At 39.5% G+C, this 104,803-nt stretch overlaps 7 protein-coding genes and 1 long non-coding RNA gene across 19 annotated transcripts; 4 read left to right on the top strand and 4 right to left on the bottom strand.

Moving 5' to 3' along the window:
• The first annotated feature begins 34,062 nt into the window (after positions 1-34,062).
• Positions 34,063-45,632, top strand: smpd4 (sphingomyelin phosphodiesterase 4). 4 transcript variants are annotated; one of them, XM_082141926.1, is made up of 20 exons: positions 34,063-34,187; positions 34,555-34,623; positions 34,733-34,819; positions 35,340-35,476; positions 36,295-36,370; positions 36,559-36,655; positions 36,789-36,841; positions 36,947-37,098; positions 37,181-37,313; positions 37,394-37,465; positions 40,236-40,325; positions 41,537-41,685; positions 41,877-41,967; positions 42,110-42,210; positions 42,585-42,748; positions 42,882-43,087; positions 44,061-44,291; positions 44,564-44,695; positions 44,782-44,910; positions 45,019-45,632. In XM_082141926.1, the coding sequence occupies exons 2-20, from the start codon at positions 34,585-34,587 to the stop codon at positions 45,337-45,339; spliced, it is 2,460 nt and encodes an 819-aa protein (XP_081998052.1). In that variant the 5' UTR covers positions 34,063-34,187; positions 34,555-34,584; the 3' UTR covers positions 45,340-45,632. The 4 variants fall into 4 exon arrangements, with proteins under 4 accessions (XP_081998052.1, XP_081998051.1, XP_081998054.1 ...); XM_082141925.1 differs by having other exon boundaries at positions 36,292-36,370; XM_082141928.1 differs by lacking the exon at positions 40,236-40,325.
• A 303-nt stretch (positions 45,633-45,935) lies between these two features.
• On the top strand, positions 45,936-49,121 carry ccdc74b (coiled-coil domain containing 74B). 3 transcript variants are annotated; one of them, XM_082141983.1, is made up of 7 exons: positions 45,936-46,067; positions 47,324-47,371; positions 47,485-47,599; positions 47,699-47,915; positions 47,993-48,093; positions 48,837-48,893; positions 48,978-49,121. In XM_082141983.1, the coding sequence occupies exons 1-7, from the start codon at positions 45,953-45,955 to the stop codon at positions 49,111-49,113; spliced, it is 789 nt and encodes a 262-aa protein (XP_081998109.1). In that variant the 5' UTR covers positions 45,936-45,952; the 3' UTR covers positions 49,114-49,121. The 3 variants fall into 3 exon arrangements, with proteins under 3 accessions (XP_081998109.1, XP_081998108.1, XP_081998110.1); XM_082141982.1 differs by having other exon boundaries at positions 47,696-47,915; XM_082141984.1 differs by lacking the exon at positions 45,936-46,067 and adding an exon at positions 46,152-46,661 and having other exon boundaries at positions 47,696-47,915.
• Positions 49,122-49,181: 60 nt separating this feature from the next.
• Positions 49,182-65,259, bottom strand: med15 (mediator complex subunit 15). Of its 7 annotated transcripts, none has more exons than XM_082141918.1 (18): positions 65,106-65,259; positions 64,119-64,206; positions 63,957-64,008; positions 63,835-63,858; positions 63,560-63,718; positions 63,194-63,450; positions 61,042-61,545; positions 60,686-60,841; positions 53,590-53,697; positions 53,012-53,130; positions 52,792-52,925; positions 51,416-51,550; positions 51,269-51,332; positions 51,119-51,185; positions 50,858-51,018; positions 49,829-49,995; positions 49,646-49,744; positions 49,182-49,502 (listed from the first exon to the last, which is right to left on the bottom strand). In XM_082141918.1, exons 1-18 carry the CDS (start codon positions 65,171-65,173, stop codon positions 49,366-49,368), a joined length of 2,499 nt encoding a protein of 832 aa, XP_081998044.1. In that variant the 5' UTR covers positions 65,174-65,259; the 3' UTR covers positions 49,182-49,365. The 7 variants fall into 7 exon arrangements, with proteins under 7 accessions (XP_081998044.1, XP_081998045.1, XP_081998048.1 ...); XM_082141919.1 differs by having other exon boundaries at positions 60,686-60,838; XM_082141922.1 differs by having other exon boundaries at positions 61,051-61,545.
• Positions 65,260-68,107: 2,848 nt separating this feature from the next.
• crkl (v-crk avian sarcoma virus CT10 oncogene homolog-like) lies at positions 68,108-73,623 on the top strand. Its single transcript, XM_082141976.1, has 3 exons — positions 68,108-69,204; positions 70,123-70,594; positions 71,963-73,623. Exons 1-3 carry the CDS (start codon positions 68,894-68,896, stop codon positions 72,095-72,097), a joined length of 918 nt encoding a protein of 305 aa, XP_081998102.1. The 5' UTR covers positions 68,108-68,893; the 3' UTR covers positions 72,098-73,623.
• On the bottom strand, positions 73,517-76,295 carry LOC309478371. The gene is made up of 2 exons (XR_014198951.1): positions 74,886-76,295; positions 73,517-74,753 (listed from the first exon to the last, which is right to left on the bottom strand). It is a non-coding gene; the product is annotated as an uncharacterized lncRNA (long non-coding RNA).
• A 4,075-nt stretch (positions 76,296-80,370) lies between these two features.
• pgam2 (phosphoglycerate mutase 2 (muscle)) lies at positions 80,371-82,012 on the bottom strand. The gene is made up of 3 exons (XM_082141887.1): positions 81,480-82,012; positions 81,180-81,360; positions 80,371-80,775 (listed from the first exon to the last, which is right to left on the bottom strand). Exons 1-3 carry the CDS (start codon positions 81,894-81,896, stop codon positions 80,606-80,608), a joined length of 768 nt encoding a protein of 255 aa, XP_081998013.1. The 5' UTR covers positions 81,897-82,012; the 3' UTR covers positions 80,371-80,605.
• A 1,239-nt stretch (positions 82,013-83,251) lies between these two features.
• On the top strand, positions 83,252-86,481 carry nefla (neurofilament light chain a). The gene is made up of 4 exons (XM_082141943.1): positions 83,252-84,400; positions 84,476-84,600; positions 85,197-85,525; positions 85,616-86,481. The coding sequence occupies exons 1-4, from the start codon at positions 83,360-83,362 to the stop codon at positions 86,206-86,208; spliced, it is 2,088 nt and encodes a 695-aa protein (XP_081998069.1). The 5' UTR covers positions 83,252-83,359; the 3' UTR covers positions 86,209-86,481.
• A 4,769-nt stretch (positions 86,482-91,250) lies between these two features.
• On the bottom strand, positions 91,251-95,923 carry nefma (neurofilament medium chain a). Its single transcript, XM_082140718.1, has 3 exons — positions 94,791-95,923; positions 93,851-93,975; positions 91,251-93,408 (listed from the first exon to the last, which is right to left on the bottom strand). The coding sequence occupies exons 1-3, from the start codon at positions 95,817-95,819 to the stop codon at positions 92,067-92,069; spliced, it is 2,496 nt and encodes an 831-aa protein (XP_081996844.1). The 5' UTR covers positions 95,820-95,923; the 3' UTR covers positions 91,251-92,066.
• Positions 95,924-104,803: the final 8,880 nt, after the last annotated feature.

Below are 104,803 nucleotides of genomic sequence, written 5' to 3'. Positions count from 1 at the left end.
TCCAGAGGAGACGTTTCAACTGGCCTGCTCTTTTAGCATCTCTTTGCTCTTTGACAACGTTTTTCTCATTACTGGTTTCAACGCATTCACATGTCAGTACATGTCATGATGGTTTAGCCTGTGATGCCTGCTGTAATTTATTATTCATATAGCCAGCTGCATGTTTCTTTTATGCTCTATTAGGAGCTTCACACAACTTCATGCAGTGATAGTGCTGGAGTGTTATGGGAACAACTGCTGTAATGCTAAAGGCAACATGAAAACATATTTGGCACTGTTTACTTTCTTAACACATGTTCCTGGTCTTGAAAACAGAAAGTCTTGAAAGCCGTTCAAATGTTTGGGGCCTTTTTGAAAGATTTTTTTATGTATTTGAAAGTCACTTATGCTCAGCAAGGCTGAATATATTTGATGATAAATACTGTAAAAACAGCATTATGAAACAATATTACAGTTTAAGATAACTAATTCTTATTATGATCATGTAATCACATGATCCTTTAGAATCATATATGCTGATTTGGTGCTCAGGTACATTTTTTATTATTATCAATGTTGAATAGAATTGTACTGCTGAATATTTTTGTTGAAACCGTGATACAGGATTCAGGATTCTTTAATGGATAGAAACTTCACAGCATTTATTTGAAATATATTTCTTTTTCACTGTTGATTAAAGCTACAATATGTAATTTTTTTCAAAGGCGTAGGTTGATGACGCAGTGATAAGTGGAATCATGGAACTTGCCATCATGCTGATGGATCTAATAATGTTTATGAATGAGTGAATACATTCATGTTTTTTAACATGACTGTGGTATGAAGCAGGGCATGATTGCTTATGAGAGACAGATATCAGTGCCACAGGCTATAGTCCTGCGGATATAAAGGAATGAGGACATTTAATTCTACAGAACTACCCGCAAGTGCTGAATTACTCACACAGGTCAGTTTATTTGACGAATTAAACTTGTGAAGTAACGCAGCGCTGTTTCACTTGGTCTACACTATCATACTAAACTGCATTTGAGTGTGTTGAAAGTTATAATGGTATTCTATGTGTTAGTTTGTTGGCTGTATGAGACTAGCAGTAAGCTAGATCAACATTAGAATAACATACTGATCATATTTTAACATTTCATCACGTTGAGCTATATAACATTGATTTGTTTTATCTACATTTGCTCACCTGTCTAATAAACAGTGGCGGCTGGTGAATTATATTTTAGGGGGGGCTAAACCAAACCCCTGTAGGGGCGTCTGGGGGCATCCTTCCCCAGAAGATTTTTTTTTTGATTTTCACATACAAACGAAGCATTCTGGTGCATTCTGACAAAATATAAAATAATAAAGACAAAATAGAACATTTTCCTACAAAGACGAATGGGGCCGGGGAACTAAGTTTTAACTTAATTTATTTGCCTTGTAGAATTCAGCAAGATTAAAAGTGCAAATACATCAATAGAAATTGGGAATTTATACACAAGTTAACATTCTCTCTCTGTGTCTGTATGCGTGTTTGTGAGAGAGAGAGAGAGAGAGAGAGACAGAGAGAGAGACAGAGACAATCTATTGTGTTGGTAACTTCACTCATAAAGCTATCTACAGTCAAGTATGCAAATACAGTCAAATACAATAAAATACCAATATAATATGGGCAACCTTTTATGTGTGGTTGTTCAAGACACACTGAAGGCATGATGCCACCATAGGTTTGCAGAGAACTACATACAATATGCACACTGAAGGCATGATGCCACCATAGGTAGCAAGTGACTCACTTGATCGAAGATATCTACGTTTGCTGTGATAGAATTTGTAAAAAAAAAAATCCTCTTTCTCCCAGTTGGTAGTGCGTCGCCCAAATCGCCCCTATACACCATCCGCCCCTGCTAATAAAGCACATGCAAGAGTGACGTCTCTGTCAAGTCGAGAAGCTCTGTCAAGTCGAAGTTTGCCGCGAAGCTCTCGGCATCTCGAAAACGCCACGCCGATATTGATCCTCGTTTTAGTTCTCCTTTTGTCCCAAAGTCTGCTTGCCATGATCCATAATGTTTGAACGAAACAACAACAGCGTGCCGCTAGACGTTACGCAGTTGTCCACATCTGTCGCCACAGTTACTATGGCAGTACAAGCGGAAACCAGGGATAACGCGGATATTACGTCATTGACAGGCGACAAGGGAAGGGCACTTTTAAAATTGTGAATTTCTCTGAATTGACAAATTCTTGGAAACATTTAGGACGCATGACGTAAGTACATAATTGAAAGAAATATATAACACTGTGCAACTGGTTTTGGGATATTTTGATACACAATTCTTACATATTGTACCTTTAATTCTTGCTGAATAAATGTATTGATTTCTATTTCTTTTTAAAAAACTTGCTGACCCAAACCTTTGAATGCTATCACATTACAGATGTAAAATGTAATTTCACATTGACTTTAAAGTGGTGAACATGTTTTAAACATACAACAATAATGTAATATTTTTATTTGTAATTTTGGGTTTTTCTAAAAATGTAAAAGTGTCATATTCACTTTGTTAATACATGTGAGGACAAAGAATAAGACTTTAAAAAAAATAAAGGTTCAAAAAAGGGTTTTCACAGGGTTTGCCAATGAAGAACTATTCAGTTCTTAAAATATATTTTTCTTATAGTGAGAAGAACATTTTAATAATCCAAAGAACCTTTTCCCACTATAAAGAACCTTTCGCAATGTAAAGGTTTCATTGGTGTTAAAGGTTCTTTATGGATCATCAATGCAATAAAGAACCTTTATTTTCAAGAGTGTAATGAATTAATTTATAACAGAACTGCATTCTTTACGGAAGAAAAAAAAGAATTTTGAGAAGGAAGTTTCACTTGCAGTTTAAGTGTATTGTGTATGATAATACTGCTTGTCTTTTGTATTTTATCTTTTAATAATTTTATAAATTTGTATATCTGTTTGCATAGCATGCCATACAATGTTTAAGAATGTTTTCTGTGACTCAGACAAGCTTTTATTCTTGAATGCATGGCCATTAATCCTGCAATGATTGAAATAACCATGTAATATAATTAATTATAACAGTTGTTTTTGTCATCAGTTTTTAATGGCTACAGTCATCGGTCAAATTTCCCTTGGGTGTCTGTTAATTTTGATGGAACGAAGCTCGAAGACTTAATTGAGATTTCTGTGTTGGCTAGGATTTAAATCTGTTTATTTTATTAGTGTCATGTAAAAATAGATAACCTTAATGACAGAAGCTAATTGGTGTGGTCATTTATTCTAGGTTTACACGCTCGCCTAAAGTCCCGTTTTTGTCCCAGAAGTTGTACAAGCCAATTAATGTGATGCCTCTGGGAACAGTTTATGACTCGAATTATAAGGCACGTACCATAATAATGAATAGTTCAGGGGAGTTTATGTTCTCTGTTTATTACGCTGTATGTCAACAACGCAGACATCCAATGTGGGTAAAACATGCACATATTACTTGAGGATCATAAATATGAAAACATGTTATAAAATAAATATGTTTGGGTGCAGACAAGCTTCTCAGGTGCAGTGATTTTCACATATGTGAGTTCTGTCACTGAACCTTTTAGACCCTGGATGTGAAGTTAGTGATTAAATCACATTTTAATTGACCCATTTGACAAACGGGTCACTCGAAAGGGAAATATGTATTGCTTTTGACAGAATGAATATGGTCTCCCTTTCTCTTCAACTGCAGCGTTAGCACCAGTGCTTACTTTTTTACTGCAGTGTTAAAAGGTACGGGAGTGGATTACGGCTCTCCTATCTGAACTACTGGCACTGTGAGCCACAAAAGCTTTTCACCCGTGAAGTATACAGTCCTTCTCAAAAGTAACCAAGATGGACACAAATAGATTGTATTGTGCCCTGTGTAGCCCTGGCCCACATTTGAAATCTCTCCTCTCTAACCTAATCAGTGACACTTAGGGTGGACAGCCAACATCTGCGAAACCATATCAGTTCATGTCAGTCAGGTGCTTAAAAGGGTGGAATTGGAAAACCAAATGGAAGAAAAGAAGACTGTGTACATTTTTGTGTAATTTTACCAAGAGGAAGCTTTAAATGGGTATTACCCAAAATAAATATTTTTGTCATAATTTCCTTACCTTCATGTCATTCTGAACCTATTTGACTTTTTTGCTTCTGTGAATAGAAGATATTTAGTTAGAATAATTTTTTTATATATATTAATATTTTTTAATATATAGAGTTGTAATCAAAATTATTCAACCCCCATTGCAAATCAGGTTTATTGGCAAAATGTACATACTTTCAGCTGTTTGCAAAGAAGAAATCAAACAAAAGTAATTGAAATAGCTCAACACAACAAATGTTTCAAGTGGTTTCCCCAAATTCAACTGAAAATGCAACTTTTAATGACTTCTGCATTCTCATAACCCCTTCAAGCATCTTTAGTACTGTTTGACCTATACTGCAAACGAGATGTATAACCAGACACACGCGTTTCTGAGGAATCATTCAACCCCCTGAATAGAATCCCTCACAACAGCACAAATCTGTAAAAACAAGTGTTGTCTCAAGCATACTGATGCGTCTGGTGCAACTAATCAAGGGCTTCATTAGTTAGAGCTTAGTTTGATCTAGAACACATGAAATATCTGAACTGGCGAGGGGTTTGTTGAGTTTCACGTTTAACTGCATGTGAGAAATATGGATCAAGTCAAAAGAATGTTTCAAAAAGTTAAGACAAGATATCATCGCCCTTCACAAACAAGGAACAGGATACAAAAAGATAGCGAAGGCACTAAATGTTCCTAGAGACACTGTTGGAAGCATAGTTTGCAAGTTCAAAGTTAAAGGAACAGTGTTTACACTACCTGGAGGGGGCAGAAAAAAGGAAGCTATCAATGGCTGCAACCAGATTTCTGAGAAGGCAGTTTCAGAAAATACCTTGAGTGACTGCAAAAGACCTGAAGCAAGACTTGGTGGAAACAGGCACTGAGGTGCTTACTAAATACATGCGGTTTCCATGCCAGAACTCCAAGACGTACACCACTAATGACCGAAAAGTGCTGAAAATCATATAAGTAAGCCACAGAAGTTTTGGGATTCTTTTTGTCCCTATCAGCGGTATGTCTGGAGGAAGAAGAATGAAGCATATGCTGAAATGAGCACTCTGTCTGCAGTTAGTGGCTCGGTGATGCTCTGTGGCTGCTTTGCATCCTCTGGCACTGGAAACCTGCAGCGTGTGGAAAGCAAGATGGATTAATTTTTGTATATCAGGAAATGTTAGGAGAAAATGTTTTGCTGTCAATGAGGAAGCTGAAGCTTGGGGTGTCATTGGACCTTCCAACTGGACAATGATCCCAAGCATCAAATTCCACCAAGGCTTGGTTGCAGAAGAAGTCGTGGAAGATCCTTCAGTGGTCTGCACAGTCACTTGAACCCCATAGAAAATCTCTGGTGGGATTTGAAGAAGGGGGTTGCAGCACGCAAACCAAAGAATATTAATGAACTGGAGGCCTTTGCACATCAGGAATGGGATAAGATTCCTCAGAAACGCGTCTGTGTCTGGTTATACATCTAGTTTTCAGCAAGTCATAACAGCAAAATGGTGTTCTACTAAGTATTAAAGATGCTTGCCATGAAGGGGTTGAATAATTTTGAGACTGCAGAAGTCATTAAAAGTTGCATTTTCAGTTGAATTTGGGGAAACCACTTGAAACATTTGTTATGTTGAGCTATTTCAATTACTTTTGTTTGATTTGTTTTGATTGCCCTGGTCTTCATAGCAAACAGCCAAAAGTCTGTAAATTTTGCCAAGAAATATACACACACATATATATAGAAAAAAATATTTTCATACAAAGAAAGTCAGTGATGTTCAGTTTTTTTTTTTTTTTTTGGGGGACTCCATTGACTTTCATTGTATAGACAAAAACAGACTTTTTTTCTAAATATATTCTTTTGTGGTCTGCAGAAAAGAAATTAGGACATTTTTGGGGGTAGGGGTGTGTTTAACTATCCTTAGATACGCTAAAACTAGTTCGATTCTGAATAAAAAAGATATGCAGCAGCCTTTTCATTCTTAATTCACTCACATTGTTTCAGCATATTAGAATGTTTTTCATTGGGATTTTTTTTTTTATTCAAAGCGTGATGTACTAATTTCTTCGCCCAGGGATGGCATGCTCTTCTGTTATTTTCTCTCTAAATATTAATTCATCCTTGACAACCACAACAACAACAAAAAAGCACAATAAACTTCATTAGAACTATGTATCCTAATAGGAAGCTTAGTGTGGAGGAAAGTTTACTCATAAGAGTTTGCCCATTGGTCCTGGCCACTGTCAGTGTGAAATATGAAAGTGCTTAACCCCTGTGAGCTGAGGGAATGGCAGGGAAGCCAACGGGTGTTGAATTGCAGGGTTTGCATGTTTATAATGAGCAGAGAAAACTGCTGCAGAGCATAAAGAAGGAAGTCTATTGCACATTAAGCGGCTGAATGTTTTACAGAGGGTAATAAACTCCTGCCTGGCTAATCAAATTTGCCAAGAAAATACCATCCTTCAAGTGTTCAAGAGACCAAGTTTTTAATCCTTTTCTTCAACAGTGTTTATTGAGAGTCATTGCAGCATCACAATTTACCTGATTACAGAATGCATCTTCTTGCTCATTTTCAAAAACAATTTAGCAAAGTTTAATAGATTACTCAAATTGCCCTGGTGTGCCATTCTGGTGATTTAGTTGATTTGGGGATCCAGCTTCATGCCCACATGCCCCATTAGATTAGTAACTTTCAAAATTAATCAATCAATCAATAAAGAAATATCTAATTTGAAAATTAAAGATATAATTTAAAAATTAACTTGTATAGACCTTATGCACCAGAGAAACAAGTGCAGGGCTACATAAGGTCTAGAAGCTAACTCATCTCTGGGGCTTTTAAGAATTCTGCCTGCTTTTTTATATAATAAAAGTGGCTGAGGCTCCAAAATCAGTATAAAGCCACAAAGGTATTGTAAAAGTGGACCATACGACTTGTGCAGTATAAATATAGGTCTTCTGAAGCTCTACAATAGCTTTTTATGAGAAACAGACGCATTAGAGTCTAGCATAAGTGTGTTTATTACAGAGGTGGGGGTGTGTGTTTTCTAGACGTTTTCCTATTTAGGTAAACTTCATAGAAGTGGCTGTTTATAATGAACCCACATTAGCGAGCAGAGACATCTAGACAAGTAGCCATCTTACCTGACACTGACATTAAAATGGGTAGTCAAAAAACAATCACAAACATTCGATCTGCATTCAGACGGGATTAGATTTCCCAGAGGATCGTTGAGTTTGCAGAAGAGTGGGTAACTGTAGGTAATTTGCCCTGGAATTTTTACTGAGGTTGTCTGAGAAAAACACAGACATGGCCAATTTGGACGAGATTGAAATCACAAAGTAGCTATGTCTGTGAAACACAAATTTCATAATGTCCCCCTGAGAACTAGTCCCGTCCGAATAGGGCTTAACCCACCATGTTTGATTTAAGAGCTCCAGCATGGAGCTGCATGATTGGTTCATTAATTTTTTATTTTTTGACATAAAAACATCATATGGCTTCTGAAAACTTGGAAGATGAGTCATTTGGTCACTTTTATAATACTTTTAGGGTGCTTTTTTGTCCCTGTCCCCATTCACAATAATTATTTAATTTATAGTTTAAAAAATCTTCTTTATTTTATTATTTTTTATTGCTTTCAGCTTTTTAATTCCTCATGTCCCAGAGAGATGTGTGTACAAGCGATCATATCTGGCACCATGTTTACAGTAATGGCCTTATAGCTATTAGAATGCTGAGGTAATCACTCCTATTGTTCAAATGTCTGCAGATATCCATTCAATGCATGATTTATTGTATCTTATGATTTATTTGCTTCATAATGCATGTAATTAGGGTTCTAATTCCCTTCCCCTGAAAGACACGAGGAAGCCTTAGAGAAAATGGTAATGCACGCTTCAGAATGGAAATTGCATGCAAATAAAATCTGTTTCAATAACAGTTCCTTTTTACATCAGCCTGCACTTTTAAGCATTTTTATTTTACTCTGAAGTCTCAGTCCGTGTCAGACCGAATTCTTTTCGGAACTACACTTCCCATTGAAGTATGCATTAAGTATGAAGTATGCAGTTCATATAAAAGGCATTTTTGCATTTCAGTTGTTTTTCTATAAAGATGCGCTAGACAGACCATTTGACCATTGCTCTTGTGTCTTGCACATTTTCAGTAGCACCTCAATGCAGAACACGAGATCCGGGGGGCGGAGTTGGATCCAGATAAAGGGGTGGAGATTGGTAGGTTTAGGGATTAAGGGGTGGAGATGGGTAGGTTTAGGGGTAGGTTTAGGGATCAGGGGGTGGAGATGGGTAGGTTTAGGTATATGTAAGGTGGGAGGAGTTGGATCTAGATCCGACTCCTCCCCGTGGATTTCATGTTCTGCAGTGAGGACCATCTCCACATTTTGCAGCATGACAGTGTTCTAAAACTGATTTTGAAAATTTTCAAAAACTCTAGATGTTTTTTTATTTTTTATTCCACTGCCCTGCATCTTGTGTTTTTAAACACAAAAATGCATTCTGTCCATTCCACTGCTCTGCTTTTCCACAGTTTTTATTTAATTTAAACAAGTGCTAGTAGACAGATGTGTTTGTGGGCCATTCATACAGAACATAAGATGTGAATGTGTGGAATGGATAACGTGTTTTTTAAAAATTGAACTTATTTTAACTTGAGCGCTGCACCGAAAACGCAAAGGTCAAAGACATCCGTCTGGAAAAACAATGGAGAAGTAGTGCAGTAGGGGCCTTTCACACAGAAAGTGTTTTTTGCATTCCGCTGCTTTTCCATTGTTTTTAAACATGCACTAGATGGACATCTTTTGTCTTTGCGCTCACATCTTTTGCAGCATCTCTCACATTACATGCTATTCGAGCATGGAACTCAAGTTAAAACTAGTTCTGTCATGACAACTCTCTGAGTGTTTGTCATGGTAATGGATATGACAATGTTAATACGCTTGGTTTTGGAGGAATAGATCTGTGACGCTGCTGTACAATATACATGAATTACCTGTAGCAGATCTATATAGATGGAGCTGGGGGTGGTGGAGAGGTTCTAAAAGCATGCTGCAACTGCTATAGCAAATTCTGACCAAGTATTTGAAAGTTGAGCAACAAGCTCATTGGCTGCTGATACAGCAGGAGCCAATCAGCTGTGCCCTTCAAAGAAAGATATGAATGCAAGCAGATTGAGTTAAGGATATCAGTCTTCGCTGACAGAGGTTTGTATTAGAACTTTTTTTAAATAGTGTCTCTATTCATTCCACTCCCCTGCGTCTCACTTTTTTAAATGAAAAATGATTAATAGTGTGAATCAACCCTATAAGAAAGTGTTTAAATCTCCAAGAAATATTGCTAGAAACGAGGACAATTTGTAGAATCTGGCCAGTTCTAACAAAGATGCAAAGTAAAGGTTGACCTCAGACTGAATCACAAGGCCTGATCAATCTTGTTTTTAATGAATTTGTGGAATGTACAATTAATGAAAACAATCAAAGCATACATATGGAATTGAAACTCGCCTGTTCTCTAACCGTACCCTCATGAAATCCTCTCTTGCAAAATCCTGTTAGGTTTATATCAGACCTTATCAAACTGAGTTAATGTGAATTAATCCATGCCTGTGGCTCTTGCTGGTAGTTTCAGCTCATAAATGTTAAACAGACAGAAGCCGTCTTTGTATATCTTCTTCATCTCACAACAAACAAGTTAAGAAGTCAGTTACAGAACCTATGGCCAGCTTCAGCTCCATATACTGGCGTGATTTATCCGATCTTCAGTCAAAAGAACTAGATGAATCTATGAATGCTATAGATCCTAATCTGAATTCTGACTTGTGATGCAGCCTGAATCATAATCACACCGTATTCGTTCGTTGGCCAGAGGAGGACTGTTACCCCGACTAAGCCTGGTTTCTCCCAAGGTTTTTTTTCTCCATTCTTTCACCTGATGGAGTTTCGATTCCTTCCCACTGTCGCCTCTGTTTGGAAATATATATTCAACAATATTATTGACTGTACTTACGCTGTTGAATGATAACTGAAGCTGGATGATGACATATTTTATTGCAGAACTGTTTCAAGGATGAAATTAACTAATTCAATAATTGATTATCTTTACAACGGAACTGAATCAACACTGAACTGACGTCAGCTGAACAACTGCCGAAATGCATCATTTTCATGTTATCACTGTAAAGCTGTATTGTATAAAGCACTATATAAATAAAGGTGACTTGACTTGACTAAAAGATGTTATCAGGATAAAAGAAATGCTTTGATTGCAGAAATATGTATAACTGAAGTAAAACCTTTTTCCTCTGAAAATAAATTTGCTCAATATTCCACTATAGGACTGAGCCGACATGATCTGAAAACTTATTTTTTTCTTATTTATAATTCGAACTACAATGCAAAAATTCATAGGATCTGTTTTACTTCTGCATTAAATGTCGATATCTTTTGTTTACTGTTCTCAGTGATGTTCGTGGACTTTAACTTCAAAATTCTTACAACCCCATTTCCAGAAAAGTTGGGACAATTTGTTAAAATGCAATAAGATCAAGAATCTGTGATTTGTTCATTCTCTCTAACCTTTATTTAACTGAAAAAAGTAAAAAGAAAAGATTTCCAATGTTTTGGCTGACCAACAAAATTGTATTTTGTAAATATAAAACAAATTTTGATTTTGAAGGCTGCAACGCACTCCAGAAAAGTTGGGACAGAGGCATGTTCACCACTGTGTCACGTCCTTTTAATTACATTTTTTACTCAGTTGGGAATTGAGGATACTAACTTGCAGTATTGCAAGTGGAATTTTTGCTCAATCTCGCCTGATAAAGTACAGCTACTCAACAGTCCTTATTCGTCATTGTCTGAGTCTCCTTTTCAATTGGCCAGACATTTTCAATAAGAGACAGATCTGGACTGCAGGCAGGCAGTCAAGCACATCCACTCCACGGTGTAGAATGGCTATGAAACCACTCTCTTGTACCACATTCAGAATGAGCATTGGCATTGTCTTGCTTCCCAGGAAAGATGTCATCTTATTGGCAGTTTATGTCTCTGTACAATCCCAATACAATCCCAAATCTCAGCAACAGGTTGCTTTTGCACCTGTTGCTGATGAAAGTCTGGATGGTCCCTTTTGTCTTCGGGACTGAGAACTTAATGTCCGTTTTCCCCAAAAACAAGCTTAACGTGGACTCCTCTGACCTAAGCACACATTTCCACTGTCTTTTAGAACATCTGATGATCTAGGCCCCAGAGAACTTGGCAGCATATCTGCATATAATTGAGCTTTCCCTTTCGTGGTCACTCCGAGTTACGTCGGATGACGACGATTGGGGTTTCGCTTAGAAGCCTATCACCTTCGAGTATATAAAACGAGCCAATGGCAATGAAATGCCATGGGTCTGCGGAATTTGCATAGCGTAACTCCGCCCGCCGCAGGGGGTATATAAGGAAGTACGCTGGCACAATGCAGATATGTTTTCGCTTCGGAGCCGAGAACTTCTCCACTCCTGCAAGCCAAATATTCTGAGTTAGTCTTCTCTTACCTTCGAGACGAGCGAACTCTCCGGTGTTGGTGTGACGGCGTTTTCAGCGAGTGCTCACTACCCTGCTGATCTTGTCAGTGATCTGACAGATAGTGTGTTTCTCCCTGTTCGCTTCAGCATCCGCGGAGTTTTTCCTCTCACAAAAAGAGCATTGCACGTGGCACGTCTTTTTAAAGATGCCTCGCCCGTGCACTTCTGGTTGCGGTGGCGAGATATTTTTCTCTGATGGGCACGATCGCTGCTTAACGTGTTTGGGCGTTGATCACGCTAAAGCAGCGTTCGTGGATGACTCATGTTCTCACTGCGGGAACATGACCATCTCTATGCTGCGGTCGAGACTCAATGAGCTCACTAGAGCGAGAGTCCCCCTACCCACACCCCGATCTACTGGTCCCGAGAGGGCTAGTACTTCGGCTGGTGGCCGGGGTGACCTGAGGGTGACTGTGTGGGACATACCGCCGACACGTCCACGGTCCATACACCCCTCTCCAGCATCAGCACCCGCGAGTGTTCAAACTGAGACCGCTGGTCCCTCTTCGGAGCCCCAGCGCGTCTCGTTTGGAGCTCCAGAGGAAGATACTATGTCCATCGCTGCATCACAAGGTGGGCGCGAGTCCTCGGGAAGTGAGGATTCGGCTGTGTTGCCGCCCTCGGGCGTGCCAGCATTGCCCGAGTCTGATCCCGAGCTGACCGCCATGCTTTCCCGGGCAGCCGCGGCCATTGGTATTGAGTGGTCCCCGCCACCTGATCCAGTGCGCTCGCGGCTGGATGATTGGTTTTTGGGAGCGGCCGCTGACACCCGTCGCCGCCCAACCCCAATACCATTCTTCCCGGAAGTGCATGAGGAAGTCACGCGGTCCTGGAAGGCTCCCATGTCTTCCCGTGATCGTTCGACGGCTTTCTCCGCCTTTCCTCCCCTCGATAGAGCTGATGCTTGTGGGTACACTGGGATTCCCACGGTTGAACGTTCTGTCGCGATGCAGCTGTGTCCGACAAGCGCTTCATCACGTGGTGATCCTAAGCACCCGTCCAAAGCCTGTAGATTCTCGTCTACCATGGTGGCGAAATCTTACAGAGCGGCGGGACAGGCAGCTGCCTCTTTGCATGCCATGGCCATCTTACAGGTCTACCAGGCCAAGATGCTTCGTGACATGCACGAGGGTAGGACAGACCCAGGGCTCTTCGATGAGCTGCGCGCCGCCACCGACCTCGCTCTCCGGGCGACGAAGGTGACCGCGCGCTCCCTGGGTTTGGTGATGTCCACAGCTGTGGTCCAGGAGAGACATCTCTGGCTGAACCTGGCTGATATGCGTGAGCCCGAGCGGACTCGTCTGCTTGACGCTCCCATATCCCAGGCCGGCCTTTTCGGCGGTGCAGTCGAGGACTTTGCCCAACAGTTCTCGACTGCTCAGAAGCAGACTGAGGCGATTAAGCACATTCTGCCCCGACGCTCTGCTGCTCAGCCGTCGGTGCAGAATCCTCAGCCTGCTCGCCGCCGAGGGCGCCCTCCCGCGGCTCCCGCCCCTCCCGCACGGCCCCAGCAGCAGCCTTCATCTGGGCCGCGTCGTGGAGGAAGCCGTAGGAAGGCGCCACAGCCCTCTCCAGCCCCGCAGCCCGCTAAACGCCAGGCTAAGCGGCGCTCCTGAGACGGGCAGCTCAGGATTGGCTTTCTTTTCGCTACAGGAGGTGGTAGCAGGGCCACTCCTTCCCCCGGTGGAGGGCCGGGGGAGAATCTTTTGTTCTCCACTCCCCGCTGCTCGTCCCACGACGGGCAGCACCCTAATGTGGTTAAAGAAAGAATCGAAATCCCCAATCCTGAGCCTACAGACCCAGAGGGCCGCAGTGCGCGCCACCCTCGGGTCCCGCCACTGCCGCCCTCCTCTGTCCCAGAGGTCTGGGATGACAGCACGCGCCGCCCACGGGCCACGCTCCTCTCATCCCCCTCTGTCGCCAGACCCCTGCCAGAGCACGCCCCCGTGGGACGCGCGCCCTCCCCTGGCCTCCTCTGGCAGGACGCGGTTAATGACCGTGCCCCCGCACAGGGCCGCGATGCCACCCTCGCCGGTGCCGGTCATTCCGCCTCGCTGCCCCACCGACGGTACGTCTGTGGTTCGTATGACCCCGCTGGTGCACTTTCTGGAGGCCTGGCTAGAGCTTCCCAGACTGTCCCGCTGGGTCGCGAGAACCATCAGGCTCGGCTACGCGATTCAGTTCGCGCGATCTCCTCCCCGCTTCAGCGGAGTCCGCTTCACTATGGTCGGTGGCAATGCCCCTGTCATGAGAGCGGAGGTCGTCACCCTGCTGGCGAAGGGTGCGATCGAGATTGTCCCTCCAGCCGAAATGAGGTCCGGCTTCTACAGCCCTTACTTCATTGTACCCAAGAAGTCCGGTGGGTTACGGCCAATCCTCGACCTGCGCGTCTTGAACCGCTCCCTTCACAGGCTGCCGTTCAAGATGCTAACGGCCAAACACATCCTCCAGTGTGTGCGGCCGCAGGATTGGTTTGCAGCGATCGACCTGAAGGACGCCTACTTCCATGTCTCCATTTTACCTCGACACAGACCGTTTCTACGGTTTGCTTTCGAGGGGCAGGCATACCAGTACGCGGTTCTCCCTTTCGGGCTAGCCCTGTCTCCTCGCGTCTTTACGAAGGTCGTCGAGGCAGCCCTTGTTCCCCTTCGGGAACACGGGGTTCGCATCCTGAACTATCTCGACGACTGGCTTATCCTAGCTCACTCTCGAGACCAGGTTTGCGAACACAGGGACCTAGTGCTCCGGCACCTAGTCCGTCTGGGCCTTCGGGTCAACTGGGAGAAGAGCAAACTCTGCCCCGTGCAGAGGATCTCTTTTCTCGGTATGGAGATCGACTCGGTCGCCATGTGCGCGCAGCTTACGAGCGAGCGCGCGCAGTCACTGCTGACTTGTCTTCGTCAGTTCGAGGACAAGGGTGCGGTTCCACTGAAACTTTTTCAGAGGCTCCTGGGGCATATGGCATCCGCAGCCGCAGTAACGCCGCTGGGATTGCTTCATATGAGACCGCTTCAGCTTTGGCTTCGCGATCGAGTCCCGAGGTGGGCATGGCAACACGGCACGCTCCGAGTCCCAGTGACTCCAGCCTGCCGTCAGACCTTCACCCCGTGGGCGAACCTCAATTTTCTACGGGCCGGAGTGCCCTTAGAACGAGTTTCCCGGCATGTTGTTGTGTCAACAGATGCCTCCAACACGGGCTGGGGCGCCATGTGCAATGGTCATGCTGCCGCGGGCTCCTGGACAGGACCCCAGCGCCTTTGGCATGTCAATTGCCTCGAGTTGCTGGCTGTACGTCTCGCCCTGCACCGCTTCCATGCGCTGCTCAGGGGCCAGCACGTACTAGTCCGATCAGACAATACCGCAACAGTAGCGTACATCAACCACCAGGGTGGTCTACGCTCCCGCCGTATGTCGCAACTCGCTCGCCACCTCCTCATATGGAGTCAGAAGCATCTGAGGTCGCTTCGAGCCATTTATATCCCGGGACACCTGAACCAGGCGGCCGACGAGCTGTCTCGAGTTCGGCCTCTCGCTGGAGAATGGCGACTCCATCCCCAGACGGCCCAGCTGATTTGGGATCAGTTCGGCGACGCACAGGTAGACCTGTTTGCCTCCCACGACTCGTCCCATTGCGACCTGTTTTACTCCCTGACCGAGGGCACGCTCGGCACGGATGCACTGGCGCACAGCTGGCCGCGGGGCCTACGCAAGTATGCGTTTCCCCCAGTGAGCCTTCTTGCGCAGACCTTGCGCAAGATCAGGGAGGACGAGGAGCAGGTCATTTTGGTTGCCCCGTATTGGCCCAACCGGACCTGGTTCTCCGAACTAGTACTCCTCGCGACAGCACCTCCCTGGCCAAAGGAACGACTGATTTTGAAAATGTAGTAGAGTAAAAAGTAAGATATTTGACTTTGAAATGTAGTGGAGTTAAAGTAAAAGTCTTCCCAAATTTAAATACTTCAGTAAAGTACAGATACGCAAAAAAGCTACTTAAGTACAGTAACGAATTACATTTACTTCGTTACTGTCCACCACTGCCAGCAGCAAGGTCGTCCGTGCCCCCTTGGTGTGAAAGCCCACTCCACACGTAGTGTGGCTTCCTCTTGGGCTCTAGCGCATGGCGCCTCGCTAACAGACATTTGTAGAGCTGCAGGCTGGGCGACACCCAACACATTCGCGAGATTCTATAATCTCCGAGTAGAGCCAGTTTCTTCTCATGTACTCGCTTCAACCAGCCGGTGCTAGATTCTGCTCAGGTGTCTTCGCTTGCTCGCCATTCCTCTCCACGGACGGGATACGTGCGATATTTCTCTCAGGTGAGTCTGATAAGCTCTGAGTTTCCTCCAGCACTGGTTACGTCAACGCCTGAGTTATGCCAATCTGCCATAACGCAGCTTTTGCGCTTGACTAGGTGCCTCCATGTGCGTGGTTCCCCTCTGGGCGACCCCCACATGTGTATTCCACTGTAAGTCTCCTTGTGAGCGTGTGTCTTTCCCTTGGCAAGCCACCTTGCCACCCCTGGGGTTTAAAATTCCACCTGCGGCTGGACACCCCAGTGATTTTCCATATGCAGCCCTCTGGGTCATATGTGTATTCTAAGTCCCCCCCATCAATGGCTGGGCATAATTGCATATTTCTCTCTGGAGATATGCTTCCCAGTGTACCTTGGTATCCCTGTGTTAAGTAGGACTCCTTCGTTCGTGCTAGTCTCACAACAGGGAGCTCAGACTTACGCAGGGCACTGGAAGACAGCCGAGGTGGCGTGATTAGACTGGAACCCCAATCGTCGTCATCCGACGTAACTCGGAGTGACCACGAAAGGGAACGTCTCGGTTACGGATGTAACCCTCGTTCCCTGAGTGGGAACGGAGACGTTACGTCTTCCTGCCACTTCCGCTGTACCGCTGAAAAACGCCTGGGGCTAGTCTCGGCTCCTCAGCGAAGACATATCTGCATTGTGCCAGCGTACTTCCTTATATACCCCCTGCGGCGGGCGGAGTTACGCTATGCAAATTCCGCAGACCCATGGCATTTCATTGCCATTGGCTCGTTTTATATACTCGAAGGTGATAGGCTTCTAAGCGAAACCCCAATCGTCGTCATCCGACGTAACGTCTCCGTTCCCACTCAGGGAACGAGGGTTACATCCGTAACCGAGACGTTCTCCTTGCATAACAGAGATTCAAGTTGCATTTCTTGATGCACCAGCAGACTGTGTTAAGTGACAATGGTTTTACAAAGTACTACTTGAGCCCATGTGGCTATATTTAACATAGCATTGATGGTTTCTGATGCAATGCCATCTGAGGGCTCGAAGGTCACACATATTCAACAGAGGTTTCCTGCCTTGGACACAGACTGAGATTTCTCTGGATTCCCAGAATCTTTTCACAATGGTAGGTGGTGAAAGGATTAAATCCTTTGCACTCTTGCATTTAGAAATGTGATTTTTTTAGTTGTTTGCCAATTCTCTCATGAAATTTGGCACAATGTGGTGAACCATGACCCATATTTGCTTGAAAAAACCAAGCCTTTGGTGGATCTTCTGTTTATACCCAAACACGATACCCTCACCTACACTGATAAAAATGATTTTGTGGTAAAGTAAATACTACAGAAAAAAACAATGTAATTTACATGAAAAAGTTAGTTCAGGCAAGAGTTAAAAAAAATTAAGTAAATTCTATATTAGTACTCAATTCAAGCGTGTAGAAATGAAAGTGTAAATATCAACGTTATAAAATTAAGTACAATTACTCAACTTTTCTGATACTGGTGTTCCCATCATGCACTGGGTCTTGAATAATTAATGAGGTTGATTTTTCACTGTTTTCAAACTGTATTTACACTGTTTCATCATCGCTTTTGTTGTTAGGATTAGTAAAGTGCCATTTTGTGCCATTTGGAGTTCATTTTCTACTCAAAATGACACATTCAAACACAAAAACAATCCATCAAATGTTACCGTCATTGTGTATTGTCTACCAAGTATTGAGTTCTCTGCGTTCACATGACACTTAACATCTGATATGTAGATATGCTGTCTTACACAATAGCAATTGATTTATTACTTAGGTATTTTTAAGTAAAGCATATACTTAAGTCAATATTATATTGTTTGAGTGAAATGTATTGCAAAGGAAACTTCAACTAAATAAATATTACTCAACCTTTTACTAGCAAAGTTAAAATTACTTATTTTCTTTGTTACTTTCACTTAACTTAGTTAAGTAGAGTTTACTTAATTCCATATGTGAAATTTACTTTAAAAATATTTGTGCAAAAATATGCCAAAGAAAAATTGAGTAAATTTTACTTATTGTTTTTTTTTCAGTGTATTACCAATTCACCTGCTAATTGTGGACTGTTTTGCCTCTGTCCCAGCTTTTTTGGAGTGTGTTGCAGCCATTATAATCAAATTTGTTTATATTTGCAAAATACAATTATGTTGGTCAGTGAAAACATTCAAAATCTTTTATTTCTATTTTTGACAGTTAAATAAAGGTTCAAGAGAACGAACAAATCACAGATTCTTGATTTTATTGCATTGTACAAAATGTCCCAACATTTATGTAAATGGGGTTGCATTTTTCATGTTTTCATGATCCTGAGGAATTGCAGACATGGAAAATGATGAAATATTAAAAGGAAGTTGGTAATTGTGATTTCTATCATTTTTATGCAAGCTTATGCCCACAGTTATTTTAGGTATGATGTATTATAAAAAATACAAAATAAAAAACTGCCATCAGATTTACTGGTGTTTTCATTAAGATGTACATTTGTCTTCAGCTGTCTCATAAATCATGTCAGTATGCGTTCCTCAGTCTGATCATCTGGCAGGAATTTAAGCTGACATTCAGAGACAGAGTGAGCAAGGCGGTTATTTTAGAGGCAGCTCTGCACAATGAATTGCTGACATGATATAAGATAATTTAGCCGTATCCCATCATGCCATAATTCTGTCTGTGCCTTTTATAATTGCAGAGCCTTCTCTTAAAGACACAGTGAGCAGAAATTGGACTCATTTAAGGTTAAAGAAAAATATCATGGCGTTTCAAACCATTTTTTAGCATGATAGACTCAAATTATCTCTTCTATTGTTTTTGTTTTTTTGTGTGTGGAAAAAGGTACCCTGGGTGTCTGGGTGTTTAGCTTCTTTTGTGTTCCATAGAAGATAGAAAGTCATATGGGTTTGAAACAACAAGATTGTAAGTGTTTTTGGGTGAACTATCCCTTTAAGGAATATCTCATAAGGAGGGGTAGAAGATAAAGAGTGAAAAAGATGAATATACTATATTATTTATAGTATAATATGGTTAGTTTGTGTGTGTGTTAGTTTGTGTGTGTGTGTGTGTGTGTGTGTGTGTGTGTGTGTGTGTGTGTGTGTGTGTGTGTGTGTGTGTGTGTGTGTGTGTGTGTGTGTGTGTGTGTGTGTGTGTGTGTGTGTGTGTGTGTGTGTGTGTGTGTGTGTGTGTGTGTGTGTGTGTGTGTGTGTTCGTGTGTGCTATATAAAACAGAAAATGAACGAGTGAACATTCAAATGAGTTTAGAGCTGCTGCAGATTCATTTTGCAGCAGTTTTTGCAACAGTCCATCTTCTCTGTGGTCTCTATTGCCTGCTCTTTCCCTCTTTCATTGCTCGGCACAGGCAGCAAGAGTGGGCTTGAGCCGTGAAATCCATCATTCCACTTCATCTGCGGCACTCTCCCTTTCTGATCAATGATAGTGCTAATAATAACTGCCACATAGTTACCTCCAGCTCTCTGTCGGTCCAGCACAGCTCCGGGCCCCCCTCTCCAGATTGCCCAGTCCGATTAAGAGCCCATTACAGGGGCTGTTTACTCATAATGTCCCTCAGGCCTGGCCCTGCTTTGTTTGCCTGTCTAGAGATCCAAAGGTGATGAGATGACCTTCTGTAACTGCAAAAGTTCATTCTCTCTCAGTCATTTTCAGTGGTTTTGTTAGTGTTTATTATTGACAAGAGACTTATGGGGGATTATTTTGTGAACCTCCCCCAAATATATGCTTGAATGCCTTTAAAAATCTCAAAAAAATACTGAAAATTGTTATCAAAAAGTCTACTCTAGTTATAATTAGTGTTTGTAAACCGGTTTGTTCTGATGTCAAAGTAATCACAGACTTAGTGTCCCTATTATGCTATTTCAGATATTACCTTTCATGCAGTGTGTAATATAGCTGTTTGTGAATGTAAAAGGTCTGCAAAATTTCAAATATCAAAGTGCACGATAAATGGAGTTATTGTCTACCAAAAAAAGGATCTGATTCTGAACTGCCTGAGACGAGCCGTCAGTAATTGCAGTCTTTTTCCAAATGCATATGGTCTTAATTGGCCGCAGTGAACAGCGTCTACTTTGACCCGCCCTCAAATACTGTAGTTGTAGCTGAGGCCTGGAAGAGTTTGGTTCGTGTTGTCGACATGTTGAGAAGGTGTTGTTATCTGCGCTGCGTAAGCAAATCCACTTTGCATCGATTTCTAAAGGATGAGGACTCAAATTGATATGGTAAAACCGATGCCATTGTTACTGTTTCATTTCCGACACGCATTGTAAGCGGCAGACCAATCACAACAGACTGGGCCATTTGAACAATCAGAGCAGAGTAGACTTTCAGTATGGAGGGGTTTAGAGCAGTGGTTCTCAATTCCAGTCCTCGTGACCCACTGCTCTGCACATTTTGTATGTCTCCCTTATTTAACACACCTGAACCAGATCATCAGCTCATTAGGAGAGACTCCATGAACTGAACTGAGTGTGTCAGATAAGAGAGACATACAAAATGTGCAGAGCAGTGGGTCACGAGGACTGGAATTGAGAACCACTGGTTTAGAGACTGTATCATTTATCAAACTGTTTCAGACACTGTGACAAGAGAGGTGATGCTGCAATGTATATTATGAGATTTTTTACATTAAATGCATGCAAACCTACTGTGGGAGACCTTCAAAACAAAAGGAACCTTTAAAGGAACCATATGTAAGATTGTGGTCAAAACTGACTCTAGGTTGCCAGTTAGGCTGCAGGATCAAATTCTTCTCCGTTTTCAGCCGTCTCCATCTTTCAAAGGCATCTCCTATACAAATCCTTGTTTTATTTTCGGACTTTGTCACGACGTATTTCGGATTCATAACGAGGTCTTTTAGGTTTCGTAACGTTAGACATTTTTTATCTGACACGTTTGTAGCTGCAGCTGCAACTAGAGCAGAGCTGGCAACTCGGATGCCGAAACACTACTGACTTTGTGATTGGTAGATAGCCGGAGGGTGGAGCTTCAGGCCAAAACACAACATGACAACATCAACATCAGTTGAGGGCTGCAACTTCAAATGACAATATCCTGGCCAGACTACTGTTGTCAGTGATATAAGTATTTGAAATGAACATGATTTCTTAATGTCTAGTGACATATCAGGGCCATTTTATGATTAATTGAAATACATTTCTTACATACGGTTCCTTTAAAATATGGACACTTTAAACAAGTAAGTTGTCCCAAACCTGTAGGTTCCAAATTTACATTTTATTCTGTAGAACAAAATACATATTCAATTCCTTTAAGTCCTTTTATTTGCATAATAAGACGTAAAACATCATCTAACCCTAATCTAATCTGTACATTTTCTCCATTACAAAAATAAATAAATAATAATAGTTCATTTGACCTGAGGTGATAATGTCCACTGGTCATCAGTCTTGATTTTACCATCATAGACATGCGGCTAAAGTTTGTTTTCATTAAAAGTACAGTCCTGCCATCACACAGCCAAGGGCCAGTGACTCTAAAACTCACCAGACTCAAAACTCACTGTGACATCCAGCCCCATCACAGCCTTCAGCTAAAGTAATCATTATAAAGAGAAGATGGACTGCCTGCTCTGTCCCAGACCTCTTCTGTCCCAATAGATCCACATTACCAGTCCCCCACCCCTACAAATGAGGAACAAAGACCTAATTTCTCTCTTAATGTTAAATAATCTTTTAATTTAGCTGTGGATCGATGCATTTATTTTCCTTGGGAAGTGAAATATTTGTTATGCTTTCAATTTGATTTGATTTGTTTGTTGGATGGTGTAAAAGCCTTCTCATAATTATTTGAATATTGTGCACAGACAGTTATCTCAGCTAGACGTTGTAAAACATGCATTTCATTGACTCGCTGTCATGGCTGTTGAGAACAGATTGTTGTGTCATCACATTTTGATGCGATAATTGCAGTGAACCGTGATTGGGTAGATAAATACGGCTGACTGCTCTTTCATCAAATTAAGCATCTCATGCATTATTGACATATTTCAGATGTGCAAGAGAATTCAAGGGACTAAGCAAGATTCATTTTAAAGTTTAAAGGTACCAGTACAATGAACAGATCAAAATACACTGTAAGAAAAAAGAATCTGTGCAAAAACAGAAAAGGTACTACTTGTAATTTTCTTCCAGGACATTTTCCATTAAGTTTACTGACATTTCCTTTAACCCTAAAACACAACACAATGCAATGCGTAATTAAAGAAACACCTCTGAAAAATTCATATGGATTCATATTCTTATACTAACACAGTACACAGGCCTATTTTTTAGTGTACCCATAGGCCTATATTACGCTAAACTACAGTATACTATGTGTTTAAATTCAGTACATAACCCATAATGTACATTTGGTTTATTTTGCGATATACTCACCCACCAAAAACATTTAAAAAAACAGACATGAAATATTGATTTGGCATGAATTATAGGCTATTATACTACAGGGCCGTTGAATGCTTGAATCTGATTGGTTGACGAACGTTCTAAGGTGTGCATTATTTTCAGGGAAACGCACGGCTAAAGTAGTTCCAGGCAGGTCTTGACCGCATTACAGTTCCATATCACTTCGCGTAGTCAACTGTAATAACGGAAAATAGGATACAATTCATAACAAGAAAAAGCATTTCGCCCCATGCGCTTGATTTGCAATTTTCAATGTCTAGCTTCACAATCAATAGAAACATGCAGTTTAATTTGAATAAATAAACTATAAAGTCCTATCTAATCAATAGAAAATTAAACTGAATAGGCCTATAGGCTAAATAAATGGATAGTCCTGCAGCACGGATTTTTATTGCAGATAATTTAACAAATAAATAATTATTGATAGGCCTACTTGTTAAAAGGGCTTTGGGTTTCATTTATTTGGCTAGTCTATTGTCATCTGTCAATAATAGAAAGAAAAAAAAGAATTAACGAATTAATTAAAACGAATTGAATTAATTAATAAATAATAATATTGACGCACATGCTTTTCTGTCTCATTATTGCAACATCTCTCTCTAATAACTGCATTAATAACTGCATAAAGCCGGAAACACACTTTAAGGACGGTTATGAATGTAATTTGATACTTATGACTGATCATGACCAAACGCGTGTTCAGCGCGTTCAGTCTGTGTTCAAAGTCGGTGTTTAAAATCTGCTGCAGTCGATGAAACCAGTCAGAGAATGTGTCAGCTAGTCGTGTGTCCCCAGCATTAGTCTGCTATCAGCGGCTCAAACCTCCGTTACTAACTCTGAAATTACGTTTTGGAATTAGCAACGGAGGCATGGGATTAGATGCGTAAGAAATTAGTCCTATATACAAGAGCGTTTTAATGACAAAAACTTTACAAACGTCTTGAAATACATAATCTGAACAATGTTTCGAGGTGTGGTAACTGTAGTATAAGCGCAATAATTGACTTCAGGCCGTTGAATTATTAGAAAAATAATGCACACCCGAGGTGGTAATGCGGTCACGACGCGAAGCGGAGTGGCCGTTACACCTCGGGTGTGCATTATTTTTCTAATAATTCAACGGCCTGAAGTCAATTATTCCTTACTTAAAATCTTAGTATATCAACTCAAAGCTTTCACTAAGAAAACATTATAATGCGTAAAAAAAAATTGGTCTAGCAACAATACAAACACTGAAACAATAACCATAACCATAACATTATTACAGTAATATGAGATCTGAAGTCATCTACGGTTATTTTCACTACAAACAATAATAAAGACGTTTGTACGAGAGTGCTACGAGAGACATTAAAATAGTGAATAGTTTCAGGGCGACGATCTGAACGAACGCTGAATTCTCTGATTGACCAATCAAAAGAGCCATACAATAAAAAAAGCCTTTTTATTTCCATACAAGATTAAAACTTTTTCTAGGTGTTGATGGGAATCTAAAATTATTGTTTCACTTTTTGCACTTTTTTCAATTCAATGGGAGAACCCAGGGCCATTTTTCAAGCTCTCTCCAGAATATTTTAACAGCACCACACTAGCTGATAAGAGAATGAAAAAATAGATATATTTTTGTCTATGCTCTCATTTAAGAGCCCTCTTTCTGAGTCACCTCACTGTTAACTCTCTGGGGGCATTCACTGCCACTCAAAATCTGGCTCATACATTTTATTTAGACTGAACAGGGGAAAGGTCCTCTTCCTGTCCTGAGGGACTGATAACGCCACACACTGAGGAAATAGCAACAGCTTCACACAAATGCCCTTTTGTATTTATTTGGTAATTTTTAAGCCCTCTTTCCTCCATGATCAACCACTTCATTTGCAAATAATTTACAATAAAGATGTGTGCTGCAGAGAAGTCCTGTTGGCTTGATTTTGTATCATAAAACCATTCATTTTCATGAATCAGAGAATACTACATAAGCTAAAGTGGACTGCTTTTTCAAGCCACCTGCTTTTTGTTTTGTTTTAGGGGTTTTTCTGATAATTTTTACTTGCTAAGTTCAATTATTTATTGAGCTCTTGTAAAATTAATATGAGAAGGAATTCAAACATAAATGGTTATTTTCTCTCTGCAAAAATTGACCTTGGGTGTTCATTTTGATGAATGAGTTTTCAACACCATGATTTCAGGGTGTTCTCTTACGAGAGGTCTCTCGTACTTGCGTAAGATATCTTACGCTAGGGGGAAACCTCTTTTCCTCGAGATATTGAAGCCAAAAATTATCCTTAATTTTGCAATAATGTAAAACGCATTGCAGCAGCATGCAGACATGGGCGAGACAGCTCGCGCGCCCATTGGCTGCTCTGCGGCAACTGCACCAGCCTATCGATAGAGGCTCCTCATGACGTCAGAACCAATGAGGGCGCTTCGCGCCCATTACGTCATGTCCCGCCGAAATCGGGTGGGGCCAGGGCTATAAATACGGCCCAGAGAGGCTGGTTTGGTCAGTTTTTCATCTCTTCAGCGGGCTCACGCATCGCTGGATCCTGAGAGGAAGCCGCGCCGTCTGATTGCAAGCACCCAGCGGGATTAGTGCATCTGAAGCTGCTGGTCGACATCTCGCCGCCTTCAGTCGCCGTTTCTGCTGACGCTTTCCGGCGTACATATCCTTTTCTCTGTTACTGTGTTTTGTGTATGTGTGTGTGTTCGCCGCCGCGACACACACTCTCATTGCACTAAAAGAGCCGGGCGTCTTTTTCAAGACGCCCCTTTCCCCCCCCAACCCGCAAAGCTCGCCGGTGCGCCCGCTTGCCTTGCCTGCTTGGAGGATGATACCTGCTCTCCCTCTGTTCGAGCCGCGCAAAAGGCGCCGTTCACAGGGGAGGCTGGAAGCGGACGGTCGGGGTTAGTTTTCTTTACGTACAAGAAAGCTACTTCTGTGCCCCATTCACGCGGCAAACGCCGAAGAAAACATGTTGACGCTCTTATATGCTCGTGCATCTGAAAGCCTTTGTGTTCTCCCCTGTGGCTCAGTGGCGGAATCTTTGGTTTTTCACACGAGAGACCGGAGTTCGAATCTCGGTCTAACGGCAGATTAATTATACCTCCAATGCTTCGCTCTGTCAGTTCCCTGAAAGGCGACTGCAGATGTGCATTTTGCAGCCAACGAGCGCGTTGTACAACCCGCTCGCCTGCACCCAAACACCGTTTCTATGGTTCCCGTGCGTCACTGGCGAAAGGAGAAAAGAGTGATAATGTCCCGCTGCGGCCGGGCCGAATTCTATTTCTTACACATTTCTCATTCCCCTCTGAAGTTCAGGCGACTGGAAATGTCATACTGCAGTGAGCGAGCCTGTTGTAATGCACGCGCGCCTGCAAACAAACGCCAGCATGTTGACGCTCTCTGTTTCTATGGCAACTTCTCGCTCGTTCAGTTCCAGTAAATGCGACTGTTCCAGTGTATTCTGCAGTAAATAAGTCGGCGACACAGCCCGCTTGCCTGCACACAAACGCCGCTTTACGGCTACCCAGATAAATCCCATAGAGTGTATTTTCTGGTGTTCCGGCCACGGCCGATGGTGTTATGAGTGTAAACAAAATGCCCAGTGCGCATTCCTACACAGAAACACAGGTTTCTCTGATAATACTCGCGCTATATAAATTCCTTTGAGTCTTCCCCTGTGGCCCAGTGGCAGATTCTCAGGTTTTCACGCGAGAGACCCGCGTTCGATCCCAGGTCTACCGGCAAAAAAAAAAAAAAAAAAAATTTTTGCCGTCAATGCTCGCTCTGTCAGTTCCCTGAAAAGGCGACTGCAGATGTGTATTTTTGCAGCCAACGAGCGCGTTGTACAACCCGCTCGCCTGCACCCAAGCACCGTTTCTATGGTTTCCGTGTGTCACTACCTCCATTCTCACACATTTCTCTGGAAAATGTCAATATTGCAGTGGACGAGTCTATTGTAATACACGCACACCTGCAAACAAACGCCAGCGTGTTGACGCTCTCTGTTACTATGGCAACTTCTCGCTCGTTCAGTTCCAGTAAATGCGACTGTTCCAGTGTATTCTGCAGTAAATAAGTCGGCGACACAGCCCGCTTGCCTGCACACAAACGCCGCTTTTACGGCTACCCAGATAAATCCCATAGAGTGTATTTTCTGGTGTTCCGGCCACGGCCGATGGTGTTATGAGTGTAGACAAAATGCCCAGTGCTCATTCCTACACAGAAACACAGCCCGTCACACAGGGCTCGCGCACATGAAATCGACCCAGATCGATTGCGCATTAAATGTGGTAAATGTGCCCACTGCCCAGTGCCCACAAACACTACGTTCTGCATGTCTCAAGGTTTCTGTAAAACGAAACCAACATGCATTCGCTCTGCTCAGGCAGACAATGCTCTCAGTGTTGTAAATGTGCCCGCTATCCCACGCCCACATTCAAACATGGACATGACAGGTCTTACGGGACTCGCCCAGCCCTCCCCCTCTCGATTGACCACCGCAGAGGAGTCGAGCGCGGGCAATCTGCCCGCTGTTATCAGCGCGCCCCCTGCCTCAAATGTCATAAGCGCGACGCTTATGTTGCAGCACACTGAAGCCCCTCTGTCGCTGAGCGACCAGAGCGCGCTTCGCATTCAACCCCTAGCCATTCGTGCAAACGCATGGGCAAGGCTACCCGGGGTTTCGAAGTGGGTGCTAGACATTATAGAAAGAGGCTATTCGCTACATTTCGGTCGACGCCCGCAACGCAAAGCGGCGCGAATCGATACTACGGTGAAAAAGGAAGTAGCACACCTACTTCGGGCCGAAATAGCGAAGTTACTGAGCAAAGGGGCTATAGAACCCCTATCACAAGCTCAGAGCGAAGGGGGCATGTACAGCAGATATTTTCTGGTACCAAAAAAAAAAAAAAAAAAAGACGGGGGTCTCAGACCCATTTTAGATCTAAGACGACTAAACAAAGTACTTCTGAAACGACGGTTCAGAATGCTCTCGACCAAGAAAATCCTCTCGCAAATTTGCCAAGGGGACTGGTTCGTGTCGATAGATCTGAAAGACGCTTATTTTCAAATACAAATAGCGTCACGTCACAGGCGATTTTTGAGATTCGCCTTCGAGGGCCAGGCATATCAGTTCACAGTCCTGCCATTCGGCCTATCCCTGGCACCTCGCGTATTCACGATGTGCATGGATGCAGCGCTCGCACCCCTCAGGCTCCGAGGCATACGAGTGCTGAATTATTTGGACGATTGGCTGGTTCTAGCTCGATCACAGTCGGAGCTCATAGAACACAGGACCATATTACTCGATCACCTCGAGAATTTAGGTCTCACAGTCAATTGGGCAAAGAGTTCACTGTCTCCCAGTCAGAAAATATCTTTTCTGGGCACAGATCTGGACTCGCTGTCTATGACAGCACAGCTGTCGCCGCAGCGCAGACTAAGTATTCAGCGCATGACAGAGATTTTTTCGCCACGGCACTTTAGTCCCGCTCAAAAAGTTTCAAAGGATGCTGGGTCTCATGGCTTCAGCATCCTCAGTGCTTCAGCTGGGTCTGCTTCGCATGCGCCCGCTGCAGTATTGGTTGAAAGCGCGCGCCGCGCAGAGCTTGGACCTCGCGCGCCTCAAGGTCGATCAGAAATGCGTCGCAGCTCTGAAACCTTGGACAGTGACCGACTGGTACCGGTCAGGTGTAAGCCTGGGGACTTCCTTGAGTGTGAAGGTGGTGTCTACGGACGCCTCAACCTCGGGATGGGGAGCGCTGCTCGAGGGCAGACCGTTATTCGGCCAGTGGTCGGAACGGGAAAAGCTTCTGCATATAAACTGCCTGGAAATGATGGCAGTCGACAACGCGCTGAGGCGTTTTTTGTCCCCAGATAAAAAGACACCACGTCTTGGTCCGTTCGGACAACATGTCAGTGGTGGCTTATATAAATCACCAAGGAGGTATCAGATCCAGAATCCTTCACAGGCTGACGGAACGCCTCCTGGTCTGGGCTCAGCACAACCTGCGCTCGCTCAGGGCAGCGTATGTGCCCGGCCATCTGTATGTGGGACCAGACAGACTGTCCAGAAACAATCTGCCGACAGGAGAATGGTCTTTACATCCACAGACAGTCAAAATGCTATGGAGGACATTTGGCAGAGCGGAAATAGACCTATTTGCGTCTCAAGAGAACGCTCATTGTCAGGAATTCTTCTCCAAGAGCAGGGATGCGCTGGCTCATGCTGGCCCCGCTGCCCGCTCTATGCGTTTCCCCCTGTCACGCTCCTACCCCAGGTGTTAGAGCGAATCAGGGAGAGTGGATGCCCAGTGCTACTCGTCGCCCCATTTTGGACAAACCAAGTCTGGTTTCCAGTCCTGAGGCAGCTGACGAGTACCGCCCCGTGGCCGATACCGGTGAGGAGGGATCTCCTCTCGCAGGCGAACGGCTCGATCTGGCATCCTCGCCCGGAGCTTTGGTCCCTACATGTGTGGGCCATCAACGGGTACCCATTAACCTCCCAGCGGGAGTGTTAAACACGATCACGCAGGCTAGAGCTCCATCTACGAGGCGGCTCTATTCCTCAAAATGGTCTGTGTTCACTAGCTGGTGTACAGCGAGTGGCACTTCACCCTCACGCTGTGGGGTGCCGGAGGTTCTCTCCTTTTTACAAGAGCTTCTGGATAAGGGCAGAACCCCATCCACGCTCAAAGTTTATGTGGCGGCCATAGCAGCGTTCGCTGAACCACCGCTTGGCCAGTCATTAGGAAGGAACGATCTGGTAATTCGCTTCCTTAGAGGAGCTAAGAGGCTGAACCCTCCCAGACCACCCTCAGTTCCCGTTTGGGACCTTTCCACGGTTCTGGAAGCCATGAAAGGTGCCCCATTCGAGCCAATACAGTCAATAGACCTGAAACCCTTGTCTTTCAAAACAGTGTTTCTTCTGGCTCTCGCTTCAGTGAAGCGCATAGGGGATTTGCAAGCGCTCTCAGCGAGCACGACGTGTATGGAGTTTGGGCCGAATGACTCGAGAGTCATACTCAAACCAAAGCACGGATATGTTCCTAAATCCCTCAACACACCGTTTAGGGCACAGGTTATCTCCCTGTCGGCCCTGCCGGTATCTGAGGAGGAAGGGGACGCAGGCTTCCTTTGCCCGGTCAGGGCGTTAAGAGCCTTTGTGTCTCGCTCATCTGTTTTCAGACAGACGGAGCAGCTCTCTGTTTTGTTCAGCTGACGTTCTAAGGGACTAGCTGCGTCAAAACAGAGTCTATCCAGGTGGATAGTTGATGCTATAGCGCTAGCTTACACATCCAAGGGCCTGCAATGCCCGATAGGTTTCAAAGCGCACTCCACAAGAGGTATGGCCTCGTCGCGGGCTTGGTCCAGTGGGATTGCCTTGCAAGATATCTGTAGGGCGGCAGGCTGGGCCTCCCCGTCTACATTTATAAGGTTTTATAACCTCGAGGTTCCCGCTTTGCAAGCTAGGTTGCTCTCGGTTTAATTTTTCAGTATTGCCCGCCCGATGCTGTCGGCTCGGGATGCTGAAACTGCTAGAGCGTCGATCACTGATCGCCTATATACTTCTGTGGGCAGTACGTAAGTCCCCCATATTTACCAGTCCAGGCTGAGTTCGCCCTGGCTGTGTGGAACACTTGATATAACATGCTCTTATCAGAGCTCAATATTACAGGAATGATGCTATTCTAGCCCCTCTTCCCGGATTCTCTGTGAGTCCCTTGTGATTAGGCACTGTATGAGCCCCGGGCACCTGCCCTTGGGACTTTAGTGTTATGTCTCAAGCACGCACGGCGTTTTACATTGTGTTCCCCTAGCGTAAGATATCTTACGCAAGTACGAGAGACCTCTCGTAAGAGAACGTACTCGGTTACTAACGTAACCTCGGTTCTCTCTAGAAGAGGGAACGAGTACTTGCGTATCTTGCCGTGCATGCGTCATGTTCTGATTCGCTTCAGCGATGAAAAACTGACCAAACCAGCCTCTCTGGGCCGTATTTATAGCCCTGGCCCCACCCGATTTCGGCGGGACATGACGTAATGGGCGCGAAGCGCCCTCATTGGTTCTGACGTCATGAGGAGCCTCTATCGATAGGCTGGTGCAGTTGCCGCAGAGCAGCCAATGGGCGCGCGAGCTGTCTCGCCCATGTCTGCATGCTGCTGCAATGCGTTTTACATTATTGCAAAATTAAGGATAATTTTTGGCTTCAATATCTCGAGGAAAAGAGGTTTCCCCCTAGCGTAAGATATCTTACGCAAGTACTCGTTCCCTCTTCTAGAGAGAACCGAGGTTACGTTAGTAACCGAGTACGTTATTTATCATGACATGATCGATGGCATTTCATCAATCCTGATCAATTTTTATGGTGAAAATTATTTTTCCAGTTGCTTTATTTGTATACTTTTATATATGATGGTGTCAAATGTCCATCAGAAGAGAAAATCAAGCGTATAAATCAAAACTCAACGATGAAACTATAGGAACCAGTTTGATTAAAACAGTGGCCTTCATTTTTCCAGTCGGATTTGAACAGGCTTTTTCCTGCTCTTCGTCCTGAATGACTTTTCTTTTATCTATTTGCATTGACCCGCTGAAGAGGAAGTTAAAAGAGATAGAGAATGGCCCTGATTACCAGCCCCTGATGTGACTTCACACCAGGTGATCATGGTCATCCAAGGGTCAAGGGGGGGTCACATCCATCAGTCCAGCGATGAAAAAGGTCCTCGTTCCAGGGTTCTTCCTCTTTTTCCCACTGGAGAGTGATGACGGCCTTGTTCCAGATAAGGGACTGATCCATTGGCCTGATTTGTGGCCAGCAGAGCAATTTCAATACCCGTCTTTGCACTGATAGATGAGGCCTGCTGTTGATAAAGGGCCAATTTACTTTAGGGGCAATGGGGATGAAACTGCAGCAGTTGCCTTTATTTATCTAGACCACAATTCAAAGTGAAGAAAAAAAGTGGCAAAAGAGAGTAAAAATAATGTAAAGAGTCAGAATGAAAGAAAAGTCACAGTGTTTTGATTGGTATCTATGACAAAGCTTTCAACTGACTGAGAATATTTCACACACAATGCTTTTGTTTGAAGGAGTGTAACAGTGTAAGGTATCATTTACATGGTGACACGTTGTTACGTTCAAAAACAGGTATTTTGAAAATGAATGTGCTTTTTATTCAAATTTAATTTGTCATAGGTCGACAAAAGACCTCCTCTGCAAGAGAAGATCAGCGCCTTCTTCTACATCACCGCCCACCAATTCACACGTCACGTAGTAAGAAATACAAGACAGACGCAAACAGGATTACCCAAGCAACAAAACAACAGCCTACAAGACGTTTTGCAGTGTCAAATTGTGGAAAAACAGTCTTTGCATCGCCTTCCTTGTGATCCTAACATTAAAAAAGCATGGATAAACTTTATCTTTAAGAATATAAGACCGACAGTGCAATAAACTACATTCATTCATAATTAATTTACACAAAACACCCTATATATCTTTTGTCAACTATAGGCTATAACTGTGGTAACTCAGTACTTAAACTTTATTTTTAAACAACCAAGACTTATAAAGCTTATGTAATATGCATAAATGCTTCACATTTGGCAAATGTTTCAAATATATAATGAGAGAAACACCTTTCTACTGTCTTTGTTTTAAAAAGAAAGTATAATGCAATAACTATACCTCACAAATAGGCTACATATGGGATAAATGACTGCTCTGTCGCATGGAGTATAAGGTTTGTCTTTTGATTCAGGATCAGACTCTGGCTCAAACATGTATGGCTGTATTTCACCTATTGCCATTTTCAACATCGGAAGTTTTCAAAACAATTCCACAAGTGTAATGTTGGGGATGTTGAAAATATGTTAATATGCAAAATGGTTACCCAATCATATACTCTAAAAAAAGATGGTTCTTTAAAGGTTCTTTACAAGTAGTAACGGTTCTATTTAGAACTGTAGTGTCCTGAAGAACCAATTATATGCTGAAATGGTTCTTTGTGTTGGAGTTTAGGGTTCTCTGCTCCTGCCTTTTTGTTTTTCAAATCTGTAACTGTCAAAAAAAATTACAAAAAATGCAGTAGGCTACATGACCACTTTAAGGGAAATAAATGCCATCTCTATATCTATTCATCATTACATTCAGAGTTTGCAGATTTCTCAGATGGAGATGGAAATGACAATTGAGACTTTTGCACTTGATATTTTCTCTGTAATGTTAAATGTGTTGACTGAGCATGATGAGGATAGACTAAGACATACTTCTTATAAGAATGGTGTAAGAAAGAAGAAAGATCAGTAACTGCTTCTGAATTATGTGGCTCTCATTTTTAATACACATTTTGAATACTTTTGCAACTCAAAAAGCAATCTCCTTTAAATGCAAGTTCCCTTGGAATGATTAACAAATTTATCTCAAGACTCAAACAATAATGAATGAAAACCGAGTCACTTTTTCTCCACATTAGTGACATTGTTTCAATACAGACCTCATTATTTTGTTGTATTTCAAATACAAGATGAGCCTTATATAAAAGTAATTATTAACCACATTCACTTGGTACAGACATGGCTGCTTTTTGAATTAGAGATGAGCTCTTTGTTATTTCTGAGTTTTGCTGGGGTGAGATTAACATTTATTTCAAACACTGAGCAAATTTGAGAGCTCATATAATACAATTTTAACAGATACAAAAAAAAGACTGATTATTGTTTTTTGTAATATTGCGGTTACATATCCAGATTGCCACTATGTCTCCTAAGTAGCAAAATACTCAAACTGAATATATGCAAATGTTTGACTGTGCAGATGTACAGAAATATCTACACAACCCTTACGGCTGTTGGACGTGACACACTTTTATTGCATTAGGCTGCTGTTTTGTTTGCGCTATCGGTGCTACTCTGCCTCAGGTTCTTTTTGAAGTCTATCTACTTTGACAAATGTTTTCCATAGTCTTGCCTTTATTACTCTGAATTTCATACAATCACAAATATTATATATTAATTTGCATACAAATTTGGGGGGTTATGACTGATATAGTCTGATGTTCCTTTGAATCCTCCCTCATGGGCCTGTGGTTCATCCAGCACATTTTCTCTGATAAACCTAATAAAAGATGTAAGGTTTTACAAATTCATAGTTTATGCGAGATGCATAATTCGCATGTAAATATTTGGGAATACAATAACAGTATATTCAAGAGGTATCTGTTCATATTCGTTTCAAAAATAATAATAATAATATAAAAAAACTTCCTAACTATTTCGAAAAAAGTTACTAGAAAATACATATACACAAGGAAAGAACCTTATTACTGGGATTTGTTTTAAATAGGTATTTTTCCTCACAATATTTAAGAAATATTAGGGTTTTGTTGTTGTTGTTCTAACTACATTTTTAGAAGGTAGAAAAGATGGGATACTAATTTATTTTCATTTTTAATATCATTAGCTATAGCCTATAAAAAATGATGTAGGCTATTTTAAGCTAAAAGAGTGTGTAGCATTTGCGGAATCTTTGAGAGCCATGGTCAGACCAAAACTGTTTGAATAGGGCATCTATTTATATTTTCATCAGGAAGATCATTTCTATTCATTTCTATTTGTGACGTCATTCTCTGCTCTCAGCCTATAGATGGCGCTGTTACAGTGCTATTCGGCGGACATGACATCATAACAAGCGTTTTTGACTCTTCTTGGGTCTAAGCGCGGTCTATTGGAATTTACTAGAAATATATATTTTTCTCTCTCTCTTGCGTGTGAGGTAATGTACTCAAAAACTTATTTGACACGTTTAGTATCTGTTTTAAGTGAACATGAACTCGATGGAGCGTTTAGTTCTTTTACAGGGTAAACTCAGTAATGTGCAGGCTAACGTTACACAGTTAGCTGATAGTGGAGCTAGCTGGCTAACTTCTAAACGGTAATATTAGAGAAAAATATATTTAGACAAATTAAAATGTTGTGTTTAAGGATAGTCTGACCGTGGTTATTTAAGCAGCATGTAATATGCAGGTTTTCATTGATAACGTTCACTGGAACTTTAGGGAGTGCTAGAAGTAACATTACCTCACTAGTTATGCTGAATTTTTTTGATTGTCATTGTATTATATTACTGCCATTCATTTCAGGTTTGGTGTTGACCTGTGGTCTGAGTTTCCATGGCTGTACCTGCCCTGCAACAGCCCAGTTATCTTCTGGTTAGTACTAGATGTGTGTGTGTGTGTGTGTGTGTGTGTGTGTGTGTGTGTGTGTGTGTGTGTGTGTGTGTGTTCATTCTTTCTAACCTTTGTGTCTTGATGTCTTCAGGCCAATTTAAAGGCAGACTGGACTAATAAACCTCTTCATCAAAGATGTCATGAGCTGTGCAAAATTATAGACGATTACCCTGCAAAGGTACAGTTTTCTGATTTATTGCATATGACAATGTTGAAATACCCCTTTTTATTTGTACACTTATTATTAATGTTATCATTTACAGTGTTGTGATACACTTTTATAGTTTAACATGGAGGATCTGTTGCAGGCTTTTTAAACCCAAAAAGCCTGTTTATTTTTTATTTTTTTTTTATCAGAGAAATCCATTAAGGCAGCTGCGCCGTTGCCCATGTATTAGAGATTAAATGCAGTGTCATCTGCTTGGCACATGGCACTGGACCAGCTGCTGTCCTGCTGCCGCCACTTTACCCTCACCCTGACTCAACTCTGTGCTGTCGGAATGAATGAAGTGTGTTTAGTATTGAACTCTGTGACCGCGTTTCTCAGATTCATTTGAGCGTTGGTTGGCCGCACTTGCCTGTACTCTCGCTTCATTTGTCGGCTCTTCTGTTTATTTGGATTATTTAAAGGGTGGCATGCTCTTTCAAGAAAGTCACGAAAAGTCTTGTTTGTGTTTATGACATACATGTTTGATTAGGATCTGCATGCGATCTTTCCCTGGTTGGTGGAGAGCGTGTTCGGTAGCCTGGATGGAATCCTTACTGGCTTGAATCTTCGGTTTCTGCAGGCTCGAGCAGCAGAGTACAACATCGCCATGGACTTCCTGGACCCTAGGTTCTTCTTATTAATTTTTTTTTTGTTATGGTATTCTGTGTGTTTTTGAATGTATGACTGATATTACCACAGAGTACAAATATGATATACTACTGTTTAAAAGTTTTTGTCTGGTTTTTTGGAAAGAAATGAAATGAATTATTCAGCAAGGATGCATTAAATTGAATTAAATCGATCAAAAGTGACAGTAAAGACATTTATAATGTTACCAAATATTTCTACTTCAAATAAATATTGTTCTTTGAATCTTTCTGTTTATTAAAAAATCCTGAAAAAAGGGGTTTGACTGTTTCCAAAAAAAAATTAAACAGCTCAACAATAACAAGAAATGTTACTTGAGCCCCCCCCAAAAAAAGCAGATTATAATGATTTCTGAAGGATCATGGGACACTGAAGACTGGAGTAATGATGCAGAAAATTCAGCTTTGCCACCACAGGAATAAAATGTGTTTTAATATATTTATAAAAAAGTTGTTTATGTGAATATATATATTTTTATATATATATATATATATATATATATATATATATATATTTTATTTATTTATTTATTTATATATATATATATATTTATATATTTATATTTATATATATGTGTGTGTATATATATATATATATATATATATATATATATACACACATACATACATTTATAATATTACTGTTTTTACTGTATTTTTGATCAAATAAATCTGTGTAAGACTTCTATCAAAAACATTAAAAAAATCTTACTGACCCCAAACTTTTGAACAGTAGTGTAAATATTAAAATGTAGCCCTGTTGTAATAATTCTTTTTTATATATATTTATTCAAGCAGTGGTCCTATGATGAAATTGGTGTACAAACTACAAGCTGAGGAATACAAGTATGAGTTTCCAGTCAGTTATCTGCCGGTAAGTGTGCTCTACACATTAACTGAAAAAAGTTTTATGTTTTAAGGAATTATGTCCATTAATTATGTTTAAGGTATTCATTTAGGTTTTGGCGCATCATCCCTGGTTTATTTCAAAGTATAAGTTATGTTATTTTCAAAGCGTTAATATATCAACCATGTTTGCATTTATTTGTTCTGTATGTACAGGGTCCTATAAAGTTGTCCATTCAGGCAGGGGTTCTGCCGGATTGCCCTCTGTTTCACAATAAAATTCAATTCCCCATGTCAGGCCTTCTATTCCTCAGTACGTCTTAGTTCTTTTCACCCTCACTTTTGTGTTTTACAATAAAATGTGTGTAACTTTCTGTAACTGTTACAAGGCTGTTTCATCACTCTACATCTTTTTTTTTCACATATCTGTTCTTAATCTTTCGCAGATCCTTTTGAATATTATATGTTCAACTTTGCCTCCAGTCTCATGGCACCAAAGGTACGTGCTGCAGTCATTTTTATAAAATATATTATATAGAATAATTATAAGCATTACACAATTTTATTGACTGAACGTTGAAATGTTGTTTAATCATCTTTTCAGAACTACCCTCTAGGGCAGCATGGGAGTTGCTCAGACAGTGCGTACTTTGTGCTTGTCGACACCTACCTCAAGTACTTCCTTCCTACAGAGGGAAATGTGCCTCCATCACCTTTCTCGGACACCAGGGGCACTGTGGCCTCTCCTGCTCCGAGGTATATCAATGTCATTTTTAAAGATCCTTTTCTCAGCAAATAAACTCTAGTTTTATAAGCTTTTATATGCTTTTTCTCTCAGGTCTCCCAATGTGCCTTATGTTGGAAAGGGTGGTTACAGCACCGGTCTGTTAAAACGTCATATTACCCATCAGCCCTCAGTCAACGCTGACCCTGCCGCTCAAGAGATCTGGAGATCAGAGACGCTTCTGCAGGTAGGAAAACATGTTCTTAATTCATGAGTTTACTTAATGATTTGGTGTGTACTTATGCGTAAAGTTGTGTGTTTCTAAAGGTGTTTGTGGAAATGTGGCTCCATCACTATTCTCTGGAGATGTACCAGAAGCTGCAGTCTCCTCAGGTGAAGGTAAGAACAAAATACAGGCCCTTAAACCTACACACTCCCTTCTTCCACTGCGCACGGCTGGCTGGCTGAACACCACCACCCTCCAATGCTTCACCCCTTCACTGCATAGGGACTGCTGCACGACACCCACCCTGATTTATGCGCTTCCTCTCCCTCTGTGAATGACACACATGTGCTCTGTTTACAGATATATCCTATATTTTTGTAAGCATTTTTAGGGGGGGGGGTGGGATTCCTGTTCATCATCAGTCATTCCGACTGATCTAATGTCATGTGTATCCGGTATTATCCACGGCACGCTACATTTTTCTTTTACTTTTGAGTATACTAGCATATAGATGATCTTAATGTATGGCTAAACGGAGATTGGCTAAAAACCACAGAACTCCCTTTTGTGGTTTTGTCTTTAAAGGACTTTCATACTAAATGCGTTTTCATTAAAATTAACATTTTACACCACTTTAAAATTTAAATTTAGCTTAAATCAACATAAAATAACTATTTCTATATTTATTTTGTATATAAAATATTTTATTTATTCAAGTCAGAGTTTGACATTGCAGTTGACCCAGCTTATTCCATTCTTTAAAACATTTCTTTTTGCTCTTACAAAATTTGCAAACAAAATGTAATTTTTATTGTGCAATACATGATTATGAAGGTTATATATTACACTATGCACTACAGATTGGTTGTAGCATATTATGTAATGTATACTTAATACCTCCCTTCTAAAAGAAGGTCATGAAAAATAAATTTTAAATTTTTTTGAGGTAATCTCTTTAATTGATGATCATATGGTAGTTTTCTAACTAATCGGCTTCATTTCAGATCAAGCTGTTGATTTAAAAATGTTAGCTGAACAATTGTGTCTTTTGTAGCTGGCTGTTTTAAGCATATTGCTGATGCATTTCATGTGATTTTGGCCGTCTTGTAAAGCTCTCTGGTAGTTTACTGGGGACCCCTAGTGGTTTCTGTAGTTGAGCAGTTTTTGTGTAGAACATCAATCTCCCTTGAACGGTTTTATTTCCTCAATAACTTGCCTGTTAAAATCAACCCTCATATGACTGCTGGAAATAGAAGGGAATAAAAGAGAAATACAGTTTTTTTTAATTCATATTTACTGTGGTCTCTGTTGCTTGATGATTTGGGCAGAATAAGCACACTAGCACATTACATATTTGGCAGTATAATTATTGCTTCATGTTCGAGTCTGCATGATGCAGCCCGCTGGCTTCTTGATATGTCTTCCGTCTTTGTTCTTTGGCTGTGGGATGTATGTAATATTTTGGTGTCTTTGGCTTCCGAGTCTATTTCCCTGTCCGTGCGTTATTTACAGTCAGTATATCAGTGTAAGTCTCCCTCCAGTCAGCCCAGATCATATTAAGTGCTGCATCATTTATTTAACATCTTTGTGCTGGAGATTATGAACTGAAAGTCACCAGTTTACTGAAAATGAAAGTAATAGTTCACCCAATTAGAAAAATTCAATCATTATTTAATCATACTCATGTTGTTCTGAACCTGTATGCTGTTATTTTGTTGTATGTAACACAATTGTTTTTTCTTTTTCATGTAATATTACATTTCATATACTACTGTTCAAAAGTGTAGAGTTGATGATAAAAAATGTTAAGTGTTTTTGAAAGAAGTTTCTTATTCTAACCAAGGCTGCATTTATTTGATCAAAAGTAAAAATAAACTTAAGAAAGACTTAAAAAAAAAACTGAAATAATATTATAACTCAAAATAATTATTTTCTTTTTTTAATGCATTTTATTCCTGTGTTAGCAAAGCTGAATTTTTGGCAGTCATTACTACAGGATTCAGTGTCACATGATCTATCAGAAATTATTCTAATATGCTGATTTAAATATTTGAACGTGTGTGTGACTATAAACACATTACATAAAAAATAACAGTATATGGATTTGGAATGAAATTAATAAACTGACTAAATTTCCATTAATTGGGGTGAACTGTTCAACTCTAGTGAGTAAAAAATCTGTAGTGTAAATATATAATTCGGTTTGCCTGGCCTGAATTTATTTAGCAAAAATGAACTACTTTGAGAGTAAATTGGTGACTTTTATTGGTATATTTCATGGTGAAAACTTTAAAGATGCAGTGTCTCCTTTTCTGCTCTCATAAGATCCATTCGGTTTTATTTGGAATTATAGAGATTAGACAAAGCTGAAGGCAATATAACACTTCATCACTCCTCTTGAGAATCAAGGCCTACATTACAAATAATGTTCCTTGGTTGCCTTGACTACAGTTGCAGGCTTCCTGAGGCAAACACTTCTATTTAGTTTATGCCATAGTTTATACTCTAGTTAGCAGCATTCCTCAATTTGTTTTGCCTTTTGGAAAAAGTTAGTCACAAAGCAATTTCTGTGTAATTTTAATAAGAGTATAATCCACTTGGCCATATTTCATCAAACTTGCATAGTTAGAAAATCTTGAAATGCCTCTCAGCCTTACGCTAGAGGTTTGCCTTGGTACGAAAAGGACAGCTGCATCATCTTCATGTTCATTGCATTTGTGTCTTTTGTGGTCAATATCGATTTGTCTCTCTTTCCTTTTGTACACCCCCCATTTCGGTCCTGACTATATCCAACTATTTTTCTCGGATTGCACTCTCTCTCCTTTTTCCTTTCTATTCTCATGTTCACTGCCCTGCTCCTCTCCCCTTTTTCTTCCTTTCCTCCCCCCCACCGTGTTCCTCTCTTTCCCCCTCTCCTCCACCCGTTTGTGATGAGTCCTTCAGCTGGCGTTGTTGCAGTATCGCCTCAGTATGTCCAGCATGCTGTGCCAACCCCCCGCCCCACCAGGCTCTGGGACCCTCCACACATACCAAGTACTTTTACCTTTTCATTCAGTTCCACGGGCTTTCTGGAGGTAACCTCAGATTAGATAAGAGTTAGACTAGGGGTTGGTTTTAACACTAAGGTTTAAGCCCAGTTTGTAGGTTGGGAGATTTGGTCTGATTATAATGTGTGATTGAATTAATGTGACTACTAACTTGTCTTGTGATCTCTTAAATAATTGGGATATATTGTGACGTTGAGATGTTTATTTACATTTTATGTGATCTGCTCTTTTTATTTGGTGTAATTTTCTTTTATTTGACGTGGTTGTTCTTATGCCTTCAACTGTGCAAACGCTACTACACCACACAGAATATCCAGACCAAATTGCCCAGATATCTTTGTTTTTTTAAATACCTTGTTTCAACTGAATTTGTGAATGGTTTGGTCTGGTCTGATGGTTTCGAGAAATTATTACACTGTGGATGATGCATGTTTACACATGGTATTGACATTCATCTCAGATGATCTGATCGCAACTGGACAAATGACTGATCACATTTACACCCGGTAGTAACAAATGTTTCTATTGCATTTACTGTGACCACTTGTGATTTGATTCAGAGAGCTCGTTTTTCGGCACGTTTGTCACCACTTTTAGCTTTTTACATTTTATTCAAATAAAAGTATTTATTTATTTATATAATATTTCAAGCAGAAAGCTCATTCTTATTTTAACCCTTATAATGCACAAAAAAGCTTCCGATTATTTTTGGATTTCTGAATTAGTTCTGACCTTGTCGAATATAAGCAGTATATAAGCTTATATGCAATATAAGCAGAATATAATGCAGTCGTAACTTTTTGAGTGATTTCAAAACTGTATCTAATTAATAGCTTCTCATTAATGACTGAATGTCCAAACATTTAGTTTCACATATTACTACTACTACACTTACAACTTTTAAAAATTAATAACACAAATTATACTTGAACTTTAGCAAAACCAGTGTGATTCAAGGACATTTTTTACACATTTTTATGAGAATACATTGTTATATGGAATTTCTAAAAACAATTAATGAATTTAATCGAGCTCCTTAAATGAACTTAAGATGTGTGCCCTTCAAATAATCTGTCACTGCAAGTAAATGTCAGTCAAACCAGTTAATACCAGGTATAAATGGGGTCTACATTTTTTTTTTATATATATAATCTTAAACGTCTGACTTGTGTTTGTGTTGTGTGGATGATGTCTTAGGAGCCCTTCACACCTACGGAGGAGCACGTCCTTGTTGTGCGTCTCCTAGTCAAGCATCTGCACGCTTTCTCCAGCAGCCTGAAACCTGAGTCGATCTCCTCCTCGCCCTCTGCACACTCCCACAGCAGTCCTCTGGAGGAGCTCAAGCGGTGGGTTTTTACAGCCTGATAGCATCTGTCAGCTTGTCCTGAGGATCAGGCTATAGAACTAAAACATCTGTAAATCTTAGGTGGCATGTCGTAAAGAGGAGCTATTCACCCGATCAGGTGCTGCGGACTTGATTGAACTGTCTTCTGTTTTACTGCTCTGTCAATAAGCCTCCACTCTCTGTCTCCCACAGTGTAGTGGTGCAGAGGTTTGTCCAGCAAAAGCTGTATGTCTTCCTACAACACTGCTTTGGTCATTGGCCTTTGGACGCCTCATTCAGAGCGGTAAATGTCCTTGAGTGCTCACTGACATTTGGAGCCTACTTTATATGTTGGCAATAAACATTATGTGCTGTTCAAATCATAGTGAGGGCCATGATGCTAAAGTAATGCATTAAATGTAATTCAATGTGTTTTGTTGTTTTAGATACTAGAAACGTGGCTTAGTTACATCCAGCCCTGGAGATACACTGGAGAAAAAAACAACACTCAAGCAGATGGCCAGAACAGAACTGTTCCCGATAAATGGTATTTATAATAGTGGGTGCTTGTTAAAGGATTACATACACTACTGTTCAAACGGTGTGTGTGTATGTTTTATTTGAGCACCAAATCAGCATATTAGAATGATTTCTGAAGGATCATGTGACACTGAAGACTGGAATAAATTACATTTTAAAATATGTTAAAATAGACATTTTTAAATTGTAATATTATTCGACAATATTACTGTTTTTACTGTATTTTGATCAAATACAGCTTTGGTGAGCATAAGATACTTCTTTCAAAAACTCTACCCCAGTCTTTTTAATGGTAGTGTATCTCATATATTTCACAGAGAGCAGTTGATGTGACCTTCAGATCAGTTTACCAAAAAGATTTTTGGTCTTTGTCATTTACAGGGCCTCATTTGTCCAGGAGAATCTGCTTATGTACACAAAGCTTTTCCAGGTCTTCTTGAATCGAGCCATGCGCACAGACTTGGTCAATGCCAAAAACGCCCTGATGATCTTTAGGGTCGCCAAAGTCTTTGTTCAACCAAATCTGTCAGAGATGATCCAGAAAGGTATTTGGGGAAATATGAATGAATGGATTTTTGAGTGGTGTTTTATATTATTTTATATTTTAAACAACACCTTATGATATGATACTGTTTTTTGTTTGTTTTTATGAGCAAATTAATGAGTTTATATCTCCAGGTGAGCAGCTGTTCTTGGAGCCGGAGCATGCCATTCTCCAACGACAGAACCGTGTCTTCCTGACACCTTCACATGGTGGCAGCTTCCTTTCTTCCCGCCAGCCAATGGGGACGGACAGCGTCTTCAAGGTCAAAAGTCATGTTTATAGCCTGGAAGGGCAGGACTGCCAGTACAACCTGATGTTTGGTCCGGATCTACGGAAAACTGTAAGCTGATAATTAATTCTACATGTGCTAAAAAAAGAGTTGGTGTTTCTTGCAAAATCAGTGTTAAATGCATACAATAAGAAGTCAGCTCTTCATGAATGGTGTTACCACAGAAAGGAATAGTATCCCCTTAAACCCGAAGTGTACCGCCAGCGGTACTTTGATCAACTCTTAACAAGTGCTAAGTAGTCCCTCTAAAACGGAGTGTACTGCCCCCGCGGTCGCCACCTAGCTGCGAATTTTTTTAATATTTTTCAAAACTACTGCCTTGATCAACACAAAATAGGTGTAATTTGAAAGCTTAGAGTCTGAACATTACAATGAATGTAGACAATTTGATTTACTCCAAAGTAGTGCTGAGTTATTTGCTGATAAATAGAATTTTTTTCATAATCTATAAAATGTTTTGTACTATGTACTGCAATGTGTCAAAAACATCATACAGCTCATGAAACATTCACAGATTATTGAAAATGGTCATAATTTTTTACAGCATATTATTACAATTAAAATGAGCCCAAAATTAACATCTATTGCGTTGATCATGGAGGAACAATTTTAAAAATGCCCATTAGGGGGCGTCAAGAGCTGAACAAAAAGGCTGTCTTGGTTCCAAATGCTGTAACTTTGGATTACTTTATGCAATCACAACAAAATTTGATCCAGATGCAGCTCACATTTAGGGGAACTTCACCAAAGAAGAATTTCCCTCCACCGTATTTCCTTCCCTAATTATTGGATGTCAAACAAGAAAGATATGCAAAAATTATATATATGGTTTTTTTGTCTTTTATCAGCAGTTTCTCGACATGAGAATGTCCAAATGTTTTGTAAAATTTGAAAAGTGTTCTATCAAACGATACCTACCTTTTGACTCTCCTTGCTATATTTTTGGAGTTATGAGTCTTTAGTTTTGTGTGTCACTCTAAAAAACAACAGGGTTATAGACCATGATTCCTTCTGTCAATTGCAGGTGTTAAAGCTCATCCAGATTATTGCCCAAGCCCGACAGACTGCCAAACGGATATCGGATCATTCTACGGAAATGGCTGCAAACAGCTCTTTTCTCTCGTGGTTTGGTGTCGGCTCCTTAGATCACAACAACACCTTTAGTGGAGGAGAGATGGACGATTTGGGAGAGGGTGTGAAGAAAACTCACGAGTTCCTGGACAAAGCCCTGGACTATCTCTGTCAAATATTCAGAGTCAGTCTATTCCTGCTTTTATTTAGGATGTACGTCAAAAGTTTGGGGTCTGTAAATTTGTGTACATTTTTATTTTTTTACTTTAATATATTTTAAAATGCAATTCATTCCTGTGATGTCAGCTGAATTTTCAGCATCATTACTCCAGTCTTCAGTGTCACATGATCCTTAGAGACCACAAACTTTTGAACGGCGGTGCATGTATTTATTTACGTAGTTAATTACATCAAATGAAAGGTGAATGAGTTGATTTTGGTTCTTATGTTGTACAGTTAAATGCTGGGCAGCTGTCTCAGCTGATTGTCAATGTAGCGTCTGTAGACAATGAAGGAGCGTCTAAACAACTGCCAGACTGCATCCCGAGTGAGAATGGCCTTGTGTTAACAGACCTGGGCAGGTTGCAGGTGAGTGTGAGAATGGCGAACTTCTTTAACATATTCATTTAGCAAATCATAATGATTTTCTACCTGTATAATTTCCTTTTTTACAGATCATCAATGGTCTTCGCCGATTTGAAATCGAATATCAAGGAGACCCAGAGCTTCAACCTATCAGGAGCTACGAAAATGCATTTTTGGTTCGACTGCTGTTCCAGATCTCAACCTTTATGAATGCAAGAGTAAGAATATTACTTCAGTCTGCAATGTAATCCAAAATTAAACCTTATTATGGTCTTGCTTTGCATTTCATTTCAGTCAGATGTGACCATATTGTTTGTGTCTTGTAGTTGGGAGACCACATGGAAGCACTGTGTTCTCGACAGGACCTCCTGGGCAGACTAGGACGGCACTACCTGAGCAGTACCTCGGTTGTGGAGCAACGGCGGAAGAGTCCGGTGACGCGGCAGATGAGGGAACGTCCTCAGCGAGTCCGTCTCAGCCTGCGGGTTCTGGCCAGCTATCGCACCCTCCTCGTTCTCCTCCTGCTCTACATGCTGTTTTCACTACTATCATTCGGTGTTCTCTCCAGCACTGGACTCATTCTCATCGTCAGCTTTCTCTATGAGCTCCTCTTGAATTTCTTTCATGAAAAACTAAAGACTCAGTAGATGGAGGTTCATCATGCCTTTTTTATTTTTTTTTATGTCAATACAAAGCTTCAAGCAAAAGTGCATGAAGGTTTTTATATACAGTATTTGCACTGAAAGTGTATTGGTACATTTAATGACAAATTGAACCAGGAATGTTATATCCAATACACGTTTTTTATTTTATTGTTATGAAATGTGGTTAATCTAGTTTATCAGTCATTGAGTTAATTTATAATGGTGTTTTGCCTATGTGGTTGTCAGAACAATCCAAAGTTTTAACTGGCTGCCTTTCATTAAACACAATGTGTCTCGTTTGTGTACTGGATTTTCATTGCTGTATAAACATAGATATGTATCAGATCTCCACTTAATTTCACACTGAAAGAAGTAATGCAATGCCATTGTTAAATCTGTTATTTCCCAGCTGTATTGGAGGAAGTAGTGCTGTTACCATAGCAGCCACTTCAAGATTAAACGTTCCAGTGCGAGAGGAGTGTGTCGTTTTTGAAACATGTATGAGTATTTGGTAAAGCATAAGTTATGACGCAACGTGGCAGCGAAACGTCATCCGCTTGATTAGACGCATGTGACGTAAAGGTCGTTGTGGGAATCAAACTTGTTTCACAGTGAAATGGATACGCGAGTCGACTCGCTGCGGAGGAATATTGACTTCCTACAAAAGCAGCACAGGGAAACTCTGGAGAAATTACATGGCGAAATAGATAGTTTAAAACGGCAAAATAAAGGTAAACTTATGTTAAATTTCCTTATGTATATTACAGGAATAATGTGTTGGCCTTTTTATGAACAATACATTTATGTGTAAGTGGGGACATGGATAGTTATCCGTACACTTAACAACAAAAATGTAACATTTTTATTTTAATTGGCGTAATTTACTGAAAATATGAAGAGAACCTGTACCGTTAATATAAGTAATGATGCCTGTGTGGTTGTTATAATAATCTCTGCTTGCTTGCCTGTGAGTTTAAGGGATAGTTCACCCAATTCTGTCATCATTTACTCACTCATGTTGTCTATGATTTTCTTGTGAAATACAAAGATGTTAGGTGTAATGACAGCATCAGTCACCATTCACTCTCACTGTAAGGAAAGTTGCAATGAAAGTGAGCTGAGTTATCATGCAGATTTAGGACAACGTGAGGGCGAGTAAATGATGATGACAGAATGTTCATTTTCAGGTGAAGTGTATCTTTAATGGGGACGAGCACCCGCTGTCCGGGCAGGGGTCCCAGTGGTGATACGTCAGTAGCTACAGGTTGCCTGGTGACGTCGAGCTGCTGAATGAAGAGAATTAAAGAATGGCGTTTGTAACCGCTGTGGGTGGCAAAGTATCAGTTTACAGACAAACGTTTTGGTGTTTTGTTTCTGACTGTCAAAAGGAGATTTGTTTGGTCAAATGTAAAGGTATTTTTCTTACACCAAACGGCCGGGTGAAAGAAATACACGAGAAATAAATGTTTGCTGATAGTTGGCTATGTTAGACCGGTACTAGTTGTCACAGATGCGATATTTGAGTCAAATATTCTAATGCAATTTCATATTTTTGTTTTTGCTCTTGGGTCAATAATGAAACACTTTGGATAATTTTTCATAAATGTCAGTTTGGGACAAGTTGTTACGAGTTTTATATGTTGTAATTTTATAGCCTTCTTTTCATTATTGTTTTATGTTGGGTAAAACGATATTTAGATATTTTCCATTTCATGATTTTTGTTTTTCATAATTGTTTTATTGTTCACGTTTTCTGAAAGGCCGTTACATTAAATCATAAGGTGCATATTTTACATACAATGATATGTTATAAATGAAAAAGTACTCTCATATTGAATATTATAAATAATATTATATTATAAAAATATTTATTTAAAAAAAGTAAATCTACGTCTGGTTTCCCTGCATGATTCATACATGCATTAAACTGGACATATTAATGAAACATTCTCCATTCTATATTTTTTTGTCTGATTATGTGTTACAGATTTGCAGTATAAGCTGATAATGGAGCCTCCAAAGTTGAGCAGTAAAGGTTAAATGACACCTCTGTTCGCTCAAACATTTTCTCAATCAAAACCATATGACATATATGTTGATTCAAGTTCATATATTAATATTGTAACTTGCACCAAAATCCCATGACAGAATCCAGCCGTATCCAGAAGCGTCACACAGAAAGCAACAAATTCCAGAGAGACAGAAATAACTATCTGGAGCAAACTTTGGAGGACACCTGCTCATCACAAAGCACAGAGATCAGGTGCTTGCAAAGATTATTATTATCTAATAATATTATTTAATTAAATAGTTATTATTATAAAGATCTAATAAGTGGATACATACATTCTGCCTACAGCAGTTCTTTAAACTATAGAGAAACTAGATCAAATTCTTCAGAGACCCTCGCAGCAGACAGAACAGAAGGTCCTTCAGAAGCAAGAGCAGGATTCATCACTTCTCTTCAGCCTCTAATGATCCAGTGTAGTCCATTTCAGGCCCCTCGACCTCCCACCCTACAGGAATGTGAGGTCATCATACGCCAACTGTACAGCGCTAATAGCCTGCAGTCCCAGGAGGTGAGACCATATTTCTCAATCTCTCTCACTATACAAGAATGACTATATATGATGCATTTTAATTTGCCTTCTCTCAGATCCTACGTGTGAAGGCTGTTCTCAAAGACATTGTTTTCAACAAGAAAATCACTGCAGAGAATTACATTTTGACCAAGGCTTTACTTGCTGATGGTAAAAGGTAATTTCTTTATCACTACATTTAATTTCTGCATCTCAAAAAGCCTGTCAAGAAAATGTCCCAGTCATATTTCACCCCAAAATCAAAGGAAATTTCGTTTTTTATGTATATATAATGGAAATAGTTCATCGTCTTGGAAATATTAAAAATATAGGTCCCTCTTTATGTTAGGTTTCTTAAACTGTCATAAAAAATTATAGGCATAATTTTCTTATTGTTTTCATGTTATTTGATTGCAAAACGTTTGCTGCTATTGAAATAGGATATTAGGGACAGGTTTAGTGATCTGGTTAGGTTTAAGGGTGGGTTAAATTGTAAGGGAAGGGTCAACAGTGTAATTATAGATTATAGAAATTAAGGTAACACTTTATTTTACAGTGTCCTTGTTACATGTACTTACAATAGTAATGAGTAAATTATGCATAATTACATGTTTAACCCTCAACCAAATCCTAATCCTACCCTAACCCTATAGTAAGTACATGTTGTTAATTATTATTACTCAGTATAATTACACTGTAACAATGACACCTTAAAATAAAGTGTAACCGAAATGAATTACAGATGCAAGTACATGTCTATATTTTTAAGTAGAATGTAAAAGCAAGTGCATCGTATCAAATGATTAATTTAAATGTTATAGATGCTTCATATAAAGTGGGACCTATCTATCTATCTATCTATCTATCTATATGTATAATGCATGTATATACACACATCTTTTTTTTTTTTTTTTTTGGCAGAGCTGAAGATTCAGAGACATTTCCTCAGATTTCTTTCCAAACCCTGCCTAGAGGACTGTAAGTCCATGCTTGTAAATTTATTTTGTTTCTAACCTGCCTGTTTTGGAGATATCAACCTCTGCTTTGTTACTATCTGAACAGACCCATGTCTCAGGCTAGTAAAGCAGAGAAAGTGATCCTCCCTGCCCTCAAACAGACCCTCAACAACAACATAGCAGACAGACAGAGGAGAACTCTGGCTGTGCAGAGACGTCGTCTACAGAGGACTATGCGCTGAAGGACCAGTCATGTGCTTATATAACTACATGTTATTGGAGTTCTGTGCCACACATTTACGATTGAAACAGCAGTTTAAATTACTTTATTGATCAAGCAATGCACAAACAGTTAAGGCTTTAGTGTATTGGAATAAAGAAAACCGATGATTATTCATGTAGATAAAAAAAGACAAAGAAAGTATTAATATATTGCCATCATTCCATAGAGGTGCAAGGATTATACTGGGCTGCTAGTGCTGATGGGAAAACATCTAAGCAGCTGAAAGGCAAGCCTGTCTCACACTTTGAGCCCAGGTGTTCAGCAGTGCCGTCACCGAGTGCTTGTCAGGAAGCTGAAGGAGTTTAGAGGTCATGTTCTTATGCACAGTCTGCAAGAAGGGGTTGGCCTCTGAAAACAGAGAGGAAGGTAAGGACGTGTTCAGTTCATACGTTTCACGGCTTAAGTATTTTCATTTAAACTGGATGCTTAAGAGGGTTTACATCTTAGGCAGCCTAAGATAGCATGCTGACAGTTAATACACGAAGACTCACCATACTGCTGACCGTCATCTTCCCAGTGGGGGCTCTGATCGGGATAGTCAGCTGGAATGCTCAATTGAAGAGGGGGAACACTGGGAAGATTTTTATCATCTAGACAGAGACAGTGCCGGGAGTGAATGTTTAATTTGTACAAGTGTAGATGACGCATATAGTGGGCATAAGTGTTGAACTGACCTAGTTTACATATGAGATGCACCGTTCCATTGTTGCTGCAAAAGGACGGGTCCAGATTGACCAGGAATTTGGAATTAAGCCGAGCCACCTCCCCTTGAAGTATGTTCGGGATGGTCTGGCGCTCGTCATCTTCAAGCTTCCGTTTACGGGAAGGAATTGAGGGACCCCTGTAATGAAGGAATATATTTTGTAATATGTAAATTTACGAGTTAAAGGGATACTCCACTTTAAAATGAAAATTCTGTCATCATATACTCACCCTCATGTTGTTTCAAACCTGTATGCATTTCTTTCTTCTGCTGAACAGAAAGGAAGATATTTAGAAGAATGTGAGTAACCAGACAGTTTTAGATACCATTGACTTCCATAGTAGGAAAAAAATAAACTATGGAAGTCAATGGTATCTAAAACTGTCTGGTTACTGACATTCTTCTAAATATCTTCCTTTCTGTTCAGCAGAAGAAAGAAATTCATACAGGTTTGAAACAACATGAGGGTGAGTATACTATATGATGACAGAATTTTCCTTTTAAAGTGGAGTATCCCTTTAAAGCTGGGTGGTATATACCATTCAATTGTTTATTTAATGCAAAACTATAAATATTGTTAAGCTGTTTTGCAGTAATGCAATACTTCATTTGTACCGATTATCTTTTGGTTTGCAGCAATCAATTTTTAAAAATAATTAAATCTTAATGAGATTATTAAAAAATATATTTTTAAAACAAATAAACTACATGGTGATATACTCTGTTATAAATGTATAGTTTATATAATTTATAAAATGTATAATAAACATTACTGTTCAAAGGTTTTGGGTCAGTATGTTATTTTTTATTATAAATAATACTAAATCATAAAATATATCTTGAGCATCAAATGAGCATATTCAAATTAATTCTGAAGGATCATGTGAAATAGAAAACAGTTCTTTTAAATTGTAACAATATTTAACAATATTACAGTTTACTGTATATTTGATCAAATAAATGCAGCCCTGGTAACCGGCATCTCAGCTGTTAATCTTACGTGATTGGGGGTCCATGAATTGCTGTCATAGCAGGAGAAAACGTGCGGTAAAGTGAATGGTTGAAAACCGGGGAGCGGATATTGGCCAAAACAGCATCCAGCAGCGGCTGGCAAAGGTATTGCTTTTTGGTACAGGGCACTGGTGGAGGGGGAGGAGTCGGCTGGAAACAAAAGTCAAGACATCACTGTAGAAATCTGTTACTGCTTTTAAATGAACAGCAACTTAACTGACTTCCTATCTTGAAAAAAAAGGTTACTCACCACTGCCATGTCATTCTTTAGTTTCTCCAATGCTATTTCACACTTCTGTAGTGTTTTAAGTGGACACCTAGTGGAAGACAGCAATAATGCAACCTTAATCACAAGTCAAAAATCAACACAAGAGAGTGTTAGGCGTGCCTGCTTTCCTACCTTGTGTTGGGGTCAGTTAAAATGTTAAGCAAACTTTTCATTTTGCTCAAATCCTTCTTCCTGTCTGTAAAGACCAAACAAAGCATGATCACTAAAATCAAGGGGAAAAAGATAAATCAGCACCAAAAGAGAAAAAGTCTCCAGTACCCTCATTTTTGTCTATTTTGTTAATCATCCTGCGCAGCGGCTCAATATACTTTGACAGCTGCTTCAGTTTATCCATGTAAAGCTGGTCCTCAGACTGTGAGGCCCCAGCTGGACTCATAACAGAGCCTGGATTCCCTGTAATAAAAAATAAAATAAATGAATTAGGGTTGCACCGAATAATGTCTAATTAAATTATAAATAAAACAAAAAATTAAGTTATTCAATCATTTGATTGATTGTTACAATTAAATTTAGGCATCACAAGATTATAATGTACAGTACTAAAAATGCATAGTCTTAAAATTAATCTCTACATTTAACAATATTATTGATTTATTCAAAAAAAGTTTGAAAAGTAAAAATACAGCAAAATGAGAATGTACAATTAAATATCCAATATATAAAATTGCCTGATACCAATAAATGTAAAAAAGAAAACAATATATTAATTTGTATTATCCATGTAAAAAATTATATACAATGCTTAACAAATTTATTAGACCAACTGTCATAATAAAGAGAAAACAAATATTTTAGGAATCTGTTAAAAACTTGTTTAAAACTAAAAATGTTATTGTAATTTATAAGGCAAACAACAAACTGAAACAACTAAATAGTCTTTATTCACACATAATTATTTTATTTTTGTATGGCGTCCTTTGGCCTTGATAATAGCTTGCATTCTTGCTGCCATTGTTTTTATGTAGTACCTTTCCACAGTCTCTGTTATTGACTTCCAAATAGTTTGTAGTTGTTCCCAAAGACTTGCTTGCTATTGATGAAACTTTTGCGCGATCTATCTTTGAAGCCACTAAATCCAAAATTTGTTCAATAGGATTCAAGTACTGGACTTTGACTTGGCCAACTGTGACTAAAGAGCTTACACATACTGGATTAACCATTACAGAAACATAAAAAAAATATTTTGGTAATCACCAATACTGTTAAGGGAAGCTGTAGCACAAACCTTACATTGGGTGGTGGTCTAATAAACTTGTTAAGTACTATACAGTATATATATATATTAGTGCTGTCAATCGATATTTTTTATTTTTTTACTTGATTAATCGCAAATTTTTTCTGTGATTAAAAACACTTACATTTGTATAGGTTTATTTTATTTTATATATTTTATAATTTAATAATTTCACAGTTAAACAAAATGTAAAACCAAATGAATGTAGAGACAACATGAAGACAGTATATTTTTAAATACTTGTTTAATGGCATCTTTTTATGAATGAAGGTCAGTATCACTGATACTAATACAGCTATTGATAAAAAAAATATATATATATATATATATATATATATATATATATATATATATATATATATATATATATATATATATAAACAAGAAAGCTTCTCTGTACCTGGTGTATTCAGGGGTCCAGGTGAAGGTACCTGGAGGGGGTAACTCTGGGGGGTGCGTGCAGAGGCAGGACTCTGGGATGGCTGGGGAGAGGGACTGGGTTGGAAACCTCCTGGAGATGGGGTCGGACCAGAGCTAGAGGCAAAAAAGGGTTGAATTAACCTTCTGCAGTTAATACTAGTAAATACATATTGGAGAAAAACAAAACTATTTTACTATACCTGACAGAGTTGGGCTGAGAGGAAGGAGGCTGGGGGGATGGCTGAGGCTGTGGGGGAGGTGGCATCGACTGGGGCGTCTGCACCTGAACTGGGGAGGGTGATGACATCATTTGCTGACCCTTTGAAAAAGTTAGGAGAGAGGGAAAATTAAAGTGGGTTCAAAGTATATTGACGAGTGGAAGAGAGCGGGCACAGCACTGGTGTAGCCAGTTACCTAGAGATCACAGACATACTGACAGTCAAGATCAGTTCGCTTTGACTGTAGAGCACCAGTAGATGGCGCTGTTTAACCAGTAGATGATTGCTTCTTATAAGCCTCCTCACTAATGTCACTTTATAACAAAATCCAGTCCACTTACCTGTGCCACACACTTTTTAATTTCACTTGCCTAAGTGCTTCTGGGTAATTTCTGACTAAATGTTTCTGATTGTGAAACTGGTTGGGGGTGGGATTGGGGGGTAAAGGGAGGCAGATGAGTGTGGATTATGGACAGCCTTCGCTCTAGTGTAAAGCCACTGACGTACGCACCCACTGGGTTGCAGCGCTGAGACCCTGCACTCAGCCCTGCGGTAAATACCTGTGGCATTTGCTGTCCTCCAATGGCAGCGGGGTTTTGAGGAATGGCAGAGTTCGGGGTGGCGCGGGGCAACCGGGGTGGCATTTGCATCCCAGGACGGGGCATCATCTTTGAGGAGGACAGAGGGGACAACAGACATGTCACAAGCAAAACAATAAATGCAGTGCATCAGCGGACATGAGGAAGCACATGCAAGAATGCAAACGGAAATAGATTCGGCAGGTCTGCAAGCACAGATGCACATAGAGTCACATTCAATTATGCAAAACAAGGCTGTCCAAAATTAAAAGATGTGCCAGCACGGCAGTATAGTGAGCTTCCAGTCATTCCAAGAGCATATAAAGGAAAATCCCGGGTTTAATACAAGTAAAGCTCAAATGACTACACTAAGTTGTGAAAATGTTGATTACTATTAATAAAAAATAAAAAATTTTTAAAAAAGGACTTGTCCCTCCTGCTTTTACTTTAAAAAAGCAAAAATCTGGGATACAATAAGGCGGTTACAATAGAAGTGAATGGGGACGATTCAATCCAATGCTACAGCCAGAAGATGTAAACAATGTGTATTAACAGTGAGTTAACAAGTCGCTTACATAAGTTCTGTTCTGCATATAAGTTATATAATTAATATTTTTTTTATATTTAACATAGATAATATAAATGAATTAACCTCTAAAATGGCTGTAAAAATGGTAAGAAGATTTTTTACAGCTCAAATAATACAAGTTTTTAAAGAAGAAATAATGTAAGTGCTTTTGCAAAATTACTGTCATCACATTTCTGCTTTTAAATACTCCAAAAAATCCCATTTACGCTGTAAACGGCTCACGGTAATGAGTGGGGTAATCAAAATGATGCCGTTTGTTCTTAAATTGTATTGAACCCGGAATATTCCTTTAACAACACATTGTTAAGACAAGGCAAGCCACAGGCCAATGGATTTCATGCTCTCTTTTCATGTACCAGAATCATGCAAGGCAAGGAAAGATGCAATGGGTACTTGCATCTCCAGCAAACCTTTCGACTCTAAATTAAAGCTGTGGTTGAGCTTGCCATCTGCTAATGGCTTTTTGAGGGGAGCTCGGATCAAAAAATGGGCGGATACAATGCAACCATCAATACCTCCCTTGAAACACATTAAGGAAATCATTTAAAGGCTCAAAGGAAAACATCAGAGTGTTAACAATCATGGCAAACTGTAATTTATACAGCTTTGTGCAGGCTAACCTAAAAAGGAATGCATTTATTGTCAGGTGCATGCAGAAAGGGCTTGTGGGTTTAAACGGCAAGCATGCAGTCTATTAGCTGTTAGCTGCACAAACATGCATAATGCAAATGAGATTAAAAACTAACGCTACTCAAACTTAAACTGACTGCTCTGCTGTATTTCACAGCTCTGCAACAGAATAAAGATTTCTGGCTTTAGAATAAACTAGGGCCACACAGATGGGAAAAGGTGAATAAAAGCAACATGAAGCAAAATGTTATCCACCGAATGCTTGAAGATGGGAGGGCCACCCTTGAGGGAGAGATCTGACTAAATGTATTTGGAAAAGTAAAACAGGTAGCCTAGTTTTTACTCTAGTTGAGCTTATCTTTAACATACACTAAAAACAGGATATACAGTGAGGAAAATAAGTATTTGAACACCCTGCTATTTTGCAAGTTCTCCCACTTAGAAGGGGTCTGAAATTGTCATCGTAGGTGCATGTCCACTGTGAGAGACATAATCTATAAAAAAAATCCAGAAATCACAATGTATGATTTTTTAGCTATTTATTTGTATGATACAGCTGCAAATAAGTATTTGAACACCTGAGAAAATCAATGTTAATATTTGGTACAGTAGCCTTTGTTTGCAATTACAGAGGTCAAACGTTTCCTGTAGTTTTTCACCAGGTTTGCACACACTGCAGGAGGGATTTTGGCCCACTCCTCCACATATATCTTCTCTAGATCAGTCAGGTTTCTGGGCTGTCGCTGAGAAACACGGAGTTTGAGCTCCCTCCAAAGATTCTCAATTGGGTTTAGGTCTGGAGACTGGCTAGGCCACGCCAGAACCTTGATATGCTTCTTACAGAGCCACTCCTTGGTTATCCTGGCTGTGTGCTTCGGGTCATTGTCATGTTGGAAGACCCAGCCTCGACCCATCTTCAATGCTCTAACTGAGGGAAGGACGTTGTTCCCCAAAATCTCTCAATACATGGCCCCGGTAATCCTCTCCTTAATACAGTGCAGTCGCCCTGTCCCATGTGCAGAAAAACACCCCCAAAGCATGATGCTACCACCCCCCTGCTTTACAGTAGGGATGGTGTTCTTGGGATGGTACTCATCATTCTTCTTCCTCCAAACACGTTTAGTGGAATTATGACCAAAAAGTTCTATTTTGGTCTCATCTGACCACATGACTTTCTCCCATGACTCCTCTGGATCATCCAAATGGTCATTGGCAAACTTAAGACGGGCCTTGACATGTGCTGGTTTAAGCAGGGGAACCTTCCGTGCCATGCATGATTTCAAACCATGACGTCTTAGTGTATTACCAACAGTAACCTTGGAAACGGTGGTCCCAGCTCTTTTCAGGTCATTGACCAGCTCCTCCCGTGTAGTTCTGGGCTGATTTCTCACCTTTCTTAGGATCATTGAGACCCCACGAGGTTAGATCTTGCATGGAGCCCCAGTCCGAGGGAGATTGACAGTCATGTTTAGCTTCTTCCATTTTCTAATGATTGCTCCAACAGTGGACCTTTTTTCACCAAGCTGCTCGGCAATTTCCCCATAGCCCTTTCCAGCCTTGTGGAGGCGTACAATTTTGTCTCTAGTGTCTTTGGACAGCTCTTTGGTCTTGGCCATGTTAGTAGTTGGATTCTTACTGATTGTATGGGGTGGACAGGTGTCTTTATGCAGCTAACAACCTCAAACAGGTGCATCTAATTTAGGATAATAAATGGAGTGGAGGTGGACATTTTAAAGGCAGACTAACAGGTCTTTGAGGGTCAGAATTCTAGCTGATAGACAGGTGTTCAAATACTTATTTCCAGCTGTATCATACAAATAAATAGTTAAAAAATCATATATTGTGATTTCTGGATTTTTGTTTTTAGATTATGTCTCTCACAGTGGACATGCACCTACGATGCCAATTTCAGACCCATCCATGATTTCTAAGTGGGAGAACTTGCAAAATAGCAGGGTGTTCAAATACTTATTTTCCTCACTGTATATATATATAATTTATTAGGGGTGTAACGGTTCACAATTCACGGGTTCACAAAATTCACGGTTCGTTACGTTTTCGATACAGCAAAAAGAAAGAAATACCAGAGAAATTTCCTTGATTTTTAAAATTGTATTTATTTATAAAAATATATTTTTTTTTTACTTTGAACAATGATGGAGCTATAATTGACCCATTTTCTGAGGTGTCTTAGCATATAAAACAAAAACAGCTCCTTATAAAAATGTCTGTAATATTGTAGTAGTTATAAACAAAGGTTTATTTTATTTCAGTTTTATTTCAAGTTTGCAAGGCTCCGGATTAACATTTGAGGGCAGCAATTTTATTAATTCAAAAGCAAAACGATTAAAAATGTAATATTTGGGAGTGGAAATGGCAGCCACCTACTGGTTGCAATGGTAATTTAATGTCTTTTTTTTTTTTTTAAGCAGCACTAAGCAACATTTTTACCTTAAAATAATGTTTCCAAAATCGTATCAGTGGTTCATCAAGTCGTAACAGGGTGAAAGGCACTTCTGGATTCGCTTTGCAGCCCTATATCTGCTATAACCACACTATGCAAGTTTGCCAAACCGGGTCGCGTTTCTGTAGTTCGAATGAGACATAAGAATTTGACTTGCTTTACGTCAAGCGTTATAATAGTCATTATTTAGTTTTTCTTCGTTTCTGATGTCGCAATACATCATACTTTAATGAAATCATGCAACATACTCTACCTTGTCTGTTGACATCGTTCATTCCAAAGCCGGTGCTAGATAAACAGCTAGCGTGCGTGCGACAGTAGGCTGCCGGCGGCGAAATTATTTACAACAGCGGTAATGGACAATTGCGCCTCCAACCTGTAGGGCGACCGAAGAGGAAAAGTTCCTTAGTGTTGCTTTAAAAAAAAAAAAAATGTTTTCCTACATCTTGAAACTTGTAGTTTTTTAAATGGGGGGAAATCTTTGAAAGACGAATAAATAATGTTTTGGTCATTACATTAAAAATAACATTTAAATATGATAATATTTGAGTTTTGAAGTGCTGGAAAAAGATGTGTGACGTTCTTGAAAGCATTTTACTATTCCTGCCAAACTTTCATCATTTCAGTTAGTGTTACTACATTAAATCCATGGTGAATGTTGCTGATCTGTGGACTTAAAGCCTATAACTAGTTCATTTATGGCACATCGTTTCTCTGTTTGATCTAATAGAGATCTACAGTTAATAATGGAGAAAATGTAATGCTTCTCACTAGATCTAGCAGTGATGTTATTACTTCTGTGGCGAATTCAAATGCTTTCTTTATTGGATCTCTTAGCGCTGTGTAGTAACAGTGTCGCTTGATCAAGATCGGCTCGCGCTGCACTGACAATGGTCCACTCCAAACTATTATGCGATTATTTTATGTGCAGCTTGTCAGTGCAGCACGGCTGATCGGTAGTAAATGCTGCTCCATCTGAACGCCAGAGGGCGCTATCGCGTAGACATGCCTAATATGCCACGCCACAGAAGTAGATAACGACCTTCATTCCAGAAAATCACTATCAAGCATCATGGCTGTAGCTGAATAAACAGAAGATTGAAACGCTTTGATTGATTAAACATGACTAATAAACACACAACTGCCTTATTCTCTGTAAGAAGTCACATCATCTCACTGAAGGATGCTCAACTGCTGTTATGAAGTGAGTTTGGAGTAACAGCATGTTATTAAATGTTATTAAATGTTGTCTTTTGTTGGCCAAGAGGTTATTAAATTCTTGTCATGTTTGGAAAGCTGTTTGACGTGTGTTGCTTTTTCAAATGCACGTTATAAGTGATTTAAACTCAGTGCTTTCAGATAGAGCAGCGTTTACAGAGCCGTACATCAATGACAAGCTGTGCATAAAAAAAAATATCGCAGCCTTTGCGATTTCAAAATCGTGATAAACCAACTTGATTTAAGTGCAATCACATGGAAATTGCAATTAATCATGCAGCCCTAGTCAAGTCTCACAAAAGGAACAAAAACAAAGCACCATCAACTTTTTGTCCACTATATTATAAGTGTTCTAATGCAATTCCATAGAGATGAATATTGAAGTCATTAAATTCAAGATCATGTACAGCTGCCTTTCCACTGCACACGACATTCTCATTCGATTGTCGCATTTCACCCCCCTAGCGGCAGTCGCATGGAACTTTGAAATTGGTCATGAAGCAACGGTAGTGCTTCCCTCCACTGCGGCTGTCAGTCATTCTCCATTCAGCACTCACACAGCACGTCGCGTTCGGTTACGACAGTCAACATAATGAAACTCTCTCAAAGATGATTCAATGTTCCTATTATACTTGATATGTAGATAAAGGTCTATAGTTTGGCATCTTGCTGGAGTTTATTGCTGTTCATGTAACTTTCTCCGGGGTGTCTTTTAGATCACAACAATGGAATAGAGAGCACTATGAATTGTAACTCAAATTTAAAACTGTTAAAAGAAAAGACTTAATAAACTATTGCATTCATATAATATACTACGGATCAATATCTCTTTCCTTTTTGCTTTGAACTTTCCAATGGGAAGTGCTGCACGTGCACACTACGATGTTGCTTCAAGCGCATCATTCTGAATCTGCGCATAAGCGGTTTGTGCCACTCTGTTTTGGAGCCTTTCATATTATAATACTTTAGTGTAATGAAAAATACAAAGAGCAACGTGTAACATTTGAACAGATTTAGTGCTACAATTAATTCACTTTTATTTGCTCTCCATCTAAATCATGTTTTTTTCACTAAATGTTTAAATTTAATACAATTATTGTGCACTCATGATTTTTCTAGAGTAACTTTTACTGCTGAATTTTCCATTAATCTAGTTTATTATAGTATTTTGTCATAGATTATGATCATAATTTTTTTCATTTGTTGTTTTTTTCTTTATAATGATGTTTAACACACAGAGGTATAGAAATAAAATAAATAAATCACTGCACTATATCGGCTCGGTATCGGCCCATACTCAGAATTTTTGGTATCAGATTGGTTCTGAAAAAATGGTATCGGTGCATCCATAAAATATATAAATATATATATGGCAAGTGCTGACAAATAAAGCCACGTTGTCAGCAGTGTGATTAATTTTTTTTGTTAGTCAGCTTTTACAGTAACAAGATTTTTTTTTCCAACAAGTAGTGTACTTTTTAACAATTGTCATATTGAAATATTATACATTTCAAAATAAATAAAAATGAATTACTTAAACTAAACCTTCAAAACTAAGTTCAGTTGCCTATTTAAAAAAAACACTTGTTATTTTGCCATATTTTATTTTGAAATACACATATATAGAATTATTCAGCTGCTCGCTTGCAAATTGTCAAAATACGGCTCGTGTTCTTCTTTTCAAAGTACCTTAAGCATTCATGGTTTAAGTTTGAAGTATCATTTATGTCGATTGCACAAACAATACGAGTTAGGTGGGAAAGTTTAATACTTAAATTAGGGGTTTGGAAAAACCCTTAAACCCAAGTATGAGTAATAGTAACAGTGGTGCTTGCTAGTTATGAGTAGCTTGTAGTTTTTCAAGCTACTTGCGAAGTAGCCTCCCCAACACTGGTGAAATGTCAGTAGCTTGTTTGTTCAGAAACACTGAGCTGTGATTGGAGAACAAGGCCCACCGCTGTGGCCCACAACTAAACCTCTATTGGCAAGAAAAATATTGATGTATAATCCTTCTGTTGTTATTTAGGCATTGTGCATTACACTACGGCCCACCACCAGGCAAGGAATAAACAGTTCTGACGTCCAAAAGAAATTCAAGTATTGATTTTGGTAGCATGCAATCACTTCACGCTCAAGTCTCTAATCTCAATCCTCACCACGGCTTGCACTGGGTTTACCTGGCCAGGGACTCCTGCGAGCTGGGCCGCCTGCTGCATCTGTTGAACCTGCTGCTGCTGCTGCTGCTGCTGTTGTTGTTGTTGTTGCTGTTGTTGTTGTTGTTGTTGTTGCTGCTGCTGCTGTTGTTGCTGCTGCTGCTGTAATACTCTCGCCTGCTTGTATAAACAGAAGCAAACAGAAAGATATACCAGAAACTAAGACTAGCTGGTGTAATATGCGTATCATTTGCCTCTCCCGACCACTTGTGTTCAGATGAATTGAGACGGATGTCAATAACAGGTGTAAACGGAGACTCAAAGTGGTTATTATGCATTTTGCATTATGATTGCATCCTGTTAGGGCAGCTGATCTTTACCTGCATTACCTGCTGGAGCTTCAGATGTTGCTGCTGCTGTTGGCTGAGTGAGCTGATTTGTTGATGCTGTCCAGGAGTCATTTGTGGTAATGACTGGGACACCAAGACTTGTTGCTGCGAGTGAGCGGGCATCTGACCTGCCACTCCCTGAGCCTGTACCTGGGCTTGACCTTGCGCTTGGACCTGAGCCTGTACCTGGGCTTGAAGCTGCTGCATTTGCTGGATACTCTGGGCTTGGGCATGAGCGTGGGCCTGTGCTTGAGCTTGAGCTTGGGCCTGTGCTTGAGCTTGAGCTTGGGCCTGGGCTTGGGCTTGGGCCTGGGCTTGGGCTTGAGCCTGAGCCTGTGCATGAGCCAGTTGCTGCTGCTGCTGTTGTTGCTGTTGTTGTTGTTGCTGTTGTTGTTGTTGTTGGTGTTGTTGCTGTTGTTGTTGTTGGTGTTGTTGCTGCTGTTGTTGTTGGTGTTGTTGCTGCTGCAGTTGCTGCAGTATTCTAGTTTGGTGCAACTGGAATTAAAGACATTAAAAGAATAAATACACAATGAGTAAATTATGAAATTAAAAATACAAATAAGTAAATTAACACTTTAATTCAAATACTGTCATGTAGTATCTTTATTTGGCCATGATTTCACCAACCCACCGACAACAGAGCAAACAGAGAGCAGAATGGATGTATCAGAGATGGGTGTCTATGAAGTTATTGTATCAAATTAATAGAATGTTAAACAAATAAAATATTTACACCTTTGTAGCTGGTGTGCGCAAGCTGATAAGCGAAACACAGAGTGGATTAAGCGCTGAGATGTGAGCTTGTCGCATCCCTTTTTCACAGACGTCGCTGGAAAGTTTGTAGTTCGGTCGATATGTAAATTGCAGAGAAAGTAAATCAAGGCACGTTGATATGAGAGAGAGAGAGAGAGAGAGAGAGAGAGAGAGAAAGAGAAAGAGAGAGAAAGAGAGAGAGAGAAAGAGAGAGAGAGAGAGAGAGAGAGAGAGAGAGAGAGAGAGAGAGACTTCTGTTGCATGCTCTTGATTGTTCACTCAGCCCACATGCATCATTTAGATTAAAACGAAATCGTATATGCAAGTAAAAATTTTAACGGTTATGTGATTTATGTATAACAAGTGGTTCCCTACATTATTACAGGACGTTTACAGGACAAGAAGTTTACTGTGCACAAACATCTGAAGCGTGCGCCCAGAAAGCTGCGTCTCAGACAGCGCTTGGATACTGCATTGAATTTTCTTTCACGTCGTCTTGTGCTTGAACTGACGAATTCACACAAAATTATGTAAAGATGCCCATCTTGGCGAGCATCCTAGTAAACTTAGTTAGCAATGTCTCAAGTGAACATAAACAGTTGATAAATAAAACACGTGTAACAGTATGTTGGATCCGTGCATTCAGTCTTAAAGTGACAGCAGCTTAATAAACCTGCTGCTGTGTTTTAATGTTAATCAAACAACAAAAGACAAAGAAATCAGTCACTGCTCTTCATTGAATGAATTTTGTAACTGAATATTAATCTATATTTAATTTATACAGTGAAGACTATGCAGTGTTGTTTTACATTTGATTATTCAAATTCTGTACCTAAAAACTACTGTTAGACCTACCTGAAAAGCACAGTTTATTTCATTCTATTGTATTTATTTGTGCTATTTGTAATTGGATTATTTTTTCTTAATTTATTATTGACTGTTAACTTGTCTTTATTTATTTATTTTCATTTATATTAATTAGGCTAGTAGCCTAGTTTTTACAATAGCATCAAAATTGTAATAGAGAATTGTGATATTTCACTGATATCTAAACCTTTTGAACCAGTGACCCAACCTGGCCAGTAGAAAAAAAAAGCAGCTCTAAATATGTGAAAGATAAAATATGATAGAGCAATAGAATGAACAATGAAAGTAACAGAGGCTTGTACAATACATTTTAACATGCATAATTAAGCATGAGAATAACTGAATGAAATACATATTTACTAAACCAATTAGACCAATTATAATACAGGTATCAGAGAGTAAAAAAAAAAGAAAGAAAGTATCGGTCTCGGACTACTGGCCTAATTCTGGAAAAAGTGGTATTGCTGAATCCCTAATCACCACCATTTAAGTAGCAAACATTAATCTTTCGATTCTCCGCTACCTGGTTCTGTTGTTGTTGCTGCTGAGTCTGGGCCTGCTGCTGCTGCTGCTGATTCTGATGCTGCAGTTGCTGATTCTGATGGTGCTGCTGTTGAAGTTGCTGGAGTTGCCTTATCTGTTGGAACTGCTGCTGCATGGCATTCTGCTGCATAGCTGCTGGCTGCTGAGGCTGCATGCCTGCCTGCTGCTGCAGCTGGAACTGCATGGACTGCTGCTGTTGCGGCTGCTGTATCATCTGCATCTGCCCTGCAGCTCCTGCTGGGGTAGATATTGCATCATATCATTTTGAGGGAATGTATGAGAATTAAAATAAGATTATTATAAAGCCACACAGTCTCTCTAATCAGTTGACAGCTATTGAATTTACCAGCCTGCTGGCCTCCCGCTACTCCCTGCATGGCATGTTGACCCATTTGCATTTGCCCTATACCACCCATTGGAGCTCCAGGGGGGCGTGGTCCAATGCCAATAACTCCAGGACCACCTCCACCCACTCCTGGTAAATTCTGCAGGGCATTCATGGGGTCTAAAAATAAACAATATTACTTTGAAATTCAGCAGAAAATATATTCTAACAGTTAAATAGTAGACTTAAGAAGATCTTAAATGATTGATAGTGTCTTAAATAGCTCTTTAATTTACCAGGCCCACCTTGAGTCTTTTTATCTGCAAAGAAAAACAATAATTTCAATTCACGGTCCACATCCAAACATCACAGCAATAAGACAGAAAAAGGCATAGTAAACAGTGAATTGCCTACTTACGAATGTCTCTAAAATGAATTATCAGCCTTGCAACCAGAGATAAATACTCCTCCTGTTCCCCCCCACCAAAAAATTAAATTAAATTCAATATATTTAAACAGATCACACAAAACATTTCCGTTAAACTGCAAGTTAACATGTACATTTAAAAGTAGTACTTACTCTGGTCTTTGCTTTGATAAAAACATGGCTCTCCATGTCAGTACTGGACTTTGTGTGAGCAGTTCCTGCTTTTCTCATGGCTTCATCTCTGCAATAAAGCAGAAGTCTGAATATTTTATCACAACTGATGCACAAGAAATGTAACCTATCGTTTACTGACACTATCAATCATTTAAGAGATGTCTCAGAACATTAAGAACTATTAAAAGAGCTTTTTATTATTGACACAAAGAATAAAACTATTACAAGCAAAGAGAAAATAAACTTAATATTCTAAGAGGGTTACAATCAATACATGAAATTCTGAAATTAACTAAAGTGTATTATCTTATAAGTATTACACAAAATAAGAGTATTGCAAGCAAATTAATTTATGAATTCTTCTTTAAAGAAAGAAATAAGTTACTAATTTAGGTACCAGAAGTATGGGGATAAATTCATTTTAACAATAAAGAAAAGTCAATCCAAAACATTATAAACATAATTCCCAAATATGTTGGTAATCGTTTTTTCAAAGTGAAGTGATGACAAAAGGAGCAATTTGACAACTATTAGAAGAGCTTATAATGAGCCTAAAGTGATCACAAGAGCGATAAAATATATTTAAGGTTAATTCTTTTTTTCCCCTTTTTTTTTCTTCTTCTTTTTTTTGTTTTGCCTACAACGTTAAACAGCATTTATATATAATTAATACATATTTCGCTTGAACATATTTGACTAGAATTTAATTAGGCTTACTTTACATTAGCTAACCGCATAGATAAACAAACTCTAAACAGAAAATGTAATCTCACTTAATGAACATAATACCGTGATTATATAAATATTATATATAAATACAGCCTATTTAGAAATTTCGACTGTTTAACAGATGAGCTGATAACAAGCCTGAACATCCGCTAGTTAGCAGCTAACTAGCTAGCTGACTCTGGGACTTTACATGCCCTTTATTTAAGTATATAACCAAAAAAATATTTGGATGCTCACATTTGCGCCACTACTTTCTGTCGAAAGGCTGGACTCCTCCAATCACTATCAGGACCTGGGACCTCCATAACTGTTATTGCTGAACAACGTTGAACAAGCAGCTTCCAGTTAGCGATGTCCGCTTCGCAAATGAATCATTCCACTGAGTCGAATCTTTTCAAGGAAACGGTTAACCCAGCTCAATCTGAAAGATTCGTTCAAGAATCTATACGAACTGTTCTAGAGACGAAGAAATAATTCAAATAAATCCACTTGAAATATAAGTTTACGGCTTAATTGCTTGTAGTAAAGGGTAGGCCTATTTTATTAAAACGTGACAGCTTTTTAGGTAACGTAGCCTATATTAAATCAATAGTAGGCCTAGGTTTTACGTAAATGCAAATTATATGTAGGTTTAAAATACTTTACCTTTCTGAATTTAACCATATCTGCAACAAACTGAATTATTACACAGCAAATGATAATTCAAAAATAATAATAAATACAATTTTAAAATAGAGAAAAATGTGCAATAGGCTGCGTAAAATAATCACTGACATGAAAGAAATTAAACAAAAGAACCGATTCGCTGAAATGAGTCCGCCTTCCCTAATCCAGGTTTGGATAAAAACTGCTGCTGAAAGGATTGCTGCGGATATTCTCAAAGTCTCCTCTAGCAAATCTGGAATATAAAGGGTATTCATTATTATTATTAGGCCTATTATTATAATTATTATTTGTAATTTATGTAGGCTATTATCGCACAGTGAAGTCTTAAATCAAATTTCCTTTGACGTCAATAGTGAAATAAACCTCTAAATGATGTTTGGTTTTTAGATTACATTTGCAACCCGTAGTGGTTGTCACTAACCTGTGTCATGTGTCAATTATAGGCTATATAGGCCTATCCATAATTTAAATCATGCTTAAAGTGTATTTTGATGTCTTTATTGATGTGTACGGGAATAATTGCCATAAAACTGATTATTGAGATACTATTATAGTTGTTATTAGTATTGTAAATGTTTTTAATTCGTTTATTTGTGTATTTCCCATTTGCATTTTAAATGGGGTTACATTTTTAGTCCTTTTGTTGTGTGTTATTGTCTTTTTTATTCGTTTTTTCTTTTTTGAAAATATAATATTTGGTATTTCCGTTTAGTTATTTTAGGATATCAAGTTAAACTAAATGAGAAAAATGAGAAATTTTATACCTTAAGTTTTGTACATATTTTATTTTATTTCATTTCAGTTAATGTTTATCTTATTTATTTTATTACAAGTGCCGAAAACTTATTTTATGGTTATTATATTTTAAATTATAATAACACTAACATGAATTCAATAGTAGTAACATTGCAGTTAGTTACTTTATCATTGCATAACTGACTTTTATTTTCATTTTCAGATGTGTGTTATAGGCTCTAGGGTGTGGTTACCGGGCAGACATGGGTGACATGTCAGATGAAAAGCTTCTGCATTTCACACATCGGTTAAATGTTGGCTTCCTGCCCAAACATCATTGTTCTTCATTGACTGTATTTTTACTTATATTGTTTTAATTATTCTTATTTTATTTGGTGGCCATAATCAGTAATGCTGAATGTAGATGGCAGGCACTTCAAGGCCTTGACAAAAGGCATGTCTCATATAATTTACCCCATGTTGCATCACTAACTGCAGTTGACATTGTCTACTTTAAGATGTTAACAGTTGTATGGCAATTATAGACTATTTTCTTATGATCATATTCTTGACAAACTGCTGCTAGGCAGAAGTTGCCAAGAGGACTGATGAGGTCGGAATATTATATTAATAACAAAAAACAAAAAAAAATTTTTTCAATGAACACATCTTTGAAAAGGAGGTGATGTAATAGTATCAGTGTGATGATTCAGTATCCTCTGGTTTAGTCTGGTTAAGTCCATGCACTGATCTCCAGAGTGTGTGTAATATTCATGAATTTGAGTAGGTCTATATCAATGCAAAAGCTATATGGCCTTAAGTTCACAGGTTTTAGGGCAGTTTTGACTTTGATCTTAGACACGTCAGGCAAAAGTGCTTGCATTTGTGCCCTGAATATAATCTTGTCTTCTTTTGTGCTGTCTTATGCATACCTATCCATGCAGACTGGGGTTAACGCCTCAGGAAGTGCAATATCATAATCCATTTGCCCATATCCAGGGTAAAGAACTTGACCAAAGGCCAGATAATATTAATATAACACGATAATATTCTCTTTATTCAAGTGCTGTTGTTATGTCCTACTGCTTTAAGTACTCAAGCTCTTTAAAGTTGGATGGATCCTGATCAGCTGTCAATATCATTCATCATTTGAAAAAAAAAAACACACAAAAAAATCTTCCTAAAAGTGACTCTAATGATATTATTTCTCTGTCGTTATTTGTGATGTGGACTTCCCTATTCCTAGAATTAGATCTATTATAATTGTAGTTCATCTAAAACTTTATCATTGTTGTTATCGTACTTTATGTATTGAGAAATTATAATGTAGCCTACATAAGTTCTACTGAATTAAAATACTTTCTGTTGTGACTGAGTAGGCTACTTAACACACATTTTAAACACAAATATCAAAGCCTATTTTTACTCCTTACAAGACCTTCTATCATTCAAATACTTAAGTACAATTAAATGTGGAGACATTTTGGCTAGATACTCCATAAAATGTTTAGGCCTACACAATATCCATAACTTCACTTAAGAAGTGAAGTAGTATTTTTACAACTCATGTCAATAGCCCATGCATGTCATCAACAGAGATGAGATGAGCCAACATGCCATCCAAAATGAGACCACTACTACCAGCACCTTACAACTTTCACATTAATAGGCCACTCGCACTAGGCTATACAATCTCCTAAGCAGTGTCTTATGTGCCTCGTTGTCGCGGTTGAGAGCATTTGAAATGCCGCGCCTCTGCACGCCACTCATCTTATTCTTCCTTTTAAGTAACAGCCGCTCGAGGCGTTCGTGACGGGTGATCAGGCAGACCGGGAGCGCGCGCAGATCCGCCCTCCAGACGCCATTTCTCGAACGGTGTGGGGAGCTAAAGCAGCTTTTACACCAATCCCGGGAAGGAACAGAAAACACAACAAACTGAAACATTTCTAAATCTTTTCGATCGTCTTGTCGCGTGGAAGAGTCGTGCGTCATATAGGGGAGCAAGGTGGGAAACTTTCTGCTGCGAGATTATTCAGAATTCGTTGTGTGTGAAGACGTGTTGCGGGCCGCCATTTTTGTTACAGCCTTCAAAGTCTGTTGGGAGTCTAAATAAGAGACAAAACTCTTCCGTACTTTGGTGTAATAAACGAAGGAAAACTCGCTGTTGGACGCAACTGATATATGTCGCCTTGAATCGTTATGCAAGGCGATTTATTAACATATTATGCTTCATCTTCAGCGGACGGTGACGGAAGACGGCTAGCTGGCTAACGCGTTATATTGTCTCATAAGCTGCAGCTACTTTCACGGAAGAGAGAGCGGAAAGGGGAACTTTGACTCTAAACACGCGTTTTTGGGTTCGTTACGAACTTTTGGGGTTGTTTAAACCTGTTCTACGCCCGTCGTGATTCTTGTGTTGGTGGAAAATTTAGCAATGCATCAAAGTTGGTTGACGCCAGTCGCAGCCTGTCTGGTCAAACGTCAGGTTGCGGTTCAGTAGGACTGTCGGGTCAGAAAGCGTTCGGTTCGCTTGTAAGAATAAGTTAGGCGTTTGCTGTTTTAATTTATTGCTCGTTTCTGTTTTCTTTTCGAGTTCATCAGTTACAAGTGTATTTCGAACAAACATGTCGTCTGCACGGTTCGACTCCACGGACCGATCTAGCTGGTATTTCGGGCCGGTTTCGAGACAGGAGGCGCAGAATAGGCTTCAGGGACAGAGACATGGGGTGTTTTTGGTGCGAGATTCGTCCACCTGTCCTGGTGATTATGTACTGTCAGTGTCCGAAAACTCCAAAGTTTCTCACTATATCATCAACTCTTTGCCAAACAAGAGATTCAAGATAGGTGACCAAGAGTTTGATAATCTACCTGGCCTTTTAGAGTTCTATAAAATACATTATCTGGATACGACCACCCTGATAGAGCCAGCATCAAGGTAAGAGCTTCCATTAGTTTTGACATCGTCACATCATCCACCCCTCTTTTCACTAATGCATTTCCCTCCCCTTCGTTGATATGGCAAGCTGTTTAAACATCCATTCATTTGAACTTACTAGGGTCTGTTTGTATGTTACTAGTTATTTTCTTTATTTTCTAGTAGGTTATCAAATAAATTATGAGTATCTGTCAGTATAAGTGACAATTCATTCGTACATACTGTTGTAACTAGTCACAATTTCAGTAGTGACAAGTAACACATTGCAAATATTTCTGGTACTGGTTAAAGTTTTACTATTCGTCAGATGCTGGTAATTATAATATATTTACTAGTAACAATGGTTTTTGTTCTAGTGTATTCAGATTGTTGCAACTACTAGTTAAATTTTTAATTGAGTAGTCAGAATTGACACTTTTCAATTAATCGAACTTGACAAGTAAATATCAATTGTGACTAGTGAGATAAGTAATGTTGCTGGAAACAATCGAGATAGATGCTAGTGTCTGTAAGTATTGATATCTAATACATAAGTAATAATAAAACTGGAATAACAGCAATTTGTTACTGTTAATTATTAGTGACTGTTAAAGCCGCTTGCCATAACTTTGCTGGTTCTTGTTCCGATTCATTCTTATGCTTGGAGTTAAATATTGTCAAGGTGAGACGTGAGAGTGGTCAGTTAAACACATCTGTAATTCCCCTTAATATTTTCCTTCCTGTATGTTCTCATTGAGCCATACAATAAAGAGAAATTAAGTCATTTGCGTTCAAGATACCAGGAAGTTAACTGTAGGCTACATGTGCCTAGCCATAAGTGGATTTAAGCATTTCCTCTTAGTTATGCTGTTAAAGTATGCTGTTTCATTTTGTTGTTGATTAGTCAATCCTAAAAACTCTTTTATCATTGTCCTACAGGTACTCCAGTACCCCTCTGCCCAGTGGTCCTATTCAGCCATCCGGGGGACTCGGAGATGAGAACCAGGAGTATGTGCGAACTCTTTATGACTTCACTGGTAGCGATGCTGAAGACCTTCCTTTCAAGAAGGGTGAAGTCCTAATTATTCTGGACAAGCCTGAGGAGCAGTGGTGGAGTGCCAAGAATAAAGACGGCAGAGTAGGCATGATTCCTGTTCCCTATGTAGAAAAGCTGGTGAGACCTTCGCATCATCCCGGTCAGCCTGGCCATGGTTCACGAAATTCCAATAGCTACGGCATACCTGAGCCAGCACACGCCTATGCCCAGCCTCAGACTCCATCGCCCATTCCCCCCATCACACCCGGCGCTGTTATCAACCCGCTGCCGTCCATGCAGAACGGGCCAGTCATGGCCAAGGCTATCCAGAAACGAGTGCCATGTGCATATGACAAGACTGCCTTAGCACTGGAGGTAGGTAGCTAAATGATGGATTCCCATAAACCAGAATTTGCATTTGTCACCAGTGTGGAACCGTCTGCTAGTTTCCATTGTTTTATTGATGAGGGATAATATGGACAGCCTTATGTACGTTAAAATCTATTTATTTCCTTCAGTTCACAAGATTATTCAGTCAGCATAGATTTTTTTTTGTTGATGTTTAGGAATACAGGATGCAGTGCTGGTTGCCATAAACACTTAATGAAGCTATTTCTCTATGGTTTATAAGATTTAACTGGTTTAGTGATTACACATTTAAAGGGATTTTTACCCTTCATTACATTTGGTCAGATGGTGGTGATAGCATGGAAATGTAAAATGACAAATATTTTCTCTTGATGACACACTTGTCAGCTCAGTCCTATGTCTCTGAGGGACTTTCCCTAGACAGACCTATCAACATATTTGTAAGTATATATATATATATATAAAAAAGCCTTGGGTTGAATATTAGAGAAAATAAAACTTCATATTCTCACTTCCTCCTTTTTTCTTTTCCTAGTTAGCAATTTGCATGTGCCACATATCTCTTTAAGAACTGTTTGAGGAGAGATGTAGCGAAAAATAAGCACAGAGACCTCTACTTTTTTTGTGTTTTGTGTCTAATTCAGTGTAGTTCATTGGTTTGTTCAGGGTCTAGAATGAAATTCCATACTTAGTCATCCCACATGGCAAGTTCCAGCACCCCTTGCATTTGTTTCTACATGCAAGGCTTTGTCCATTTGTAAAAAGAAAATGACATAACCTCTGTCTTAGTCAGCCTGAGAATGTTCAGCTAGGTGCAAGAAAAAGGTAAAGAAACTCATGGTTCAAATGCAGATTTACTTGGTAATTTGGCCCCATTTTGTATTTTTCCATCTGTCTGCTGTATTTTACATGTGAGTGAAGCTTGTGTATGGAAACAGGGATTATGACGCACAGTTTGTTGTGGCCTAAAGCAAAATAGTCTGATTTAGAACAGCTATTGCAGGAATGTTGAGAAAGTGAAGCTGCATGTCAGTTAATGCAGAGGATTTTGTCCTGAACCATGGTTTTAAGTTTTATAATGCTTAATATGCTTCAACTTTTTTTTATTTTAATGGGTACAAACAAACCAGTAACTCTGTCCAGCTTAATGCACTCAAAGGATTTTCATGTCTTTGAAAAATATTTTGTTCCTTGGATCTAGTTTCTGGCGGGCTGGCCATTATCTTTTACCCAGTCTTTCCCTGAATTTTCTAGGTTATGTTTTTTTAAAATGTCAACGCTTTCACTGTGCTTTTTAAGAAGCCAATAATATTTTTTTCTCATACTAAACATGAAAGTAAATGCCTATTTTGTCCTGTTTTTTTTCCCTCACAGGTGGGTGACATTGTGAAAGTGACTAGGATGAACATCAGCGGTCAGTGGGAAGGGGAGGTAAATGGCCGGAGAGGTTTATTCCCTTTTACCCATGTGAAAATATTGGACCCCCAAAACCCAGATGAGAGCGAATGATCTGGACCATGCTCTGTCAGCACCCCATCAGCTCGCCGGATGCCCCATCAAGTCACAGCTGGTATTACGCTTGCCTGCCTTGGGGCTCAGCCGTGGCGCATTTCTCAAGCAAACCATTTGCGTGGCTTCTGACTGTTTACAGCTCCGAAATCAAACGGTTCTTAATCCCCCACACCTGGTTACAGGCGAATCAGTATTTTTATTTTTTGTCTGCCCTTAATATTCTGTTATTCCTCACATCTGCAATCTGTTCCTGTGACAAGGTGAAATGAGGTCTCCTACATTGACCTAAGCCTTCCTGCCACTCTCCTGCAGTTTTCTGCCTGTAGCTTTGACTTTTGCTAGCTGAAATATATTAAGGGAAATAATGATAATTATACCCTCTGGTTTGATTGCCAATTGTTTACATGTTTGGTCCAAAATTTGTCTTTTATTTTGTCTTGTTACATTTCAACAAAATCCTAATGATACTGATCTGACCCTTGGTAATAGCTATGACTTGAAGTTAAGGGTATGATGTTGCAGGATCTTAGAATAGCGACAACTGCACCACTCCGGATTGACCTTAGAAACAGACTCAATTAGTATGTGGGACTAGTCTACTGTAACCTTTTTATTTGTGCCATAATAACTTATCTGTAAATTGCAGTAGTAGTGTAGCTAGATGGTTGTGACTAGACTCTCGGGGGATCTTTTGAATGGCGAAGGGTTTGCCTGAGGAGCTTTTTGCATCCAGTTGAGAGTAAAAACTGGGGAGTAAAAACACACCTCATCTATTCCATTGGACAAGCTGGAAATGTCACCTGTGCAATCGTGAGCTCATCTCGTCCCCTCATCCTCTTCTACTCTGGTTACAGTAAAGTCTGGATCTTGCTCTTTTACATGACTGTTACATCACAAGGTCTCTGCTACAACTTTTGAGGGTTTCTGCCCAATTTTGATTCAGTAACCTGACATGCACACAACTTTTTGGTTTTGTCCATCTGTAATCTGTTTCAAATTTAGCCAGATGTTGAATCAAGCATTTACTGTGTGTTGAAATAAACTGGCAATTTCTTAAAAGGGATTTAAAAAGCCTGCTGGTGGCCTCTGTGCATGACCTTCTGGCCAAGAGGGTTTTGCCTCTTAGGTTAAATGCTGCTTCATGTTACGTTTTTATTTGTCTGTCGATTTTCTTTTTCTCTCCTTTTTAAAATGATCTCCTCTTTTGTCTGGTTTACATCCGTAGCAAGTTAAGGTTAAACATTCATATTAAGCAATAGACCAGCCCAGCCCGTATCTTAAGTGCTCAAATAATTTAAGTTTCAAATGCATACTTTTTCCTTTTTTGTTTTGGCTAAGGCTTTAACAGTATTACTGTTTGTTTTACATTACAAAATATCCATGTGGTCTCGTTTGTTAAAAATGAAAATTTGTGCCTTTTATTTTCTTACACCATTTACATGTTAATAATATTTCCCATGGTTAACACCTGTGCTGGTATTACCCATTATGTACAGAACGAGAAAATAAAATTTATGTCTACATCTCTGTGTGCATTTGACCAGCTTCCTGTGTATAAGGAGTCGCAGGATTGCCATGGTCATAAAAACCTGGACATATTAGGGGTTTAAATTTGTGATATATCCAGATCTGGAAAAAATATGAATTTTAATAAAATTTTAAAATGTTATGGGAGTTTACATAGCGAATACAAATTTTTCCAGTTTTACTTTGCTCTCAATTGATTTATTGTTTACATCTATTTAAAGATTGGTACATGACGTACAAATGAAAATCCACCACAGCAATTTCTGCTATAGTCATTCCTAAAATAAAACTTTAGAAATCACAAATGGCTGCTCATTAAATTAACTAGTCAAATAGAACGGGAACCCTGTAAAGGGAAGTGCAAATATCATTCTGGAGACTTCTAACTCCTAAAGTGGGTCATTTTGAAGCCCATGTTTCAACAGACATTTTGTTCAATAAAACAGTGATGTAACACCCTGTTTAGAGACAATGTTCAGTATCTGGAACAAGAGGTTGGTTACTCCATCTCCCTTGAATTTTTTATTAGCACCAGTTGTGACTGTGACTGTGCCCTGGAGAGAAGACATAATTAAAAGAATTTTAATGAAGTGTCCAAAAAAAGAAACCCTGTGCTATGATGACCTAGAGAAAGTTATGAAGGTCAAGCTTTGCATTTTTTTAATTCAGTAAATCAGGATCCCATCATTTTGGTTATTTGGCTCTGTGACCTTGATGTAATGCATGCATAAACATAAACTTATCCCATCCGTTTGAACAGAACGGTTGTGTGATTCAGTGCAAGAAAGGTTCCTCATGGCACAGGTTCTTTTCACATGTATTTTGCAAGTCTGAAAAGGAGAATTTTTGAATCAAGGCTGTGTTGGCATGGATTCATCATGACAGTCTGCCTGAGCTGCCTGTAGCTATTGGTGACAAAGTTATATTTGGGGGAAAGTCTAAGTCTGTAAACAATCACCTGGAGGCCAGATAATTATTTAAAGGTAAATTGTGTAATTTCTGTGCCACTATAGCAGCAACAAATAGGACTCCAGTCTTTTTAAGCAGTCACATTTACAGTTCGATAGATTCCAAATCTTGTATTTCTCATTCGAAACGCATGTTCCTAGTCTGAATAAGCTGCAAACTGGACCAGGGGTGCGTTTCCCGAAAGCATCGTTAGCCAACTATGGTCGCAAGTTCCCTCGTTGCCAATAGAGTTCAATGGACATTGCGATGAACTTGCGACCATAGTTGGCCAACGATGCTTTCGGGAAACGCACCCCAGACTAGTTCATGTTGATCGTCAAAAGAGTGACTACACAAGAGTAGCCAGACATAACAACATTGACTCGACCAAAGGAATATGGGAGGAATGAAATTATGTTATGTTGGTGGTGCAGAAATATACTTCACCTTTGAAGTGCATGGGCAAAATTTGCTCCATTTAAACTATGTAATCAGTCCTAAAAAAGTTATATCCTACTATATAATGCTTTTTAAAATGGAAAGTTATTAGAGATTTTTCCAAATGCAAATGTATTAAACTGGGTTTTGTTAATGACAAATGCAGTCACTCTTTAAAACCAGCAAAACTGCAAGGCGTTGGCTCATGGCTTTTAGATGGTTTTCTTGGTCTAAAGATTCTTGCAAACAGATGCAGATAAGCTTGACAGCATCAACCCATTACCCCAGGACTGTATGCGTTTTGGAAACCTGACAGAAACGGCAATCGAGGAGCTAAAAATAAACCAAATTGCGCAATTGTTGCTGGGCTTTGATATTTATATTTATTTTGGAGCTTGAAGAGGGAGAAATGTAGAGGAGCTCACTTTGATATTCGTTGGATATTGTCAGTTGAATCAGAGATACAAAAGTAAATTTTTTCAAGATTAAATTGGCAATGCATAAAATTAAATTATTTTTGTTGTTGTTGCTGAATGGCCAAAATTGCAGCTAAGACACCAGATTTATTATATAATTTACTTTTAGTTGTTTTAAGTCAGAGCAGGTGATGTTAAAGGCTTAATACTATTATATTTGGAAAAGCTGAACATTTCTCAACACTAGTTGTGGATTTGACACTTCTTGCTTGTGTAATACATAATGCTGTTTGTTTGCAGCAAAGTGAATATTTTGTAGAAAACACGTTTATAACTCTCATACTCACTGTGCTTTAGAAAGCTTATTTTAAAAGCTTGATACAGTTTGACCACAACAACAATTACTTGAGGATTCCTCTTTATCTGCAAGATAAATGTGATAGCCTACCACTCATCAGAACTGATGGAAATGGATTGTTTTTGAGAACAATCACTGGGTTTCTGAAACAGAGGTCAATGCAGGCCTATTTTAGCCCATTACCAGCTTGTCCCAAGGCTAATTCTGTTGCTATAGATTGAACCACCATAATGAGTGGGTGGCCCAGTCTTAAAGTGACAGCCTAAATATCAGCTAAAAATGGCACATTTCAAACATGTAAAGACTAAACATGAAGATCTGCTCTAAAATCACACACTCTAATACATCACAGTTTCTCTTTTCTATTCAGTTGCTGCAAGGTAAACCTCATCTCACAGACAATCTGCAAAAACAATCTGTGTGTGCAGAAAGCCAGAAGCAATGCTCCTATATTTAGTCTTTTGATACGTTTCAGTCAGCTGAACCTTTGCCACATCTGTGCATTTTAATTGGAACAACCAAAAAAGTACATTCTAATTTTAACCACTGAAATGATGGTAGAAGCTTGAAAATATGCATTTATTGTTATTATTTTGATTAATTTGTATTATTAAATACTTTTAAAATACCAAACTTACGGAAAATGGTTTGCAATTCTGTTTGGGGATGCTAGTTGGACAGAAATGACACACATTTGCCAAACCAACATAATTTACTTCTTCGGCTACTTCTGACACATGATGAGAAACATTTGAACAGTATGTTAAATCATCATCTTGCTTCTGTGGCAGAGTAAATGTTATCAGAATGTTGTCTTTGTGTTGTCTAAATCAATCTTGAGCCCTTCCAGAATTTTCACGCTCCATTTGGTGGTGCTGACGATTAAACATTTACAGGACATACGCCGCTGCCTTCTGCTGTGGAAATGAGGCCATGTTGAGTTATCGTGACTCCCCACTGGCTCTCTATAGGATCTGGGTCAGATTTAGAGTCAGAACCGGGGCTTTATTCTTCTCTCTATACCCTGTGCCCTCACCTAGTAAGAAACTAAAATGAGTAGGTTTAAAGCACTATTATTATAATTCACAATCTGCAGCCTACTATTAGGCTATCTACTTTTCGGTACAATACATAGATAGTCAGTAACCATAAACATTATTGCTGTATAATGTATGCAACAGGAGAAATAACAGGCCTAGTCTGATGGGAGTCTGATGATGCATGATGCAAAAAAAATAAAAAATTCCAATAAGGATCAACTGGCAATCTGGCATCATCAGTTGTGGTAGAATAACTGACAACATCTTTGTTATCTTGAAAATAATTCTTAATCTAAACATAACATTTAATCGCTTAACCTTGGTTATTAAATATCATAAAACATTTGAGTTATGAACAAATAGGCCTAAATCATGATCTTCATATTTTTGTATTCTAATTTTTAAACCAACTGTTTTTAATGGGTTTTTGAGACTTGTCATAGTGCATGAATAATGTTTTAGCAGGGGGTCAAAGTTTGGCTGGGGTAACTCAAGATGTCAAGCAAAAAGTTATAGAAACACTTTTCCAGCGCTATTTTCACGTTTCATTTTTCTCACTGCTTGACTAATCTTTTAGAAATGTCGCCATCTACTGGTAAATTAACATGCTCCATTCATGATTAGCCTACTACAACTCTTTTGTCTAAAACATTTTTGCACCACATCTGATTTGTCATCATAAAATTTGGTTGGATCTATAATATCTGTTACATATCCTAAGAGTTATATTAAGCATCGAGCGTCCAACATCGCTCAGCTTCTCTAATGGCCAATAAAAAAAAATAGCCCAAAAGTAGCCCAATAACCACATCCCAAATATCAAAACTCATGCCATTGACATAGCCTACCTAAATTACATATTTTACAGTCACTGTTATGCAAAATGAAAACCACTATTTCGTAGTGATCACAAAACTTAACATCTAGCACAGTTTTATCATGGGCAGAATATAAAATATTTCAATACAAGCATTTCAGATAAATAAGATTTATGAAATATGTCAAACCTTTAACTAAATAAATCACCCCGTGGCAAAAGTAGCCCAATTTCACGGGGAAACCGCGGACATGGCAACCATGACCCAGACAAAATAATCATCCAAAGCACCCACAGCAATGGCATAATCAATCGATTACTTTGCCATGGCATAAAAAGAAAATATTAGATACTTTCTCTGTTATTAGGATAGCCTGAATAGATTTGGCTCTCTGTTTTTACAGCTACAAAGAGCACCCAGATAGCACATGTCTTTAAGATGTCTGCTAAAGATCTGTTAATCTGGAAAGCATCTGCTGTGTAAAAACATCTGATAAACGTCTTAGAAAAGGCAGTTTTACATGCATTCTAAATCTTAAAGACATCTTCTAAATGCCTATAAGACATTTAACAAGAAATGTCCAAGAGACGTATTGCAGATGAGCAAACACTCTAAAAATTACATCTTGCAGATGTTAATGCAGACATCAAATAGATGTCTCCTAGATGTACTTGTGCTATCAGGGGCATTTCTCTTTAACTTATCATGAGCTCTAAAACAGAAAATAAATGTTAAACTACATCAGTTAGCAGTGATATTTTATACAAGCTATCATGCGTGATGATCTGTTTTTATAGCCTACTGTATTTCCATTTCGATTGCTCCTCCTTCTCTGTCATCAGGTTAGTAGGCTACTGGTTATTAGTTTATTCAAAAGATTTGTCTCCCTAGAATGCTGCTAAATGATTGCAAGAATTCACTCTATTAATATTTTTGCTGCTTTAATAATTAGAATTTAAAGTGAATTACAATCTCTCTAACAGTACAATATTAGAACAGGATATTTGTTTCCATACTTTGAATTGAATAAACATGACAGAATACCGTCTTCATGTCTATGTAAGTGGTAGTGCAGGAATGCAAATTGGTGTGAAATTGTTATGTGTGATAGGCTATTCAAAAAAATATTGTGCTTACTGCACCTTTTAATAGTTATTTTTCTTAGTATTTTTTTGTTTTTGATATATATATATATATAGGATCTGTCTTTCACACAGGACTGAGCGAATGAGTTCCAAGAATCAGCTCAGCAGAGGAGCATGTAGAAACACCTCACCAGTCACCACTCCTGAAGTCAGTCAGCCTGACCCACAGAGCTGGAATTCTCTCTGTGCCTGAGCCCTGAGGAGAAAATGCATGTTCTGAACATGAAAGACTCCACCTATCAAGAACGGTAAGATATTTTGGCCAGAAGAACTGACTGGAAATAAGAACTTATCAAGAGGAAGTAAGAACTGTTGTGGTTTTCTATGCAAACAAAAACCTACGAAAACATCCTCACTGTGTTGGATTACCTACTTAACAATTCACAAACATTATTTGGCCTAACAAATGTAGTTTCGTAAGACTCAAACAGAAGTAGATTTGAATTTGGGTAGATGCCACTTCTTGTTGCTTGCCAATTAACCACCGTTTGCCAGTGTTTGTTTGGGCTCAGTAGTGTAACTGCCCTCCTTATAAACCAAGACTTTGGAATAAAACGTTTAAAATAAAATTTAGAATGAACTTACTCACCGTACTTTGTCTGTAGTTTCTATGGCAGTCCAGAATATTGTGCAATACTATATGTTAAACATTAGATGGCAGTATTGGGTTGATTTAGTAAAGCGGACTCTTACCCATACTCAAGAAAAATGTGTCATTGCACCGTGTCACTGTTTAACAGAGTAGTATTTGCTCTTTATACTTTGCCCTTTATGGCACTAAGTGCTAAATATGCATTTAAAAGTTTGATGGCTCACTGATAGCTCATTTGTGTTTTATCTCATATCCTCATTTGTGTTAAGAAATACTTATATGCTAGTGACCCTTCAAGACTTATTAGTTGGGCACGCAGCTTATTTAGAAAGACTATTTTTAACTGCTGAACAACATGGCAACATGATCGATCAAACCAGCAATAATAACCAACATAAATATCGAAATCAGGTTAAATAAATGCAAATACGGTATACACACACTTACAGGATACTAATCCTTTGGTCAATTTGAATATTAGCCTACTTTGTGTATTTTTTAAAGTAATATAAGTTTACATTTTTTGAGAGATAGTTATGCTATAGCTTACTCCATGCTGTCAGTGCTGAAGGTTCAACCTAAAATTAGTCTTCCTACATTATGAATAAGTCCCTCCCTGAGCAATTTTGGGGTACTGTGACCGTGTAGTTTTGACTTCGTCCTTTTCTAGTCACAGACCGTCACACATGCACATCCACACACACCCCTGTCCTTTTGTCACCGGAGAACTTGAGCTGCTGCTAATTGTGGTGCTGGCAGGATGCCGTAGCCATAATGGGCCGTCTGTACAGCAGGCTCTCATTGAGAACTATGGCTAGATGAGCCGCCACTGCACCACAGTGCGGGACGGCTGCCAAAATGAACTCAGCAACCTCTTTGGTGTGCCCTTTGGGTCAGCTTACACAGCAGCGTACCGTTCTGCTGAAATCCCTGAATTAATGCAGAGAGGGAAGAAGAGGGGGAGGAATGACTCAAGCGAAAAAGGAGGTACACAAAATGGTGCTCACTTTTATTTGCTGTGTCAGAGTGGGGCAGTCCAACACAAGGGGGTTTACAAACCGTGATGTAATGTGAGAATGTTTGGGGGGGAGGGGTGACAGTCATGTCCATGTCATGTGTTCACTTTTATTCAGTCGGTGGTCGTCAAACAGGCTTGGATCCAGTAGTGCGCTTCTTTCCTTTGTGTTTTGTAGTGTTTCAGTCTCTGGTTTTGTGTCAGCTCTTCACTTTTTGACCTTGCCCTGCGCGGCCACTGCCTCCATGGCTTTGCGCACTGTTTCCTCGTCTCCCAGGAACTGCATGGGTTTGATGGGCTTCAGGTCCTTATCCAGCTCGTAGACGATGGGAATGCCAGTGGGAAGGTTGAGCTCCATGATGGCTGCATCTGACATGCCTGTAGACACAGGTGAAGATCTTGTCAAATATAGTTCTTAGAGTTTTCTAAGCCTTGACTTTTCCTGACCTCTGTGACCTTTACTTTCTAAAGTGCATCTCTCTCTAGCTCTCTAGGGAGAATGCAGAACCTTTCTACTGAAAGGTTGTGCCCGTAACAGGAACCTAACCCCCTTCTCATCTCTTCTGTGTGTGAATGAGGGCTATAAATAGTCTCTGTGTCATTGGGGATCATTGGAGCCTGGTGGTCAGACACGTTCTATGTCTTGAATGCTAGATGTCTTTGTTCCTGTCTTGTTCCTTGACATGCTTAGCTAACATGCAGTTCTATTATATAACACATCACTCGCCCACTTGAGTCCCTGAATAGTCGTTTAACAAAATGCTTGGTGGGATGATACTCACCTTCTAAGTGCTTGACGATACCACGCAGGCTGTTCCCGTGGGCTGCGATTATGACGTTTTTGCCGGCCTTGATCTCAGGTACAATAACCTCATTCCAGAAAGGCAGGGCACGAGCAATGGTGTCCTTCAAGCTCTCGCAGATGGGAAGCTCACCCTCTTTCAGACCCTTGTAGCGCCTTGACTGGTAAAAAAGAGGAATGGAACATCATCAAACCTGCAGTCATCCCCACATTGGTGTTTACATGAGTGACGTAAAAGCAAAGTTTCAGAAATATATATAATCTAATTCCTTTGTCTTACCTCACTGATGATCTTGTGGTATGAATGGTCCTTATCCATAGGAGGAGGGGGAATATCGAATGATCTGCGCCAGATCTTGACCTGCTCCTCTCCGTGCTTGGCTGCTGTCTCTGCCTTGTTCAGACCAGTCAGACCACCATAGTGACGTTCATTCAGACGCCAGGTGCGCACTACGGGCAGCCACATCTGGTCTGTGATCTCCATGATGGTCCAAAGAGTCTTGATAGCACGCTTCAGAACGGAGGTGTAGCACACATCAAACTTCATGCCTGCATCTTTGATGGCCTGAGCACCACGCTTTGCTTCCTCCAGACCCTTTTCACTGAGGTCTGCATCAAACCAGCCACAGAAACGGTTCTCCTGGTTCCAGGAGCTCTCGCCGTGGCGTACGATCACTAGACGATGAGCTGCAGCCATTTTTGAAAGAATTTGTGTTTTACTACAGTATTTTCCTGACTAAGCCCACTAAACACAGCCCTCCTTGCTGTTGTGCACACACTCTGTGACAGACAGTGAGCCCTGCGTGCCTGTGCTATTCTCTTTTTATAGCAGTCTGGTATGTGGCCCGTCATGAATGTCATATCTCTCCTGCTTTGAACCAATCACAATGTTTCACTTTCAGAATGACAGTTGAACATTCCTATTGACTCTTATGTGTAAGGGGGCGGACCGGATATCTATACTGCTCGAAGGGCAGAGGTCATGAAAGGATTCGAAATAGCAACATGACTTTTAATCTGAGAGGTGTGGAGTAAAAGTGCAAAGATCAGAGTCAGCCTATATCTCAGAGGCTAGTAAGAGGCCATCAGTAAACACTGTAGCTCAAATGTAGAGAGAGAGCATGTAGAGGCTCCATAATGTACAGTACAGCAGGAGTTTCCAAGCTTTTTCTATGGCTTAAAATATGTTTTACTTGAAATACCCCCTGAGGATTTAAGTAATGTTAACTAGTTATAATGAACTTATTAAAAAAAAGAATATATATATATATATATATATACACACATACACACACACACACAATAGTTTATTTGTGATATTATCAATAATATTATATAAACCCTGCATAAACATATCTTTAAAAAAATTTAAACACACATCTTTTTAAATTGTTATAATTCAGCGTTGGAATTACATTTTAATTAAAGAAATGAATGTATGTTCATGCAATGTTTACATACGTGTGTATGTTTAATAAAACATTCCATGATCTTAACTGCAATTTAAAAAACAATTGAGTCTGCATAAGTAAAAACATTGACTTCTTTGTATTTTGTGTAATACCTCTCAAATCCAGCTGAGGCAATGGTGTGTTTCCACAGGTAAAGCACTGAAAATAGAGCTGTAACCATTCCTCACCTCTTTTCCACACACCCCCTCCCTCCCCTTTCCTCTCTTCCTCCGGCTTTCATCTCTATATCTGCAGTGGAAACCATGTGCCTTGTATATATTTTTAACTTCTATGTTTCATAATTAAATTATGTTAAAATAATGTGACAATGCACAATGCAAATAATAATTTGCTTAATTTTAGCCTCTTGACCTTGGTGGCAGTCACAGAGTGTGAACTTAAACATATAATTATAAAAATGTATGATCATTTCAGAACAAAAACCTCAATTTATTAACAAAATCGTTTTATACTTGTACTTGCACATACATCTGCGCATAGCTCTCTCTCTCTCTGTCTCTCTCTCTCTCTCTCTCTCTCTCACGCTGCTATTGATACTGCATTGTCAGAGTTTAGAAAATCACTTGCGTCAGAGCTTCTTTCTGGCTATATAAGCTGCACTGACTGCGGTAGGAGCAGCAGATCAGTGTTTGAAGGCAGTTCGAGCTGACTGTGGTACCGAGGCACAGAGCAGCTTGTCCTTGGAGCCATGAGTGCCGTCGGGTTTGACCCCTACTTCTCGTCCTCTTACAAGCGCTGGTATGTGGAGAGCAGCCCCCGGGTCTCTCAGCGTGGTCGTTCTCGCACCACGTTCTCCACCCATACCCCTTCTCTCTCCTCTCGCCTCCACTATGCCTCCCCCGGACGGAGCTCCGCCGGTCTCCTACTGAGCAGCGCTGGCCGCTCCGTGGAAATGGACATCAGCCATGCCGCCCAGGTAAGCTCAGAATTCCGGACGGTGCGAACTCAGGAGAAGGCCCAGATGCAAGAGCTCAATGACCGCTTTGCCGGTTACATTGAGCGTGTCCATGAACTAGAGCAGCAGAACCGTGCCCTGGAGACTGAGCTGCTAATGCTGAGGCAGAGGCACGTGGAGCCATCCCGCCTGAGGGGCCTATACGAGCAGGAGGTCCGCTCTCTGAGAACCGCCGTCGAGGAGGCCCGCATGGAGAGGCAGGCCGCGCTGAGCCACCGCCAGAGCATGGAAGATGCCTTGAGGAGCCTGCAGGCCAGCTACGAGGAAGAGGTAGTTGCCCGTGAGGACAGCGAAGGCAGGCTTCTGGAGGCCCGTAAGGAGGCCGACGACAGCACTCTGGCCCAGGTGGAGCTGGAGAAAAAGGTTGATATATTGCTAAATGAGCTGGGGTTCCTGAAGAAGGTCCATGAGGGTGAGATCTCAGAGCTGCAGGCCCAAATTCAGTATGGAGCTCAGATCGCCGTCGAGGCGGAGACCGCCAAGCCCGATTTGTCCAGCGCCCTGCGGGACATCAGAGCCCAGTATGAGAAGCTGGCAGCCAAGAACATCCATTCAGCTGAAGAATGGTTCCGCGGGAAGATGGGCCACCTGACGGAGAGCGTGGCGCACCACAGTGACGCAATGAGGAACTCCAAGGATGAAGCAGGAGAGTATCGCCGCCAGCTTCAGGCATGTGTCCTTGAGATCGATGCCTGCAAGGGCCTGAATGAGTCTCTGGAGAGGCAGCTCAGGGAAGTGGAGGACAAGCAGAGTTCAGAGGTTGCTGCCATGCAGGTTAGTACTATAAACCTCTATTTTAGTTATCTTATTCTCTCAAACCATAATTTTAACATCCATCCTTTCCTGCAGGATACAATCAGTGATCTTGAGGATGAACTTCGAGCCACTAAGGGTGAAATGGCGAGATACCTTAAAGAGTACCAGGATCTTCTCAATGTCAAGATGGCCCTTGATATTGAGATAGCTGCTTACAGGTATGATTGCTAATATAACATCAGACATTTCGATTCATATTAAAGGGATATTTCACAGCTGGAAAGATTAATGTGTATTTAAATTGGGTCATATATGTAGTAGAAATGTGAAAATATTTTAGAAGTTTGTACCTTCTAGACTGAGAAAAGCCAGAACATTTATTTTTGGCTCATGTGGATGAAAGACAACAACTCCCAGAATGCACTTGTTTCGCTGCCCTACGAGACCACTCCCAAGCCACGCCTACCGGTTACAGAGGGCAGTATCGGAAGAAATGATACAACTAGGCTACTAGTTGACTCGAAACTGAAAAGACGCCGTTTTATCGTGAGATCCCACCCTCTATGGGCGGGTTGAAAACATGCGGAACTAGATCCTACTACTGGCTGTAGTCTCTAGCCTCTGGCCAAAAAAAGCCTCCAATCTGAGTTTTTTTTCCAGACACACAATGCAGAAATCTCTCGTCTCAGGGGGACATGAGGGAGGGAAGCACAGTCATTCGAAAATACTACTGGGTTTCTACTGATACAAAGCTTATTGCTAATCAGTGAAGTGTCCCTTTAATGCTTCTGATTTGTCTCGTAATCTTTTGCAGGAAGTTGCTTGAGGGGGAGGAGTCTCGCTTCAATGTGGGTATGGGAGGTATGGTCGGTGCTTACTCGGTTGGTCCTGTCTACTCCCGGCCCATGTTCTCAATGTCCAGCATGAGCTCTGGAGTCCCCTACATGCTTAGTTCTCGCCTGGTCAGTGCATCCCTCTCAGCTGATGAGGCCATCACATCCAGTCAAGCTCAAGAAGCTGCAGCCAGTCCAACACAGGAAGAAGAAGAAGAGGAGAAAGAGGAAGAAGAAAAGGAGGAAGTAAAGGAAGAGGAAGCAGAAGAGGAAGCGGAAGAGGAAGAAGAAACAAAGGAGGAAGCGGAAGGTAAGATTCAGATGCAAGATTATAAATACAAATATTTTATTATTCTAAATGTTGACAAGAAGTGCATAACTAAATTACTGTTTTAAACAGGTGTTGAACAGGAAGAGGAAGGCGAGGCTGCAGCAGAGGAAGAAGAAAAGGGGGATGAGGTAGAAGAAGAAAAGGAAGATGCTAAAGGGGAAGAAGGTGACGAAAAAGAGGGAGACGGGGAAGAGGGTGAGCAGAAAGAGGAAGAGAAAGCTGAGGAGGAGGAAGTGGCTGCAGAGGAGGATACTGAGACAGAGAAAAGTGAGGAGAAAGCTGACACAAGTGCTGATAAGGCCACAGAGGAGACTGAGACAGACAAGGAAGACACTAAGACAGAAAAAGACAAGGTAGAGAAGGAAAAAGTTGAGCCTAAGGCTGAAAAAGCCAAAGAGGAAGTAGAACCTGAAAAAGCCAAAGAGGAAGTAGAACCTGAACCAGCCAAAGAGAAAGCCAAAGAGAAAACTGAACCTGCACCTGAACCTGAGTCAAAGGATAAACCCAAGGAAGAGCCTGAGAAACCAAAAGCAAAGGATAAGGAAGAGTCAGAAAAGCCTAAGGTAAAAGACGATGGTGAGAAAGGCAAGAGTGAGAAAAAGGAAAGTGTGAAGCAGGAAAAGGGAAAAGAGGAGACTGAGAAACCCAAGGCAAAGAAGTAAAAATGTTGTATCTATAACTGCACAAATACCAGTAGCCAATGGTGCTCAGAGCAAAATGCAATACATTGTTTGAAACTAAAGTCAACTTATCAGCTTTTAAAACAGATTAATATTTGTCTGATGTTACAGAGATGATCTACATACCTGAGTGAATGTATGCCTGTGAAGTAGATTATATTTTTGAATGTAGCATCATCAGTCTTGAAATATAATGCAATAAGTGAATCTTTGCTGCCAGTGCAATAAAAACTTGCTTCTTGATGATCAAAATGTTTTGCTGATTTATTTCATTGACATTTTTTGTGGGTGTAATAATTTTAAATAGATTCCTAATGCAGAAGTACCCTAATGTCTGTTTAGTTTGCTGAATACCTTTAGACTTTTGAAACTTTGAAAAAATATAAAAGATATGCATCTGCAACATTTGTAAATGTTATACAAAAAAGGTGGTATATTTAATTGGGGAAAAAAAGTAAATGCAGAATGCCTAATTTGGGGAAACTTCATAAAGAGAAAATAGCATTTATTAAGATCTCTAATGTCTGTTTAGTTTAATGGATGCCTTTAATTTAAATTAGATGCAGCAAACTTCATACATTGAAAACGCCAATGAGACATTTATTAATAGCCTTACTCATCATGTGATCATTAAACCGTTCATTGCACTATTACACACCTTCTTGTACACAATATAAGGTTTTAAAAGTACATTTAAAAAAAAAAGTAAATCCTTTAAAACAGTGTTTTACAGAAAACATAAACATGCACATAGATCAGGAGATAGAATTTACAGTAAGAATAAAATAATAGTGCATAGAAACATGTCAAATGGGAACCTGGGTTCTGTTCTGAAGACACCAAGTTCAATGTAGCAAGTCACAGTCACTAATGTCAGTTAAATTTAGCATTTTTCCTTTAAATTTAGAGTTTTATAACAGTAAATTAGCTACAGTACAAAAACTACTGCAGTACTGACAACTTTACCAAAATTACTAGTGAACCGTTATAAATTATTGCCCTTAGTTCATAACTTGTACTGCACAAAACTTGAGGCACACATTTTTGAATGAGCCTTTAGCAGTATCAGGGAACTAAACCCTGAGCTGTTTTTATACATAATCCTGTAAAAGTTATTGAATTGACAGAAGCACTTAGATTATAACAGTATTGTCACTTTTTTTGAATGATATACAATGTTGTCCCATTTTGTATTAGTAATGCCTTGAGCAGTCCAATATGAATATTGTTTTGAAATCACATGTATTTGTGAGCAATGTTGGGGAAAGTTACTTTGAAAAGTAATGCATTACAATATTGCGTTACTCCCTTAAAAAGTAACTAATTGTGTTACTTAGTTACTTTTTAGAAAAGTAATGTGTTACGTTACTTTTGTGTTACTTTTTTTCACCTGGTCTGGGCTTGTTTTTTTTTTTATAACAAAAAAGTTATATTTTTGGGTAAATGTAAAGACCCTTTCATACCAAAAGTTAAATAATAATCCTCAGGCTGAAGGAAATGCAAATTCACATGTGTACAGTAGAGGGTGCAGCTCAAACAAACTTTTCAGCTGTGCTGCCATTCTGGATAACAGAAGAGTAGGATGTTGGAGAAAAAAGTTTAACACTTACTTTACCTATAAAAACATGCTCATGGTTTAACTGAATCATCAAAGGTCAGAAGCAAGTACATATCAATAAAGTGAGATTAAATGCATACAAATGTATGTTTTATTTAACATATTTAGTCATTGGAGGTTTGCATAGTATTCTGATTCTGCATTTCACTGATTTGATTCATTTTGAGGAATATTGAATCTTTTTTGTGCAAGTGAGATAAATGCACACTCACATTTAGTCTAGAACTACAATAACCATCATGTTTACACACAACGCCTCTGCACTTCGATTTGTCTCAACATGGAGACAAGAGAGCTGTCAGTCAATAAATGGGAAAACAAAGTAACTTGCATTACTTTTTTGAAAAAGTAACTCAGATATTTTGTTTTTAAAAATTTTAATGCGTTACTTTACAAGTTACTTGAAAAAGTAATCTGATTACGTAACTCAAGTTACTTGTAATGAGTTACCCCAACACTGTTTATGAGTAATATGTATCATATAGCTCAACGCCAAAGTCATGGGTTCAATTCTCAGGGAAAGCAAGAACTGATAAGAATGTAAATGTGTACCTTGAAATGAGATGCAAGTTGCTTTGGATAAAAGCGTCTGCCAAATGTGTAAATGTATCTCTGATAAGGCACTCTGCCTGCAATGCAGCAATATTATGCAATATTTTCTCTATAAAGTCTCACACACTGCTGCCTATTACTTTCATTTAAAAGCATACCACCGCAGATACTTACACTGATGATTCTATAAAGCATTCAATAAAAATGACAATAAAATGTACATAGTGATATAAATCATTTTAGGGGGATCTTTAAATTGTTGATCTTGACTAAAACGAAAAATCTGATGAATCACAATAATCATATTCATTATTATTTTTATTTATTTTTTCTTTGCTATCAAGATTTTAACAACAGCGACAAACAATAAACATTACCGGTTTTGTGAAAAATCAGCATTACTGTCACATTTTAACACCTGACCAGTCCAACAGTTAAAAGAAGTAGCTTGTGGTGTAGCTGATGTCTTATGTGTGAACTGATAAATAATTAGACATAGTTACGATTTATTGATTGGCCTAGAGGAGGAAAGCAACAGCAAAAATGGATGGTGGTGAAATGAATGTGCAACAGCATGAAGCCATCCCGTCTCTCCAGACCCAGAACTGTTTCACAACTACCCAAATAACCACATCATTTTTATGAAAGAAAGTAGTTTTTATTTACAAATTAAGCAAAAGAGGGGTATCAGATTCAGAAGGGGGTATTCCAAAACAAACATAATCAGTCTAACTCCTTATTAACCAAACTACTTAAGCTAAAAGAAAACAAGAGTACAGCAAAATAAGCTAACTCCCTTGCTAACATAAACAGGAGAAAAAGTCAAGTTCAAAATAAATAGCACCCACCTCCCTACTAACCCCACAAATAAAGAAATAAATGATTAACTATAGCAAACTTCAAGTAAACCAAGAGAAAAACAGATGAATTCACCCATACATTGAATAATCATTGAATTTAACACTCACTTCTGCCTTTTAAGTCTCAAAACTCTACTTCAATAAGTAGAACACAAATGAGGTAAAGATAAACAACAACACCACCACCATATAATTGTTTAATCTCTGGAAATTATTTTTGTAAAATAAATTGTTATATTAGTTCACACAGTACATATACATACAGTTGTGGTCAGAATTATTGGCACCCCTGGTAAATATGATCAAAGATGGCTGTAAAAAAAAAAATCTGCATTGTTTAACCTTTTGATATTTCATTCAAAAAATTGAAGTCTAAGCTTTCATTGAAGTAAATGAATTGAAATTCATTATGAATTCACAATCACATTATGAAATAAATGCTTTTTCTCCAACACACGTTGGCCATAATTATTGGCACGGCACCCGTTTAAAATACTTTTTGCAACCTCTTTTTGCCAAAGATAACAGCTCTGAGTACTCCTATAATGCCTGATGAGTTTGGAGAACACCTGACAAGAGATCAGAGATCATTCCTTCATACAGAATCTCTCCATCTCCTTGAGATTCAGAGGTCCATGTTGGCGCTTCTTCTCTGAAGTTCACCACACTCATTTTCTATAGGATCCAGGTCAGGGGACTGGGATGGCCATGGCAGAAGCTTTTTGTGCTCAGTGACACATTTTCGTGTTGATTTTGATGGGGGTTTTTTAGACCGTTGTCCTGATGGAAGATCTAACCACGGCCCATTATAAGATTTCTAGCAGAGGATGTCAGGTTTTGATTTTTTATCTGTTGGTATTTGCTAGAATCCCTGATACCATGTATCTGAACAATATTTCCAGGACCTCCAGCAAAAAATAGGCCCACAGTTATATAATATATTATATTTAACTGTGGGCATGGGGTACTTTTTATGATGGCTTCAGATGGGTTTGCTGCCAAAAAGCATTTTTTTTTAGTTTTTTAGTCTGACAACTGAATATGCTGGAGTTTGTTTGTGGAGGAACGAGGAGGATTTTTCTTGAAACCCTCCCAAACAACATGTGGTGATATAGGGGTTGTTTGATTTAAAAAAATTATTGGGATTTCTGACCCCAAGTCTTAACTAATCTCTGCAATTCTCTATCTGTGATCCTTGGAGAAATAGAACACACGTCCTCTTCCTGGCAGATTCGTAACATCTTTAGTTGATTGGAACTTCTTAATTATTGCCCTGATGGTGGAAATGGGAATTTTCAATGCTTTAGCTATTTTCTTACAGCCACTTTCTATTTTGTGAAGCTCAACAATCTTTTGCTGCTCATCAGAACTATATTCTTTGGTTTTACTCACTGTGATGAATGATTAAGGAAATTTGGCCAGTGTGTTTCCTCATATTTAAACTCCTGTGAAACAAGAAGTTATAGCTAGACAATTTCATGTTCTTAGTCCCCCTGGTGTGCTAAAAAATGTCAATATTAATGGGAATATACTTAAGAGAGATATTTTACTCATAAAAAATTCTAGGGGTGCCAATAATTGTGGCCAACATGTTTTGGAGAAAAACGTTTATTTCATAATGTGATTTACGCCACACTTTCAATTATTTTACTTCAATGAAATGTTAGATTTTTGTGATTTTTTTTAATGAAAGATCAAAAGGATAAACATTTATTTTTTACAGCCATCTTTTATCATATTTAACAGGGGTGCCAATAATTCTGACCACAACTGTATATATATATATATATATGTGTGTGTGTGTGTGTGTGTGTGTGTGTGTGTGTGTGTAATTTTTATATGATTTTATGGATTTTTTTCATTTTTAATTTCTTGATGTGTTCACTTTTGAATTTACTTGAAGACATTTTTTTTGTAAACCACTCTCTCAAATAATGTGCATTAAAAAGACATGCATACCAAATGCATTCCACATGAGGAAAAAAGACAACAAATATATAGTGTTTTTTAATATGATGTTTATTGAGCAAATGCTGCTGAGAAATTCATTCAGATGAACAAAGACATGGGACAGCAAACGGTAGCACCTCATTAACGGTAAGTAGTTGAATTCAAGTCAATCCTATGCATACAAGAATGTATATGCGCATTGACAGGTTTATTTTCAAATGCACTCATCAGGTAAACATAACTGACAACAGTAAAAAGCATGTTTAAGGCTAAGAGTTTCTTAGTTGCTTTATGTACTGAGTGTATATGACCATGGGCTATTTTCACCATCGCCTTCGTCCTTTTTTTTATAATTTTTTTTACATTTTTGGCTCAGTTGGTGTCCTCGCAATAATAATATTTATAAGGCTACTTTGTCAGAAGAACATATCTCTACGACCCTTGTTACCCTAACTTGAAGCAAATGTCATTCCCCACCACGCTGCGAGTATTTTATATTAGGGTGGTTATGATTCTATCTCAAAGAACGAGGAGCGCGCTCCCCCTGTGCTGGCATGCAGATGCCACATTCAAGTGACCGCCCCCCTCCCCCAGGTATTGCAGTTAGAACAAAAGTGAAAGTGAGTCCCCGGCGTCCCGGACCACATTCGCAGCAGAACCCATTTAAAGCTGTCACTCAACATGCATTTTTTTAGCTTGCCGCATCTTGTGGCTTCTCTCTATGCTTGTTTTAGTGTGGTTAATGTAATTAGGTACATCTGTTGAGCTTTATGATTTCTTTGTTATGTTCATTTTGTGTTGATTGCTTGAATGCTTCCTCCCCAGTTCCTCTTCAGTCAGCTATAGCTGTACGCTCGGGTCTAATCTGCTTCAGTGGACTTCACGGTCTTCTCTGGGGTTTTGGAGACCACTTTTTCCTGGACGCCTTCCTCCACCTCCTCTCCTTTCTCCGTGACGGTAACAGTTTTTGTGACTTGTTTGACTCCGCCTTCCCCAGTCGTGATGGTCTCCACCGTCTTGGTGATGACCACCCTCTGGCTCGATTCATCTTTGGTTGGGCTCTCATCCACTCCGTTGGAGACCACCTTATCGGATTCTTTCTTCTCGTCTTTCTTGGCCATGTCTCCATTCACGGTTGCCTCTTTCTTTTTCTCTTCAGGCTTTTTCTCTGGTTCACTCTTTTTCTCATCTGCTGGCTTTGGGGAATCTTCTTTAGTTTCAGCTTTCGGTGGTTCTGACTTTGGCGCCTCTTTCTTGGGTGGTTCTTCCTTAGGTTCCTCTTTCTTAGGACTCTCAGTCTTGGGAGACTCACTTTTGGGGGCTTCCTTTTTTGGAGTCTCTGTCTTAGGTGTCTCCTTCGGGCTTTCGACCTTTGGACTCTCACTCTTTGGAGATTCTGGTTTAGGCGTCTCCGTCTTGGTTTCTGTCACAGTTGCATTGTCTTTTTCAGATTTGGGCTCTTCTTTCTCCTCTTTTCCCTTCTTGTCTTCCTTTACCGTTTCTGTTTCTGCTTTCTTAGGCTGCTCCTTTGCTTCGGCTTCTTTTTCATCTGTTGATCCTTTGTCGCTACCTGCATCTGCCTCATCTTTCTCATCACCCTCTTCTTCTCCTTCTTCTTCTCCTCCGCTGGCCTGCTTCTCTTCTGCTTTCTCACTCTCAGGAGAGGCCTTTGCTTTGGGTGACTTAGTTTCTTCTGCTTCTTCCTCTGCATCGTCATCTTTCTTGTCTTCCTCACCCTCCTTTTCCTCCTCTCCTTTCTCTTCCTCCTCATCACCCTTTCCAGCTTCTTCTTCTTGTTCTTCATCACCTCCTTCTTTCTCTCCCTCCTCTTCATCCTCAGCAGGGGCTCCAGAGGCTACTTTGGCTTGGGTTGAGGCAACCACTTCCTCTTCTTCTTCCGCCTCACCTTCACCTTCCTCTCCTTTCTCTCCTTCCTCATCTCCACCTTCTTCACCCTCAGCCTCTCCCTTCTCCTCTCCTTCATCTTCCTCTTTGGCAGCTGACAACTCCTCTGCCATCTCAGCCAAAGCCACATCCATCTCAGACTTCTCATCCTCCACCCTCGTCTCCTCGATGATCTCCTCTACAAACTTGTGTTGCACTTTAAGTTTAGGCGGCTCACTTTTGACCTTGGGGCCTTTGGTGACGGTCTGGCGATATGGGAAAGTGCTAAAGTGGCTCTCCTCTCCTTCAAGAAGTTTTCTAAATAAAAAACGAAAGGCATAAAAGAAGGAGATACAATTGTGGTTTAGGCTATTTTCAAAATTATATGTAATTTTCTTTTCTGAAAAATATTTTTTTTCATGGCTACAAAATTTGTCAAAATACAAATAATTGCATTTTAAAGAATTGAAAATTCTTTTCATAAAATAATATAATATATATTCTCATTTGCATGGTACATAAAATATTAAATGTTAAACAAAAAAATTTATATAATAATAACAATACATATTTATCAAAATTGTTAATAAATAATAAATATTACTCAAAATATTGAAATAATAAAATATTATATATTATATAATATCAATACATATTACTTAATATCAATAATTATATTTATAATATTATTAATATATTAATGAGTACAAATAAATAGCATTTACACCATACTCATTTGCTAAATTGATCCCAATCTTACCTGTACGCAGCAATTTCAATATCTAGTGCCATTTTGACATTCAAGAGGTCCTGGTATTCACGAAGATGCCGTGCCATCTCCCATTTCGTGCTCTTGAGTTCATTTTCCAGCTGGTGGATGGTTTCCTAGTGAGTCAGACAAAATATTGTGACAGCTTAGTCAAATAAATCTATTGCTGAAGACTGAAAAAAAAAAAAAAATCATATTCTCAAGATAATCATTTGTTAATGGATATTCTATTCTACAAGGAACTATTTGTGGGTATGATGCTAATGCTCTCACTGCACCAATTACATTATAATTCACAGCATCACTGTATGGCTTCAAGGACAATCAGTAGGTGCATTGAGTTTATGTGCATGAGGTGATTTCAGGACACAGCCAATGAGCGAACCCTGCCTCTGCTCTGACTCAGCAAAGAGTGAGGAGAGACTGCATTGTGGGTGTCTGCCTCTCCTTAACCCTTTCTAACACCATTCCACTGCACCTATGATGTAATGAACCATCATACGCAAATCCTCTGGTGAATGTCCAGTCTATTTCTCGGCTTTTCATTCTCTACAATAGTGAGCTCAGAGGAAATAGCATTAAACAGTCATGCAGACTTAACTGCGACTTGATTTTATTATTGCGGAGAGCTGCAACACATTTTAAAAGTCAAAGTGATTTATGAGGGACTACTGCAGCAAAGGCTGCAACCATTGTCCACCACAATGTTCAGAGTAGTGGTCTAACAATATTATTTTTTAAATGGCATATTCTTAAATTGAAGAACATTATTTTAGATTAAAAACACACTATTAGATACGGTAATGTTTTTCACCATTCAGTGCACTTTAAAGCACTTATAAAACAACACGCACATTTGGATGATCAGACTTGCATATTAAACTCCCTTTTTCTTGAAATGCCAAAATTAAATGTTGATTATGTAGCCTACCTGAAGGCTGGAAAGGTCATTGTTGTGTCGGTCCTCTATGTCGTTCAGCTGCCTCTCCAGAGACTCTTTGGTTCCTCGGACAGACTCCAACTCGATGGTTTTGGACTGTAACTGGCGGCGATAATCTGCGATCTCGTCCCGTGCGGATTTGATGGCGCCTTTATTTTGCTCAGCGGCCTCCGTGAGTTTCGAGTAGCGGCACACGAACCAGTCTTCCACCTGCTGGAGGTTTTGCGTAGAGTGGCCCTCCAGCTGCGAGCGAATCTCTCGCAGCGCATCGGTGATATCTGTCTTCTGGTAGTCCCTCTTCTCCACGGTGATCTGCGACGCCTGAACCTGCGCTAACAGATCGCTGAGCTCCTCTTGGTGGTTGTTGCGAATAAACGCGATCTCGTCCTGCAGGGACTGCACTTTCTTCTCCAACTCTGCTTTGACGAGTGCTGAGTCACCCATGTCCTTCTTCATGGCACGGACGATCGCTTCCGTCTCTTCCCTGATGCGGGCTTCCTCATCGAAGCGGTCCCTAAGGCGCTGGATGTCTACTTCAATGTGGTCGGTGTCCAGTTGGATCTGCGCCTTCTCGTTGTGGACCTGTTCCAGCATGGAGCGCAACTCCTGCAGCTCTTGGTCGTAAAGTTCGCCCAGCTGAGACTGCGACACCTGCTTCTGCCGCAGTGCCTGGATCTCCGCCTCGATCTGCTGGTTCTGCTGCTCCAGAAAGTGCACCTTGTCGATGTAGCCCGCGAAGCGGTCGTTGAGTCCCTGGAGTTGTTCCTTCTCATTGGAGCGCTTGTAGTCTCCATTGAGGATGGAGGTCTGAGTGAAATCAAGGCTGTCAGTGGAGCTCAGAACCGTTGAGCCGTAAGCTCGCGCCACCGGGACGTTGAAGGTTCTCTTGTAGGAAGAAGAACTCGGGCTTGCCCTCGACCAGGTCTGGGAGCGGAACCCGCTGGAGGGGCTCGAATAGCTCGTCCTGGTGTCCATTACCCTCCGGTAGGGACTCCCTATAGTGTCTATCGAATAACTCATCCGGACGGACGGGTGTGAACGTGCAGATGAACAGAAGTGTGAGGTAAAGTAGTGAATATATAGTGAGTGTGGCTCGCTCAGCGCTGGATAGCAGCTCTACCTGCCTTTATATAGTCGAGGCGCTGTTACGAAAAAACTCAGGCTTTGTTTTGACTGGACCATTGATCCGACGATGTGGGAGGGTCCTGCTTGCTACTCTTATCTTTATCAGTATTTCAGATTCCTATAGTCACACATAACGAGTGCTTGGGTGGCTAATGACCTATAAAAATAACTTTCAAAAAATATTTTCTGTTGGAAGGTTTCTAAAAATGACATTTAAAGACTTTTTAAACAAGACACTAAAAGTTTGTGATGTATTTGTGGTGTTAATCATATAGGCCTATAATAAAATTGATAAACTATGAGTAGGCATAATTTTGTTTTATCATAGACAGTGATTCCCGCATCTCTGTTCGCTATCGTGCACATTTAGCCCACTAAACTTTTGCGGTTATACAAATGTTTAAGAACTCAACTGAAATTTGTATAGGTCTATACACTTTTTTGTGTAAAAATAAATACATTTTAAGCTTACTTTTAAGACGCTCCCTATAACCAACATTTTCTGATAAAGCACCCTCCAAAACGTCACAATTTGCACCCTGAATGGTTGTAAAAAGTTTTAAAAGAACAATTTCTTACAGAATATAATATACGTTGGTTTCGATAGAATTACAATATGATATCACGTCTTTCTTAGGCTATTTATTATGATGTTATAGGGCTACAGTTCCACTCGACGTGACATCATTGGTACTTGGACAGAGTCTGATCACGCAGCCCAATCACTGACTGAGCGTCCACAGTCAGCACCAAGGACAGCGGCCCGGATCTCAGACACATTCAAGGGCATTTAGCTGTAGTGTGCTAAGTCAACTATGAAATGACTATTTTCGGTAGCACTTTATTTTTAAGGTGATGTTACACATGATGCATAACAGTAAATTATGCATAATTTCAAGTAACTAACCCTAACCATATAGTAGGCGCATATTATTACTTATTTGTGTAATCTAAATACACTGTAACAATGTCACTTTAAAATAAAGTGTAACCCTATTTTCTTTAGAAAATGTGGCATTGATGAGTTGAATTCTTATAAGAGAAACATTGAGCAGACATGTGCCTTGCACTGTGAAAAAATAGATTTAGAAATTGAAAAATGAAGGCAACAGTTTGCATGGCTTTTTGATCTCAATTCATTTATTTGCTTATTTAAAATAAATGATCTATTTATGACCCACTACCTAAAAAATCAAAATTTTTGCAGAATGTGGGTAAGAGTTTAAAATTGTACAGCATTTACTCAACAGTGAGAACAATGTATGTTGTTTTCATTTTAAACATAAATGATTAAATGTTGGCATATACTTTTATTGTGTCATCCTTGAAGTTAGGCACATTTTTGTGCTGGTTGACAAATGACTTATTTTTTATTAACCAGAATCCTTCTGTTTCCGAATAGACAAAGTATGCAAGTCATGTTCCGTCTACTGGGAGGATGTGTCAGATAGTGCTGACTTCTTCTTACAGAAAACCTGCTGTTATTTGCTTCACATGGCAAGGATTTGAATTTATAGAGTAACCTGAAGGACATATGATGTATCGGCTTATCTAACCTCCCTCTTTCTAATGAAACCTGAGAAAAATGAGCAGAAGGGCTGTCAAGAGGCTCATAACATGCCAAAGATGTGCATCGTTTTTAGCAACATTTTAGAGTTTCATTATTGTTATTATCTGTTTGAGCATACGTTTTAAAGATACTTCAGTTAAGAAAACGCAACCCGAGAGTGTTGAGATGGTAATTGATTGATCCAGAACTGCAGTCGCTATAGATAATTCAACCAAAGTGCTTCATTCGGAGCTACACAGTGCTGAAAGTCACTCTGACCTTATACAGACATCTAGCATTAGCAACTGCTAATTTCCTATAGCCTATTTTCTATTGCTCTGCAGAGTTTAATCATATCACCAGAAATTGTTCCAAGCCATTCCTATTGAACCAAGAGAGGATGACGAATTTGTCCCTTTGAGAGGACTAAAATGAGATATTTCCAATTAATTATAGGCCTATTTGCTTTGTCATTGGATTCGCTGTGTCTGAGCATTGAAGCCAGATTTAGCCAGCGTGCAATCATGCAGAGCAGCAGAAGAAGAGCTCCTGAACTCAATGACCTTATGTCTCTACTGTCCACTCTGCATGTCCAGCCCTGAGAGAAGACCATCCATTTTAAATGTGCAAATCATCCCTGTGGAGCAGGACGCCTGTCGCTCAAGGTGCTTTTGTGGCCATGCAGAGCAGTGCGGTTTAAAATTCAATGCAGGCCACCAGTAATGCTGCAGAGCACGCCCTTACAGTACCAGCCCACTGTGATGTATTATTGGAGATCCAGCTATAACGTGACGATATTACGGGCAGTGAGCTCAGAATCAGGTGATGAGGCACGTACGCAGTCTGTGATTTATTAATATAGAATGATTGGGGAGGTATGCAGCGCATTATTGGAGGCAGACGCTCATGTAAGTGACTTTCAGAAGAAAACGTCTGCCAAGAACAGAAACGTAACAAATCGAATGGGATCTTTTAAAACTTGTCATTTGGTGCAAAAAGAAAAAAGAAAAAAAGTGCATACAAATGGGTTGCAAAAAATGTGGGTTGCAAGATAAGCTCTGGTACAAATGCAGTGTAGCAGTGCATGGAGGCTTGATGCTGATTTAAACCTCTGGAGGATACTGTTGTTAAATCAGCCCTGAAGGGATTCTTTTGCTCGGTTCCTTCCCCTGATGAGACCGGATGACTCAGCAGTAATCTGTAGACAATGTGAGAAGTGTTTTATATCTGAAAGCATTTGGAAATACATTGATCTGCGCAATTCTTGACTCATTTAAGGTTCTACCTAACTTCAACTAAACATTTTCCATTCCTCTCCCTCTCAGTGTGTTTTTCTGCCTGCAATGTTTTATTCATGACCGAGGGGAGAGTTAGAGAATGGGTTAATGCATGTGTGTTTGGAGTGTGTGTGTGTGTGTAAGAGATTGAGAGACCCCTGCTGGTTTCTTTTTTAGCTGTGATTCATGGCCGTATTCTCATCATCCCCCCCCAAGGTGGTTAGCTGAACGAAGATGTTGGGAGTCAGCATATCGACGTGGAAGCAGAGAGCAGCATCATATGAGCAGAGAGCCTTAATGGTCCATGTCATGGACAAAATCCAATATCATTAGACACTCCTACAACATGTGTATATACTCATGCAATCAATGCACTTAAGAGTTGGAGAAGTAAAAAAAAACATGCTTCAACATCATATCTCCATATACTCTGCAAGAGAAAAACTGCAGTAGGTGTTATAAGGATCATGAGTAATATGCTGTAAATATATGAGCCTGATAATAGCATATTATCATATGCATTACCGTTTAAAAGTAAAGGAACTAAGAATAGGAAACTATTTGAGGGAATAGCCATTTGTAGTTATGTCTGAAACCATAGTGGATGTTATCGGGTGCACTCATTTAATCCCATAAAGCACAGCAATGGTCTTTTTAATTGATTATTACATTGTTTGATTACATAGTTTCTATGACATCGTTTCATTAGCCTACTATTTGAGCTGCTAGTTTGCTATGTTTCAAGAACAGCAAGAACTGTTCACAGAAGTGGCAGCCTTTCCGGCACACATTGTCCAAATTCGCTCTTTCGTTTTCATTCACTCCTTCATGTGAACTATATTAGTGGACTAATAGTGAATGAGGGCATAGGGCCATAAACTGGGAATTTTCTGAGAGCTTCAACTTGTACCATGTGACTGCTGTACCACCCGAATCCTGCAGATTCATGCTGTGTTCATGCGGTCATAATTACCGTAATTTCGTTAAGGAGGCAATAATAAGGAGGCGAACCCTCACAGGTTTTTTTGTGTGTTTAAAAAAAAAAAAAAAAAAAAAAAAAAAATTCATTCCAGTTACACTTAATGCTGTCACGGTTTCCTGGTTAAATAAACATTACATAAAAAGAGAAACCAAATACAATTACATTTTTTATTTTTACATGAACTTACTGTTCTATTTGTTAAAACCAAATATAAATCTCATCAAATTAGTGTTTTTACGCATTTTAAATTTATTCCAAAATAATAACTAAAGGCAGTAACAATTTAAACAATATATTTAATTTAGTTAAATATTGATTTAAATATTTAAATACATTCAGCTGTTCTTTTTTAAGTCAACTTATTTTCATCAGTCATCAAGCTCGGTAAAGACTGATCACATATCCACAGATGGTCACAGACTGGTCATCATATCCAACCATTCATCCAATCATAACTTTCCCCCATTCATTCTCAATTACCCCCCATCAAACCCGCATGCTATAGTCTGTTCTCAATGAAAACTCAATGTGATCAGGGGAGGCAAGAGAGACGCGGCCTCCTGCTGTAACTTTACCTGCTGTGTCGCTGTTGACCTTTACTTTAGAAAAACTAGTGATTTATACACTTTTAAGGCCACATTTTGTAATATTTGCATTGTTTTATTTTTGTAATATGGATAATTTTATAATATGGATAAAGCATTGCCTCCCTTGCCTCCTTGGAGGAAGCGCCCCTGGTTTTCATGTATTGGTGAGCTGTTCCTTAAACTAAGCAGAGGTGGTAAGACTCTTGACATCCATTATTATCTCAATTCTCTCTTTCTCTCTCGCTCTCTCACTCTATCTTGCACTTGGGTGTCACAAAGCCAAACAGATGTGTTAGATCTGAATGCTTGCTCAAAATTCCCAGGAGGGGGCTTTTTATTGGGCAAAAATGATGACAGGAGAAACTGTGTTCATTTAGCTCACCCCCATGATGACTAGTTGCAGTTTTCCTCACAGTTATTGAACGCACTCCCTCACCCCATGCATCCAGTGGATGAGTAGCTCAAATCCACTATCTCTGCATTTCAAATGCAGGACCGAATGATCGAAAAACTATAGATTGCTTTAGTCTTGCTTTTTAAAGCCTCAACTGTCATTATTGACATCTTTTTGAGTCGACTGTCATCTTTGCTTTTACAGCATATGCGTATGAATAGGAAAGGGAGGGGTTAAAATGAACTTTTCAAATTTCAAATCAATTTTAGATTTTGTTTTTATTGACATTACTGTTCAAAACTTTGGGGTCGACGATATTTGATAAAAAAAATACAGTAAAAACAGTAATATTGTGAACAATTTTACTGCTATTTTATATTTTAATATGTTTTAAAATGTAATTTATTCTTGTGAAGGGAAAGCTGAATTTTCAGCATCATTACTCCAGTCTTCAGGGTCACGTGATCCGTCATTTGCTCTCTCATATTCACAACATCTTTACTTTTACAGCAATTGATAGATTTGAGAGATTGGACTGTGGTTGAGTTTTAGGGTGGACAAATCTTACAGGGGGAGCAAAGGCATTAGTCTGTTGGCTGAGTCACATATCTCTCTCGGGACATCATCAGGTTGGAGGATGTGATGATGTCATAAAGAAAGCTTCGTGTATGGATAGGAAAGGGAGGGGTTGCCCAGGATACGCAGTTTATCTGCAATGCATCAGCAGCTTCCTCTTGCATTTCCCTTCTTCCCTTCTTTCTGATTATCATACCTGAACTATTGATAATGCAACAAATAGCAATATTACAATTAACATCCTAGAAATTCAGCATTATTTTGTGTCATATCTGCAATTTTTTGGCATCTTATTTATGTCCCAAAGTTAGCCTGTTTTGTGGGTGGATCTCTCCATCATGTGATCTAACAACTAACCAATCCAAACTTGAGTCCTTCATCAGGTGATGAGGTTCGAGGAGTGTCATCGCATCACTGATGTCTGTGTCGACAAATTGTCCCTCTCAAGGGACAGGAAAGGAGACTGCTATACCCTTCATAGATTAGATTAGCCAACAAAAGATGACTTTCAGCAGAAAAGGACCAGGATACATGCATGCACACACACTTGCATGGACTCGCAAGCTCTCGCTAACAAGTCTATCTTATTGTGATGTGTATGCAACCATCTTAATTATACTGTAACTGTGTTGTTTATGATTGCACCAAACATTTACACCTCTCTAATATGGCTCTAGTTGAATTAAGGTGATCAGTCATCGTGTTAGAAGACTGTGGAACGCTTGCTTTACTGTTTGACAAAAGGATTTTACCCAGCAGACTGAAACAAATCATAGCCAGAGGTGGACAGTAACAAACTACATTTACTTGTCGGGTTGACGTCAGAACATCCAACGTCGGACAGATGTTGGATTTTGGTCGGAAATGAAAGTCGGGTTGAAAGTCAATCTGTTGTTGGATTTTGACATCAACCTGATTTTCATTTTCAGCGTTGGGTTTGGTCTTCTAAATGCGAATTTTGCCATTGGTTTGGAGAACACTAGATTATAGATAACAGTAAGGCTAACATATTCATACTAAAAGCCAAAAAACTTTTCATAGAGACTTTAAATAGGGCACTATTTGAGGGAACAGCCATTTGGGTGTCCGAAACCATTGTTATTGAGTGCACTTAATCAATCTCACATTCAATCCTACTTGAACTGTGTTCTAGAAATAAATTTGATATTGATATGAGGGTATAGGGGTGATTTCGGACACAACCAATATCTGATTAACGTGAATATTATTAACGTAATGTAATATTATTCTTCTCGACTAGATGTCATCCTTTTTTTCTTTTTTTTTACGTTGTAGGATGCTACAACAGGGTCCCTGATATAGCAATATACATTGATAAATGAGAAAGAAAGTCTACAACATAAATGTCCTCTGTGCACTGAGATGTCTAGCCTCAAAATTACATTCTGTCACACATGCTATATATATATATATATATATATATATATGAAGAGTTCAGATGCAAAAGCCTCTAAATGCCATCTGAAATTTTCTTCTAGAATGATCATTTTTATCAAGCTAGTATATTTAAGTTCAGTAATTTCACTTAAATGGCAATGAAAATGACCTATTAATTGTAATTTAAGTGAAATTACTGAACTTAAATTTACGAGCTTGATAAAAATGATCATTCTAGAAGAAAATTTCAGATGGCACTTAGAGGCTTTTGCATCTGAACTCTTCATATATATATATTACTTTTTATTTCTTTTTGAATGTAACATATTGCATATTTTTATTATAATATATTAAATGTTCTGGTACACATGCACTTTTACACTGCCTAATTTCTGGGCACAGAAATGTTACCCTGCAACTTTAAATGAACATTGTAATTTATTCAACATCTCATCTATTCAACTGCAACTATGCCATAATAAAATGCTGAAGAAGAGCTGAACATGTTCGTTTCTGATTTTCAGTGTCAGGCTACTATTCAATGTAACTGTAATATGAGGCCATGTTTTTATTTATTTTGAATCAAATAACCCATGAAATAGTGTAATTGGAGAAGGTCCACAGATAGCAAGTATTTCACCTACTTGTCAGAGCTGCTATACCAGGATCAAGTTCAATACACTTGTCCTAGCAGACAGTCAATGGCAAGCTACCACATCACGTCTTGTCATTGTTGGGCCAGAGCCTCACTTACCTCTCAGAAACCAAACTGCTTCTACAGCTAATAAGATTCAATGTAATCTATTGATTATACAATACAGTCAATTTGTTCATCTCATTATTAAACCACAAAGGAAGGCATAATAAAATGGTGGACCATAAATCTCTCACTCTTTTGTTTTAAATGGGGAGCACAGACTGCAAGCAGACTTAAATATATGTGAGGCTAAAGCAGGTAATCATCCAAACAATAAAACATAAGATAATCAATCCTTTAGCCTTAAACCAAATGCATATAAATTATTCTTTATACCACAATCATTTATGTCAGTTAGCGGGTGTGTGACCCATATTCATAAAAGACTCCATATACTTCTCCAGTGCAATCTTAGATTATAGCCTAAAACAATATTCTGAATTGTTCATTAATTCAGTAATAAAATATTCAATCCACCGCATAAGCCTGAGACATGTCCAATATTTTACATTCTGAAGCTATAGCATGCTAAATCATGTTAATAAGCAGTGGTAGCAAATGAGTCTGAGGAGCGAACTAACTTAGCACACAAACTTGGTCTTTGCAATTTATCGAAATATACACTTTTACAGACTTTCAAAAAACAAGTTTGTTAGGATTTCAATTATAAAACAATAGATATTATGGTTCAAATATGATTCCAGAAAAAAATTTTTTCTCAATTCTTGAGAAAAAGGGAATATGATATGTTAATTAAACATAGAGTGCTGCAGTGATTACGTCTGCATCCAAAACTATATTTGCCTACAGGATTCTAACCGTAGAGACGGAACGGACTATTTTCTTTAGTCCGTTCCTTCTCTACGGTTAGAATCCTGCGTCCATAGCGCTCTGTTTTTCATGGCAACGGTGTGTTATACTTAGAAATAACAGACCGCATTCTACATTAGAATTCAACCAAGCCATGTCATTAAAATGTAATCGTTTTTAAATCAATAAACTCCTTTTTAAATCAATATTTTGTGACAAATTATTGATTTATTTGGTAGGTAGCCATGTTATAAGCGGGATAAGCGAGGCGGTTGTTATAGCGAATACAACCCCGACAGGCTGATCAGGACCCCGACGCCTCGCTCTTATCCCTTACTTCTCGTTAGATATACATTGAAACGGCAGTGGATTCCGGAATCCACTCCCCTCACATTTATATGACTTTTATTGATAGCATGAATGACAAGACGTTTCCTAAAACTTGAGATTAAGGCCTAACAAAATGCATCATGTATTTCAATGCAGCTTCACAGTAAGAAACAGGAAAATAACAGTGTGAATGCCACAAACTTCATCAAAAGCAGCACTGCAGAAGATTGGTGCGTCTCAACAGTCAGGTCTGATCAGGGATTCGGCCACCTTAAGGGC

The sequence above is a fragment of the Leuciscus leuciscus genome (assembly GCF_965113295.1).
Source record: "Leuciscus leuciscus genome assembly, chromosome: 16".
Lineage (NCBI taxonomy): Eukaryota > Metazoa > Chordata > Actinopteri > Cypriniformes > Leuciscidae > Leuciscus > Leuciscus leuciscus.
This window is presented reverse-complemented; position numbering and strand designations above follow the sequence as displayed.

Coding starts and splice junctions, on each gene's coding strand:
- pgam2 (XM_082141887.1), bottom strand. CDS start 81,896: ATGGCTGCAGCTCATCGTCTAGTGATCGTACGCCACGGCGAGAGCTCC. Junction 81,361..81,479: donor ACCACAAGATCATCAGTGAG/GTAAGACAAAGG, acceptor CTTTTTTACCAG/TCAAGGCGCTACAAGGGTCT. Junction 80,776..81,179: donor TATCGTCAAGCACTTAGAAG/GTGAGTATCATC, acceptor CTGTGTCTACAG/GCATGTCAGATGCAGCCATC.
- nefma (XM_082140718.1), bottom strand. CDS start 95,819: ATGAGTTATTCGATAGACACTATAGGGAGTCCCTACCGGAGGGTAATG. Junction 93,976..94,790: donor ATGACCTTTCCAGCCTTCAG/GTAGGCTACATA, acceptor CTGACTCACTAG/GAAACCATCCACCAGCTGGA. Junction 93,409..93,850: donor ATTGAAATTGCTGCGTACAG/GTAAGATTGGGA, acceptor TTTTTTATTTAG/AAAACTTCTTGAAGGAGAGG.
- smpd4 (XM_082141925.1), top strand. CDS start 34,585: ATGGCTGTACCTGCCCTGCAACAGCCCAGTTATCTTCTG. Junction 37,099..37,180: donor GTGGCCTCTCCTGCTCCGAG/GTATATCAATGT, acceptor TTTTTCTCTCAG/GTCTCCCAATGTGCCTTATG. Junction 44,696..44,781: donor CAGACCTGGGCAGGTTGCAG/GTGAGTGTGAGA, acceptor CCTTTTTTACAG/ATCATCAATGGTCTTCGCCG.
- ccdc74b (XM_082141982.1), top strand. CDS start 45,953: ATGGATACGCGAGTCGACTCGCTGCGGAGGAATATTGACTTCCTACAA. Junction 46,068..47,323: donor TTTAAAACGGCAAAATAAAG/GTAAACTTATGT, acceptor TATGTGTTACAG/ATTTGCAGTATAAGCTGATA. Junction 48,894..48,977: donor CAAACCCTGCCTAGAGGACT/GTAAGTCCATGC, acceptor CTATCTGAACAG/ACCCATGTCTCAGGCTAGTA.
- crkl (XM_082141976.1), top strand. CDS start 68,894: ATGTCGTCTGCACGGTTCGACTCCACGGACCGATCTAGCTGGTATTTC. Junction 69,205..70,122: donor CTGATAGAGCCAGCATCAAG/GTAAGAGCTTCC, acceptor ATTGTCCTACAG/GTACTCCAGTACCCCTCTGC. Junction 70,595..71,962: donor AGACTGCCTTAGCACTGGAG/GTAGGTAGCTAA, acceptor TTTCCCTCACAG/GTGGGTGACATTGTGAAAGT.
- nefla (XM_082141943.1), top strand. CDS start 83,360: ATGAGTGCCGTCGGGTTTGACCCCTACTTCTCGTCCTCTTACAAGCGC. Junction 84,601..85,196: donor ATTGAGATAGCTGCTTACAG/GTATGATTGCTA, acceptor AATCTTTTGCAG/GAAGTTGCTTGAGGGGGAGG. Junction 85,526..85,615: donor AACAAAGGAGGAAGCGGAAG/GTAAGATTCAGA, acceptor TGTTTTAAACAG/GTGTTGAACAGGAAGAGGAA.
- med15 (XM_082141918.1), bottom strand. CDS start 65,173: ATGGAGGTCCCAGGTCCTGATAGTGATTGGAGGAGTCCAGCCTTTCGA. Junction 49,745..49,828: donor GCATCTCATATGTAAACTAG/GTCAGTTCAACA, acceptor GTCTCTGTCTAG/ATGATAAAAATCTTCCCAGT. Junction 49,503..49,645: donor AGATGACGGTCAGCAGTATG/GTGAGTCTTCGT, acceptor CTCTGTTTTCAG/AGGCCAACCCCTTCTTGCAG.